The following is a 144,179-nucleotide window of genomic DNA, read 5'->3' on the forward strand; positions in this document are numbered from 1 at the left end:
TAAATATTTAAAGAAAAAAGAACAAATGTCTTCAGTTGTGAGGTTACAACGGGGCCATCCACAAAAGCTTTCTACACTTTCAGTCAGCTGAAAGCTTAGATGCAGCAGGTCTCACAAAATGATAATTGATTGCCTTGAAAAACATGGTCTGGACTACAGAAATAATCTTGTGGGGCAAGGCTATGACGGTGCATCTGTCATGAGCAGGAAGCATTCTGGTGTGCGTGCACATATTAAAAACAGTCAAGATTTGCATTTTATGTGCACTGTAATGCACATTGTTTGAATTTGGTTCTTGTCGATGCTGTAAAATCAGTGCCTGAGGCAGTTCACTTTTTTGCTCTCCTGCAGAAGCTTTATAACTCTGTATCTGGCTCGTACGTTCATCTCAAGTGGCTTGCAGTTCAGAAAGAGCTGTATCCACAGCAGCAGCAGCCCAGGGAACTACAGAGACTTACGGATGTAAGGTGGGCATGCAGGTACATAGCATGCCGTAATCTGAGAGACAGGATTCCAGCAGTTCTGAGAGTGCTACAGGATATCACACTTGAAAATAGTGGTGATAGATCAGTGGAGGCAAGGAGGCCTTCTTTCTCAGATAGATTTACAATTCATAGGGCTTTTGGTTACCTTTTGTAAAGTGCTTGGTGATGCCAAATGTCTTTCTGACATGCTCCAATCAAGCTCTCTTGACCTAGCAAGGGCTGTGGATCTAGTAGGTGCCCTTACAGACACATTACAGGACCACAGAAGTGAGGGTTACTTTGGAGAACTATGGAAAGAGGTTGAAGAGATTGCAGAGCACTGAAAAATAAGTGTACAAACAGTGTGTAAAATACAGCCTAAAACAAGTTTAAGATTTCACGACTCATTGATGATGAGCACTGTAGGACAGAAAAATAGTGACCAAAGTGATGGTAAGAGCTTCCAAATAGCTATCTTTTATCAGCTGCTTGACAGTCTCACAGCTGAGCCGCAGATGCGTTTTCAAAGAAGAATTGCGAGAATGCAAGGGGTCCAGTCTCTCAACCCAAAGAGTACAACATTCTTGAATGAGGAGCCTCTGTTTGCCTTTGATCAGACCTTTGAGTCAGATTTAGAGGACCTCAAACAAGAGGTTCATCAAACCAAGCGAGAAAAGTGGAAGGGACAGACCGTCTACTCTCCTTGACTTTGTTGTGTTTCTAGAACCTTATAAAGAGGTCTTCCATGAGCTATTTCGACTTTGTAAGATTTCTGTTGTTACACCAGTCAACAGTGCTTCTTGCGAGAGAAGCTTCTCAGCTTTAAAACGGATTAAAACCCACCTTAGGACAACAATGGTTGATGACAGGTTAAGTTACTTCAGAATTCTCAGTGTTGAGTCAAGGAGGGCACGCTCCCCTCAACATGGATGAGGTTGTGAAACATTTTGCCAGTTCTCACCAGAACCACAGAAATATGCTGTTTTAAATCTACCTAGGATAATTTGGCACTTAGACGGTCCCTCTGGTCATGATTAAAACCTGCACTGTGTACTAGCTAGTACACTGACATTTTAAAATGATAAATCCACAGGGTATCATGTCACACATATTTAATTTGGTCTTGATTAGGCCAATTCCAAAACTTTTCTTTGCTATTAGTTAACATAATATATATGAGCATTAATATGATACTGTAAGTTTGTAATATTGATGGGCACCAAAATTATTTTTAAAGTCCATTTCTGCTTGATACCTGGTATGTCAAATTGCAGTGTTTTTTTGTAAATTTACTTTTTTGTAAATAAACTATGCAATTTATGTAACACACAAATGCTATCTTATCTCCTTGGTGCTTGAGCTTTATTTTTGGGAAAATATTTTGGATGTTCAACACTTACAGATCCAGATTATATATTCATGAAAACAGAGTGACCCAAGTCTCTCCAGTATGTGAGTACAGTACAGTGTGTATGTGAGAGAGAAAGAAATTGAGCTGCAGTTCCGAGGTAGAGACCCTGACTATTCATAGTATTTTAAATAATTCTAGTGAACAAACCCTTTTGGACCACACTATCTGTCACATTGAAGAACTTCGGGTTAAGTGAATTATCAATTCTACCTCTAATCAGCAATCATATGATTCATTCATGCTCCTTAGATGCCAGGTTAGGGTTATACACTCATTTACTGTCATGGTCTATGGACACCCTGAAGTAGCCTTGGACACCCCTTGGACACCCCTTGGCCACCCCTTGGACACCCCTTGGACACCCCTTGGACACCCCTTGGCCACCCCTTGGACACCCCTTGGACACCCCTTGGCCACCCCTTGGACACCCCTTGGACACCCCCTGGACACCCCATGTAGAAAACTCTAGTTCTGCCACTGCTTACAAAGATGAGGACCAAGAGCAAGAGAGGGAGTGAGGTGAATCATAGTGGAATATGAAAAGACACGTATCCCGAAAACATGATGGTGTACTTATTACTACTGCACATGCTAAACTAAAATAAATGAATGAGCTGGGTAGCTAATTAAGTGTGTCATTGTAGCAAAGTATTTATAAACTAAAAATCTGATATCTTAAAAGTTTCCTTCATTTTTGTTCTATTATCTATACAATAGGCAATAATTGATTTTGGCCCAATAGGCATATTCCAACTTTCAAGGAGCTTTCTGTTTTTTAATTGGGTTATTTTGCCTAAAAACATAAATCAGCCTATATGCCCAATTTATAGACTATAATGATTTAATACAACGAAATGTTGTTTAAATGCTGAGCACTTGGTAATGTTCCTGACTCCCTCCCAGCCTTGTGTGTTGCACTCACAAATGCTTCACAATGTATTACTTTGTACCCTATAGCCTTGAAATGATTGAAATAAAATAGCCAAAATAATACATTTTCAATCCTTCTTAGACTCTTTGTCTGGCTCCTGACCTATTTAGAGTGTTTATATGTTGTTTCACATGACATGAACGCTTCTTATATTCAACTTTTCATGTTCATTTAAATACTTTTCATTCAAGTCATGTGGTTTGGTTTCAATACTTCAAAACCAAATGGTAGGTCTAGGTAGTCACAAAAATAGATGGGTGTTGGTTAAATTGTGATTTTAATGAACGTGAAGGGGTTTTTAGAGAGCGGGTGGAAAGGAGATGGAGTGCCAGAGCGGTGCGCAATGAGCGGGATTTCCACCGCTCAACTCAGCTGACTTACTCTGGGCCTATGGTGACTGTATAAGAGAGCAAAGGATGAGAGCGATGCCCGTTTGATTGTGTAAATGGGTGTTCACTGTACATGTGTGCAAGCATGCACGTGTCCATTTCCCATGTGTGATTTTGTGTATGTTTGCACTATGTTTGTTTGAAAGTCTGTATCAGTGTGTATTGGTCAGGAGCTGGTTGAATGGTGCAATCCTACAGTGTAGTGCTATCTGACTTCATTTGGTCTGGTCAGGTGAAGATGAGGTGCTGGTGCTCTAGGATCCTGTACTCAGCCTTGTGCTGCTCAAACAGCTTAGCCAGCGCCTCCAGGTAACAGCCATGCAGCCTGTCTACCTCAGCTGATGAGGGGCTCACGTTCCTCTCCACAACTATGGGCTCTCCCACTGAGAAAGAGATGGAGGGAGGAAGGGAAAGGAAGGAGGGAAAGATGGGCCAAGGGTAGATGGAGAGAGAGAGATAGGCAGTGGAGAAAGAGAGAGTAAAAATACAGATGGGGTTCAGTCAGAGCAGAAAATGAAAGGCAGAGGAATTACAGAATGTGCAAATGTAGTCACTCAGAGGAAGAACAGGAGAGAAAGGGAGGGGAGAGATAAAGGAAGTGGAACAGAGGGCAAGACGGAGGACACATGAGTTTACAGCTCTAAGGTGATTTGATTGGCTGTAGCCCAGTGACCCTTCACTGTGGACGGCTCTGTTCCAGCTGGTCACGATGTCTTGGCTGACCCCAGCTGCTGCCACGGTTACAGTTACCCTTAACACAGTTAGCTATGAACCAGTTTACCAGTTTCCCTTATATGTCGGCTGTTCTCCCTCTCCCCCAGTGAGCTTTAATTTTGCCATCTGGGTGATGACTAGCTAACTAGAAGATTTCCTTCAATCAGAGCACTGTGACTGCACATTGTTTCTGAATGTTGTTTGTAAATAGTTTAAGGAATATGTTTCCCCATAGAAACAAATGGGTCATATTTTAGTCTCCTATTCCTCGTCACCTCTCTCTTCCCATGACTTTCCACCCACATTGTCCCCCATCCCCCACTCACCAATGGTGTAGATGGGTTGTCTGAAGGGCATGAAGCCCAAGCTGTACTGGAAGATCCCCCGGGCATGGAACAGAGGCAGGCTGAAGCCCAGGGTCTTCCTCATGCCCTCCTGGATGGTACGGACCAGGGAGCCCTTCGGGTTCTTCAGCTGATTAAACAGATCATTCTCCCCAAAGGAGAACACTGGCACCAGATGAGCCCTGCACACAGGACAGGGTGAGAGAACAAGTCAGAATTTTTACCAGCGGCATAATTCCACGTTTGACCGCAACCTCATAATTTGATGTTTGTGGTTGTTTGCAAAATCAATGTATTTCAATGTGATCTGATCCTTTTCGTGTTTTTTTTGCAAAAAAAATCAATGTTCCTGTCATTATTGCTCTCACTATCTCCCTCATCACTCCCAGCTCATCCTCGGCTGACACCAATCTATCTAAAGTGGAATGTAGAGCGGCTACCCATAATCCTTCTGACCTGAGTGTATCCTAATTCTGTTTTTAACAACTAAATGCCCAGTCAAATGAGTGAATCTTTCAAATCTCTGAGCGGAGGACATAAATCAGTTATTCATGCAGGTGTGTGTGTACTGTAATATTACAGTGCATTTCCTGTCATCTCAACACATGGGTCATTAAAAGCCCTGGGGTTAAGATTCATAGTTCACTTTATGGCCTACAGTACATTTAGTAATGGCCCTTATGGAGAAGATTTCAGTCAACATGAACATTTCTAATACTTTATTTAAAACGAGATGGTTATATATGATGAGTAGATTGACAGGAAATAAGGCAGGAAGGATGCATTTTTAAGTGTACAAGCGGACGCAGACAGAGACTCACCCACACCTGAGAGCAATCTTGACAAAGCCCTTCCTGTTGAGGGCCTCCAGGATGAGGCTCCCAGGCCTGGCCTCCAGGGACTCTGCCGTCCCACCAATCACTATGATTGACACGTTGCCCCCTCCCTTCTGGCTCAACACATGGGTAAGACTCTTCTTGGAACAAGAAACAACCCCTTAGGGGAGGTACAGCACAGTATACTTAGAACAAATGTGGCCATGAAAAAACTTTCACAGGGCAGAGTTTATTTGAAAAGACTTACAATATCCACAATATGAAGAAAGAATTGTTGACAAACTAATACTGCACTACAGTGTGAGACACAATGTTTGGACCTTGAAATGTAATGTTTGGGTCCTTCAAAATGCACTCCAGTATTTACCTAACCTTGAAAGCTCAATGATAGTGTTTAAATGAGAAAAACCAGAAGCATTGTGGTGGAATGCATCTGATGATTATGGCTCATAAATACATCCCTAACAAGGTTCACCTGAGGACATAAGGTACTCCCGGAAGAATGGGAAGCCGAACCAGATGCCGAGGGTATGCAGGTAAGGAGTCATTCCTGGATAGAGCTCTTGGAAACCTGTGTATTCTGTACAGAAATTGCCAAACGCTCCGGCTACCAGGATTCCGTGAGGATGGAACCCCATCAGGTAGTTCCTTTCTGGGTCTAGGTCACATGTCTTAATCAGCTGACCACAGACACAGACAAGACATGAACAGTGAGAGGACAATGGATAAGACATAGGTTGAGTTCTTGCCTGACTAGATGCGCAGATGTTGCATTGCGTCAACCAATGGTCGTGTGCTACGTCATCGACTGTGCAGTCAGGCATCAGATGGTTATGTCATATGATGTGGTTAGCTGATATGTTAAATACCTATCCAGGCCTTGTAAGATCTGGCATACATCTGCAATGTAGTCGGGCAGGAACTCAACCACAGAATGGGTGGATGTGACAGGGTGCTGGGCCATTAGCCATGGGATCACGATGATGTATTGTCCAATGACCACTTTACAATGGCTTTGACCTATTTGAGCTATTAATACACCAAAGGGCAGTGGATAAAGAGTGGGTAGGCAGTCATGCTTGCCTTGAGACAAATGTCCTCAATTACATTTATCATTCAGTTAATAGGTGTTCGCATACAAATTGTGATATTATTAATTCAACATGGAATTCAATCAGTAATTCTGAGTGTCATTACACACAGGCTGAAGTCTAAATTATGCAAAGAATGGTGCAATAACCTATTACTGTTGATAATAATGAGGCATGATATTAGTTGGCCTCCATGTATCATTAAATGCATAGGCTACACAACCAGAAAACATCATACGCCTACTTACATGGATGGGGAAATAGTCTCCAAAGTGTTTCCACACGGTCCAGTGGCGTACCCAGTCAGACCTGCGGCCCCCAGCCTGAGGTGTGTCCCAGTCCAGGTAGAGCCACAGGGCATACAGAGCAGCCATGTGCCAGTATCCATTCAACATGATCACAACATACACACAAAAACAACATTGCGCTAGACAGACAGGACAAGATGGAAGTGAAGAAAAATATGGGCATCACATGAGTAAGCACTGATTTTAATTGACCCCAACCCTGGGCCACCATGGTTATGATTTGCTGAAGATGAGGAAATATGCAGAAGCCTACCAGTTACCTCCAAAGAGAAAGCAGAAGACCCATTGAAGAACTGCAGCTGTCTGTAAACGTCGGTTGAACGGGATATTCAACGGTGCAAGCTCTATCTTGACCATGTCTGCGGTTCCCACTCCCGGCTTCTAAAATGTTCCGTGGTCAAGGGCACAGAGCAGGGGAAGGGTCACTATCTTATGCCCCTGTCCTTGTCAAAATCTTTTTATACTCAGCAGCTTTAACAAGGCGGTCATCCAAGTTCGTGGCATTTTGGCAAGACTTCATGCGCAGAACTATTCAAGTAAAATACAAATGATAGGCTATACTCATTTTTGTGTGCCTGGTCTCTTACCATACACTTGACTTTATCAACTTCCAAAACACTGCTCTAAACTGGCTGCTATATGATTGCGATATCAGGCTTTCGCTTACTCTGGTTTCTTTCTTCTAGCACCATCTTGTGGAAAACGTAAAGTACAACCAAGGAGTTAAATTGAGTACACCCAGAGAGGAAGAGGAGAAGAGAGAGGTTTTACTTCACCCAAACTCTGTTCACAAAAATAAATGCACGAAGTGAGGAATTTTTGTATGGCGGTCAATGAAAGAGTTGAATTTGGTCTACAAAAATGTAATTGCCAATTTGATTCATGAGGCATATTTGATCAAATACAAGTTTTGTAATGGTTAGGTTGATACGAACGCACTGATATGCGTGACATTTCGGCAACTTACCCAAAATGACTTTACATTGGGGTTGTGCTGGTTGTCATATAGATAGTTGGAGGACTCCTCATGGATATTTTAGCATGGACATTGCCATTGACGGCTTCCACCGTTTTAAAGTAGTCAATTGGGTGGGGATTCCTATGAGTTGAGCGCCATCAGCCAACGAAGAAGAAGAAAATTGACTACTTTAAAATTGATATAGCATCAATAGTGCTGCCCATGATGTCACAGATGCTATAATGGCACAGATACAAATCAATTCAATTCAATGGGCTTTATTGGCATGGTACACATATGTTTACATTGCCAAAGCAAGTGAAATAGATAATAAACAAAAGTGAAATTAACAATCAGAAATGAACTGTAAACATTACTCACAAAAGTTTCAAAAGAATAGAGACATTTCCAATGTCATATTATGTCTATATACCGTGTTGTAACAATGTGCAAATAGTTGAAGTACAAAAAGGGAAAATAAATAAACATAAATATGGGTTGTATTTACAATTGTGTTTGTGCTTCAGTTGTTGCCCTTTTCTTGTGGCAACAGGTCACAAATCTTGCTGCTGTGATGGCACACTGTGGTATTTCACCCAATAGATATGGCAGTTCACCAAAATTTGATTTGTTTTCTAATTCTTTGTGGGTCTGTGTAATATGAGGGAAATATTTGTCTCTAATATGGTCATAAATGTGGCAGGAGGTTAGGAAGTGTCTGAGCCCGGTGCCTCCCACCATTAGCTCTGACAAATTGAAAACCCTAGTCATTGACGACTCCATTACCCGCAATATTATACTTAAAAAGAATCAGCCAGTGATCATACATTGTATGATCCAGGGGGCAGGGCTACCGACATAAAAGTTCATCTGAAGATGGTGCTGGCTGAGGCTTAAACTGGCGAGTGTAGACTGTATAGGGACATTGTTATTCACATCGGCACCAACAATGTTTGGATTAAACCATCAGCAACATAACTTCAGCATGTAACTTAGCTAGAACGATGTGTTGGCATCGAGTAATTGTCTCTGGCCCCCTCCCAGTTAAGGGGAGTGATGCGCTCTACAGCAGACTTGCACAACTCAATCGCTGGTTGAAAACTGTTTTCTGAACCTCCCAAAAGATAGTGTGACTCCCCCACAAACAGGACTAAGCCTGGCCTGCTGAGGAGTAATGGATTCCATCCAAGCTTGAGGGGTGCTCTCATCTTATCTATCAACGTAGAAATGGCTCTAACGCTCCTAGCTCCACAATGAGATGGGGTGCAGGCCAGGCAACAAGCTGTTAGCCAGCCTGCCCGCTTAGTGGAGTCTGCCACTAGCAGTCAGTATAGTCAGCTCAGTTTTCCCCATTGTGACCGTGTCTGTGCCTCGATCTAGGTCAGGAAAAACTAAACATGGCTATCACGTTTAGGTAAGACCCAGATGCAGACAGTGTCGAAGTAACACGTTTTTACAACAGGGGCAGGCAAATAGGTCAAGGCAGGCAGGGGTCAATAATCCAGAGGGTGTAAACGGTCCAGAACAGCAGGCAGTCTCAGGGTCAGGGCAGGCAGGGGGCAATAATCCAGAACAGTGGGGTAAGGTACAAAACGGCAGGCAGTCTCAGGGTCAGGGCAGGCAGAAAATGTCAAAACCGGGAAGGACTAGAAAACAGGAGCAAGAAAGAGGTAGGAGCAGGGAAACAAATGCTGGTAGGTTTTACAAACAAAATGACCTGGCAAAACACAAACAGAGAACACAGGTATAAATACACAGGAGATAATGGGGAAGATGGAAGACACCTGGAGGGGGGTGGAGACAAGCACAAAGACAGGTGAAACAGATCAGGGTGTGACAATGGCGTGTTCGACTTAGCAATCCCTGTAACGGCTGTCGTCTGGAGAAGGAGACGAGGACCAAGGTGCAGTGTGGTAAGTATTCATAATACGTTTAATAAATATGAACACTCGAACAAAAAACAACAAAACGACAAACGAACAGTTCTGGTGGGAACAGGCTACCTAAGTATGGCTCTCAATCAGAGACAACAATAGACAGCTGCCTCTGATTGGGAACCATACCAGGCCAAACACATAGAAATACAAAACAAGGACAACATAGAACACCAGACATAGAATGCCCACCCATACTCACACCCTGACCAACCAAAATAGAGACATAAAAAGGATCTCTACGGTCAGGGCGTGACAATCCCACTGGAATAAAGACCTCATCCATTCCTGTCACTTTCGAAAGAGATTGTGATAATATCTCACATCTCAAAATAGGACTACATAATGTTAGATCCCTCCCTTCCAAGGCAGTCATAGTCAATTAACTAATCACTGATCATACTGTAACCTTGATGTGATTGGCTTGACTGAAACATGGCTCAAGCCTGATGAATTTACTATGTTAAATGAGGCCTCTCCTCCTGGATACACTAGTGACCATATCCCCACACATCCCTCAAAGGCGGAGGTGTTGCTAACATTTACTACAGCAAATTTCAATTTACAAAGAAAATAAAAAATACTTTTGAGCTTGTAGTTATGAAGTCTCTTCAGAAGTCTATGAAGTCTGTATTGTTTACAGGCCTCCTGGGCCGTATACAGCGTTCCTCACTGAGTTCCCTGAATTCCTGTCGGACCTTGTAGTCGTTTTTGGAAAAGTCCACAGACACACTCCAAAAGGCTTTCAGAGCCATCATTGACTCAGTGGTGTTTGTCCAACATGTCTCCGGACTTATGCATTGCCACAGTCATACCAAGGATCTAGTTTTGTTCCATGAAATAAATATTGTCGATCTAAAAACAAATCCTCATAATCCTAGACTATCGGACCACCATCTTAATATGTTCGCAATCGCAACAAATACTCTACTCAGACCCCAACCAAGGATTATCAAAAGCTGCGCTATAAATTCTCGGGCAAAGAAAAGATTTCTAGATGCCCTTCCAGACTCCCTCCACATACCCAAGGACGTAGGAGTACAAAAACCAGTTAACCACCTTACCGAGGATCTGAATTTAACCTTGCGTACTAGCCTAGATACAGTCACACCAAAAAACATTTGTCACAAGCAATTAGCTCCCTGGTATACAGAAAATACCCGAGCCCTGAAGCAAGCTTCCAGGAAATTGAAATGGAAATGGTGCTTAACCAAACTGGAAGTCCTCCGACTAGCATTGAAAGACAGCACAGTGCAAGATCGAAGAGCCCTCACTGCTGCTCGATCAGCCTACTTTATCCAACCTAATTGAGGAGAATTAAAAACAATCCAACATTTATTTTTGATACTGTCACAAAGCTAACTAAAAAGCAACATTCTCCAAGAGAGGATGGCCTTCACTTCAGCAGTGATGAATTCGTTAACTTCTTTCAACGAAAAGATCCTGATCATTAGAAAGCAAATTACTTTCCTCTTTGAATCTGCATATTTCTCCAAAACTCAGTTGTCCTGAGTCTGCACTGAACTGCCAGGACCTAGGATCAATGGAGATACTCAAGTTTTTTTATCCTGTATCTCTCGAAACGTTCACGAAAATAGTAATGGACTCTAAACCTTCCAGCTGCCTACTGGACCCTATTCCAACAAAATTATTGAAAAAGCTACTTCCTGTGCTTGGCCCTCCTATGTTGAACATAATAAACGGCTCCCTATCCTCTGGATGTGTGTCAAACTCACTAAAAGTGGAAGTAACAAAGCCTCGTGAAAAAGCCAAACCTTGGTCCAGAAATTCTTTGAAAACTATCAGCCTATATCGAATCTCCCATTCCTCTCAAAAATGTTGGAAAAAGCTGTTATGCAGCAAATCAATACAAATAATGTATACGAAACGCTCCAGTCTGGTTTTATACCCCATCGTAGTACTGAGACTGCACTCGTGAAGGTGACAAATTACCTTTTAATGGCGTCAGACCAAGGCTCTGCGTCTGTCCTCGTACTCCTAGACCTTAGTGCCGCTTTTGACACCATCGATCACCACATTCTTTTGGAGAGATTGGAAAATCCTAATTGGTCTACACAGACAAGTTCTTGCCTGATTTAGATCTTATCTGTTGAAAAGATATCAGTTTGTCTCTGTGGATGGTTTGTTCACTGACAAATCAATTGTAAGTTTCTGTTTTCCTCAAGTTTCTGTTTTAGGACCACTATTGTTTTCACTATATATTCTACCGGCCGGGATCTCCTTGTTTCATCGTGCTCTAGTAACTCCTTGTGGCGGGCCGGGCACCTGCAAGCTGACTACAGTCATCAGTTTGATGGTTTTTCCCCGACACGTTGGTGCGGCTGGCTTCCAGGTTAAGAAGCAGTGTGGCTTGGCTCTCGACCTTCGCCGAGTCCATAGGGGAGTTGCAGCGATGAGACAAGATCTTTCTAGAGCCCACAAGAAGCACTGCCCCGCCACTTTCCTATTCAAGTGAGCACAGCACAACAAGGTGAGTCTAAAAATGTATTTTATGTTGCTGCATAAATGATGTAATATGCCAGGGAGATATGTATACTGTAGCCAACAAAGTAATCCTAAGTGTATGTTGTGTAGTAAGCTGTTAGTAGCCCATGTGCCTCACCCTAATAATTTGGTCCCTTTTCCCCCTCACAATTTAGTTTACGAGGACGTGGATGTAGATTAAGGCAGCCCCCCGCACCTCTCTGATTCAGAGGGTGTAACGGCTTTCTTCTTCCTCCTCTGATGAGGAGTAGTAGGAAGGATCGGAAGACCAAAATGCAGCGTGGTACGTATCCATAATGACTTTTAATGAGAATGAATACGACAAAATACAAACTAACAAAGTGAAACAAAATGAAAACCGAAACAGTCCCGTAACGTGAAACACACAAACACTAAACAGGAAATAACCACCCACGAAACCCAGGTGGAAAAAGGCTACCTAAGTATGATTCTCAATCAGAGACAACTAACGACACCTGTCTCTGATTGAGAATCATACCAGGCCAAACGAAAAAACCAACATAGACAAACGAACATAGATTACCCACCCAACTCACGCCCTGACCACACTAAAACAAAGAAATAACAAAAGAACTAGGGTCAGAACGTGACAGAGGGGTTAGGTTAAATGTGGAAGACACATTTCAGTTGAATGCATTCAGTTGTACAATTGACTAGGTATCCCCATTTCCTTTACTGTTCTGACTTGGTGATGCACATGTAGCCTATAGCCTGTTTTAGAGAAATGTAATCATCAAATGTTGTAGGATCTTTCATTGTCTGCTTCTATGCCCCTTTTATTTATTCTACAGTTCTGACTTGGTGTAATACTGTAAGAACTGCCCATGTTCTGAACTCTGTTGCTGTACATTTCAAAAGTGCTGAACAAATAGTTACAGTATATTTGCTTCAACGAGCTTCAATGCCGTACAACACTCCTTCCGTGGCCTCCAACTGCTCTTAAACGCCAAACCCACTGGCTCCAGGTCATCTATAAGTCTTTGCTAGGTAAAGCTCCGCCTTATCTCAGCTCACTGGTCACCATAGCAAAACCCACCCTGGCACGCGCTCCAGCAGGTATATTTCACTGGTCATCCCCAAAGCCAACACCTAATTTGGCTGCCTTTCCTTCCAGTTCTCTGCTGCCAATGACCGGAACAAATTGCAAATATCACTGAAGTTGGAGACTTATATCTCCCTCACTAACTTCAAGCATCGGCTGTCAGAGCAGCTTGCCGATCGCTGCAGCTGTACACAGCCCATCTGTAAATATCCCATCCAACCAACTACCTACCTCATCCCCATATTTGTTTTTAGTTTTTTTGTTCTCTTTTGCACACAATAATTTCTACTTGCACATCCTCATCTGCACATCTATCACTCCAGTGTCAATTGCTAAATTGTAATTACTTCGCAACTATGGCCTATTTATTGCCTTATCTCCTTACTTCATTTGCACACACTGTATAGAGATTTTCTATTGTGTTATTGACTGTACGTTTGTTTATCCCATGTGTAACTTTGTGTTGTTGTTTTTGTCACACTGCTTTGCTTTATCTTGGCCAGGTCACAGTTGTAAATGAGAACTTGTTCTCAACTGGCCTACCTGGTTAAATAAAGGTGAAATAAAATAGAAAATATTGACTACATCTGTCCTAGCTCAGATTGCCTCTTATCCACTCGTCGTTCCCTTATGCCATAGTTTGTACATCTCAATTGTCAGTAGAAACCACATTTGTTTAAGCAAGTCAGACTATCAGCCATGTTTTTAAATCAGGCAGTAAATGAGGCTGAATGAACAGTGTCGCTGCCAGACAAGGCTCTGCTGATAGCCAGGTGTAGTGGTGGTAAGGATCACTCCATGGCGCTGAAAAGAAAGCTCTGCTGTTGGGCCAGCTTTTTGTAGGCCCTAACAGTTTGTGGGCATCGTTTGTCACTGTTATGGTGCAATTAATGTATTGTTTAGTGTTATGTTGTGTTGTGTGGTGGCTTTGCTGGCATGCATCCTCCAATTGGCTAACTTGTCGTGCTGCTGCTCCAGTTTCAGCTTTTCTATCTGCGGCTATGGAACCCTGACCTGTTCACGGGACGTGCTACCTTATCTCGGACCTGCTGTTTTCGACCCTCTCTGTCTCTCTCGGAGGAGGACCTAAGCACTAGGACCATGCCTCAGGACTAGCTGGCCTGATGACTCCTGGCTGTCCGCAGGCCACCTGGTCATGCTGCTGATTCAGTTTCTGCTGTTTTGGCTGTGGCTATGGAACACCGATCTGTTCACCGGACATGCTACCCTGTCCCTCCATCTCTTTCTCTACCGCACCTGCTGTCTCGACCTCTGAATGCTCAGCTATGAAAAGCCAACTGACATTTACTCCTGAGGTGCTGACCTGTTGCACCCTCTACAACCACTGAGATTATTATTTGTTATTTGACCCTACTGGTCATTTATGAACGTTTGAACATCTTGAACAACGATCTCGCCTTTAATTAACAATGAGCTAAGTGGATAAGAGTGTTGGTCCAGTAACTTAAAGGGTTCTGGTTTGAATCCCAGAGCCGGCAAGCTGGAAAAATCTGCATTCTGCCCTTGAGCAAGGCAGTTATTAAGCCCCAACAACAACTGCTCTCCAGGCATTGATAACGTAGACATTGATTAAAGGCTGGGTTTCTCTATCGCACATTGCGACATCTGCTGATGTAAAAAGGGCTTTATAAATACATTTGAAAGTTACATATCTTGAAAACTTGTTTGCTGACAACGAAACATTTTGGGACTATGTCAACAATGGACTAATGAAACAAATACCAAAAAATAGTTTTGGGGTGAAGTTTTCCTTTAAGGCAGCCCCCACACCTATCCGATTCAGAGGGGTTGGGTTGAATGACGGATTACCAGGACGTGTACTCTGAGCATACGCTGACCAACTGGCAAGTGTCTTCACTGACATTTTCAACCTCTCCCTGTCTGTCTGTAATACCAACATGTTCCAAGCAGACCGCCATGGTCCCTGTGCCCAAGAACACTAAGGTAACCTGCCTTAATGACTACCGCCCTGTAGCACTCACGTATGTAGCCAAGTGCTTTGAAAGGCTTTGAAAAGATTTGGCATGGGTCCTCAGATCCTCAAAAGGTTCTACAGCTGCACCATCGAGAGCATCCTGACTGGTTGCATCACTGCCTGGTGTGGCAACTGCTCGGATCTCTATATCAGATGGTGTCAGAGGAAGGTCCTAAAAATTGTCAAAGACTCCAGACACCCTAGTCGTAGACTGTTCTCTCTGCTACCGCAAGGCAAGCCGTACCGGAGCGCCAAGTCTAGGTCCAAGAGGCTTCTAAACAGCTTCTACCACCAAGCCATAAGACTTCTGAACATACAATCAAATGGTTACCCAGACTATTTGCATTGCCCCCCACTCCCCTCTTTTACACTGCTGATACTCTCTGTTATTATCTATGCATAGTCACTTTAATAACTCTACCTACATGTACATATTACCCCAATTACCTCGACACTGGTGCACCCACATATTGACTCTGTACCGGTACCCCCTGTATATAGCCTCGCTTTTGTTATTTTACTGCTGCTCTTTAATCATTTGTAACTTTTATTTCTTAGTCTTATATATATATATTTTTTAAATTGGAGGGGTTAATAAACTGTATTAATAAAAATGTGATTTGATTTGATTTGACTATTTTATGTGTCGGGGGGCTAGGGTCAGTTGGTTATATCTGGAGTACTTCTCCTGTCTTATCCAGTGTCCTGTGTGAATTTAAGTATGCTCTCTCTAATTCTCTCCTTCTCTCTTTCTTTCTCTCTCTCAGAGGACCTGAGCCCTAGGACCATACGTCAGGACTACCGGGCATGATGACTCCTTGCTGTCCCCAGTCCACCTGGCCTTGCTGCTGTTCCAGTTTCAACTGTTCTGCCTGCGGTTATGGAACCCCTACCTGTCCCAGACCTGCTGCTTTCAACTCTTAATGATCGGCTATGAAAAGCCAACTGACATTTATTCCTGATTATTATTTGACCATGCTTGTCATTTATGAACATTTTGAAAATCTTGGCTCTCTCTAATTCTCTCCTTCTCTCTTTCTTTCTCTCTCTCGGAGGACCTGAGCCCTAGGACCATACGTCAGGACTACCGGGCATGATGACTCCTTGCTGTCCCCAGTCCACCTGGCCTTGCTGCTATTCCAGTTTCAACTGTTCTGCCTGCGGTTATGGAACCCCTACCTGTCCCAGACCTGCTGTTTTCAACTCTTAATGATCGGCTATGAAAAGCCAAGTGACATTTATTCCTGATTATTATTTGACCATGCTTGTCACTTATGAACATTTTGAACATCTTGGCCATGTTCTGTTATAATCTCCACCCGGCACAGCCAGAAGAGGACTGGCCACCCCTCATAGCCTGGTTCCTCTCTAGGTTTCTTCCTAGGTTTTGGCCTTTCTAGGGAGTTTTTCCTAGCCACCGTGCTTCTACACCTGCATTGCTTGCTGTTTGGGGTTTTAGGCTGGGTTTCTGTACAGCACTTCGAGATATTAGCTGATGTACGAAGGGCTATATAAAATAAACTTGATTTGACTAGTTGGGAACTCAGAAATAAACAGACTGGGAAAAATCGTTTTGAACAGTCATCCAACTCTGAATTTCAATTTGGGAATTAGGGCCTCTTTCTTGAGCTCCAACTTTCCGACCTGAATGTCACTGACGTCATGATTTGACCTCGTATTCTTCTGAGTTCTGAGTAAAAAAATAAATAAATCACTGTTGTCTTGAAAGCACTATAGGTATCGTCTTTCCCTTCCCACCTGGGACTGGTAGACCAATTATTGTGCGTTCACAATACAATGGTTCTACCCCGTTACACTTGGTCTTCGATAGTCCAGTGTGACTGTGAATTAACTATTTGAAATGGCCGTTTATGTTATTCGATACAAAATGCCACTTTTGGTAAGAGTAGTGCTTTACCCATAATTCAGACTGGCATTATCCCGGACAGCTACAGCCCGTTTCGAGGGGTCCTTCAGTCTTGGGAGAAGGCTTTGCAGCTAGCGGTTAGCGGTGGTCAACATGCCGACTGTCAGTGTCAAAAGGGATCTTCTGTTCCATGCCTTGGGCAGAACATACAGTAAGAAATGTTACTTACCATATCAAGTAATAGATATTCAGTAAATTTGACAATTAAACTAGTATGTTTCTGCGTTGTGTTTTCAGACAGAAGGAACGTTGCTATAGCTAGCTAGTTAGTGGCTGCATGTTTGAATGGATGGGGAAATTGTTAGGTAGCTTCAGCTAACAGTAACTGATGCCGTGGCAATAACAGCTTTTCGCTCATTTTGTGTGTTGTTCATCAACATATCACATATTTCACATACACAACAACGGCATTTACTCAGTTTCTACTGAATCGTGATTAACAGGATTTGATAGTGTTGACAGAACTTTTTTTATTTTTGTAATCAAAATACAGATCAACAATTTACATTCTTACATCAACATTATATCAAAACAGAACGCAGGTATTAATGAGAAAATACTGGAACAAACAAAAAATATAAATAAAAAAAATTCTAGTGCAATTGTAATCACTCTGAAAAAATCTTATTGTAATGCTTTAGGAAAATATTATTATTGTTATTGTTCACTAGGGTTAATGTTTTAATAAAATGGTTAAATTCAATCAAAAAAAAAATATTTTGGTATAGTACTTTGGAATTTTTGTTTGTGAATGAAGTATTTGGCAACAAGAAGGAAAAAAATATACAATCATTTCAGTGGTCTTGTTATCATTGCAATAGTAACATATTATATCTTTCATGTCAAAAACATAGGTGGTGTTTATAATGGTAAATAAGTTTTTTGCAAGGTTTTCCCAAAATTCGGACACAAATTTACATTCAAAGAACAAGTGAGACAGATTCTCACCTTCTTTTTCACAGAAAACACATATCAATAGCCACAAATTTGGATATCATATAATTACATGGATATATCTTATGTAAAATTTTGAAGTGCACTTCCTTAACTTTGTTTGTTATACAATATTTGTCAGGCAATGTCAGGAATAAGCATGTTCCAGAAAAACTTTCCTCTCGGTGTAAGTTGGTTTTGTGAATTAAGAATTTGTCTTATATTTATTACAACAAGATCTCTCAAGTAAGCCCAAGCCTTCCAATCTGAGTTCTGGATAAACTTTGTGATCATTACCAAAACTAAGATGAGTTTTCATTAGTGTAGTTAGACCACTGGGAACGGCTTTGATCACAGAAATAAACTCTCTGAAAGGTATTGGAAACTCTTTCAATATTATAAATTGTTCATACGTGAGAATATTACCCTTGTTGTCGAAAACATCAAGAACAAAGTCAATATTCCTCTCATGCCAGCTGGGGTAGAACAATGACTTATTCCTTAAATTTATGTCTGAATTATTCCACAAAAGAGCTTTATGAGGGGGGAAATTGTGCAGGAAACATATTTTCCAGGCCATTAAAGCTTGTTGGTGAAACCTAGCCAATTTAGCAGGTAATCTTTCAAGAATATAATTACATTTCAGTAAAAATTTAAGACCTTCCAACTTATTAAACACATTATTTGGAATGAAATACCATATTGATTCAGTATTGGTCAAGCATCTTTTCAACCAGTTTATCTTGAAAGTTTTATTTATATCAACAAAATCCAACACTTCTAGACTGCCTTCAGTTTTTTTGTTAGAAAGGACTGACTGTTTTAGTTTGAGACTTATTTTTCCAGATAAAGTCAAGAAAGGTCTTATTGATCTCTTTACAGGATTTAGAGATCAGAATTTACACATAACGATAATGAGGGGTACGCAAAATGAGACAGTCCCTCTGCCTTGGACAGAAGTACTCTCCCAATTATAGAAAGATCTCTTTGTAGCTAATTATTCAATATATTTTTTGTTCTCTTAATTTTAGGAGAGAAATTCAAATGTTGTCTGACTAAGTGGTTTTTTGACAGATGTATTCTTAAATATTTAACACAGTCCTTTTCAGGAATATTTTATATTTCTTTATCATCAGAGTCAAATAAACATAAGATTTCACATTTAGAAACATTCAGCATTAATCCTGATGCAATAGAAAATGCAGTTATAGTATTAAGGGCAACCTGGTCTTTGTCTCTTAAGAAAAGAGTAGTATCATCAGCCAGTTGGGAAATTGATTTCTTTGTTAAAGATGGTTAAGCCATACAAATTTGCATTATTCAGAATATCTAGAGGTAGAAGTTCCACAACCAAAATGAATAAAAATGGCGAAATTGGGCATCCCTAACGTACACTTCTGTTGATACTGAATCTTTTGGAAGTATTAAGGTTTAGTAACACATAACTATTTATATCTTTGTAAAACATGCAAATTACTTTGATAAAATTTTCACCAAATCCAAAATGTTTAAGAGACCTAAAGAGAAATTAATGTTAAATTGTGTCAAAGGCTTTACAGAAGTATAAAAATAAGACAATCGCATCGGAGTCAATTGCATCTGAATAATCTTTAAGGTCCAAGACTAAACGAATGTTAGAGCTTATGTGACGGCCCTTCATAAATCCTGTTTGAGTCTCATTTATAATGGTATCTATTCCTTTCTTTAGTCTTTTGGCATAAACCAGAGCAATCAATTTGTAAACAATATTTAATAAAGTAATTGGTCTCCAATTGTCAATGAGAGAAGGGTCTTTATCGGGCTTCGGAATCAGTGAAATAAGGCACTGTTTCATAGTGGAGACTATTTCCCCACTTTTAATGCAATCTTGAAACATATTAAAAATCGGGTCTTCTAGTAACTCCCAAAACTGTCTATAGAATTCAACTGACAGGCCATCAGGACCAGGTGATTTCCCTTTTTTCAATGAATTCAGAGCCTCTCTAATTTCTTCAATTGACACAGGTGAATCGCAAACTGAGTGGAAATCATCCTCAATTACAGGGACATAATTCTGAATGTGGCAAATGTAGCTTTCACAACCATCTTCCTGAAATTGAGAGCTGTAAAGGTTTTCATAAAAGGAATTGACAAATGATGATATTGTAATCGGATCTTTGCATAAAACATCGTTAAGTTTGAGTGCAGTTATAGATTTTATTTTGTAGTTTGTCTTTTCAAGTGCAAAAAAGTAACTAGTGTTTCTTACCCCCTCTTCAATCCATTTTGCTCTTGACCTTACAAAGGCATCCTTTGATCTGTGTAAAGCTGTTCTAATTCTAGTTGTAAAGAAAGTGTTGACAGAACTGATGCTTGTTATTTCACCACGATTGCATCATTTCCCAGTCCAGACCTATCCTAGCCTGCTACTGACTGACCACCACATAGCTACGTCCATTTAACTAGTAAAATATAACTCAATTAAGAATGGAGGTGTGACCAAAATACATGCATTGTTCCAACAGATATTAAAATGTTATTCTCTTTTCCTTTCTTTCAGCTGATGAAGAATTTGATGAGTTGTGTTTTGAGTTTGGACTGGAGCTTGATGAGATTGTGAGTAGAAGACTGAGGATGAACCTCAACCATATCCACTTGTTTGTGTGATAACCAATTTAGTATTTTCGGGCTAACCATCCTCCTTCTAACCTTGTCCTTCAGACCTCAGAGAAGGACATCATCAGTCGTGAGCAGGGGGACACCAAGGCAGAGGGGGCATCTGATGTGATTCTGTATAAGATTGATGTCCCAGCTAACCGCTATGACCTGCTGTGTCTGGAAGGACTGGTCAGGGGCCTGCAGGTCTTCAAGCAGAAGTATGTAAACACATCTATATGGAGAATTGTGTGCTTAAACATGACTTTTACATTGCCAAAGTACTTCAGCTTGTGCTGCTTTATTGTGTGTGTTGTCTTCAGCCGTGTATTGACTTCTCCATGTGTGTTTGCGCTCCAGGATGGAAGCACCTCGCTACAGGCGTGTGAGTCCAGCCAACGGAGAGCCTCAGAGGCTGGTCATCACAGAGGAGGTGGGTGGATAACACGAACAGGTTCTCTGTTTAATGATCTGGGTCTTAGGTAGAGTGTAGGGTTGTTTAGTTTGGTGTTCAGAGGAGGTGTGTGGAAATCACGAGCCACACCCTCAGTTTAATGTTCTGGGTAGAGTGTTAGGGTTGGTTCGTTTGGTCATCACAGAGGGGGGTGGAAAACATGGACTTTTAGTTTAATGGCCTGGGTTCTGGGCAGAGTGTTAGGGTTGGTTTATTTGGTCATCACAGAGGGGGGTGGAAAACATGGACTTTTAGTTTAATGGCCTGGGTTCTGGGCAGAGTGTTAGGGTTGGTTCATTTGGTCATCACAGAGGGGGGTGGAAAACATGGACTTTTAGTTTAATGGCCCGGGTTCTGGGCAGAGTGTTAGGGTTGGTTCATTTGGTCATCACAGAGGGGGGTGGAAAACATGGACTTTTAGTTTAATGGCCTGGGTTCTGGGCAGAGTGTTAGGGTTGGTTAATTTGGTCATCACAGAGGGGGGTGGAAAACATGGACTTTTAGTTTAATGGCCTAGGTTCTGGGCAGAGTGTAGGGTTGGTTCATACATCTTATCATGAATGAACCACCACCGTGGTTCTTTATGACAAGATGATTAATTAAGATATTGAACTGTTGATGAATGCCTCTACATTTGTAGAGGCTGTGCAAAGGAGGCTTTGGGTCAAGTGTTGGAAGTAAGAGAGTGGAATTTTAGAGATGAATGCGAAAATCCTGACTCAGAGTGTGGGTGTGCCTGTCGCAGACGGCTGCTGTGCGACCCCACGCTGTGGCTGCAGTTTTGAGAAACATCACCTTCACACTGGAACGCTACGACAGCTTTATCGAACTACAGGAGAAACTCCATCAGAACGTCTGTAGGTTAGTCAGACACCTAACACATCTCTACCTTCACAGAAAAATATATATAATTCCCACACATAAGTTTGACCAACTCAGTGGCCTTGAGATTAGTGTCTGCCCTGAGATTGGAAGGTTGGTGGTTCGGTCCCCAGTCGAATCTTACCATAGGCTTTGATGCCTCTATGCTTGGCATTCAGCATTAAGGAGATGTCCAGCAGGTGTACATGTATATAAAACTACCTTATGCTACAGAAATAGGAGATAGGCTCCTGGCCCTCTGAGCCGTTCTGGCTGGACAAGGCTTACTTACGCACACCATTTTACCTCTGCATATTTATTGTCAACGTTTTGGTCAGATAACTTTTTACAATACCATGTCTCATACTTCAGTGATGGCTTTCAGTGTGTTCTTTTCTGGGAGTTTCTGAGATGTGTTGTTGTCTCAGGGGAAGTTGTGACTAATCTGTGCTCTGTAGGAAAAGGACTCTGATTGCCATCGGCACCCATGATCTGGACACCATTTCAGGCCCCTTCACCTACACAGCCAAACCACCTGGTGACATCCGCTTCAAACCTCTCAACCAGGCAAAGGAGTACACCGCACAGGAACTCATGAGCCTCTACAAGGTGAGCAGGGATTGGCAACAAAGATTATGAGCCTCTGTAAAATGAGTTATGATTGGCTATGGCTAGAGATCTTTTATTTCTGTCATCCTATGTTTCGATTTCTTTGAATTTCTCCCTCAGACAGACAGCCACTTGCGACACTATCTGCACATTATTGAAGACAAGCCTGTATATCCTGTCATCTATGACAGCAACGGCATTGTACTGTCTATGCCTCCAATCATCAATGGTGAGGACACACACATATAACCACAGGTTACCTGCCAAACTATAAACCTAGTGGACTTCCAATATTGATTAACCCATCGTATGCTATAGATGCTATTCTAACAGTCTTCTCTCTGTTGTTTTTTTAGGGGACCATTCCAAAATCTCCTTGAATACAAAGAATGTTTTTATCGAGTGCACAGCCACTGATCTTACCAAGGCAAAAATCGTGTTGGACATGATGGTGACGATGTTCTGCGAGTATTGTGAGGAGCCTTTCACGTGAGTCCAGGCAACAGCTGTTTAGATTTCTATCACTGAAATGAAATAACTAATAGCTGAACCTAATGTATTTTTGTGTGTAAAATAAGACCATGAATTAGTGGAAATTATAGTGATAAGAAGTTCCTTTGCCCGGCCCCACTTTAAAATACTCCTCTTGATCTATGTCCTGTTCTCTCTCAGGGTAGAGGAGGCTGAGGTGGTGTACCCAGATGGCAGGACCTGCCTGTACCCGGTACTGTGTCCACTTACCATCACTCTGCAGTCTGTTTCCTTTTGTGGGGAAAATATACTCAACAAAAATATAAACGCAACATGTTAAGTGTTGGTCCCATGTTTCATGAGCTGAAATAATATACATTTTCCATACGCACAAATTATTATTTATCCAAATTTTGTCCACAAATTTGTTCACATCCCTGTTAGTAAGCGTTTCTCCTTTGCCGAGATAATTTGTCCTACTGACAGGTGTGGCATATTAAGAAGCTGATTAAACAGCAGGATCATTACACAGGTGCACCTTGTGCTGGGGACAATAAAAGGCCACTCTAAAATGTGCAGTGTTGTCACACAACACATTGCCACAGATGTCTCCATTTTTGAGGGAGTGTGCAATTGGCATGGCATGCTGACTGCAAGAATGTCTACCAGAGCTGTTGCCAGAGAATTTAATACGCATTTCTCTACCATAAGCCACCTCCAACATCGTTTTAGAGAATTTGGCAGTACGTCCAACCGGCCTCACAACCGCAGACCACGTGTAACCCCGCCAGCCCAGAACCTCCACATCCTTCTTCCTCACCTGCGGGATCGTCTGAGGCCAGTCACCCGGACAGCTGATGAAACTGATGAGTATTTCTGTCCGTAATAAAGGCCTTTTGTGGGAAAAAACAAATTCTGATTGGCGGCCTGGATCCCCAGTTGGTAGGCCTATGCCTTCCCAGGCCCACCCATGTGAAATCAATAGATTACGGCCTAATGAATTTATTTAAGTTGACTGATTTCCTTATATGAACTGTAACTAAGTAAAATTGTTGAAATTGTTGCATGTTGCGTTTATATTTTTGTTCAGTGTATATATTTGAACCTGCTTGTCAATATTTAAATTCGGACTATCCCCATTCTATTATTTTCCTAACCCTCTACCTTCCTGCTATACCATGTGACCTCTCAGGAGCTGGCTTACAGGAAGGAGACTCTGTCAGCAGACTTCATCAACCGCAAAGTTGGCATCAGGTAAATAAGTGACTTGAAATAATATCCAACCCTGTTTCTGGAGATCTGGGGCGGCAGGTAGCCTAGTGGTTAGAGCGTTGAACTAGTAACAAAGGTTGCAAGATCGAATCCCCGAGCTGACAAGGCAAAAATCTGTCGTTCTGCCCCTGAACAAGGCAGTTAACCCACTGTTCCTAGGCCGTCATTGAGATTGAGAATTTGTTCTTAACTGAATTGCCTAGTTAAATAAATAAATGGGACTGAGAGCTACTTACAGTGTTGGAAAGGGATCACAGCAGTGATTGAATGAGGTTATGAGGCATGAGTTGAGATGTTCAGAGGCTTGACCAGTGCTGGACAGGATTTTACTGGGAAGACAAAACAATAACAAAACACTACACAGTTAGACAAAAGAGCTAAGAATGAGTTAGTCCAAGCAAAGCGTAATAATGTGTGATTGTGTATGTGATTGACTCTACATACAGTAATGTGAGGAAATTGATAGGGGTACTCACAGTGCTTGGAAGGGAAACACTCAAGGTGCCAGTGGATGTGTGGGCACATGAGAAGTCGTGGCTTCAGTTCATGTCAGGAGAAAGTTGATGGTAGTGGAGTGGAGTGGTCATCACTGCTTAATCAGGGAACAGGAGGGGACTTGGCTGTAAATACAAATAGCAGATACATTCCATTACAGCTGCGCCATCGTAGGTTTGGACAACGAGTTTCTCTATGAACTTAAACTCAGACATCTCAAAATTCATAAAGTCAAACAGACTGCGTGTCTCACCCACTTGACACATCAAAGTAGCCCAAAACACGTTCCTGAATAAAACCCTTATCATCCACATACCTGACGATAACTGACAACTGCAAGCAGACTGGTGGCACAATCGGTCCCAGAGCAGTGGGGCAATTTTTAACAGTTGATTAGTCTGAAACAATGTCTTGTTGTCATCTGATACAGCATGTCAGATTTCTAATGTTTAGGTGTAGCCTAGGCTGCTGCAACATTTATGCCATGAGTTTTTGCTTGTCTGTCCGGAGTGATTGTGTTATCATCTTTGTTAAATTAGTACTGGAGGAAAGTGGAAAGCCTCCCTGAGTGCATGTGAAAAAATGCGTTGCATCAACCTCTCTCATTAATCTAATATTTGGAAGCTATCAAATCATTCGAAATTGTTTCGACATCCCAGAAAAGACAGTCGAAAGTTCGATATGTTCAGCAAGTAAAGCATCGTAATGTGCAATTAACTCTGCAAGCTCCTTGTAGTTGCCCCTGTTAACCGAACTTTCCCTCTGGTCGTCCTTTAAAAGCAAATTCTTGCATGCCCTGCTTTTGTTTTTTAATTTGGCTGAACGATTGATGTTCTTCATGTCACTGTACCCACCTTTCGACCAAGGCTCAGACTTTCCAAAAAGCAGGGAAGGCCAGAAATACAGGTGGCCTGATGAAAGGCTCCCTGTTAACCAGCTAACGTTATACTTTTGATACCAGTTTGTATTGAATGCCCTCACCTTTTCATCCTTTATCATGAAACTGATCTCAGGCAGAGGTTGACCCTCGCTTTTAATGTACCCCAGACAATGAAAGGGGTTCTTCAACAAAAAGGCCACAACATAATCGGCAGCGTTGGCCATTCTACCATTCTGGTGGAGAGAACGGCACACTCATGCTGGTAGCTAGCTAGCTACTGAAGTTAGCAAGGCAAATTTAAATAAATTGCACTAACTGGACACACAAATAATGTTCTAAAACCAAGAAAACTCTTTATAATATACCTCCTCCGTCTCCTGTAACTTGAAAAAACGAATTTGAATTGAATAATATCCCCAAAATGCTCAACTATAACTCTTAATCTCGATCCAACAATGTCACCAAGCCTCTCAACACACAGAACCCCCATAATGCTCTGTGGCACAATCCCAATACAGCACACTAGGTTCATTCTCTGAATGAGTAATTCTATGATTGGATGGACAACATGTCAGTTCATACTGCAAAAGCTTTCATTGGTTGGAAGACGTCCTCCGGAAGTGGTCATAATTACCATGTATGTCTATGAAAGCGGGTGAGTCCTACACGCCTCCTAGATTTGTATTGAAGTCGATGTAGCCAGAGGAAGCCGGAAGCTAGCTGTCCTTCGGCTACACCATGGTGCTAGCCCAGACAGTGATGTTGAAGTTACTGTAGACTTTCATTGCAAAACAGTGTATTTTAATCAATTATTTGGTGACATATGAATATATTTAGTACGTTTTATCTAAAAAAGGATAACTTTTTAATGTTTTTCACAATTTTTTTATTTATTTAAATTTCACTGAGGATGGTCCTCCCCTTCCTCCTCTGAGGAGCCTCCACTGCAACATTCCTGCAGATGCTTATAAATGGTTTACATTGTACATATTTAGCAGACACTCTTATCCAGAGCGACTTACATGAGCAATTATGGTTAAGTGCCTTGCTCAATGACATTTTTTTTGTACCTAGTCTGTTCGGGGATTCGAACCAGCAACCTTTCAGTTACTGACCCAATGTTCTTAACCGCTAGGATACCTGCCACTGTTTGTAATGGTTTGTTTGTCTCCAGTGAGTCGACTGAGCACATCGCCCAGCTGTTGACCAAGATGTGCTTGCGCTCAGAGGTCACAAGCGACGGTGAACAGATCGAGGTGGAGATCCCGCCCACGCGCTCTGACGTCATCCACGCCTGTGACATCATGGAGGACGCCGCCATGGCGTACGGTTTCAACAATATTCCCCGCACCACGCCGCGCACCTATACCGTAGCCAATCAGGTGAGGGTATTCTTCAGCAGGTTATTCAGGAGTGAAGTTGATTGGTTGTTGACTGGAGCTGCTGGTTGGGTGGTATTGTTTTCTGTCTCATGACTCTTGTGTTTTTAGCTCCCACTGAATAAGCTGTCAGAGCTGCTGAGACAGGACCTGGCTGCTGCTGGATTCACAGAGGCCCTCACCTTCGCCCTGGTAATGACACCTCACTCTCTATCTTTTGTGGACTCCAGGAAGAGTAGCTTCTGAAAAAGCTAATGGGGATCCAAATAATAAACATGCACACACATTTTCATGTGTTGTATCTGTCTTCCTGTGCAGTGTTCTCGGGAGGACATAGCTGACAAGCTGTTGAAGAACATCTCAGAGACCAGAGCATGTCACATCTCCAACCCCAAGACAGCTGAGTTCCAGGTGGACCACCATTACCGTGGATTAATCATGTCTCTCTGATAACATTATAAACGGGCCCCCTTTAGTTTCTGAATGATTTCTTATGATTGGTATAAATTACAGCAATTATCAAGTAAAAAAGTTGAATGGATTCTATCACCCCCTGTTGATGTGAGTGTTTACTACATAAGAGAGTGCTGTGTGACTGGGTGGGTTGGTCAGCGGCTGGTGGTGGTGGTAACAGCAGTGCTCGTCTTCTCCACCAGGTGGCGCGCACCACCCTGCTGTCAGGCCTGCTGAAGACTGTTGCTGCCAACAGGAAGATGCCTCTGCCTCTGAGGCTGTTTGAGATTTCAGACGTGGTGCTCAAGGATGAAACCAAAGGTGTGTGGGTGTGACCCAAGTATTCATCATGTAGTGTATTCACGGATATGTGTAGAAATAATGTCATTGTATGCCTGCCTTTCTAATTTCTTTATTCGGACAAACATGAATGTACATACTGATTCCCTCATACTCAAGAAGACACACTGTCATTATCAGTTTTAAAGACATCCTAATGGCCACGTTGTCCTCTGCTCTCCCTCTCAGATGTGGGGGCCAGGAACAACCGTCGTCTGTGTGCTGTCTACTACAACAAGAGTCCTGGGTTTGAGGTGATCCACGGCCTGATGGACAGGGTCATGCAGCTGCTGGAGGTCAAACCAGGCCAGGGCAATGGCTACCACATCCAGGCTGCCGACGGTAAGACAACCAGGGAGCCATCTCACTAGTTTAAACTGGACTCTCTCTCTGTTTCACTCATTCACCCCCCCCCATCGATGTGCGTGTCTCCTGCCACAATCAGACATAGGGGAAATCGATGGGCTCAAGTACCACAGAGAGAGAGGGATGAGGAGGTTGCAAAGAGGGAGAGCAGGGGTGCGGGGGACAGAGAGAGACTTGGAAATCAGGGGATAGAGAGTAAGAGCATGTCGTTTCAGCAGGGGGAGTCAGACTGCATGTGAGTCACGTCTGCTGCTGCAGTGCCCCTGTCTGGGTTTACAGGGAGATAGACTGGCACATCCATGGGCATTTAGACTGCCTGAAACAAACACACTTACACAGCTACAAAAAAACACTTCAACTGTTACATTTACACGACTAGCAAACTATTATGCAGACCAGACACACAACACACATGCAAAAAAAGATGTGCTCCTCATGTCCGTGTGACCTTAACCCCATTACAGGGTCATGATCTTCTGCAGGACCTCCCGCAATGTTACCCTATGGGGGGAGGGAGGGACTCTTAAGTAGCAGATACCTATGTTTCACTTAACTGTCAAATTCAGCCCTTCCCGTTCACTGTTAAAGACACGCTTGACTGTCTGGTTAGTGTTGACCTTGGCTCAGAGAGAATGAATCTGAGAGGGTTTTCAGGGTGGGTGGAATATGTTGTCACTTGTCAGGCTGGCTGGCTTGAACTTAGCTATTAGTGTACCATTTTTAAAGACTGGTTGTCATGGTGCTGCCCTGCTTTCGAAGAGACACACAATGTAGAGCGCTTTCTGTTGCTAGTTAGGAGTTAGCATCTGAACGGTTAGCTAAGGAGTACATTAGCTTTTAGGAGCAAAGCAACGTGGGAAGAAGTGAAGCACCATAGAGAAGAGAACAGAACAGCATAGGAACGGAACATGTCTGTGGAAGTGGAGTCATAGCAACCCTGAGCCTAGATGTTCTCCTTGGAACAGGCTCTAGCAGTCATTGTTTTAAAAAACCTTGTCAGTGAGCTGTCTCTCACATCAAATCAAATGTTATTTGTCACATGTGCCAAATACAACAGGTGTAGACCTTATAGTGAAATGCTTACTTACAAGCCCTTAACCAACAATGTAGTTTTAAGAAAAAACATATTTTTTTTAAGTAAGAGAAGAATAACAAATGATTAAAGAGTAGCAGTAAATAACAATAGCGGGGCTATATACAGGGGGTACCAGTACAGAGTCAATGTGCGGGGGCACCGGTGTCGAGGTAAAATGTACATGTAGGTAGAGTAGAGTTATTAAAGTGACTAACTATTCCACACATCTGAGAATAGTTATATCTCATTATCTCTTGAGTCTCTCTCTTCTGTGGAAACATTTATTCAGAGACTACACTTTTAACGTTTATTTTCACTGGACCACTGAGAAGCCTCATCACCCCTCTCTTCTGTTTCCCCACTTTCAGATTCCACCTTCTTCCCTGGTCGCTGTGCTGAGATCTTTGCACGCGGGAAGAGCATAGGACGCCTCGGGGTCCTTCACCCTAATGTCATCAACCACTTTGAGCTCACCATGCCATGCTCCGCCCTGGACATCGACATCGAGTCCTTCCTGTGATGTCACAACCACACCCTGGGTGTGATGTCACACCCAGACACACACCGAACTTGTAAGACCACCAAACTCATCAACCAACACAGGTTAATTTACTCATGCCCAGTCCATCCCAACACAGGTTAATTTACTCATGCTCAGTCCATCCCAACACAGGTTAATTTACTCATGCTCAGTCCATCCCAACACAGGTTAATTTACTCATGCTCAGTCCATCCCAACACAGGTTAATTTACTCATGCCCAGTCCATCCCAACACGGGTTAATTTACTCATGCCCAGTCCATCCCAACACGGGTTAATTTACTCATGCCCAGTCCATCCCAACACGGGTTAATTTACTCATGCCCAGTCCATCCCAACACGGGTTAATTTACTCATGCCCAGTCCATCCCAACACGGGTTAATTTACTCATGCCCAGTCCATCCCAACACGGGTTAATTTACTCATGCCCAGTCCATCCCAACACGGGTTAATTTACTCATGCCCAGTCCATCCCAACACGGGTTCATTTACTCATGCCCAGTCCATCCCAACACGGGTTAATTTACTCATGCCCAGTCCATCCCAACACGGGTTAATTTACTCATGCTCAGTCCATCCCAACACAGGTTAATTTACTCATGCTCAGTCCATCCCAACACGGGTTCATTTACTCATGCTCAGTCCATCCCAACACGGGTTCATTTACTCATGCCCAGTCCATCCCAACACGGGTTCATTTACTCATGCCCAGTCCATCCCAACACGGGTTCATTTACTCATGCCCAGTCCATCCCAACACGGGTTCATTTACTCATGCTCAGTCCATCCCAACACAGGTTCATTTACTCATGCTCAGTCCATCCCAACACAGGTTCATTTACTCATGCTCAGTCCATCCCAACACGGGTTCATTTACTCATGCCCAGTCCATCCCAACACAGGTGTTCCCAGCTCCAGCAGAGTACAGGCCCAACCCGCTCCAGCGGAACTCACGTTTTCACGCAAATCTCCCGTTGACATCACATTGAAAGCTTGAGATGAGTAAAGTGCAAAAGTTAGGATTCGGGCCCAAATTAATTGTTCAGTTGATATCATGCAAGGTATTTCTGTTGGACAAATGTACATCAGTGTATGAAGTAACCATAGAAACTTTTGGCTGGTACAGTGCATTCGGAAAGTATTGACCCCTTGACCTTTTCCACATTTTTGTTACATTACAGCCTTATTCTTAAATGGATTCCATATACAGTGGGGAGAACAAGTATTTGATACACTGCCGATTTTGCAGGTTTTCCTACTTACAAAGCATGTAGAGGTCTGTAATTTTTATCATAGGTACACTTCAACTATGAGAGACGGAATCTAAAACAAAAATCCAGAAAATCACATTGTATGATTTTTAAGTAATTAATTTGCATTTTATTGCATGACATAAGTATTTGATACATCAGAAAAGCAGAACTTAATATTTGGTACAGAAACCTTTGTTTGCAATTACAGAGATCATACGTTTCCTGTAGTTCTTGACTAGGTTTGCACACACTGCAGCAGGGATTTTGGCCCACTCCTCCCTACAGATCTTCTCCAGATCCTTCAGGTTTCGGGGCTGTCGCTGGGCAATACGGACTTTCAGCTCCCTCCAAAGATTTTCTATTGGGTTCAGGTCTGGAGACTGGCTAGGCCACTCCAGGACCTTGAGATGCTTCTTACGGAGCCACTCCTTAGTTGCCATGGCTGTGTGTTTCGTGTCGTTGTCATGCTGGAAGACCCAGCCACGACCTATCTTCAATGCTCTTACTGAGGGAAGGAGGTTGTTGGCCAAGATCTCGCGATACATGGCCCCATCCATCCTCCCCTCAATACGGTGCAGTCGTCCTGTCCCCTTTGCAGAAAAGCATCCCCAAAGAATGATGTTTCCACCTCCATGCTTCACGGTTGGGATGGTGTTCTTGGGGTTGTACTCATACTTCTTCTTCCTCCAAACACGGCGAGTGGAGTTAGACCAAAAAGCTCTATTTTTGTCTCATCAGACCACATGACCTTCTCCCATTCCTCCTCTGGATCATCCAGATGGTCATTGGCAAACTTCAGACAGGCCTGGACATGCACTGGCTTAAGCAGGGGGACCTTGCGTGCGCTGCAGGATTTTAATCCATGACGGCGTAGTGTGTTACTAATGGTTTTCTTTGAGACTGTGGTCCCAGCTCTCTTCAGGTCATTGACCAGGTCCTGCCGTGTAGTTCTGGGCTGATCCCTCACCTTCCTCATGATCATTGATGCCCCACGAGGTGAAATCTTGCATGGAGCCCCAGACCGAGGGTGATTGACCGTCATCTTGAACTTCTTCCATTTTCGAATAATTGCGCCAACAGTTGTTTCCTTCTCACCAAGCTGCTTGCCTATTGTCCTGTAGCCCATCCCAGCCTTGTGCAGGTCTACAATTTTATCCCTGATGTCCTTACACAGCTCTCTGGTCTTGGCCATTGTGGAGAGGTTGGAATCTGTTTGATTGAGTGTGTGGACAGGTGTCTTTTATACAGGTAACGAGTTCAAACAGGTGCAGTTAATACAGGTAATGAGTGGAGAACAGGAGGGCTTCTTAAAGAAAAACTAACAGGTCTGTGAGAGCCGGAATTCTTACTGGTTGGTAGGTGATCAAATACTTATGTCATGCAATAAAATGCAAATTAATTATTTAAAAATCATACAATGTGATTTTCTGGATTTTTGTTTTAGATTCCGTCTCTCACAGTTGAAGTGTACCTATGATAAAAATTACAGACCTCTACATGCTTTGTAAGTAGGAAAACCTGCAAAATCGGCAGTGTATCAAATACTTGTTCTCCCCACTGTATATATTTTTTTTTAAAGGAAATATCACATTTACATAAGTATTCAGACCCTTTACTCAGTACTTTTGTTGAAGCACTTTTGTCAGCGATTACAGCCTCAAGTCTTCTTGGGTATGATGCTACAAGCTTGGCACACCTCTATTTGGGGAGTTTCTCAAATCTTTCTCTGCAGATCCTCTCAAGCTCTGTCAGGTTGGCTGGGGAGTGTCGCTGCACAGCTATTTTCAGGTCTCTCGAGATGTTCGATTGGGTTTCAGTCTGGGCTCTGGCTGGGACACTCAAGGACATTCAAAGACTTGTCCCGAAGCCACTCCGCGTTGTCTTGGCTGTGTGCTTAGGAATGTTCGCCCCTGTCTGAGGTCCTGAGCGCTCTGGAGCAGGTTATCATCAAGGATCTCTCTGTACTTTGCTCCGTTCATCTTTCCCTCGAAAGACTAGTCTCCCAGTCCCTGCTGCTGAAAAACATCCCCACAGCATGATGCTGCCACCACCATGCTTCACCGTAGGGATAGTGCCTGGTTTCCTTCAGATGTGATGCTTGGCATGCAGGCCAAAGAGTTCAATCAGTTCAATCTTGTTTCTGAGGGTCTTTAGGTGCCTTTTGGCAAACTCCAAGCGGGCAGTCATGTGCCTTTTACTGAGGAGTGGCTTCCGTCCCGGCCACTCTACCATAAAGGCCTGATTGGTGGAGTGCTGCAGAGATGGTTGACCATCGGGTTCTTGGTCACCTCCGTGACCAAGGCCCTTCATTCCCGATTGCTCAATTTGGCAAGGTGGCCAGCTCTAGGAAGAGTCTTGGTGGTTCCAAACGTCTTCTATTTTAGAATGATGTAGGCCACTGTGTTCTTGGGGACCTTCAATGCTGCAGACATTTTTTCCCCAGATCTGTGCCTCGACACAATCCTGACTCGGAGCTCTACGGACAATTCCTTCGACCTCATGGCTTGGTTTTTGCTCTGACATGCACTGTCAAATGTGGGATCTTGTATAGACAGGTTTGTGCCTTTCCAAATCATGTCCAATCAATTGGATTTACCACCAATCAAGTTGTAGAAACATCTCAAGGATGATCAATCGAAACAGGATGCACCTGAGCTCAATTTCGAGTCTCATAGCAAAGGGTCTGAAGATATTTGTATTTTACATTTTTTATACATTTTCTAAAAACCTGTTTTCGCTTTGTCATTATAGGGTATTGTGTGTAGATTGAGGGGATCTTTTAAAAACATTTTTTTTTTTTTAGAATAAGGCTGTAATGTAACAAAATGTGGAAAGAGGTCTGAATATTTTCAGAAGGCACTACATAAAATGTGGCTATTTTTATCTCCATGGTAATTAAAATGTACATGAGACATCAGTCTGTGAATTCACTGCAGTCCTGTTTCACATGAGCTTTTAACCCATATACTGTACCATTGAAAGACATTGCTCTGAGTAATCATTTCAATTCCAGTCATTTATATTAAAGGTTTGTCTTACAGTGCAATAGGCCTATATGCTGTATGAGTGTAAATAACAGGAAGCCACAGCTGTTGTTCAACAGGTTTTATTTTTGACTTACATGGTCTTGTAATGCTCTTGGGCGGAGCTTCATCTACTTAATGAAAGATACAACAGGACATAAACTCTGACATACTGTACAATGCAGTACTGTAATTATGCAGATGTTGCTTAGGTATGGTTGTGGTAGTGAGAGGAAGGAGATATGAAGAACTTACAAAAGTGAAGGGATAAACCGGTCAAATAATGCAAATAACATGTTGCAAATAAAATTCGTGTAATTCAGATTATTTTTATTTGTCTTCAGTCTTTCAAAGTTACACAATGTGTGAAATACAGAATCAATGTACAAATGTCACAAATATACAAGGCACATTTTTATACAACACTTGCTAGAATCCTGTCATCATTCATGTTATATAGTAACAGCATTGGGTCATAGTGGTCCCAGTACTATGAACAGTCTATTGACCAGAATAGAGTGGACCAGGCCTATGAATGTATAGGTGGTGAATTTATATGGCACCTCAATCTCCTTCCTTCTCCTTACGTCTGTCTTTGACTGACAGTCCATAGCAGGAGTACAGCACCTACAGACTGGCTGTCTTCACCATCTGTCGAGACGCCACAACACCCACCACAAAGCGGCACTGCCCAGGGCTAAGCCACCCAGTGTCAGTGCTGGCAGGGGTACGGGTAGCACCACCTGGGGCTTAAACGTCACCCCCAGCCTCTCATTTACCCAGTAGCCCACAGAACAGCCTGCATTCACCTCCAGGATGGTGGTGTACTGGTCCAGCTTGGGGTAGGTGTAGCTCAGGAAGAAGACCAGTACCAATGCCCCGAGTGGGGAGGTGAGCTGGAGCCGGTCAAATGTTTCTCAGTATGGATAGGTGACCACTATCAATGTGGCTGAGATTAAAGCACCACAGATCACATCCTGAAACCAGCAGGGAGGGGGAGTGTATATTTTGTACATGTATTTGATACATTTTTGCAACTGCTTAGACAGACATATTCATAGTAGCCTGAAGGGTGACGTGGTCTTTATGGTGATGAAGTGCTAGTCTGAGTCAGAAGAGGCTGGTGGGAGGAGCTATAGGAGACAGGCTCATTGTAATGGCTGGAATGGAATTACTGTAACAGAGTCATACATTTGGTTTCCATATGTTTGATACCGTTCCATTTATTTCATTCCAGCCATTACAATGAGCCTGTCCTCCTATAGCTCCTCCCACCAGCCTCCTCTGGTCTGAGTGTTGCTCTGGAACCTCTGTTATCTCAACTTTACAGGTCATAATGAACTACTTATTCTTATGTAATGGCATGATGAATGTCAAAGTGAAAGGCAGGTCCCCCTAGCTAACAGTGCCAGCCAGACATACAGTATGAATAATAAATACTGTATTGGGTCTGAATGTTTTATACAGTACTTTATATAGTGCTGTCGGGGCAGAGCAGAGGAAGAGACTCACCAGATCAGAATGCATGCCTGTGTACAGATGCCTCAGACACACCTACACAGACAACACCACCGCCACAAGCAGACCCACTTCAAACTGGAATTGTGGACAGAATATAAAGGTACACACACAAATCACACTCAGACGTGGCTACACACACTACTACAAAATACACAACTATCTGATGAGACGTTCTCTGATACTTTGATAAATAAGGGATACAATCTGAAAACCTCCGTTTGGGACTGTCAGACTGACGGTGTAACCAAGAAATTCCCAACATTCTTCCATACATAGTCGGAACGTGCTTAATCCTGCTAGCCAATAGGAGGGAAATGTACGTATTGTTTATACACCTATCCAATTCCTCCAGGTCTACACGGCTCTAGGGGTAGGGGTTGTTTCTGGGCAGGGCCATGCTCTTATCTTCCACTTCGTGCTCACCTTTTCTCTTTTCCTCTGTCTATCCTTTTCTTCTTGTTGATATTTGTCCTCCATTAGCCAGTCCCCCTAAGACAACTACAGCTATCTGTCATCCATCTATTCTGCCACTTTTTACTCATGTCTGTCCATCTCCCCTTCCCTCTCCCTCCTTTTATATAATTTACCTATGTGTTTTTGTTTCTCTCCATTTCAATGACAGTGAAGCAAGCCCATGTCATGTATATTCATTGACCTCCTTTTCCCTCCCTCCCCTGCTCCTCCTCCTCTTTCCTGTATCTGTTCCTTCCCCTTGTAGCTAGGGGGGCCTTTCAGAAGAAGTTAATGAAGAGAGGACTCAATGGACACAAAGGATGCTGGGATGGAGGGGCCACTGTGATTGACTGTCCTGACCTTTCACCCCTCAACCTAAGAGATCGCCTCAGGCCATTCAGACCACTGCACCAGACCACTACACATCTATAGCTATGTGCCCTCTCAGAAACATAAACTAAGTCACCACTGCACCAGACCACTATAGCTATGTGCTTTCTTTGATTCTCAGAAACAATGTCACCACTGAAGCACACTACCACTGTATCTGAGGCTGGTGCACACAACCACTGTATCTGAGGCTGGTGCACACAACCACTGTATCTGAGGCTGGTGCACACAACCACTGTATCTGAGGCTGGTGCACACAACCACTGTATCTGAGGCTGGTGTTTGAGTAGCTGATTGATTGTTGTGTGTGTGTGTGTTTGAGAGGGAGAGAGATTGACAGTAATTTACTCTATAGTCAATCAGAGGAACAAACAGCAGCTGTGTGGGTGTGTCTGAAGGTGACTGATGGTGACTGGCCATCACACAACTTTTCCATATGCACAAAAAGCTTATTTCTCTCAAATGTTGTCCACAAATGTGTTTATATCCCTTTTAGTGATCATTTCTCCTTTGCCAAGATAATCCATCCACCTGACAGGTGCGGCATATCAAGAAGCTGATTAAACAGCATGATCCTTACACAGGTGCACCTTGTGCTGGGGACAATAAAAGGTCACTTTAAAATGTGCAGTTTTGTCACACAACACAATACTACAGATGTCTCAAGTTTTGAGGGTGACTGCAAGAATGTCAGAGCTGTTAACAGAGAATTGAATGTTAATTTCTCTAACATAGGCCACCTCCAAAGTCCTTTTACAGAATTTGGCATTACGTCCAACCGGCCTCACAACCGCAGACCACATGTAACCACGCCAGCCCAGGACCGCCACATCCAGCTTCGTCACCTGCAGGATCGTCTGAGGAGGGGTGTGGGGGTACTGAGGGCTATTTCTGTCTGTAATAAAGCCCTTTTGTGGGGAAAAACTCCTTCTGATTGGCTGGGCCTGGCTCCCCAGCACCCCTGCCCAGTCATGTGAAATCCATAGATTAGGGCCTAATAAACTGATTTCCTGATATGAACTGTAACTAAGTAAAATCTTTGAAATTGTTGCATGTTGCGTTTATATTTTTGTTCAGTATATATAACTATGTGGCACAAAACTCTTCATGTTTACATCTATGGTTCTGTACAGGCCTTGTCCCAGGGAAGGGTGCAAGTGATGAGTCTCCCCCAAGACTGAGTAGCAGAAGCTTGGCAGGGGACCCAAGGGGCTCAAGGCGCTGCATGGGCCTCACATGAACCCTGGAAGCGACACTGAGGATGGTGGTGGCGGCCATGGCGTGGGTGGTGGGAAGGCCATACACAGCGTCCACACGCTTCTCCAGCTAAACCACTGGGGGCGCTAGAGGACGAGGCAGCTTCAGCACAGCCTTCTGGGCCTGGCCGATGTACATTACCATCTGGAGGAGAAGGAGAGGAGAAGAGAGGAGAAGAGAGGAGAGGAGGAGAGAAGAGAGGAGGAGAGAAGAGAGGAGAGGGGAGGAGATGAGAGGAAAAGAGAGGAGGAGAGGAAAAGAGAGGAGAGGAGAGGAAAAGAGAGGAGAGGAAAGGAGGAGAGGAAAGGAGAAGAGGAAAAGAGAGGAGAGGAAAGGAAAAGAGAGGAGAGGAAAGGAGGAGGGGAGAGGAGAAGAGGAGGAGGGGAGAGGAGAGGAAAGGAGAGAGGAGAAGAGAGGAGAGGAGGAGAAGAGAGGAGGAGAGGAGAGGAGAAGAGAGGAGAGGAAAGGAGGAGAGAGGAAAAGACAGGAGAGGAAAGGAGGAGAGAGGAAAAGACAGGAGAGGAAAGGAGGAGAAGAGAAGATAGGAGAGGAGAGGAAAAGAGAGAAGGGTAAGTCTTCATAAAGGGCTTTACTAATACATTTGATTGGTTGGAACTCGGTACACTTTTACTGTGCAAAGAATAAATGAAAAACATTCTAATGTATGAAGCTAACCGGATTGTTCAATGCTCCATTAAGAATGGCCACACAGTATCCTATAACTATGTAATCATTCAGTCTGTAGTAACCAGTTTGCAAGAAGATGCAAGGCACACTTCTATAAAAGGAGCACAGTCTGCAGTTCCTCAGTAACACAATCTACTGTAAGAATCAAATACATCCATGAGCTGCTGACACAGTGTCTTCAGTTGATGCTGACTGTGTACCCCTACAGTAACACAGACACGCTCCACAGAACTCAGGTTCTGACACAGTGTCTTCAGTTGATGCTGACTGTGTACCCCTACAGTAACACAGACACGCTCCACAGAACTCAGGTTCTGACACAGTGTCTTCAGTTGATGCTGACTGTGTACCCCTACAGTAACACAGACACGCTCCACAGAACTCAGGTTCTGACACAGTGTCTTCAGTTGATGCTGACTGTGTACCCCTACAGTAACACAGACACGCTCCACAGAACTCAGGTTCTGACACAGTGTCTTCAGTTGATGCTGACTGTGTACCCCTACAGTAACACAGACACGCTCCACAGAACTCAGGTTCTGACACAGTGTCTTCAGTTGATGCTGACTGTGTACCCCTACAGTAACACAGACACGCTCCACAGAACTCAGGTTCTGACACAGTGTCTTCAGTTGATGCTGACTGTGTACCCCTACAGTAACACACGCTCCACAGAACTCAGGTTCTGACACAGTGTCTTCAGTTGATGCTGACTGTGTACCCCTACAGTAACACAGACACGCTCCACAGAACTCAGGTTCTGACACAGTGTCTTCAGTTGATGCTGACTGTGTACCCCTACAGTAACACAGACACGCTCCACAGAACTCAGGTTCTGACACAGTGTCTTCAGTTGATGCTGACTGTGTACCCCTACAGTAACACAGACACGCTCCACAGAACTCAGGTTCTGACACAGTGTCTTCAGTTGATGCTGACTGTGTACCCCTACAGTAACACACGCTCCACAGAACTCAGGTTCTGACACAGTGTCTTCAGTTGATGCTGACTGTGTACCCCTACAGTAACACACGCTCCACAGAACTCAGGTTCTGACACAGTGTCTTCAGTTGATGCTGACTGTGTACCCCTACAGTAACACAGACACGCTCCACAGAACTCAGGTTCTGACACAGTGTCTTCAGTTGATGCTGACTGTGTACCCCTACAGTAACACAGACACGCTCCACAGAACTCAGGTTCTGACACAGTGTCTTCAGTTGATGCTGACTGTGTACCCCTACAGTAACACAGACACGCTCCACAGAACTCAGGTTCTGACACAGTGTCTTCAGTTGATGCTGACTGTGTACCCCTACAGTAACACACGCTCCACAGAACTCAGGTTCTGACACAGTGTCTTCAGTTGATGCTGACTGTGTACCCCTACAGTAACACAGACACGCTCCACAGAACTCAGGTTCTGACACAGTGTCTTCAGTTGATGCTGACTGTGTACCCCTACAGTAACACACGCTCCACAGAACTCAGGTTCTGACACAGTGTCTTCAGTTGATGCTGACTGTGTACCCCTACAGTAACACACGCTCCACAGAACTCAGGTTCTGACACAGTGTCTTCAGTTGATGCTGACTGTGTACCCCTACAGTAACACAGACACGCTCCACAGAACTCAGGTTCTGACACAGTGTCTTCAGTTGATGCTGACTGTGTACCCCTACAGTAACACAGACACGCTCCACAGAACTCAGGTTCTGACACAGTGTCTTCAGTTGATGCTGACTGTGTACCCCTACAGTAACACAGACACGCTCCACAGAACTCAGGTTCTGACACAGTGTCTTCAGTTGATGCTGACTGTGTACCCCTACAGTAACACACGCTCCACAGAACTCAGGTTCTGACACAGTGTCTTCAGTTGATGCTGACTGTGTACCCCTACAGTAACACACGCTCCACAGAACTCAGGTTCTGACACAGTGTCTTCAGTTGATGCTGACTGTGTACCCCTACAGTAACACAGACACGCTCCACAGAACTCAGGTTCTGACACAGTGTCTTCAGTTGATGCTGACTGTGTACCCCTACAGTAACACAGACACGCTCCACAGAACTCAGGTTCTGACACAGTGTCTTCAGTTGATGCTGACTGTGTACCCCTACAGTAACACAGACACGCTCCACAGAACTCAGGTTCTGACACAGTGTCTTCAGTTGATGCTGACTGTGTACCCCTACAGTAACACACGCTCCACAGAACTCAGGTTCTGACACAGTGTCTTCAGTTGATGCTGACTGTGTACCCCTACAGTAACACAGACACGCTCCACAGAACTCAGGTTCTGACACAGTGTCTTCAGTTGATGCTGACTGTGTACCCCTACAGTAACACACGCTCCACAGAACTCAGGTTCTGACACAGTGTCTTCAGTTGATGCTGACTGTGTACCCCTACAGTAACACACGCTCCACAGAACTCAGGTTCTGACACAGTGTCTTCAGTTGATGCTGACTGTGTACCCCTACAGTAACACAGACACGCTCCACAGAACTCAGGTTCTGACACAGTGTCTTCAGTTGATGCTGACTGTGTACCCCTACAGTAACACAGACACGCTCCACAGAACTCAGGTTCTGACACAGTGTCTTCAGTTGATGCTGACTGTGTACCCCTACAGTAACACAGACACGCTCCACAGAACTCAGGTTCTGACACAGTGTCTTCAGTTGATGCTGACTGTGTACCCCTACAGTAACACACGCTCCACAGAACTCAGGTTCTGACACAGTGTCTTCAGTTGATGCTGACTGTGTACCCCTACAGTAACACAGACACGCTCCACAGAACTCAGGTTCTGACACAATGGTTGTGAAACAACTGATATTTTAGTGATACAGCAGAGAGTTTGTGCAGAAAAACGATGTATCACAAATGCATTGTACATCAGTAGCAAAACCTTAGTGTGTACGTGGCCAGAGAGGGTGTGCAGTGTGCAGGCAATGCCAGGCCAGGGATGTGCGGCCAATCAGTACACACTGACTGTCTACTACACATCCTTAGGAGACGGCGCTAGTGGGACACGGGGGCTGACCCTCCACCTAGGCTAGAGTTGTATTTAGCTCTGCCTGTTATATTTAGAGAGAGAGAGATGGGGTAGGAAAGAGTGTGCAAGCTACAGAAAGAAAGATAGAGGTGGTAACCATGACTATTCCAACTGACAAGATGGGGAGACTATAATCATTGAGTGTTTGAGTAACCATGGTCCATGAGAGAGAGAACTGCCTATAGGCTTCTTATCCTCATGGTTAGCATAGCAACCAGAGTTTATAGACTGAAAGTGAAAAGAGGAGGGAGGGAGGGAGGAAAGACAGTCACTATCTATCTCTTTAGCAATCAGCCGCTTGTTCCCTGGAGGCTACTACCTCCAAGACACAGGCACCATTTACTCTGCCTCCACACATGTATTTATTCATCACTGCTATAGTTAGGATGTATATAGTGCTATTTATATTGTTGTTTTTTATGACCATTTGTATTATTTTATTTCACTTAGTCCTGCATGTTGGAGCTCAGAGCCTAAGATTTTCACTGTACCCTGCAATCACACCTGCAACCCTGTACATGTGACTATTAAACACTCTGAATCTGACAAATAGCGTACCCTGTTACCAGCCAACCAATCATATCAATCCCACTGGTACTGCCCTCAGATCAACCTATACAGTGGGCCGACACATTAGGCTCTTTGTGTGGGCCACATCAAAGGACTGACCAGGCTCCATCACATGAAGACATGAGTTAAAGATGGTGCAGGTCATAAACAGATAGTAGCAGCACAGAGTTAGCTGAATGAATGAGAGTATTGATTAGGCCGAGTGTCGCTCTGGACTTTGATCTGTCAACATGGGAGGGTGGTGGGTTGGGGAGGAATGGACTGTTCCTGCAACAAGATCTCATATTTTCCCATCGAAATGTGATATATTATGGACGCATTCATTCTGCGTGGTTACAGTAGCAATTCCGTGTGGTTACAGGGTTAAAACAGAAACAACTCAAAGGTTAAGACTTTAGGCATTCATTAAGAGTGGTTAAGGTTAGGGCTACGGTTTGGTGAAGGCTTAAAACAAAATAATAAAAAACAACATTGTTGGTTTGTTTTCTGATGAAGTAATAAATGCTGGTTTAAGTTCTGTCAATACAGCATGCTTTAGGAAGAGGACCAGAGTGGAGAGGGTCAGTCTCTAATTCAGTGACATTAGTTATGATCATTAAGAAAAGTCCTGTGTTACCATGGCAACTGATGTTACCCTATAATTAAGGTGCGTGTTGTGCTAAACGAGAGGAGTGTGTGTATGTGTGTGCATGTGTGAGGGCACAGCGTGAACCCTAGAAAACACCAGCTTCACAATAAGAGAGGGCTTTACAACCGCAGAGCTGTTTGCCCTAAGGGCAGTCAGACCAAATGGTTCCCATAGAGAGAGAACCTCAAAGCAATGACCAGGTCAATAAAACAGGCTGACTAGACGAGAGATCAACTTAGGTTGCAATACCTAACTACACTCTAGAGAGGAACTCTGTGTGTGACTGTGTGTGTGTGTGTGTGTGTGTGTGTGTGTGTGTGTGTGTGTGTGTGTGTGTGTGTGTGTGTGTGGTGTGTGGTGTGTGCGTGCGTGCGTGCGTGCGAGCATGTGTGCGTGCGTGTGCGTGCGAGGTGTCTAGGTGTTCAGAGTTCACTGCCCAAACCGTTCCTCCCCTGGGGCAGAACATGGGCAGGTCGCTCAAAGAGCACACACCTTGTGCTGGAGGAGAGGAAACAAACTTAATGTCACTCGTTGTCAGAGTGTGTGTGCCTGTGTGTGTGTGTGCGTGTGTGCGTGTGTGTGCGTGTGTTTGAGCTTCATGGACAAAGCATAACTAGATGCAGGAACATGGATGATCTATGAGTATAAACTATTAATTATTAGATTGTTTATAACCCAGTAATAAATAGTTATGATACAATGGTTGAAATTGTGTGATTGTTAATAGGTGCTTGCCAAATAGTGAGTAATTTAGAGACCCTCTTGTTCTGTCCTATTGCCTGTCCTTTTACCCTGTAGCACCAGTCAACCTGGCCCCATGTGGTCCTTGTGGCCTGGGGACATTGTGATGTCAGGACCAGGTCAGAAAGGGGTAAGGGGGGGGGGGGGTCAGAGAGGGGTAAGGGGTCAGAGGAGGTGAAGGAGAAGAAGAGCATTATTGTTGCACGCTCTCTCTCTCTTTCACATACGATAAAACATACTATTGTATGGGATGTTCAATCTGGTCTTCATAACATCATGGCCACCCAATCATCCCCAGCTTACAATTGGCTCATTCATCCCCCTCCTCTCGCCTGTAACTATTCCCCAGGTCGTTGCTGTAAATGAGAATGTGTTCTCAGTCAACTTACCTGGTAAGATATGGGTAAAATAAAATAACAATTCCAGCAAAGCATCAGTCTGTGACCACCAAGGCACACGCTGATCTGGCATACCATATCTGACTTATGGTGTGGGTATTTCCAACAGTTTAACATGTATTTTCTGTAATGAAACCACAGGTATGAATTGAATAGGTAGCAGGGGAAAAGAGAGAAAAGATGGATGGGTTGAAGAGCAGAGAAGACTCTCTTTTTGCAACCACAGGTGACTTACGGTCCAGATGTTGACGAGACGTCTGCAGTGGAAGGGGTCCAGGTTCCAGTGTAAGCAAGGCGGGAAGGTGATGTAGAAGACCTCGTGACCCAGCCCAGCTGACACCAGGAACAGGGGGTATAGCAGCCGATTCCTCCTCTCATACTGCGGCCTAGCAGACAGCTGTGGGGGGTACAGAGTTAGGACCTCGCATATTCGAAGAGGAGTAGTCTCTAGACCAGGGATCAACTAGATTGAGCCGCAAGCCAATTTTCTCTTGAGCGGATGGTCAGGTGTCCGGAACATAATAAGACTGCAAATTGACCGCAAGAAGCCTAAACAGATATAATATTTGACTAAAACAATCATTTCAAACCTTGATTACATGTGGGAACAGTGTCTTGACTCTTTGTGGTCATTCAAAATCCCATGGCACTTATTGTAAGAGTAGTGGTGTTCACCCCGGTGTCATGGCTAAATTCACAACCTGGACACATTCCATCCCTGCCACCTAATCATCCCCTTCCTTCCTGATTGGCGTATATCACTCCTCACCTCTCCACCTGATAGCTGATGTGTGGTGAGCGTTCTGGTACAAAATGGTTGCCGTGCATTACCCAGGTGGGTGCTACACATTGATGGTGGATGAGGTGAGTTTCCCCCTTACTATGTAAAGCGCTTGAGTACCTCAGTTGGTAGAAAAACGCTATATAAATCCAATAAATTATTATTATTATTTCTATATGATCACATACAGTGGGGAGAACAAGTATCTGATACACTGCCGATTTTGCAGGTTTTCCTACTTACAAAGTATGTAGAGGTCTGTAATTTTTATCATAGGTACACTTCAACTGTGAGAGACGGAATCAAAAATCCAGAAAATCACATTGTATGATTTTTAGGTAATTAATTAGCATTTTATTGCATGACATAAGTATTTGATACATCAGAAAAGCAGAACTTAATATTTGGTACAGAAACCTTTGTTTGCAAATACAGAGATCATACTTTCCTGTAGTTATTGACCAGGTTTGCACACACTGCAGCAGGGATTTTGGCCCACTCCTCCATACAGACCTTCTCCAGATCCTTCAGGTTTCGGGGCTGTCGCTGGGCAATACGGACTTTCAGCTCCCTCCAAAGATTTTCTATTGGGTTCAGGTCTGGAGACTGGCTAGGCCACTCCAGGACCTTGAGATGCTTCTTACTCCTTAGTTGCCCTGGCTGTGTGTTTCGGGTCGTTGTCATGCTGGAAGTCCCAGCCACGACACATCTTCAATGCTCTTACTGAGGGAAGGAGGTTGTTGGCCAAGATCTCGCGATACATGGCCCCATCCATCCTCCCCTCAATACGGTGCAGTCGTCCTGTCCCCTTTGCAGAAAAACATCCCCAAAGAATGATGTTTCCACCTCCATGCTTCACGGTTGGGATGGTGTTCTTGGGGTTGTACTCATCCTTCTTCTTCCTTCAAACACGGCGAGTGGAGTTTAGACCAAAAAGCTCTATTTTTGTCTCATCAGACCACATGACCTTCTCCCATTCCTCCTCTGGATCATCCAGATGGTCATTGGCAAACTTCAGACGGGCCTGGACATGCGCTGGCTTGAGCAGGGGGACCTTGCGTGCGCTGCAGGATTTTAATCCATGACGGCGTAGTGTGTTACTAATGGTTTTCTTTGAGACTGTGGTCCCAGCTCTCTTCAGGTCATTGACCAGGTCCTGCCGTGTAGTTCTGGGCCGATTCCTCACCTTCCTCATGATCATTGATGCCCCACGAGGTGAGATCTTGCATGGAGCCCCAGACCGAGGGTGATTGACCGTCATCTTGAACTTCTTCCATTTTCTAATAATTGCGCCAACAGTTGTTGCCTTCTCATCAAGCTGCTTGCCTATTGTCCTGTAGCCCATCCCAGCCTTGTGCAGGTCTACAATTTTATCCCTGATGTCCTTACACAGCTCTCTGGTCTTGGCCATTGTGGAGAGGTTGGAGTCTGTTTGATTGAGTGTGTGGACAGGTGTCTTTTATACAGGTAACGAGTTCAAACAGGTGCAGTTAATACAGGTAATGAGTGGAGAACAGGAGGGCTTCTTAAAGAAAAACTAACAGGTCTGTGAGAGCCGGAATTCTTACTGGTTGGTAGGTGATCAAATACTTATGTCATGCAATAAAATGCAAATTAATTACTTAAAAATCATACAATGTGATTTTCTGGATTTTTGTTTTAGATTCCGTCTCTCACTGTTGAAGTGTACCTATGATAAAAATTACAGACCTCTACATGCTTTGTAAGTAGGAAAACCTGCAAAATCGGCAGTGTATCAAATACTTGTCCACCCCACTGTATCTCTATATTATGTGTGGGGATACTTGGGAACCCATTTCCAAAACTAAAATCACTTGGAGCTGATTTCCTGGTGTTTTTACAGTATTTTATGTCCAAGAATTAAATATTAGAATTGTGGATTTTTTTGCCCAGAAAACCCCCCGTGGGCCAAATTCGGCCTGCTGACTGCCAGTTGGAAAACCCTGCTCTACACAGACAGGTTGACTCCCACAATATAAGATCTGGGATATCTGATACTAGAAGAGGAGGGAAACATTACTGATTGCAGTAAACTTTTTGCCACTCATTCACAGTGTAAAAGCACAGTAGCCTACAGCATAGTAACAAAAAGGAGGCTCATTGCAGGTCATTGTCATTCCTATAATTTTCACTCTTCTGTAACCATATCCTGACCAAGAGAACTACTTGTAGCCTCAAATGAACATTTAGTGAGATCAACTACAGTATTTGTATATGGCCTTTTCTACTCGTGTAGAAAATAATAGAACATGGAGTATTGTTATCAATTCCAGCCTTTGGACAGCTTTGTCAGTTGCAAAGTCTTTATCTCATGAGTCACATGGATAGCCTATGAAACGCAATGAATGGCTGTTTATTTCTGATTTTAATTTAGAAAAAATATTTTGTCTTTTGGAAAATAACTTGACCAAACATGTTTTTAGCACTGCCATTTCCTGTAGTCACCATCAGGACCTCCAATGTGTGATGGTGGGAAAAGAGAAACAGATCCAGTTGTGACAAGTGTTGTAAAGTACTTAAGTAAAAACACTTTAAAGTACTACTTCAGTATTTTTGGGGGGTATCTGTACTTTGCTTTACTATTTATATTTTTGACAACTTTTACTCCACTACATTCCTAAAGAAAGTGTCCCATACAGTTTCCCTGACACTCAAAAGTACTCATTACATTTTGAATGCTTAAAATGGTCTAATTCACGCACTTAAAAGAGAGAATCCCTGGTCATCCGATCTGGAGGACTCACTAAACACAAATGCTTTGTTTGTAAATTATGTCTGAGTGTTGGAGTGTGCCCCTGGCTATCTGTACATTAAAAAATATATATTTAAAAAATTGTGCGGTCTGGTTTGCTTAATATAAGGAATTTGAAATGATTCATACTTTTAGCCTTACTTTTGATACTTAAGTATATTTAAAACCAAATACTTTTAAACTTTTACTCAAGTAGGATTTTATTGGGTGACTTTCACTTGAGTCATTTTCTATTAACATATCTTTACTTTTACTCAAGTGACATGATCCTCATCTGCGCCAGCCAAAAGACCATCAACAGTCCTCATCAGGCTGGAACGGCTGTTGATACTGAATGTCTGTGGTATCTAAGTTTAAAGTAGCCTAAACTAAACAATAGGCTAACTGCTCAAGTCAGGTCATAGGCTATGTAATGGTCCATTTGAATACCCTAACAAACACGGATGTTGGGTTGTTTGTTTAGGCTAGTCATTATGTTTTCATCTGATTGTCAAACAAATCACTTTACAGGCCGCGCAGGAGTTTCAAGTTTGGGAAAGCTTACAATTTATCCTTCCATTTCTACAAATCTGCATGCCAGTTAGGATTTTCATATGCACATTTTCATGGAAGTTTCATTTAAATAATAACATTTTCTTTTCTCAAAATCATTGTGACTTGTTAATCATACAAATCTGAATGAATCTAAAAGTAAAAATTCAACAAATGCGAAAGCACACTGTGATTCATTGGCAGCTAAAGAAATGAGTGCATGCATGAAACTCAGCGATGGCCTGCCTATAGGCCAATGCAGCAGTAGGCCTATCATTTCCATTGTCGACTAAGTAAAAATACATAACCTCGACAAATAAAAACTGTAGAAAATATCCTGATGAAAATGACGGTTCTTTCAATCACATTCATCTCTCTACTCCACCTTTCTGCCTCCCTTTCTTTCTGTCTAGACATTAACTATTGCTAGTGAAGTGCAACATTGTATCAAATCAATCAATGATTGGGTCCAGCCTGAAGCTGTCACTCTAGCACATTTGCAACATTGTATAAAATTGCCTATTCTGGGCCTTCAGAGTTTCCCCATCCCAGTGAGCTCGGAACAGACAGCTGTTTTTGGAAAAAGTGTTCATGTATTTCATGATGTTTCCACTGGATATATCAGATCATGATATTTGCTCTTTCACACTGAGGCTTGGTGATTATCCAGGGGGAGCGTGTTAGAAAGTTTTTTCAAATACTGTTAAATAAACAGACTTTGTTGACTTGTGAGGTGAAGAAAACATTTCTGGGAAGGTCAGCTTATTAGTGGTGGACATGTTGAGTTAAGACAATCAGAAATCAGACTTCCCAAAATGGGCACTTTCCAATTTTGCTCACAGCAGGCAAGGTATACTTTTAGAAACAATGGTACTATCTGGAACCTAAAAGGGTTATTCGGCTGTCCCCATAGGAGAACCCTTTGAATAACCCTTTTTTGTTCCATGTAGAACCCTATTGGGAACCATTTTCACAGAGGGTTCTACATGGTACCCAAAATAGTTTTACCTGCAACCAAAAAGGATTCTACCTGGACCCAGAAATGATTCTACCTGGACCCAAAAAGGGTTCTCCTATGGTGACACACGAATAACCCTTTTTTCTAAGAGTGTAGGTCTACTTCTATGCGTGATTAGGCCCGTACGCTCCCTCAACATTAACAGGACAGAGAAACCAGACACATGCTCATTGCTCACATGGAGCACCCCAAGCAGAAACAATAAAATATTTGTCAAAACTCATAAATTATGGTTATGAAATAAACCAAAAACGTGTTTCTCACAAGTGTAGCAGGTTTTGAAATCTGCAAACACAGTTTCCACACTGAGAATGGTAAATGACTGTAATTAATACATGCTTTGACAGAAATGAATGTAACCAAATGATGGGGATTAATGGTACATTTACTACTGGTGACATACAGTACCAATCAAAGATTTTGACACACCTACTCATTCAAGGGTTTTTCTTTATTTGTACTATTTTCTACATTGTATAATAAAAATGAAGACATCAAAACTATGAAATAACACATATGGAATCATGTTGTAACCAAAAAAGTGTTAAACAAATCTAAATTGATTTTATATATTTGAGATTCTTCAAAATAGCCACCCTTTGCCTTGATGACAGCTTTACATACTCTTGGCATTCTCTCAACCAGCTTCATGAGGTAGTCAACTGGAATGCATCTCAATTAACAGGTGTGCCTTGTTAAAAGTACATTTTTGGAATTTCTTTCCTTCTTAATGCGTGTGAGCCAATCAGTTGTGTTGTGACAAGGTAGGGGTGAAATACAGAAGATAGCCCTATTTTGTAAAATACCAAGTCCATATTATGCCAAGAACAGCTCAAATAAACAAAGAGAAATGACAGTCTATCATTACTTTAAGACATGGTCAGTCAATCCAGAAAATTTCAGGAACTTTCTTCAAGCGCTATGATGAAACTGGCTCTCATGAGGACCGCCACGGGAAAGGAAGACACAGAGTTACCTCTGCTGCAGAGGATAAGTTTGTTAGAGTTACCAGCCTCAGAAATCGGCAATTAACTGCACCACAGATTGTAGCCCAAATAAATGCTTCACAGATTTCAAGTAACAGACACATCTCAACATCAACTGTTAAGAGGAGACTGAATGAATCAGGCCATGGTCGAATTGCTGCAAAGAAACCACTACTAAAGGACACCAATAATAAGAAGAAACTTGCTTGGGCCAATAAACACGAGCAATGGACATTAGACAGGTGGAAATTTGTCCTTTGGTCTGATGAGTCCAAATTAGAGATTTTTGTATCCAACCCCTGTGTCTTTGTGAGACGCAGAGTAGGTGAACGGATGATCTCTGCATGTGTGGTTCCCACCATGAAACATGGAGGAAGAGGTGTGATGGTGTGGGGTGCTTTGCTAGTGACACTGTCAGTGATTTATTTAGAATTCAAGGCACACTTAACCAGCATGGATGCCACACAATTCTGCAGCAATACGCCATCCCATCTTGTTTGCGCTTAGTGTGACTACCATTTGTTTTTCAAGAGGACAATGACATAAAACACACCTCCAGGCTGTGTAAGGGCTATTTGACCAAGGAAAGTGATGGAGTGCTGCATCAGTTGACCTGGCCTCCACAATCATCCGACCTCAACCCAGTTGAGATGGTTTGGGATGAGTTGGACCGCAGAGTGAAGGAACAGCAGCCAACAAGTGCTCAGCATATGTGGAACTCCTTCAAGACTGTTGGAAAAGCATTCCTTATGAAGCTGGTTGAGAGAATTGTAGAGCATTGTAGAAACGAGTGCATTACAACGGAACGACTTGATTAGTGTAGTGTTGGCTGGCTACACAGTTGTCTTTGCTATCTTTGATTTGTTTGATCTTAGCTAGCTACTTAGCTGGCTACGTAGCCGTCTTTGTATCAAGGATAATTGTGTAGTTATCGAGGTTCGCTGAGGTTCGCTAGCCAGGTATTCTCGTCCTAACGTAACATAACGTAGTCAACCCTGCTAGCTAGCCAGCTAGCCACCGATTAGCAGCACTGTAGAAACGATTACATTACAACGGAACGACTTGATTTGTGTAGTGTTAGCTAGCTACATAGTTTTCTTTGCTATCTTTGTATCTAAGATAATTGTGTAGCTTTGAGTAATTATCGGTTAGCTAGCCAGCTATTTTCGCCTGCCGCGCTGCCGTCCTCCTACCTAGCCAACACTGCTAGCTAACACTGCTAGCTAGCCAACTTCTACCGAATAGCAGCACTGTAGAAACTTACATTACAACGGAACGACTTGATTAGCGTAGTGTTAGCTAGTTGTCTTTGCTGTCCTTGTATCCATGATAATTGTGTAGTTTAGAGAAATTTAGAGAAATTGTCGAGGTCACCTAGCCAGCTTCACTTTCAACAACGCAGCCACTGCTAGCCAGGCTACTTCACCAGCCAGCAGTACTATATCATTTTAGTCAATTAGATCTTTTATTTTATTTATTTTCTTTTGCAACGTAAGCTTAACTCTCTGAACATTCGAGTCGTGTAGCCCACTTGTCATTCTAATCTCCTTTGCTTTAGCGTAGCCTCTTCTGTAGCCTGTCAACTATGTGTCTGTCTATCCCTGTTCTCTCCTCTCTGCACAGACCATACAAACGCTTCACACCGCGTGGCCGCGCCCACCCTAACCTGGTGGTCCCAGCCCGCACGACCCACGTGGAGTTCCAGGTCTCCGGTAGCCTCTGGAACTGCCGATCCGCGGCCAACAAGGCAGAGCTCATCTCAGCCTATGCGTCCCTCCAGTCCCTCGACTTCTTGGCACTGACGGAAACATGGCTCACCACAGATAACACTGCTACTCCTACTGCTCTCTCTTCGTCTGCCCACGTGTTCTCGCACACCCCGAGAGCTTCTGGTCAGCGGGGTGGTGGCACCGGGATCCTCATCTCTCCCAAGTGGTCATTCTCTCTTTCTCCCCTTACCCATCTGTCTATCGCCTCCTTTGAATTCCATGCTGTCACAGTTACCAGCCCTTTCAAGCTTAACATCCTTATCATTTATCGCCCTCCAGGTTCCCTTGGAGAGTTCATCAATGAGCTTGATGCCTTGATAAGCTCCTTTCCTGAGGACGGCTCACCTCTCACAGTTCTGGGTGACTTTAACCTCCCCATGTCTACCTTTGACTCATTCCTCTCTGCCTCCTTCTTTCCACTCCTCTCCTCTTTTGACCTCACCCTCTCACCTTCCCCCCCTACTCACAAGGCAGGCAATACGCTTGACCTCATCTTTACTAGATGCTGTTCTTCCACTAACCTCATTGCAACTCCCCTCCAAGTCTCCGACCACTACCTTGTATCCTTTTCCCTCTCGCTCTCATCCAACACTTCCCACACTGCCCCTACTCGGATGGTATCGCGCCGTCCCAACCTTCGCTCTCTCTCCCCCGCTACTCTCTCCTCTTCCATCCTATCATCTCTTCCCTCTGCCCAAACCTTCTCCAACCTATCTCCTGATTCTGCCTCCTCAACCCTCCTCTCCTCCCTTTCTGCATCCTTTGACTCTCTATGTCCCCTATCCTCCAGGCCGGCTCGGTCCTCCCCTCCCGCTCCGTGGCTCGACGACTCATTGCGAGCTCACAGAACAGGGCTCCGGGCAGCCGAGCGGAAATGGAGGAAAACTCGCCTCCCTGCGGACCTGGCATCCTTTCACTCCCTCCTCTCTACATTTTCCTCTTCTGTCTCTGCTGCTAAAGCCACTTTCTACCACTCTAAATTCCAAGCATCTGCCTCTAACCCTAGGAAGCTCTTTGCCACCTTCTCCTCCCTCCTGAATCCTCCTCCCCCTCCCCCCCCCTCCTCCCTCTCTGCAGACGACTTCGTCAACCATTTTGAAAAGAAGGTCGACGACATCCGATCCTCGTTTGCTAAGTCAAACGACACCGCTGGTTCTGCTCACACTGCCCTACCCTGTGCTTTGACCTCTTTCTCCCCTCTCTCTCCAGATGAAATCTCGCGTCTTGTGACGGCCGGCCGCCCAACAACCTGCCCGCTTGACCCTATCCCCTCCTCTCTTCTCCAGACCATTTCCGGAGACCTTCTCCCTTACCTCACCTCGCTCATCAACTCATCCTTGACCGCTGGCTACGTCCCTTCCGTCTTCAAGAGAGCGAGAGTTGCACCCCTTCTGAAAAAACCTACACTCGATCCCTCCGATGTCAACAACTACAGACCAGTATCCCTTCTTTCTTTTCTCTCCAAAACTCTTGAACGTGCCGTCCTTGGCCAGCTCTCCTGCTATCTCTCTCAGAATGACCTTCTTGATCCAAATCAGTCAGGTTTCAAGACTAGTCACTCAACTGAGACTGCTCTTCTCTGTATCACGGAGGCGCTCCGCACTGCTAAAGCTAACTCTCTCTCCTCTGCTCTCATCCTTCTAGACCTATCGGCTGCCTTCGATACTGTGAACCATCAGATCCTCCTCTCCACCCTCTCCGAGTTGGGCATCTCCGGCGCGGCCCACGCTTGGATTGCGTCCTACCTGACAGGTCGCTCCTACCAGGTGGCGTGGCGAGAATCTGTCTCCTCACCACGCGCTCTCACCACTGGTGTCCCCCAGGGCTCTGTTCTAGGCCCTCTCCTATTCTCGCTATACACCAAGTCACTTGGCTCTGTCATAACCTCACATGGTCTCTCCTATCACTGCTATGCAGACGACACACAATTAATCTTCTCCTTTCCCCCTTCTGATGACCAGGTGGCGAATCGCATCTCTGCATGTCTGGCAGACATATCAGTGTGGATGACGGATCACCACCTCAAGCTGAACCTCGGCAAGACGGAGCTGCTCTTCCTCCCGGGGAAGGACTGCCCGTTCCATGATCTCGCCATCACGGTTGACAACTCCATTGTGTCCTCCTCCCAGAGCGCTAAGAACCTTGGCGTGATCCTGGACAACACCCTGTCGTTCTCAACTAACATCAAGGCGGTGGCCCGTTCCTGTAGGTTCATGCTCTACAACATCCGCAGAGTACGACCCTGCCTCACACAGGAAGCGGCGCAGGTCCTAATCCAGGCACTTGTCATCTCCCGTCTGGATTACTGCAACTCGCTGTTGGCTGGGCTCCCTGCCTGTGCCATCAAACCCCTACAACTCATCCAGAACGCCGCAGCCCGTCTGGTGTTCAACCTTCCCAAGTTCTCTCACGTCACCCCGCTCCTCCGCTCTCTCCACTGGCTTCCAGTTGAAGCTCGCATCCGCTACAAGACCATGGTGCTTGCCTACGGAGCTGTGAGGGGAACGGCACCTCAGTACCTTCAGGCTCTACACCCAAACAAGGGCTCTGCGTTCATCCACCTCTGGCCTGCTCGCCTCCCTACCACTGAGGAAGTACAGTTCCCGCTCAGCCCAGTCAAAACTGTTCGCTGCCCTGGCACCCCAATGGTGGAACAAACTCCCTCACGACGCCAGGACAGCGGAGTCAATCACCACCTTCCGGAGACACCTGAAACCCCACCTCTTCAAGGAATACCTAGGATAAAGCAATCCTTCTGCCCCCCCCCCCTTAAAAGATTTAGATGCACTATTGTAAAGTGGCTGTTCCACTGGATGTCATTAGGTGAATGCACCAATTTGTAAGTCGCTCTGGATAAGAGCGTCTGCTAAATGACTTAAATGTAAATGTAAATGAGAATGCCAAGAGTGTGCAAAGCTGTCATCAAGGCAAAGGGTGGCTACTTTGAAGAATCTCAAATATAAAATACATTTTGATTTGTTTAACACTGTATGTACCAATCAAAAGTTTGGACACACCTACTCATTCAAGGGTTTTTCTTTATTTGTACTATTGTCTACATTGTAGAAAAATAGTGAAGACATCAAAACTATGAAATAACACATATGGAATCATGTTGTAAGTCGCTCTGGATAAGAGCGTCTGCTAAATGACTTAAATGTAAATGTATGTAAATGAGGAATTTATAACAAAATAAATCATCCAAGTGCAAACAATTCTTCATGCAATGAAACAATGAATGCACAAGAATTGGTGGTAGACAGGTGAGGCATTCTGGAGAGTTGAGCACATTCTGGAGAGACACGCCTATATATTCGCCACGGACCCCTCCCCTTCTACTTGTCTCAATATTTTAAATTATACTCAAGGCACATTATCTTCACACTTTTTTCACTGACAGCCGCAACTTGGTAATCAGCCAGGCCTACTGCCACGCGCACTGCTCAAATTGGAATAGCCTATGCATGTTTGATTTATAACAATCCACAGCTATTTTTTTTAAAGAAGCTGATGATCCTCTGTAGCTAAGTCATGCTCTCTGGTGAAGTATTTTGAATGATTTAATTTATTTCTCTATAGACAGGTGTAAATATATAATGTTGTATTTGAATTTACTTTAAACCTATTTAAACCTTATTCAAAAAGTAGGCTACCTTTGCACGTTCGGCCAAAATATTTCCAGCATCTGAACAGTACACTGTGTACCTGTCAACTTTCCTTCAATTCCCATGGCAGAAATTATCTCACTGGAGAAAGCATCCAAGAGAGTGAAACAGCACCCCTCTGTCTTACATGATGTAGCCCCAGCCAGGTTACCCGTGATACAAGTCAATATTTGATGTCCATCCTCAGTGATACAAGTCAGTATTGGACGTCCATCCATGTCTGAGGAGGTCAGAAGATGACGTGGAAACCGGCCACTAGGGGCAACAGTGAGCCATGTTACCTTCAAGTAAGTTTCAGGCAGATGGGCGTAAGCATCTGTCAAAGGTTGCATGTCCAATGTTTTTGAAATTTTGGTGTAAAGCCTATCCCAAACCTTAACCCTTAATTTAACCATTCGGAGTTAATGCTTAACCTTAAGATTTTGGAGATAATGCCTAAACTTAACCTTAAACACTTTGGAACAAGTTCGAAATTTGAGAAACATGGATGTCTAATTCTGTCGTAGTCCATGTATCTGATGTGGTTTGGCCGAAAAGAGTATGACATGCCATACTTTTTTTTGATCAGACAGCATCAGATACATGGACTACACATACTGAGACAGAAGGGAGATGTTTTGCTCACTCGGATGCTTTATCTGAGATTGATGGGTCTTTCTGTCGGTGAACATCTCAGCCAAATAAATGATCAATATTTAAATATTTGATTTGGTTGGGAAAGAAGGGCTGCCCAGGCACCCTAATGCCTGCCCATAACGCCGGCCCTGGGAAGGTAGCCTATAGCCCACTGGGCACAGACATCAATTCAACATCTAGTTTTGATTTACATTTGGTTGAGTTGTCATAGGCTATGTAAAGTCCCATTTCCATACATAATTTGCCTTACATTGATGACTTTATGCCAATCCACTTTTTTCCAAGTTGATTCAACGTCATGACATTGACTGTTTTGGTTGAAATGACTTGGAAACAACGTTGATTCAACCAGTTTTCACCCAGTGGGAGCTTACTTTCTTCTGTTTCTCCAACTCAATAACTCATTCAAATCTTATAGAAAAGTTTACACTTACAACAACATTGTATTGAGTTTCCTTGTGATTGTAATTTGAGTTGATGTCCTGTTCATTGGTAATAGCGAGTCCATTACTGCACCGCAGTCGAGCAAGTGTCAGGTGCGTCCGCGTCCCAGAGCAGGGTCTCCCGCAGAGGGTGCACCCAGTTTCCGTTCTGATTGGCGGCGTCGATGGGGAACAGACCCCATGCCCTCTGGAACTTGGCCACAAGCTCCGGACCAGATATTTAAGCAGTTTGTTTGTGCCTGCCAGTCTATTCTCATACAGTAGCCTAGCCTATGAGAATAGACTGGCAGGTACAGACTCCGACAGAGTATGTTACCGACCCTGAGCATCCCACAGTGGTGTGCTCTCTGGGCATGCAGGTGCGGTTTGAAAGGTGTGTGTGGGATAAGCGAGGAGCACCAAGCTGTCAAAACCATGTATTTATTTACCCCTTTTCTCCCCAATTTCGTGGTATCCAACTCCTGCAAGTACTCGGAAAAGGTGAAGTTCAAGAGCCGTGTGTCCTCCGAAACGCAACCCAACCAAGCCGTACTGCTTCTTGACACAATGCCCACTTAACCCGGAAGCCAGCCGCACCAATGTGTCGGAGGAAACCTGGCGACTGTGTCAGCGTACACTGCACCCGACCCGCCACAGGAGTCACTAGTGCGCGATGGGACAAGGACATCCCTGCTGGCCAAATCCTCCCTTAACCCGGACGACGCAGCGCCAGTGGTGCGCCGCCCCATGGCTCTCCTGGTCGCGGCCGGCTGCGGATTCGAACCCAGAATCTCTAGTAGCACAACTAGCACTGCGACGCAGTGCCTTAGACCACTGCGCCACTTGCCCAGACGTATTCACCAACCTTTAGACTAGGTGATACGATCAGCCACTCTTTTTAAAACCCTTGTTACAACCTGGCTCAAGATTATAACAAACAATGGGAAACCACACACTGAGTAAAGGAATAACATTAATTAATTCCATAAATAAAGTAAACACTCAACAATAATCAGATGAGGCATGAAGGTCAGTAAATTAGGTCTCAACTGCCAAAGACACAACGAAACAACTAAAGATATGCATGGAGAGAGGAATCTCTTGCTGAACGGGGAAACAGTGCCTTTATGCCACAGCTGAGCTTTCACAGGTGTGCCGCCTCAGCAGTGACAACCCTCCCAGCTGTGCCCACCTCTCCTACGCTGCCCACCAATCTCCTGCAGGAAGTAAGCACAGCAAAACCCAGTAGACAGAGTAGGGAGGGGCCATCACACCCTTATATTTACTTTTTAAAAGATTCGTAATGTATTCTAATAGTTTATGCTAATCGGCCTATAACTGAGATGACAATGTAGTCTATGTTTATATGCAGGGTGTGTGTGCATCGTTTTAAGTCTTTTAATATTTTTTTTAACATATAGCCTAATGAGGCCAAATGGGGTTAAGGCTATGCTACATGCCTTTATTCAATAACTGATATTGAACATGAAGACTTAATGGGTCTAATAAAATATGTAGAGTTGAAGTCGGAAGTTTACATACACTTAGGTTGGAGTCATTAAAACTCGTTTTTCAACCACTCCACAAATTTCTTGTTAACAAACTATAGTTTTGGCAAGTCGGTTAGGACATCTACTTTGTGCATGACACAAGTCATTTTTCCAACAATTGTTTACAGACAGATTATTTCACTTATAATTCACTGTATCACAATTCCAGTGGGTCAAAAGTTTACATACACTAAATTGACTGTGCCTTTAAACAGCTTGGAAAATTCCAGAAAATGATGTCATGGCTTTAGAAGCTTCTGATAGGCTAATTGACATAATTTTAGTCAATTGGAGGTGTACCTGTGGATGTATTTCAAGGCCTACCTTCAAACTCAGTGTCTCTTTGCTTGACATAATGGAAAAATCTAAAGAAATCAGCCAAGACCTCAGAAAAAGAATTGTAGACCTCCACAAGTCTGGTTCATCCTTGGGAGCAATTTCCAAATGCCTGAAGGTACCACGTTCATCTGTACAAACAATAGTACGCAAGTATAAACACCATGGGACCATGCAGCCATCATACCGCTCAGGAAGGAGACGCGTTCTGTCTCCTAGAGATGAACGTACTTTGGTGCGAGAAGTGAAGTGCAAATCAATCCCAGAACAACAGCAAAGGACCTTGTGAAGTAGCTGGAGGAAACAGGCACAAAAATATCTATATCCACAGTAAAACGAGTCCTATATCAACATAACCAGAAAGGCCGCTCAGCAAGGAAGAAGCCACTGCTCCAAAACCCCCATAAAAAAGCCAGACTACGGTTTGCAACTGAAATGGGGACAAAGGTCGTACTTTTTGGAGAAATGGCGTCTGGTCTGATGAAACAAAAATATAACTGTTTGGCCATAATGACCATCGTTATGTTGTTTATTTTTAGTTATTCGTTTTTTTTTTTTTTTTTTACATAACATAAGTGTTTGGGGTGAGAAAAAAAACATGTTGCCAAGAAACAAAAATACATATATTTTTTCTATTTTATTTTAAGTGCAAAATTGTCCTCTTTAGTGTTCATTAGGACATAAACATGAAGAAAATATTTTTACATCAGTTTCTATAACCCAGAGGCGCAACATCGCGAGACTTCAGGGAACGCTGGTGAAACCGACCAAACAGACTTGGCCAGGGTTTGAGAATCAATGAGAAGCAAATAATTCTTACTTAGTTGTTCATTTTCTCAAACTTTAAAGGCACAACCGAGATTCGAGACAATGTTTGAAGTAGTTTAACTTCAACGTCGTTAAAGTGACAAACTGACACGTTTTCATTTTCATCAAAAACAACTTTATATTAGAGTACCTTTGATTTGACGGCCTGAACATGCGCAGTTGGGTGCGAGACGACCGTTAGAACTGATGAAGGCTGCCTTTCAAACTCATGAAAGACCTTTGTCCACTTACCCTCGCTTTATGCCCTTGGGCGGATCTCCGCGGCCATATTTGTCGTCGGTCCAAATGATTAGCCAAGCAAGGGAAGTTTGCAACGTAAGCCCCTCAGCCCTCGATTTTAATGGAGTTTGCGAGTGTACAACTATGTTCACTTCAGGGCCTGAAACGCCCCATAATTCAATTCGCGATGATTACGTCTGCACAGAAAAGTCCGCCAAAACTTTAATGTCAATATTGAGTCAACATACAAGTGTAAGTAAAAACGAATGTAAATAAATTAGAAATGGTGCTACTAATGCACAAACACTTCTCATAAAAGTAATTATGTTTTTGTTTGGTTAGCTTTTGGAAATTGTAGAAATAAAATATTTTCCTTCAGAAGTAGCTAGGCAGGCTAGCGTTAGTTAGGTAATTAATTTGCTAGCTATCATACAGTAAGCGTATATTAATAATTATATAGTTAATATAAGTAGACATGCAATCATAATTGACGGTAGTGCATATAAAGCACCCACAAGCTACCGGTGTATGCCGGTGGATGAAAACACAATTGTCGCGGGACGAACGAGGGACAATTTTCCGGGCAAGGGCGGTCCATTTAAAATGAATTCCTCCCTCCCTCGACCCTTGTCCTGCAAGTGTAAACAGACGTCATGACACGTCATCAGAAGTGTCCACTTAATTTGAGGGCTGAGTGGAGAGGGTTTGGAATGCAACCGAATTGTTTCTAAGCAAGAGCTTTGCTAGCCAATGTTGTCACGACATTGCCTACAAGTGTGATCAGCTTATCTTCATACTGTACTGCCTTTGATTACAGTCAATGGGTAGCCTACAGTAAGTGAAAAACGTAGTTGCGGCATCCGGGTGTCCACCACAGAGGATATTTCTTGATAAGCTCTTATTTAGCTCATATTTAATGTGAAAATGTTTTACACAGTCCTGACAACTCACTTAACTATTCCTGAGATATTTACTAGAAACAGTTTGAATATAAAACGCATAAAAATTATAATTAATAATTAGGCTACACACACTTATTTTCAAATATCCATAAAATGTGCTAATTTTGATGAAAGCCATTTTTGTTTAGAACCAGGAAGATAAAGTTGTCACGGTCACACACCCACACCTGATATCACTGAAAAGCAGGACTGAATACAGTGTCTTGTATGGCCTCAGAGATACGGACCAAGAACTGATGTACACTAGAGAGGACAACAATTCATTGCTGGTGTCTCAGGAGGATATAAAACAAAACAGTATGAACACAGGTCATGTCACAGGGGGACCAATATGAAACTTTTACTTTTTGACAGAGTCTATCGTGTAAACTCATGAGATGTTTTGATTTAATTATGGCACATTTCTTCTGTCTGGCATGATGGCAACGGACCTTGTTATCTCTACATCTCCTCTCGGTCTGACTCCCAGAGAGGACTGAAAACGGTGTATATTGGCCTCTCCTTTCAACCCGGGCGGTTTCCACCAACCGATAGGAAAGATAACAACCATGAACTCTGTGTCAATAGCCGCCTCACTGTCTCCTCTCAATGCGGGCTGAGCACAGATCACTCCGGCGGATGAACCAACCCTCGAATCGAAGAGTCGTCACGAGCATTACATCACCGATTCCACACCCGAAGCGTAAAATGAGACCCATGTATTTTTAACCAGCGGATCTGAACACTGATGATGAGGGGATACAACTGGATTTTCATTTTTTGACGTCGTGGGGATTTTACAAATATATCAACAATTTCAACGTCGGCTATACAATTCATCAGAGAGATGATGGCGTTTTTATGAACGGGGATAGACGAACACCGTCATCAGCATCTCTGCCTGTCGGCTCCTTTGTGTTCGTAGAGAATGTGATCGGCGAAAGATGACATGGCAGAGGTAGATTCAGCATCCAGTGGAGCAGAACAGCCGAGCGGCCTGGAGACAGCATTCCCGTACGAGGAGTATGAATGCAAAATATGTTACAATTATTTCGACCTTGACCGTCGCGCGCCCAAGATTTTAGAATGCTTGCACACATTTTGCGAGGAGTGCCTGAACACTCTCCATCTCCGCGAGGAGCGTCCATGGCGCATCAGCTGCCCTATATGTCGCCACAGGACACCCGTACCGGACTATCGGATACAAAACCTACCCAATAACACCAAGGTAACGGAGGATTTCCCCTTGTACATTGACTCGGACCCTCTGCCTCAGGATGCTTTGCCCCTCTACCCGCCCCGGTTGCACCCCGCACTCGTCGCCCTCAGGCGCGAGGAGACATCGGGGGCGTCCACGAGCCAAGCTACCCCCTCCACTACCTTGTCCACGGCCACTACCCTCTCCCAGGACTCGGTGCGCTATGGAAGCTGTCAGAGCTGCAAGCGGGTTGCCCTGACTACGGGCTGTGTGTGCGTGATCTTCTCCTTTCTGTCCATGCTGGTTCTGCTCTTCATGGGCCTGATCTTCGTGCACAGTCACAGCAGCCCACCCTCGCCCGCGGGACCCATCTGCCTGTCGGTGGCCAGCATCCTAGCCATGTTCTCGGTGGTCGTCACGTGGCTGATCTGCTGGTTAAAATATAGACCCGATCACGAGACAGGCCGCTCATCTGGAACGAATAGGCGGAACGCCTGATGATGAAGATGATCATGATGATAATGTGATGTGTGTGATTTATGTATATACTGCTGTATACTAGCATAATGTCCCTCCCTTCCTTTACTTTTTTAGAAATATATATTGTTCAGAATGGCCTTTTAAAAGTAGGATATAGCAAACACCATATAAAGGCCTTCACCTGCTCATTGAGCAGTAAGCCTACAGTAGCCTACCATTTGATAAATTCATACATGCACTTGTATGCCTACCTATGGTAGGCTCATATGATGATGGGTAACCTTGCCTGAGACCTAGATTAACTGCCTGTTGCTCCCAGACTAGACTGGTTGAATGCACAGAGTTGAGGACCAGGGTTTGATACCAGCTTCCTGAAAAGTATACACTACCCACTATGCCTCTCACTGTATCAAAACCTGTCCTTGAGAAGTCACTAATATACACAAAATTGACACCTGCCCGTCGAACATCTCATTCCAAAATCATGGGCATTAATATGGAGTTGGTCCGCCTTTACTGCTTTAACAGCCTCCACTCTTCTGGGAAGGCTTTCCGCTAGATGTTGGAACATTGCTGCGGGCACTTGCTTCCATTCAGCCACAAGAGCATTAGTGAGGTTGGAACTGATGTTGGGCGATTAGGCCTGGCTCGCAGTCGGCGTTCCAATTCACCCCAAAGGTGTTTGATGGGGTTGAGGTCAGGGCTCTGTGCAGGCCAGTCAAGTTTTTCCACACCAATTTCTCTATGGACCTCACTTTGTGCACAGGGGCATTGTCATGCTGAAACAGGAAAGGGCCTTCCACAAACTGCTGCCACAACGTTGGAAACACGTGTAGCATGTCATTGCATGCTGTAGCGTTAAGATTCCCCTTCACTGGAACTAAGGGGCCTAGCCCGAACCATGAAAAACAGCCCCAGACCATTATTCCTCCTCCACCAAACTTTACAGTTGGCACTATGCATTGGGACAGGTAGCATTCTCCTGGCATCCGCCAAACCCAGATTCGTCTGTCGGACTGCCAAATGGTGAAGCGTGATTCATCACTCCAGGGAACGCGTTTCCACTGCTCCAGAGTTCAATGGTGGTGGGTTTTACACCACTCCAGCCAACGCTTGGCATTGCTCATCGTGATCTTAGGCTTGTGTGCGGCTGCCCGGCCATGGTAACCCATTTCATGAAGCTCCCGACAAACAGTTATTGTGCTGACTTTGCTTCCAGAGGCAGTTTGGAACTCGGTTGTGAGTGTTGCAACCAAGGACAGACGATTTTTACATGCTAAGCGCTTCAGCACTCACCGGTCCCGTTCTGTGAGCTTGTGTGTCCTACCGGATGAGCCGTTGTTGTTTCTAGACGTTTCTACGTCACAATAACAGCACTTACTGTTGACCGGGGCAGCTCTAGCAGGGTAGAAATTTGACTAACTGACTTGTTGGAAAGGTGACGGTGCCACGTTAAAAGTCACTGAGCTGTTCAGTAAGGCCATTCTACTGCCAATGTTTGTCTATGGAGATTGCATGGCTCTGTGCTCGATTTTATACACCTGTCAGCAACGGGTGTGGCTGAAATATCCAAATCCACTAATTTGTCCACATGCTTTTGTATACATAGTGTATGTAATTGAGAAGTCACTAACGTAAGATATGTCAATAGTACAGTATCTGCTATACAGCGATTTGACGGTGATAGGGAGAGGTGTCATTACCGGTATTTAAATTGACATGGTGTTTAGGTTACCAAGAGTAGGTCTAGAGAACAGGTGCCTGCTACATTCCTATTTCAAAAGTGCACCGGTTGTAGGCCTACTGTACACTTGTGTACATTTCTCTGGCCTTTCTGCTGCCTGTGTCATCGGATCATTATCATCTGCCTGTCAACTGATCATCCCCACCAGTTTGACAGACAGGGAAGGTGAAAGTAAGGTTCCTTTCCACCATATTGCTTTCAGTCTTGTTATCAATCACTTCAGATCATTGATGAGCTTCTTGAAGAAGGGAGGAGGCATTTCCTCAGTTTTCTAATGAGGTATTGAAATTCGTAACATATTGCACAAATTGGATTTGTAACATATCACATGAATTGCAAAATTTGTAACATATTATACAAAATGGATGAGGTAGTACACAGTTGGATGACGTAGTAGGCTACACAAAAAACAGCGAACCGTTTTGGCTAGTGAGCACCACCTTCAAAACTACTGGCTGAAAATATAGTAAAACTCTGGACTGCATCTTTAATTGCCATGTGCTTGACAGGCTTCCATAGCAAACGGATTCCTCTAGTCTGTTGCCTGTATGGTCGGTGATCATCAGGGGGCATATCGAGAGAGTTGCCGTGAGGATGGCACAGTTTTTGCAATACCTATGGAACTGAGAGACTAAAATGAGATGGATTGGATTTGTCAATATTAGTCAGTAAGCCAGGGGTATTGAAATCAGGGCCTTGGAAGTCTACCGTGCTGCACTGGTTCCGCTATAACCAGGGACTGACTGATTCAGACCAGCACATCATGATGAGTGGACTCTCTGTCCAATCAATGATATAAATCAATCACTTAACTACCATAGAAGGATAAATAATCCCAACAGTATTACTTAAAACCACAAGGCTTAGATTTATACAGCCTTGAAGCTATTTAATTTTGTATTTACTTTATACTGTATGTGCTCTGTGTGGAACAGACTCTGTTGTTTCCTGCCTCTTGGGTCCTCATCTGTCACGACTTCTGCCGAAGTCGTTGCCTCTCCTTGTCCGGGCAGTGTTCGGCGGTCGACGTCACCGGCCTTCTAGCCATCATCGATCCATTTTTCATTTTCCATTGGTTTTGTCTTGTCTTCCCACACACCTGTTGTCAATCCCATTCATTACCTGTTGTGTATTTAACCCTCTGTTTCCCCTCATGTGTTTGTCAGAGATTGTTTTATGTCAAGTGTTGATTCTTGGTGTATAGGTGCGCGACGGGTCCTCGTACCCATGTTTATTTTATGTATGTATATTGGAGCATGTTATGTGGACATTTATTAAAAGTCTCCATTTACACTTCGTTTAACTCTCCTGCGCCTGACTTCCCTGCCACCTATACACACGACGTTGACATCATCTTACAGACACGTCTTTTAGGATTCACATAAAAATATGCACATTTGAGAAGGCTGGGATATACAGAGAGTTATATACAAGCACTTACTGCCCTAACACATTTACTTTAACATTGCCTCACAATCAAATATGATTATGGACCTGACCTCTAAAGATGGCCATGCCTGCTTGAATCAACCTGTCACTCCCCTGTCACTCCTCTGTCACTCCCCTGTCAGACTGTCAGTATAACCGTTAGAAGAAGCACTTTCACCCTCTTATTTGACACAAGTAATATATATATATACTGTATTTTGTCTATTATTGTATTCATTAATGATGAATAAAAAGGTGATGTTTTTGAGTTTGTTCATTGTTGTTAAGGTACTAAAATGTATTTCCACAGATAAATGTTACGTATGTACTGTTTAACACAGTTCAGTAATAAAGAAAACATTACAATGTTTATGTGCAATGATTCTTTCTCTTAAAACTTTGAAATTAGATATATTGATGATGGGCATGTCAGTAGACAATACTTAAAGGGATACTTTGGGATTTTTAAAAATGGTATCCACATGTTCATCTCTCTGGGGAATTAGATAAAAGGCCTCATTGCCAAAATCCCGAACTATCCCTTTAAGAACTGCCAGTTAATTGTTGACGTTTGAATTATCATGGATGCAACAAGCCATAGAATAGTCCTTGGCAGAAGAGAGCAGTAACTCACTGCCCACAGACGCCTAGTCTCGGAAATCCCAGACCTAGGGCAACAGCACGCTGGAACATTGGTTACATTGTCGGAGGCAACCCGTCTATCTAGACTAACAGACACCCTCTGGTGATAGATACAACATAGACTTCTAGACTAGAAAAAAGGGTTTTTCGGATGGGCTCATAGGAGAACCCTTTTTGCTTCCATTTAGAACCATATTGGGTTCCAGTCATTGGTTTCATGTAGAACCCTCTTTGGAAATGGTTCTACATGGAACCCAAAAGGGTTCTTCAAAGGATTCTCCTATGGGGACAGCCGAATAAATCTTGTAGGTTATAGATAGCACCTTTTTTTAAGAGTGTAGATCATTTGCTGTAACAAAATGCATATGGTCATTTTGACACTACTGTTTTTGACACTACTGTTTTCTTGAGTTTAATTGTCTGCAGAGTAAATTAACACTAAAAAAATCCTCTCTTCACCCCTCTCCGGGCCCAGGTGTATACTCTAAGGCCATCTGTATGTGAACAATGCATAAGGACTTCAATCAATCAATCAATCAAATGTATTTATAGAGCCCTTTTTACATCAGCCGACTTGCCATATCTGTGTTCCTGTTGAAACAGAAACTTCCTTTGCGGTTGGAAAAAGGTAATGATTAGGGTTATCAGGGTCAACCCCCTCTCTGCCCAGGATGAGAAGAATACAGCTGCAGGTTCACGGTCATTACACATTATGTCATATCTTCCACCAACAGGCAATCCACATGGCTTGTAACAACCGTGGTTTGAGTAACCTTCTATTCTGCTTCCAGTATACTTCCCTAATGCAGAGTAAACTGTGGCTTGGGTTGGATGGCAGGTAGACAGATGAGAGAGGCCTTTCCACATTAGCAAGTCGGGTATTGGGTTGCTTTGTTTCTGAGGCTAAGCCCAGCACCGGCCATGCAACATACCTGCACCATTCTATGACCCCATGTCCCCCCAAGGAGAGAAAGAGAGAGAGTGGGTGGGTTTGGGTGCACTGCTGGGAGACTCACCTTAGGGCAGGTCTCGTAGACCGAGGAGCCATGGTGAGCTCTGGCTGGGGAAGGGGAGGAAGGGATAGGTTCACCTGGAGGGCACCTCTACCACCACCTCCTGGTTAAGGAGAGAGAGACCTGGAGGATCAGGGGAAGAGAGGGAGTTAGCTGAGCTTTATCCATTCATTCTCCCCTTCCCTTGTTTTCCTTCCATCATTCTTATATTTCCCATCATTTTCTCAGGGCAATTGAATTGTCTAGGCCTTTATGCAAGGATGAAATTCTGGTAGTATATGCGGCCCTGATCCAGAAGTTTGACAGCCCTGTGTTACAGGATGCGGTGATAACATCTCAGAAGCTGCGTCATTGCTAAAGCCCCCCTCCCTCTCTTACCAACCAACTATTCATTCATGGCTCACATTTTTCTGTTTGATTAAACTTCATTTGCTTTCCCATATCTCCACTTGTCAGGGCAAACATGTTTTCACTCATTTAATCCTTCTAACATGATCCTTGTGCGTTCAATAGTTGAACACAGAACCATAAATAGCTATCAATATAGCCTTTGGTTGAACATAATTACAACAACATCCCCAAATTCCAACATTTAGCATCATTGCAAACCAATTATGTGATAACTCATAATATGGTGTTACTTTATATTTAATTTAAATATTTATATAATGATAAACACTAAAACATTTAGAGACATAGTTAGGCATATTTTTATAGAACTTTGTTTTATAACCATCTCGGAGGTTAGTCTTCTAGTTAGCCTACATACATTACTTAATTCGATTATTGATCTATAGCATTCATTAAAAAAAATATTGGACAAATAAGTGTTTATAGATTTGACTCTAACTCTGTAACTAATCTACAACTAATTTACTTCTCATCAAGCGAAATTTCTGACTTTGAATTTCATCCCCGGTAATGGATTAGACACGGAGATTCTGTGTTGCTTTCAAGAAGGCGGAGGTATGCATCATCGCTCTCTGTTTTCCTTCGTTCCATTCGTTTTTTTAGGGTACAATATCCAGTTTCAATAAGTACAAAGACCCCTGAAATCGTCACGTTAGTAAATTTAAGATGAATGTTTTTCCAGAATGTCCAAGAGGGATGACACTATTAGGTGTAAAGTAAAACATATTGTCATTTCACTAAAAGGTGAGTGTCTGGTGTTTTGGTAATATGACGTTTGATGTTCTTAAACTAAAATATTTAGATTTAGGAAAATTGTCATAATAAAATAACTTGCCACAAATCATCTTAATGCAGCCCGTCAAAGCCGTCCATAAACGACATCATCATCAATGTGATAATTATATTCTTTACAAGTATGATCTCACCAGAAACGTCATATTGGGATGTGGCAATATACATTTTCATCCCATCGAATTGAACTGTAAAAATGGTCGATTAAATAAATAGGCTTTTTAGGGAAATATAAAAGCAGTACATCAATGACTATAAATATTTTTTCCAACAGTATTTCACAATTTCCCGTGTTCAAATAGGCTATTTAAATGTCAAGGGAATTGACAAAACTAATATTCATTTTATTGAATTGGCTTCCTCCTAATGGGTCAATGAATGACAATAATCTGCTCCTTAGCACGTGAAAGGACCCTCGTTTTCCCTACGCATTTTCTCTACCGCGCGCAACTATTGTCCACGCGCGTTCTAACAGAAATACAACATTTAAGTTGTCTTTTCAAAGGTACAAAATAGGCTAATGTTAATTGACTAAATCTAAAGCCAGTGGGATACATATTTTCTGCGTAAATAAGAGAAGTCTGATAGTGCTTACGTTCGATCTCTCTGCTGTGCTCTCTTTTCTCCTAGGTGACCTCACGGTGGAGGTAAAGACAAAAAACTTGTAACATCAGGTGCGTCTGATCCTTCCAACTAGTTGCTGTTGTCTTCAGGTGCGTCATGTGGAGTGTGAATTCGTTCAAATACCATTACAATGGCATACATTTCAGAATAACATTTTGTCATCAGAAAAAACTAAACAATCCTCAAAAGAGGGAGTAGCATGGAGAGGGAGTAGCATGTCTTCAACATCAATTTGGTCAAACCTATTCTGTAGTTGGTAGTTGCTATTAGCAAGGCTACTGGCGCTAGCAGCAAGCATAGGCCTGTCAATGTGTTATTGGTATTATGTAATGTAGGCTATCACGGAGGCCCTAATAAAAGTCAATTTAGCCTGTACATGTGCATATGCCATCAGGTCCCGCGTCAAAGGTTCAGCTGTTGCCACGATGGGCGAGCTATTACGGTTATAGTGCACCTCGGCACCTGGATGGATAACGACCTCTGTGCTTCTGTGCATGACATATGCGCCCCACGCGCAAGCACCACTTTATGGAGAGAATAACATGTAAAATGGAGTGAAATGCGTGGTATTTGGGACGACACACAAAGAAAATCAAATGCTTACAAAACAATCAATTATAGGCATACATTATTAACCAAATCGATGAAGAGAGTATTTACAGTATATACACTGAACAAAAATATAAACACAACATGTAGAGTGTTAGTCCCATGTTTCATGAGCTGAAATTAAAAAAAGCCCTGAAATTTTCCATATGCACAAAAAGCTTATTTCTTTCAAATTTTGTGCACAAATTTGTTAATATCCCTGTTAGTGAGCATTCCTCCGTTGCCAAGATAATCCATGCACCTGACAGGTGTGGCATATCAAGAAGCTGATTAACCAGCATGGTCATTACACTGGGACATTACGCTGGGACAATAAAGGCCACTTTAAAATGTGCAGTTTTGTCACAACACAATGACACAGAAGTTTTGAGGGAGTGTGCAGTTGCCATGCTGACTGCAGGAATGTTCACCAGAGCTGTTACCAGAGAATTTAATTTAATTTTCTCTACCATAAGCTTCCTCAAACATTGTTTTAGAGAATTTGGCAGTACATCCAACCGGCCTCACAACCGCAGACCACGTGTAACCACGCCAGTCCAAGACCTCCACGTCCAGCTTCTTCACCTGTAATAAAGCCCTTTTGTGGGGAAAAACTCCTTCTGAGTGGCTGGGCCTGGCTCCCCAGGCCAACTCATGACTGCGCCCCTGCCAAGTCATGTAAAATCCATAGATTAGGGCCAAATGAATGTATTTCAATTGACTGATTTCCTGATATGAACTTTAACTCAGTAAAATCTTTTAAATTGTTCCATGTTGCATTTCTATTTTTGTTCGGTATATATACAAAAGTATGTGGACACCACTTCAAATAAGTGGATTCAGCTATTTCAGCCACCCATAGCTGACAGGTGTATAAAATGTAGCACACAGCCATGCAATCTCCACAGTCAAACATTGGCAGTAGAATGGTCTTGCTGAAGAGCTCAGTGACTTTCAACGTGGCACAGTCATAGGATGCCACCTTTCCGACAAGTCAGTTAGTCAAATTTCTACCCTGCTAGAACCTCCCCGGGCAACTGTAAGTGCTGTTATTGTGAAGTGGAAACGTCTAGGAGCAACAACGGCTCAGCCCAAAAGTGGTAGGCCACACAAGCTCACAGAATGGGACCGGCGAGTGCTGAAGCGCTTAACGCGTAAAAATTGCCTGTCCTTAGCTGCAACACTCACTACCAAGTTCAAAATTGCCTCTGGAAGCAACGTCAGCACAAAAACTTTTCGTTGGAAGCTTCATGAAATAGGTTTCCATGGCCGAGCAGCCTCACACAAGCCTAAGTTCACCATGTGCAATGCCAAGCGTCGGCTGGAGTGGTGTTGAGCTCGCCGCCATTGGACTCTGGAGCAGTTGAAATGCGTTCTACTTCACCAGAGTGATGATTCACGCTTCACCATCTGACATCCGACGGATGAATCTGGGTTTGGTGGATGCCAGGACAACGCTACCTGCCTGAATGCATAGTGTCAACTGTAAAGTTTGTTGGTGGAGTAATAATGGTCTGGGGCTGTTTTTCATGGTTTGGGCTAGGCTGCTTAGTTCCAGTGAAGGGAAATCTTAACGCTACAGCATACAATGACAATCTAGACAATTCTGTGTTTCCAACTTTGTGGCATCAGTTTGGGGAAGGCCCTTTCCTGTTTCAGCATGAGATTGGTGTGAAAGAACTTGACTGGCCTGCACAGAACCCTGACCTCAACCCCATCAAACACCTTTGGGATGAATTGGAACGCCGACTGTGAGCTAGGCCTAATCGCCCAACATCAGTACCCAACCTCACTAATGCTCTTGTGGCTAAAAGGAGCAATGTTCCAACATCTAGTGGAAAGCCTTCCCAGAAGAGTGGAAGCTGTTATAGCAGCAAAGGGGGGACCAACTCTATATTAATGCCCATGATTTTGGAATGAGATGTTCGACGAGCAGGTGTCCAAATACTTATGGTCGTGTAGTGTATGTAGGGTTTAAAATGGTATGTGTATGTTTTATATTGAATTTGAAAATATCAGCCAAAAATAAAACAAGGCCATGGGATTAATGTATGACAAAAAAATTACAGTTTACTACAAAATCATCCAAATACCTTTACCATTCAAAAGTGATTGGATCATTACTCTATATACTATTGGTACTAAATAAATTACATCTAAAAGCAAACATGCAGCTAACCAAGTAAAAATGAACTCCTTTAGATGGACAGTGGAGAGAAGTGGGGTTTTGTCTGAATTCAAAGGTGGGGAATGAACCTCTGCTCTTTTGATTGATAAGGAAGCTCTAAAGAGCATGGCTGCTTTCACTTCTTCTACGATGACCTGCACTGCAGCCAAACATTCACAAGAAAACAGGCTATGTGCACACTGCCCACAAAATGAGGTGAAAACTGAGCGGCACTTCCTAACCTCCTGCCAAATGTATGACCATATTAGAGACACATATTTCCCTCAGATTACACAGACCCACAAAGAATTTGAAAACAAATCCAATTTTAATAAACTCCCATATCTATTGGGTGAAATAACACAGTGTGACATCACAGCAGCAAGAGTTGTGACCTGTTACCACAAGAAAAGGTCAACCAGTGAAGAACTCTCTGTATACACCATTGTAAATACACCCCATATTTATGTTTATTTATTTTCCCTTTTGTACTTTAACTATTTGTACATCATTATAACGCTGTACATAGACATAATATGACATTTTAAATGTCTCTATTTCTTTGAAACTCTTGTGATTGAAATGTTTACTGTTAAGTTTTTACTGTTTATTTCACTTTTGTTTGTTATATTTCACTTGCTTTGGCAATGTAAACATATGTTTTCTATGCCAATAAAGCCCTTTGAATTGAATTGAGGAAGAAAGAGAGAGAGAGAAAGAGAGGGACTGCAATGCCCCTTCCTTGTGAGATTGCCTATAGGGATACTACGTGTCTTTAAAACTTGCAAGGCAACTATAAATAAATGCCAAACAACACAATAGTTACGTCTGTCAGCAGAGCAGACGTTCTTTACCGCTTTCCTGGCGTCGTACCCTGCTGGGGCGCGAGTCCCGGTCAGACGGCTCTCCTATTGGTAGTGCGCAATCTAAAAGCGACAATAAATTCCTCGAGGTGCACTAACTTTTGCAGCATTTGTGTTATCTTCAGGCCATAGAGTGAGAACAAATGGATGCATAGGCTCTACGAAAAAATACCTTCAATTAAACACTGTTGTATGTTGAGTGACTAATCAAACGGCATTAAAAACATTAAAAACTACACGCATCTGTATATGTAATCGAACTTATGACCTGAGGTGATGTCACATCTGTCAAGAAGATGATTAAAGAAGCTTCCTCAGTCCTGTCCCAAGCAACGCCTCTGACAACAACTCTGAGGAAGAAAGTTTCCTGCACCGTCAGCCAATCATTACGCACGCCCAAGAGCCGGTCTCCCTCCTCTAAACCAATCACAGAGCCTGGATCACTGATGGCAAAGAAGTGCAGCACAACTAATAACTGTTCCTCTGGGTTTTGACCATCTTCCCTCACTCTGAACGTGTGTCAACAACAACAGCGACAACAACATCACTTGCATGACTATTGATGACATCGCAGATTCCCTCACGTATCCAAGTGCCTCTCGACTGTTGAAAGATCAACGCATAGGCGCACTCTTCAGAAGTCTACCTCAAGTTTTTCCTGGTTTGGTAACTTGGGCTCTTTTCTTCGGGAGGCGGGAGTGTTTTTTTTTAAATCTCCCTGGACGCTGGTTCCTGTCTAGTCCAGTGGCTACCCTATCAAGGCTAACCTTCCACGAATTGGAATACAGGGCATTTTTACTCATAATTTCTCCCAGTGGTCAAGCTCCATCGTCGGCAGCTCCCTGTTCTCCTCTCTGGCGGGAGGTTAGTTGAAGGCGTAGGGTTGTGGAGGTATGACTGCGTTGGCAGGGGCAATACCAAGGATGATGCGCCCCATGCTGGCTCAGAACTACCCACACAGTGGCTTCCCACTGGAAGGTAAAATCAAAAGTCGAAACAACTTTTTGAGCACAGCTTGTGGGAAGATTTGGGCTTCGATGCGTAATAATTAAGGAGTGATTATTAATATAGGATATTCTGTAGCCTACCCCATAACCCCTCCCACCTAAACATAAACGTGGTCATATCAAATTGTAAAAACATTTTTTATAAAACTTTGGGATTGACACGCAAAATTGAGAAGTAACACAATTAAAATGTAATGTTCTTTTCATGTTTCATTTTTCAAAGTTATTTTCATTTCGGTTATCGGATGCAAAGTGGTTTGAACGGTTAACGTCATCTTTATCATCTGCTTTTTTTGTAGTCATTATTGACACCTTTTTATATGTATCTATTTGTTTGCAGTGGACTATTAATTAAAGTATTAATTTAATAATCTCTTAATCTCTGAAAACAAATCATTTGTTTATTTACAGAAGATTTACAGGGTCATATAAGTAGGCTATACACCTCGCTATTTTAAATAATAAGATACAGCATCATTACTTAAAGCAACTTTTAAGGACTTTCATTGTTACCAAACCTTTCATTTTAAACGACTTTAATTTTTTATTAGGCTATTATGTATTTTTTTAAATGTAGTAGTAGCCTTGTGGTGTTATTAGTAGCCTATGATGGAAATAATGTTAGTTGTTGTGTTGTAGGCCTATAGTTTATAATCATGAAGCATTCTGGTGACCATTTTGTGTTTTCTTTTACTCAGTCTCTACCCCGTTAGGCCAAGGCAGAATGAACCAGCTCGGGGGAGTTTTCATAAATGGCAGACCTTTGCCCAACCATATCCGCCATAAGATCGTCGAAATGGCCCACCATGGCATCAGGCCATGCGTAATCTCCCGTCAACTCCGCGTCTCTCACGGTTGCGTTTCCAAAATCCTCTGCCGGTACCAGGAGACCGGCTCCATCCGACCCGGGGCCATCGGGGGAAGCAAACCCAAGGTGAGGGAGCACGAGCAGTTCTATCGCTGGTGAAATTGTTGGGTTTTGTATTGTCATGCATTTTATTATTCTCTTAAAACTGTTTTCTCGAGGTATGACATGTTGGATTAAAATTTAACAGGGCAAAGGTTGGGAAAGCATGTAAGAGGCCTATATTGTGTTGCTGAGTGTAAGTAGACAGTGTAAGTAGATATGAGCTGTTTATTATGCCTTAATTAATTAACGATGATATGATTTGTCGTTTCCTTAGCAGGGGACGACACCTGATGTTGAGAAGAGAATAGAGGAGTACAAGCGGGACAACCCGGGTATGTTTAGCTGGGAGATTCGGGATAAATTACTGATGGATGGGATATGTGACCGGAACACCGTTCCATCAGGTAAAAGGAAACATTTGCATTCTGTCATAATTGCTGCCCATTTCAATGGGCGCAATCTTCACCTGCAGCCATAGATTGTTCATCATCATCATGGTCATCATCATCACCGTCTTATTTATGATAATGGGACTAATGTATTTTCTTTCTCAATAACCACATTTTACCACAATAATAAACCGTTTACTCTCTGAAAACAAAAACGTTAACACCTGCTGAAAATTATGGCTGGGGGAAATAATAACTGTTATAATGTAATTGCCAAATTCATTTTAAATTAAGATAAAATCATTAAAAAATATTGCAAAGTCTATCGATTTTTTTAATGGTGCATATGTTGATATCAAGTTAGATTTATTTGATGCTTTATCACGGTAGATTAGAAGAACAAATAAAAGCCAGTGAGTGCAGATTGTTTAACTTTTATTTAGACTTTTCCAGTTTATTATTTATTAATCAGTGCTCTGTAATTTCTTCTAACACAGTGAGCTCTATCAGTCGCATCATGAGGAGTAAATTCGGAGGGAAGGGAGATGACGATGATGATGAAGATGAAATCGAGAAAAAGGAATTAGAAGAACACGAACGGCGGGCCAAACACAGCATCGAGGGCATCTTAGGAGACCGATGTGAGTGCAATCATAAATAAATAATTTCCTCTCTTCCATAGGCAACTTGCGTGAGGCAGTTACTTGTTGCGTAAGGGGTAGGCCCTTCATACACAGAACTAAATGCTTCTGTGCACTTTCATGTTCTTTGAAACGGTGAGGAAACTTCTCGTTTATTCAAAACTAAACAAAGATGGACAGAAAAAGGTTTTCATCTTGTTTTGTGTAAGCTTCTTGGTTTTCTGACTCGGTGTTATAGGCTAGGCCTACATTTTCCCGATGGGAGTCACCACTCCTTACGGGTTGCCATTCATTTTTAGACTGTGAGGTAGATAGGCCTAGTCTGAACTTTAACTATAAAACTGTTGTTGTTTCCGATGAAGTGAAAGCACAAGGAGAGTGTCTTCCTTGGTCAACAGTCATAAAGTGCACTGGATTCTTTTGAATTCTTATCGACCATATCACTCCTGCTAATGCTTGTCCCATGAGGCATTACGACAATTCAAACAGCAGGTGATAACTTTTGTGGTAAAGGGAGGATTGCCACTTTGTGTGTGTGTGTGTGTGTTAGAGAGAGAGATAATTTAAAACAATTAATTTAAAACAATTAAGTGAACGAATGTGTAACCACGGGTGCTTGCACGAAGTGGGCAACCCAGACGATATTTGTTGCAGACAAACATTATAACGTTCAGGCCTCGAATCAGTCTGTGCATATTCTACTTCTGCTACATATTTGCATTTAATTGTTTATGGTAGGACACTTTGCTTATATATATAGGCTAGCCTTTACCTTGTAGGCTTATTGTAGGTACATGTTTACTTTTTATAATGTCTTTATCATACTAATAACGTTGTTATTAGGCCTATACATGCATTTTAATCGAGATGCACATAGCCCCGTTGTAATGTTTGAGGAAATACCCCTCATCAAAAGTATATAAAAAAGAACCAAAAACTTTTTCAACCCCTAATTGCCAAGATGTATTTTAAACAAAGAAATCTCATAACATCCCATTTTACGGTTTCCTACAATTTATTATGAACGAATTCGCAGGCCTATTCCATCTCAACGCACCTGCTCTTTCCGCTCTACTGTAAAATGCAAGCAGAGTAAAACAAATTATAGAAAAAGACAGGGAGTTGGAGGAGACAAAACGTCCCAAATGAGTTGATCAAACATTTGTATAACAGTTCCATCCCTCACAAAGCCAGGCCTCGAGCACACAATCGGACATTTGAGGATGAACTTGGGAGACAAAGGCGCGAGAGTCCATTGAGATTTACGCTTCGGTTACGCGTGGACAAAGCCTGGCTTCGCAGCAGCTTGGTCGCCATAAAAGAAGGCAACCTGTTTATAATTCAGTCAGAAAAGGAGAAGGAGTTTTGCAACAAAAGGCAGAGAAAATACATTATGAGACCCCAATGAAGGATGAATTATTCAGGTCCGCCAATAGCCGCTGCTCGGGCTAGGTCTAGAGACTGTTCACCGTGGAGAAATGGCCGTTTTCACCTACAAAATGTTTCTTTTGGAGTCTTTTTAGGTCGTCTAAAGAAGCCGACTGCCATTCAGAACCTCTCAAGCCCTCTTTCACACACACACACACACACACACGCACGCACGCACGCACGCACGCACGCACACACACACACACACACACACACACACACACATAGTGTATAGGCCTAACTGATATTTAAACAACATACTTTCAAATCAGCTTAATACGCTTATTTAATGGCGAGGTGAATTAAACTTCTTGATAATGTGTTACTTTTAATTTTGGACATACAGAGCATTGCGGACATAATGGTTTACGAAAAAACAAACTTTTTGGTTATTATGTGCACTCAGATTATACATTTTGTGCACACTCACATATTTTACACAACGTTTAAAAGTTATAGTTTTTTGTTGATGTTTCTGGTTCACGCTTTCAACACTTTTATATTGGCCTTTTTAGTTAATGTCACTTAATAATGATTTAGGCATGTTACAAATTCCAATGCCCCAAGATAAGAAATTATAGTTTCTGTGTAGCAGCCTCATATCAACGGCTTTGACAAAATATTATATCTCATAAAATTACAAATATTTTCCTAAATATATGCATAGGCTACTTTATGGTTATTAATAATTTAATTCATAGGCCTAATATATAAATATTTATTTTGTATTTTTTAAGTACAAATTGTTGCACAATATATTTTCTTACCAATATAGGCCTGATGATATACATGTACAATTGGCTAGTAACATGTCCCTGTGCATGGTCTATTATTAAGTCTTTGATGCCCTATTCTTTCCCTTTTAAACATTAATAATGTCTTCTAAATGATTTGATATTGTGCTATGTCACATTTAATGATCGAGGGAGTGTATTAAGGACTCCTTTGGTGAATGGGGACCAATGTTCTCCCCCGAGAGGCGCGCTTGGCCTCGAGCGGCGGTCACAATGGAACTCGCCACTCGTCATGCGCACTGCTGCAATACTCACCCATCATGCTCTCACCCCTTGCGCTCTCAAAATCTCTTCAAGCGGATTAAATTGAGCCTTTTATTTCATTTTACTTTCATCCAGAGAGCGAACCCGCCCCTCTCCCTCGGTTTCCTTCTCTTTCTCTCCATGCCTGCGGCGCACATTCGTTTAATATCTATGGTTCATCTTCAGGAGTGCAACCGCTAACAAAAGGAAGTCAGTTTGTTGTAGAAAGGTCCCTAAAATTAAATTATCCGTTAAATCATTGACCCATCTGATATTTGTCTTTATTTGGTTGCCAATACATGTCACATTGTTTTATTAATTCCAAAATGAAGGGTATAAACTAATATTAATAAGCCTAAAATAGTATCCGTTTCCTTAGAAAGGTTGTGCTGTGTCCACGTGCTCATTCGGGCTCGCTTTACCTCAGTCAGTTTACTATCCTATTTCCATTCGTATCGGTCAAGTGTACATTTTACCCTAAGGTAAAAAATGTAAATGACCGTTGCCACGACAATGCTTTGACTTGAAACGGGCACAGTTAATTTTAGCACTAATATCAGATAACTCAAACTAATGCATGGTTTATGCTATTATGCGTAGGTAATGAGAGTTGAAATGAGCGCACACTTCAAATTGGTTGGTGTTTGGTCCTGAGGACTAAGCTATTGTGGCGCTCTAGAGATTGCCTTGTATGGGTAGAGTGACGCCAGTAACGTCAAATCTCGACTTTTTTTTTAACGATTTGTAGTTTTTTTGAGACCTGTGGCGTCTACTATTTTCGTTCGTTTTTTTCTGTCTGGTCTCATTTTGAATGCTGTTTTTACAGCCGCAATTACAATCTGAAAATTAATTTTTTCCCCAGCTAAATGGGTCAAACATAGATGAAGTCGATGTTTGTTGAGACCATTGTTGTGCGAGGGTCGTTCAGAATTCATTGTCGTTTCTCGTAAGCGTCCACATCAAAGGCGGCTTGTTTGGATTTATTTGTCTGGGGAAAAAGACAACTGAAATGTATTTCGGAAATTTCAAGCTCGCTCAATTGCAGCTTCGTGCACCACAGTGCCCAAAATGATGCGCAAGTATATCCTCACGTGCCAAATGTGTTTGGAAAAAAGGCTGGTGCAGTTGGTTAAGTAGACAGTAGGGCAGGCTATCTTTCTCAATTCATGTGTCAGAGAAAATACTTTCAACTTAGAATTACAATAGTTGAACACATTATGCCACTCTTTAGAAAATACTTTTCCAAATGTCCAGTCAGTGATCCAGTCTCACTAAATGCCTCCTGTGCATATTTTCTATTTTGGCACAGTTCCTGCATAACCATTAGCAGGGGGTTCAATATAGTAGTTTCTCTGCCTTCCAGAATCTAAAAGGCTAACATTGAGTTAATTAACCCTAGAAATGGAGCTAATGATTGATAATGTACAAGAACGACCCTCTCTCCTCCTCTCTCATATTTCCAGTGTATCTTCTTAACCTTACTTGGCCAATTAAAATTTCCCTGAATAACACTGATGATACATACAGACGAGCCTTGTTGGCCCAGCACATTTCCATTTATACTCGGACACACACAAAATTCCCCATCTGAAAGACAAACAGTCAAAGAGGGATAACTTTATTTTGTGAAAGGGACTCCTGGAAAGGGCTAATTGAATAAGTCTGGGATCTTTGAAAACCTGCCATGGTGAGCGCAGTCATCGTGTCATAATTAGGTTTATTGAGGCGCATTCCGCCAATCTGCTGCCATTCTCCCAGCCTCATTGTGCCCAGAGCCAGGCCAATAGCTGCAGGACAAAAGGGAATCAAGAGCTGACAATACATGAAAGGGCCAAAAGATTTAGCTGCTTTTGTAACAGAAACTGAGCAGGACTTTTGTTTGTGTAAATAAAGTTGACGAACTACCCACTACTCAGGCTGGAGCATCTATACAATTTAATGTGGCCACACACCGGATTAGTGCCAGGAGGAGAGGGAGAGAGGAGGAGAGGGAGAAGGGGGGGGGGGGGGGGGGTGCTGGAAAGAGAGTGAATGGGGAAGAGAGAAGGGAGGGGGGTAAAAGAAAATTGTTTGAGAGAGTATTAGGGGCTAGGTTTGTGTATTTAGTGTGTGAGTGTTTGCAGATTTATGTTCTGCATGGCTTCTGATGTTGGATTTGTGATGTTCATCATTGTCTTACAGTGGCACTGGAAGAGGATTTGCTAAGAGGCATTGAAGTTGGAAACACAATACACACTATACTGTAGCATAGATCCATGGTCAAGTTCCCATATCACATTCTCATATACATCACCATGTTCCAGGTCTTATGTTTTAAGGTGTTAAAGGTGCTGCCTACTGAAAATCAGTGATCTTCATGGATTCAGTTACACTCCGAAGGCACATTCCAAATAATGGCTGATGCACGCATTTGCTCCCAAGTGGCGCAGCCGTCTAAGGCACTGCATCTCAGTGCAAGAGGCATCACTACAGTCCCTGGTTCGAATCCAGGCTGTATCACATCCAGCTGTGATTGGGAGTCCCATAGGGCGGCGCACAATTGGTCCAGCGTCATCTGGGTTTGGCCGGGGTAGGCCGTCGTTGTAAATAAGAATTTGTTCTTAACTGACTTGCCTAGTTAAATAAAGGTTCAATGTCACTGAATCTTTCACACAAGTCATGCATTGATATTTTTGTGTGAAAGTTTGAGCTGTATGTGCAGTTAGGGAACAGAACAATTAGACTATAGGGAAACTCAGTAAGATGACTTGATGGATTCCACTCATGGCACATTCCATGTATACTCTTAAATAGACTTCATACTTTAGTACTTCTCTCTTTAGTTTTTTCCCCTTGTTAACACGATCTCACAATTAAAATATCCAGCAGCAGATGATTCATACCAAGGGTGCAACTTTGGTTTTAGAAGTGGGGGGGACATAATATACAGTACCAGTCAAAAGTTTGGACACACCTACTCATTCCAGGGGTTTTCTTTATTTTTTAAAACTATTTTCTACATTGTAGAATAATAGTGAAGACATCAACACTATGAAATAACACATATAGAATCATGTAGTAACCAAAAAAGTGTTAAACAAATATATTTCAATTAACAGGTGTGCCTTGATAAAAGTTAATTTGTGGAATTTCTTTCCTTCTTAATGCATTTGAGCCAATCAGTTGTGTTGTGACAAGGTAGAGGTGGTATACAGAAGATAGCCCTATTTGGTAAAAGACCAAGTCCATATTATGGCAAGAACAGCTCAAATAAACAAAGAGAAACGACAGTCCATCATTACTTTAAGACATGGTCAGTCAATCCGGAAAATTTCAAGAACTTTGAAAGTTTCTTCAAGTGCAGTCGCAAAATCCATCAAGCGCTATGATGAAACTGACTCTCATGAGGACCGCCACAGGAAAGGAAGACCCAGAGTTACCTCTGCTGCAGAGGATAAGTTCCTTATAGAGTTAACTGCACCTCAGATTGCAGCCCAAGTAAATGCTTCACAGAGTTCAAGTAACAGACACATCTCAACATCTACTGTTCAGAGGAGACTGCGTGAATCAGGCCTTCATTGTCGAATTGCTGCAGCGAAACCACTACTTAGGACACCAATAAGAAGAAGAGACTTGCGTGGGCCAAGAAACATGAGCAATGGACATTAGACCTGTGGAAATCTGTCCTTTGGTCTGATGAGTCCAAATTTGAGATTTTAGTTCCAACTGCCGTGTCTTTGTGAGACTCAAAATAAGTGAACGGATGATCGCCGCATGTATGGTTCCCACTGTGAAGCATGGAGGAGGAGGTGTGATGGTGTGGGGGTGGTTTGCTGGTGACACTGTCTGTGATTTATTTAGAATTCAAGGTACACTTAACCAGCATGGTTACCACAGCGATATGCCATCCCATCTGGTTTGTGCTTAGTGGGACTATCATTTGTTTTTCAAGAGGACAATGACATAAAACACACCTCCAGGCTGTGTAAGGGCTATTTGAACTAAGAAGGAGAGTGACAATCACTGACCTCAACCCAATTGAGATGGTTTGGGATGTGTATTCAACAAGTACTCAGCAAGTGCTCAGCATATGTGGGAACTCCTTCAAGACTGTTGGAAAAGCATTCCTTACAAAGCTGGTTGAGAGAATGCCTAGAGTGTGCAAAGCTGTTGTCAAGGCAAAGGGTGGCTACTTTGAGGAATCTAAAATATATTTGATTTGTTTAACACTTTTTTGGTTACTACATGATTCCATATGTGTTATTTCATAGTTGTGATAACTTCACTATTATTCTACAATGTAGAAAATAGTAAAAAATAAAGTAAAAACCTTGAATGAGTAGGTGTGTCCAAACTTTTGGCTGGTACTGTATATATATATATTTTTTATCCAGTCAGATAAACACTCCAAACAGTCTACCCGACCACTCGGAGGTGTCCACATGGTCCTAAAGAACACCGTTGCCTCATTTTGTATCACATTCCAATGATAAAACTGGGGGCACAAAAATGCAATTTCAGAATGTGTGTAGGGGGGGGGGGGGGGGGGCATGTCCCCCCGTCCCCAGTGAAAGTTGCACCCCTGATTCATACTTTCATGAAGGTGGCTCATTACAGACAGTTATAGAAAACATGACAACCTTGACATCTTCGGTTCTTACATCTTGTGTTCTATACGAGAAGCTGTAAATAATAGTAATTTCTGGCACGTTAACGGTTGTTGCTACGCTCTCTAGCAACGATCAAAGTAGGGTGAAGACACTATATGGAAATGTACAATATTTGAGTGTGTCTGGAACATGACAATTATTTGAGTGTTGAGTGCTTGTTGATTGTTTGTTGTTATAAAGCTTAGAGCTTCAGAGAAACAGAGTTAGACTGAGGCTGTATAGAGTTAGACTGAGGTTATATAGAGTTAGACTGAGGTGATATAGAGTTAGACTGGGTCTATATAGAGCTAGACTGAGGTGATATAGAGTTAGACTGAGGTTATATAGAGTTAGACTGAGGTTATATAGACCTAGACTGAGGTGATATAGAGTTAGACTGAGGTTATATAGAGCTAGACTGAGGTGATATATAGTTAGACTGAGGTGATATAGAGTTAGACTGAGGCTGTATAGAGTTAGACTGAGGCTGTATAGAGTTAGACTGAGGTGATATAGAGTTAGACTGGGTCTATATAGAGCTAGACTGAGGTGATATAGAGTTAGACTGAGGTGATATAGAGTTAGACTGAGGTTATATAGAGCTAGACTGAGGCTGTATAGAGTTAGACTGAGGTGATATAGAGTTAGACTGGGTCTATATAGAGCTAGACTGAGGTGATATAGAGTTAGACTGAGGTTATATAGAGTTAGACTGAGGTTATATAGACCTAGACTGAGGTGATATAGAGTTAGACTGAGGTTATATAGAGCTAGACTGAGGTGATATATAGTTAGACTGAGGTGATATAGAGTTAGACTGAGGCTGTATAGAGTTAGACTGAGGTGATATAGAGTTAGACTGAGGTGATATAGAGTTAGACTGAGGTGATATAGAGTTAGACTGAGGTGATATAGAGTTAGACTGAGGCTGTATAGAGTTAGACTGAGGTGATATAGAGTTAGACTGAGGTTATATAGAGTTAGACTGAGGCTGTATAGAGTTAGACTGAGGCTGTATAGAGTTAGACTGAGGTGATATAGAGTTAGACTGAGGTGATATAGAGTTAGACTGAGGTTATATAGAGTTAGACTGAGGCTGTATAGAGTTAGACTGAGGTGATATAGAGTTAGACTGAGGTGATATAGAGTTAGACTGAGGCTGTATAGAGTTAGACTGAGGCTGTATAGAGTCAGACTCAGACTATACAAAGTTAGACTGAGGCTATATAGAGCAAAATGGCAACTGCCCTAAATAACATGACCATCCGAAGACTGATATTCCCTGTCAGTCTGAGGAATGTGTCACTCAGTGTGTCCCTGGGCACGAGGGCACAGGGGGCAAGGGGGAGCACCAAATCACTCTCACTAAACCTCGCCTCGGGCTCTCTCTGTTCTTCTCCTCTCCTCCTCTCCTCTCCTCTCCTCCCCTGCTCCTCCGCCTCGCATAATTTTTTTTATAATGCCGTGCATGATGACAATCCAAGCATAAAAACATAGTTATCTGCAGATGAATGGGGGCTCTATGCTTCATTAAAGCCTCTTTCTCCTTTCACACCCCTATTGTGACCCTCTGATATCAATTCAAAGGGCAATTAATGAATGCAGGCCAACTTTGAAGTGGGGGCCATTGGTTCGGGGCTCGGGGCTTCCTCCTTCAGCCCCTTCAACCTCTCGCACACCCCCTTCACCCGTGATGGACTTGCCACATTCAGCCGAGTGCTCCAAAAGACGGTTTGAAGAGAGTGAAAGAGTGAAAAGGCCTGCGAAGGTCAAGGAGAATGGATGCCATAGAATATGGCCTCTCTTTATCTAATGGAAGTATCCACCAAACACAACGGCTAGAGAAAAAGAGAGAGAGAAGGAAGGGGGTGAGAGGTTGTTTTTACAAGTGTGTGTGAGTGTGTGTGCATGTGCAGAGGAGGGATTGGGGGTGTCAAAGCTGTGGAACACAGGGAAAAGGCAACTGAATGCAGTGGTTGAACAAGGAAAGGCAGACAGGGAGTTGTTAATCACTTGACTGAGGTAAGGGCATAAGGCTCTGGACAGGGCAGGGGTAGGGATATAAGGCTCTGGACAGGGCAGGGGTAGGGATATAAGGCTCTAGACAGGGCAGGGGTAGGGATATAAGGCTCTGGACAGGGCAGGGGTAGGGATATAAGGCTCTGGACAGGGCAGGGGTAGGGACATAAGGCTCTGGACAGGGCAGGGATAGGGATATAAGGCTCTGGACAGGGCAGGGGTAGGGATATAAGGCTCTAGACAGGGCAGGGGTAGGGATATAAGGCTCTAGACAGGGCAGGGGTAGGGATATAAGGGTCTGGACAGGGCAGGGATAGGGATATAAGGCTCTGGACAGGGCAGGGGTAGGGATATAAGGCTCTGGACAGGGCAGGGGTAGGGATATAACGCTCTAGACAGGGCAGGGGTAGGGATATAAGGCTCTAGACAGGGCAGGGGTAGGGTTATAAGGCTCTAGACAGGGCAGGGGTAGGGATATAAGGCTCTAGACAGGGCAGGGGTAGGGATATAAGGCTCTAGACAGGGCAGGGGTAGGGATATAAGGCTCTAGACAGGGCAGGGATAGGGATATAAGGGTCTGGACAGGGCAGGGATAGGGATATAAGGCTCTGGACAGGGCAGGGATAGTGATATAAGGCTCTGGACAGGGCAGGGGTAGGGATATAAGGCTCTGGACAGGGCAGGGGTAGGGATATAAGGCTCTAGACAGGGCAGGGGTAGGGATATAAGGCTCTAGACAGGGCAGGGGTAGGGATATAAGGCTCTGGACAGGGCAGGGGTAGGGATATAAGGCTCTGGACAGGGCAGGGATAGTGATATAAGGCTCTGGACAGGGCAGGGATAGTGATATAAGGCTCTGGACAGGGCAGGGATAGTGATATAAGGGTCTGGACAGGGCAGGGATAGTGATATAAGGCTCTGGACAGGGCAGGGGTAGGGATATAAGGCTCTAGACAGGGCAGGGGTAGGGATATAAGGCTCTAGACAGGGCAGGGGTAGGGATATAAGGCTCTAGACAGGGCAGGGGTAGGGATATAAGGCTCTGGACAGGGCAGGGGTAGGGATATAAGGCTCTGGACAGGGCAGGGATAGTGATATAAGGCTCTGGACAGGGCAGGGATAGGGATATAAGGCTCTGGACAGGGCAGGGATAGTGATATAAGGCTCTGGACAGGGCAGGGATAGTGATATAAGGGTCTGGACAGGGCAGGGATAGGGATATAAGGCTCTGGACAGGGCAGGGGTAGTGATATAAGGCTCTAGACAGGGCAGGGGTAGGGATATAAGGCTCTAGACAGGGCAGGGGTAGGGATATAAGGCTCTAGACAGGGCAGGGGTAGGGATATAAGGCTCTAGACAGGGCAGGGGTAGGGATATAAGGCTCTAGACAGGGCAGGGGTAGGGATATAAGGCTCTAGACAGGGCAGGGGTAGGGATATAAGGCTCTGGACAGGGCAGGGGTAGGGATATAAGGCTCTAGACAGGGCAGGGGTAGGGATATAAGGCTCTAGACAGGGCAGGGGTAGGGATATAAGGCTCTGGACAGGGCAGGGGTAGGTATATAAGGCTCTGGACAGGGCAGGGGTAGGGATATAAGGCTCTGGACAGGGCAGGGATAGTGATATAAGGCTCTGGACAGGGCAGGGGTAGTGATATAAGGCTCTGGACAGGGCAGGGGTAGTGATATAAGGCTCTGGACAGGGCAGGGATAGTGATATAAGGCTCTGGACAGGGCAGGGCAAGCTGGGAGGGAGAGAGTTAACTTTGCTCTCAATAGTAGAACCTAGAAATGGCAATATACGTTTTCTTTTTATTGTAAGGAACTATAACTTGTTGTTACTATACTATTACCATGTTATTAATATTTAATTACATGCCATAGTGTAAAATGCTACCAACAGTCAAAGATGACAAGAGCTTAGCTGTTTTTGACCTTTTAAAATTGAAGGGACTTCGTAAAAGAGAGTCACATTGAGTTAACTCCCCAGTGGTCAGTCAGTGCCTAGCTCTCTTTTCCTCTCAGATCAGGCTAAGTGGGGTCAGATGTCAACGTAAGGTCATTCTCCATCATCCCTACAGGAAACAGGGTTACAATCATGCTTGGGTCAACATGATAGGTAACAGCTTCCTGTTATCCCACCACAGCACAGACTCTCATAACTCTCATTGCTGTCTAAAGGTTTTCTCTTTAGAGGTTTTCTGTCTAGAGGTTTTCTCTCTAGAGGTTTTCTCTCTAGAGGTTTTCTCTCTAGAAGTTTTCTCTCTAGAGATTTTCTGTCTAGAGGTTTTCTGTCTAGAGGTTCCCTCTAGAGGTTTTTATTGTTTGAGGAGAGCTTGGTCGCTTTGTCTTATTCAGTCTTTCTTTTCTTGAAGCTTGATGAGGTTATGACTTATTAGTTATTCTTTCTCTCTCACCACATCATCTCTTTCTCAAGCACACACACACACACACACACACACACACACACACACACACACACACACACACACACACACACACACACACACACACACACACACACACACACACACACACACACACACACACACACACACACACACACACACACACACTCGTTGACAGTGCAGACAAACACACAGCGCTCTTCACACACTCTCAATTACAGGGCAGCTGTAGAGGTCGGGGCTCCTCCTTAGCAAGTCAAGTGAGCACCCCCCACCTTCTTTAACAACATGGTAGAGGCGCAGATGGGCCCATAAGCTGTCAGTTAACCATTATCCTTCAGTCCTTCAGGCATCTGCCCAGTCCTCTATGTACTGTTTAATGCAGTTGGGCAGTCACTTAGTCCCCTGGCCCCTGAAAAGGACCAGCGTCACTCCCCGCCCAAATAAATGCTTCATTTGTCTCCTCTGCCTTTTGTTTTGTTTCAGAGGGGGGCACATGTCACTGGCTCAGTTACCCTCTTCATTTACCAACCACCCCAAGAGAACTTCCATGGCAGTACCCGCCGTCCGACCAGTAACCCCCATGAGAAGGCTGTAAACAGAAACCCATATGGTCAGCCACCCCACACACCCACCCACCATGCCCAAAATTTAGCTCCATACACTCCATCTCTCTGCGGACATTTTAAAGCTTTTTTGTCCCCACTCGCAGTCCCCACAAAACCATGCTGTACGATTTCCAGGAGCACAGTCTGTTCCAGTTAAATCCTCTATTCTTTACCCTCCTCTGGAATGAAGGGAGTCTCTCAGGTTGTTTTGGCTCAGGCTGCTATGTGCTGTGTGCCTCTCAGGTTGTTTTGGCTCAGGCTGCTATGTGCTGTGTGCCTCTCAGGAATACAGTTTGGTTAAATTAAACAGTTTTCTTTTCTCTGCTACTCCCCTTCTCTCTCTGCGGCTTAAAGCAGCAATGCTCCAGCTCCCTGGCAGGCCCAGCCCAAGCCAGGCTTCCTGAACGGGTCTCTGACATTCAGATACTGTAGCTTTACCCTTTTAAGGATTGCACTGTGTCTTTTGGGGTTTTACAAACTGGCAAGCCTACAGGTCCAATCCCACACATACTGTAAACCCACTCCACCCACAGCTGAGGTGAAGTGAAAATACATGGAAAAGTAAGTTTGAATGTTTAGCTAGAGTATGAATAAAACATTTTAAAATACAGTTTATGTATACATAAAGAGAGATATGTGGGATTGGGTGGATAATTGGATTGCAAAGGCTATTCAGCAGTGCCAAATAAAAGCAATGAGATCCATGGATAGGAGGCAGCGGGCGGCGCCTGGGACTAACGGGGCACTCAGAGACCACAGATTTACAGAACAGCTGTAAAGGATCTGATTTTCTCTCCCTTCCCTCACTTCACTGCTGTGTGCCGAGTTTACTAGCTCGGAAAAATAAGCACATTCATCCTGTTATACAATTTTTGTTTTGTTTTACATGGAACTATTCTTAACTCAGGAGTAATAATGACCAAAGTAGTATCAGGGGGAAATGGTCAACTCATTGCTGTTTGCTTAGGCTGTAAATATCTTGAATGGATTTTTTCATTGTATGCATTTGTTTGTGCGTCCAATGTGTGAAATAGAGAATATCTATGTCAAAATTAGAATGTGCTGAAAACGCAGCAAGTACATGAGTTTATGTGTGTGTGTGTGTGTGTGTGTGAGTGAGTGTATGAGTGAGTGTGTGTGTGAGTGAGTGTGTGTATGAGTGAGTGAGTGAGTGTGTGTGTGATTGAGTGAGGGAGTGTATGAGTGAGATGTGAGTGTATGACTGAGTGTGTGAGTGTATGAGTGAGTGTGTGAGTATATGAGTGAGGGAGTGTGTGTGTATCTGCACTCCACCAGAGTTGCCGCAGAGTTGACAAGGCTCATTAACCTAGAAGCAGAAGGATGGTCTATGTAATGCACTGTCAGTCCCAATTTTCACAGTCTACAGAAGCCTAGGCGCCTGTGTGTGTGTGTTTGTGTGTGTGGATTGCTCTGCGCCAGGGTACTGAGAGTAGTGGGAGTTAGCGGGTGGCAGGGAAGGTGTGCTTTCTGCCCTATCACCAGGTAGACTTTCTCTCTCTCTCTCTCTCTCTCTCTCTCTCTCTCTCTCTCTCTCTCTCTCTCTCTCTCTCTCTCTCTCTCTCTCTCTCTCTCTCTCTCTCTCTCTCTCTCTGTATCTCTCTCTGTATCTCGTCTCTCTCTCTCTCTCTCTCTCTCTCTCTCTCTCTCTCTCTCTCTCTCTCTCTCTCTCTCTCTCTCTCTCTCTCTCTCTCTCTCTCTCTCTCTCTCTCTCTCTTTCTCTCTCTCTCTCTCTCTCTCTCTCTGTATCTCATCTCTCTCTCTCTCTCTCTCTCTCTCTCTCTCTCTCTCTCTCTCTCTCTCTCTCTCTCTCTCTCTCTCTCTCTCTCTCTCTCTCTCTCTGTAAGACCCACACTATCCCTCTCTCACAAACACACTGACACACACAACAACAACAACAACATCAACAACACAAATGCACAGTCATAGAAAGCTGGTGGTGGTAGCCTACATTTGAATAGGAGAACAACAAAGGCCTCCTCCTTCCTCTACCCCTCAGGTGCTCCCATGGTCCCCCCAGGCTGGAGTGGAAGGTTTTGGGGAGCCCCCCCCAGCTGTGCCCCCCCCTCGCCCCTCTCTGGCCCTCTTTGTGCCCCCCGCTCCCCCATGGGGCAGGTGACAGGCCCCTCTGTGCGGGCCGAGGCAGCCATGACGGATTCCACAGATGGAGCGTGCAAATCGCCAGCAAAGACCTCAGACTTAGAGCAACAAAGAGAGAGAAAGAGAGAAATATGGGGAAGAGAAAGAGAGAGACAGAGTAGGCAGAGAGAGAGAGAGAGAGAGAGATGGGGACGAGGAGAGGGAGACAAAGAGTATGTGAGAGAAAGAGATGGGTGAGAAAGGGAGAGAGGGAGCGAGGTCTAGGTGGTGTTTAGTTAAAGACAGTCTCTCTGAAAGGAGTGTTCTAAGTTGGTCGGTGACTTCATTCATCTTTTTATAGTTCAACTAGATTAATGTCCCTGAATAGTTTTGTCACATGAGAGTATATCAAGACGTGACTGCAGACCTCCAAGAGGCCATAATGACACTCTGGTTGAAAGACAACGTTCCCTAGGATCCCCAAAGCAGACTGATCATAACCGATAGGTAATTCCAAAGTAATTAAGGATTTTTCGAACGACTCGGCATTCCCAGAATCTAAATCCCTGTGAAATTCTTTGGAACGCTGTTGCATTCTGGTAACTGTGGGGAAACTAAGCATTCCCTATGGGCCTCCAGGAGCTGCAGCTACAAAGGCTCCTCTCTGTTTTTCACCAGCAATCCTGTTTTGAATAATGCCCCCCACTCCAACTCCTCCACACCTCAAATTCCTACTCCACCAGCCACTACCACCACCACCTAAAAAATCTCCACCCACCCTTTGGTCTCTCTATATAATAAGTCTTTGCATTTGTTGTTTGGTTAGTGATGTGGCTTGAAGATGTTTAGAAGTCAGGAATTAAAATATTTGTTCTACTGGAAGCTCACAGAGTGAATGACTCATTAGGCGCTTGGAGGTAGTAAAGTTGCAGTTTTCCTTCTTGATTCATTGTAATGGTCATAACCACGACCGGCAGCCATTTTACATCTTGGTTCTATTTAGTGTGGATGGGAGCAGCTGAGAGGCCTGTGTGAGTGTGAGTCGCTGTAAACAGAAATAGAACATTCTGATCAAATGAAAAATAGAATAATCTTCCCAAATACCCAAAGAAAACATCTCTCCCTCCCCTACCCTTTCTCTTTCTCCCTTCCTCACATTGTTTAATGTTTCTTTACCAATTTGCTCTTAATGCATCCTTGTTGTCTCCCACTGCCATTGGTGTTGAGAAGGGAAAGTGTTAAGGGGGGAGTGGATCAGTTTCACATGAGGAACCTCAAGCTATTTGGATTTTCTTGTATTTTCTTGTTGCTTCTGATGGGGACTAATACAGTGTTGCACAAAAACTCCCCCTCCACTCCAGGGAATTCATTAAGAGTAACACAAAGTCGGCGCGCCAGCCTCAATGAACTTCTGTTTCTGAAGTAGCTAAAGGCCTACTAGAACTGCCTGGTAGGAAACCAGCCCATACGCTTCAGAACAGAGTATACAGTAGTATTACATCTGATCTTACTTTAACTTGAATAGTAGACATACAAAAGCTGTCAAGTCTCATATTATCACACTAACTCAATCAACCTGAAACTTCCACTCAGTGACCACTTCAATGTCTGACTGTGTGTGTGTGTGTGTGTGTGTGTGTGTGTGTGTGTGTGTGTGTGTGTGTGTGTGTGTGTGTGTGTGTGTGTGTGTGTGTGTGTGTGTGTGTGTGTGTGTGAGTGTGTGTGTGTGTGTGTGTGTGTGTGTGTGTGTGTGTGTGTGTGTGTGTGTGTGTGTGTGTGTGTGTGTGTGTGTGTGTGTGTGTGTGTGTGTGTGTGTGTGTGTGTGTGTGTGTGTGTGTGTGTGCGTGTCTGTACAAAGTGGAGCTGGGATGATAAATCGGAAATGATCGACACCGACTATATCGATCACTTATCGCAGGCATTTTGGTGATATCGTTCACCATGATAAGTAGCCTATACTGGAGAAATTTGAAATTAAACAAGTTTGATAATATGGGTGATTGTTAATGGGACAATTGATGGTACAACCATCAAACTAGTAGTTTAAAGGCAGAGTGCAGTCAAAAACTAGATTTTCTGTGCTTTATATACACTACATGACCAAAAGATCAGAACTCTGTGCAGGCCAATCAAGTTCTTCCACACCAATCTTGACAAATCATTTCTGTATGGACCTCGCTTTGTGCACGGGGGCGTTGTCATGCTGAAACAAAGTGTGAAAAACAGCCCCAGACCATTATTCCTCCTCTACCAAACTTTACAGTTGACACAATGCATTGGGGCAGGTATCCACCAAACCAAGATTAGTCCGTCGGACTGCCAGATGGTGAAGCGTGATTCATCACTCCAGAGAACGCGTTTCCACTGCTCCAGAGTCCAATGGCGGTGAGCTTTACAGCACTCCAGCCGACGCTTGGCATTGCGCATTGTGATCTTAGGCTTGTGTGCGGCTGCTCGGCGTTGTTAACCTATTTCATAAAGTGCCACGACAAACAGTTATTGTGCTGACGTTGCTTCCAGAGGCAGTTTGGAACTCGGTAGTGAGTTTTGCAACCGAGGACAGCGGTCCCATTCTGTGAGCTTGTGTGGCCTACCACTTCGCAGATGAGCCGTTGTTGCTCTTAGACGTTTCCACTTCACAATAACTGCACTTCCAGTTGACTGGAGCAGCCCTAGCAGGGCAGAAATTTTATGAACTGACTAGTTGGAAAGGTAGCATCCTATGACGGTGCCATGTTGAAAGTCACTGAGCTCTTCAGTAAGGCCATTCTACTGCCAATGTTTGTCTATGGAGATTGCATGGCGGTGTGCTCGATTTTATACACCTGTGTAAAATATAAATATGAAATCAGCCTGTTTTGAAAAGACCGCCTGATATTTCAGCCTGTTTTGATGGGATGAAGTTTTGGCTTGCCCGGTGACATCACCAGGAGGTAAAGTAGACCAATAAAAAAGAGAGTTCCAAACCTCTCTGGCAATAACAGATAGTTTCCCCCTCTCCACTCAGACCCCCCCCCACCCCCCCAGATAGTCCTAAGAAGCTATTTTTGTTTCTTTTTGATCATTTTAATTGAAAACAATCACAGTAAGGTACTTAATTGTTACCCAGAAGTTATTTGATTTTGAGGAAAAATCTATGGAAATGTAAAGGATAATAAAAAAAAACTGTGGTGTACATTCATGTTATGAACGTATCATTCTATTTATCAATATTGCATAAATTCAGGCAATTCATCGCAATAAGTGTTTTTGTGCATATCACACAGCTGTAGTACAAATGTGTGCTTATGTGCGTGCTTATGTGCACATAGACAGGGACACTGAGGTGCAGAGTAAAGCTGGGCGTTGGACACACAATGGCCTGTGGTCACCCTGGCCTGAGGAGAGTCTCTGATCTCTGGGTCTCCTTGGCCTTGGCTCTGTCTGTCTGGCTGGCTTGGCCCTGCCCTAGGTTACCACTGTGTTACTACTGGCCCGCAGCTTTAGAGAGCCTCTCCAATTCACTGCCTCTTCTGCTGAATTGGCTCTTAAAGGGCCGGCGTTTCTCTCTGAGCAAACAAGACCAGCATGCACCTGCAGAGTGGTGTAGAGGGGGTATATGGGGGAGGGGGGGGCTGCTGCCCTGTCCCTCGCTCAATCCCCAACTGCTACTGGGGCTCCAGAAAGACTGCAACTTTAGACAATGCTGGTTCCCCCCTACACTCTCTCTCTTTCCATCACTGACCCCCCCTTTCCCCCCTTAAAAAACGAATGATCCCTGGATCCAAATTAGGCCTTTGTGTGGCGCTTAGTCCTCTCAATCCCACTGTCGCTGCGCCTCGGGAACCTTGTCCTGTGGGATTATTTATAAAATCACACAGAATTCCCCTCTGAATGGAAGTTTGTTGGTGCACAAGACAAGAGGAATGGGGGTTATTGGGAGGGTGTTGGTGGCCCCTCCTCTGAAGAGGTTTATGTAAACAGATAGCAGGGAAAAGGGAAAGTAAACAAGTTCACACTTCAAGTGGATGGATTTATACTTCTGTTCTTCACTCTCACTACGTTACTACTCCTCTTTTTCTTGAGGACTTTCCCTTTTGGTCTTCCTGAATTCTATTTGATCACTGTAGTCAGGAGAATGAGAAACTGAAGATATGTTTTGTAAGACTTTGAAGTATTATTATTTTTACTTTTCTTTAACCAGTCGAGTCAATTAAGAAGAAAAAACGTCAGTAACTGTTACCTGTGATAATGATATAGTACTAACTAACACCATGAAAGCCCTAACTGTGCACCTCTTGTCTGTTGGAGCAGCGAGCCACTCAGATGAGGGGTCGGACGTGGAGTCAGAACCGGACCTGCCTCTGAAGAGGAAGCAGCGCCGCAGTAGAACCACCTTCACGGCCGAACAGTTGGATGAGCTGGAGAGAGCCTTCGAACGAACACACTATCCTGACATCTACACCAGGGAAGAGCTGGCTCAGAGGGCCAAACTCACGGAGGCCAGAGTACAGGTAGACTACACACACATCACACACACACATTCTTTGTCTCACATCACACACAGGGATGCACAAGTATACACACACACATTCCTGGCCTTCCCCTTCATCCTGTGTTCCCAGGGGTCCAATCTGCAGGGCCAGCTCTGATCTACGGCCCAGAAAATTCCCCACAACAGCTCCCGTATGGAGGCTGTACCGGGCCCAGCATGGGGCTATTACATATGGAATCAGCATGAGTTCCGCCAGTCACACACATTGACTCTCAGCAGCAGCAGCCAACCACATCCCCCCATACTGGTCAGAGGAGAAGGAGGCCTGTTCAGTTAAATGTTAATTTAGAAATTTGGATGGGTTCATTTATCTGCTATGTCCCTGTGAATGGATCAGCCAGGTCACTCATGATACAAGTCAGTATTCGACATACATCCATGTCTGAGGAGGTCAGGAGATGACGTGGAAACCGGCCACTAAGGGCAACAGTGAGCCATGTTACCTTCAAGTAAGTTTTGGTTATGCTAGGGCGTTGAGGACGGGGAGACGGATAAGTGTAAGCATCTGCCTCTGATTCCAAAGGTTGCAAGTTTGAATCCAGCAATAGAAAGTTGTTTTTGAGATGTGTGTTTTAAGCCTATCCCAAACCTTAACCCTTACCTTAACAATTCAGAGTTAACTTCTCTAGGATATGTGGGACGCTAACGTCCCACTTGGCCAAAAGCCAGTAAAAATGCAGAGCGCCAAACTCAAATATATTACTATAAAAATCAAACTTTCATGAAATCACACATGAAAGACACCAAATTAAAGCTACACTTGTTGTGAATCCAGCCAACATGTCTGATTTCAAAAAGGATTTACGGCGAAAGCACACCAAACGATTATGTTAGGTCAGTACATAGCCAGAGAAAAACACAGCCATTTTTCCAGCCAAAGAGAGGAGTAACAAAAAGCAGAAATTGAGATAAAATTAATCACTAACCTTTGATGATCTTCATCAGATGACACTCATAGGACTTCATGTTACACAATACATGTATGTTTTGTTCGGTAAAGTTCATATTTATATCCAAAAATCTGAGTTTAGGCGGGACGCTACTGTCTCACTTGGCAAAAAGCCAGAGAAAATGCAGAGCGCCAAATTCAAATTACTATGAAAATTACTATAAAAATCAAACTTTCATTAAATCACACATGAAAGATACCAAATTAAAGCTACACTGGTTGTGAATCCAGCCAACATGTCAGAATTCAAATAGGCTTTTCGGCGAAAGCAAACGATGCTATTATCTGAGGATAGCACAATAGTAAACCTTCCGGAAACACCTGAAACCCCACCTCTTTAAGGAATACCTAGGATAGGATAAAGTAATCCTTCTAACCCCCCCCCCCCTTAAAAGAGTTAGATGCACTATTGTAAAGTGGTTGTTCCACTGGATATCATAAGGTGAATGCACCAACTTGTAAGTCGCTCTGGATAAGAGCGTCTGCTAAATGACTTAAATGTAAATGTAAATGTAAACAAAGACAGAGAAGCATATTTCAACCCTGCAGGCGCGACACAAAACGCAGAAATAAAAACATAATTCATGCCTTACCTTTGACGAGCTTCTGTTGTTGGCACTCCAATATGTCCCATAAACATCACAAATGGTCCTTTTGTTCGATTAATTCCGTCAATATATATCCAAAATGTCCATTTATTTGGCGCGTTTGATCCAGAAAAACACCGGTTCCAACTTGCTCAAACGTGACTACAAAATATCTCAAAGGTTACCTGTAAACTTTGCCAAAAAATGTCACACTACTTTTGTAATACAACTTTAGGTATTTTTTAACGTTAATAATCGATAAAATTGAAGACGGGATGATCTGTGTTCAATACAGGATTAAAACCAACAATAGCTAGCTTTCTGGTCACGCGCTTCTATCTAACAGGACACTTCACGTGACTCTCGTTCAAGATGGCCGTACTTCTTCATTACACAAAGGAATAACCTCAACCAATTTCTCAAGACTGTTGACATCCAGTGGAAGCAGTAGGAACTGCAAGCAGGTCCCTTAGAAATCTGGTTTCCCAATGAAAATTCATTGAAAAGAGAGTGACCTAAAAAAAAAAAATTCTGAATGGTTTGTCCTCGGGGTTTCGCCTGCTAAATAAGTTCTGTTATACTCACAGACATGATTCCAACAGTTTTAGAAACTTCAGAGTGTTTTCTATCCAAATCTACTAACAATATGCATATCTTATCTTCTGGGGATGAGTAGCTGGCAGTTGAATTTGGGTATGCTTTTCATCCAAACGTGAAAATGCTGCCCCCTATCCCAGAGAAGTTATTGCCTAAACTTAACCCTGACCTTAAGAATTAGGCGTTAATGCTTAAACTTAACCTTAAACACTTCGAAATTTGACGTTTGCAACAACTTCGAACTTTGACGTTTCAGAAACATGGATGACCGTCTAATTCTGACGTGAGAGTGTGAGAGCTAGTTGGAATGGATATGAGTTTTGAGGAAAGCACCGTCCTCAAACATGATTCCCTTGTTCTCATTAGCAACAGTATTTGGGATTTTGGGTGACTCTATGGCTTTGGAACAGAAATTAAATAAGACCATCAGAGATAGTTTATAGTTATAGGGGAGGAAACCATGTAAAATAGTGCTGTGTTGCTATGGCCAAGTCCATGTTTAATGATGTTCTGGTGGTGGGCCATGAGATGTGGAGATAGCGAAGGCCTTGTTGGCCGCAGACAGGAGTCACATGGGCTGGTCTGGAGAGGAACACATGACCCCCTCCCACACACACACACACACACACACACACACACACACACACACACACACACACACACACACACACACACACACACACACACACACACACACACACACACACACACACACACACACACACACACACACACACACACACACAAAGAGATGATGTCACAATGTGGTCCACACAAATGGGAGATCACTATGTGACTTCTAACTATAGCTAAGGGCAGTACACACACACACACACTAATGCAAATGCAAATGCACAAGCACACACGAACACACAAACACACACACACACGATACATAGAAAGCAGATTATTTAAAAAATGCAGTCAGACAAAAACAGAGATTGACTCATAGAGAGAGATATACACATATGCACAACTAACAGTCATTAACCATTCATATACAGTACCAGTCAAAAGTGTGGACAAACCTATTCATTCATCCCAGATGGGATGGCGTATCGCTGCAGAATGCTGTGGTAGCCATGCTGGTTAAGTGTGCCTTGAATTCTAAATAAATCACAGACAGTGTCACCAGCTAAGCACCCCCACACCATCACACCTCCTCCTCCATGCTTCACGGTGGGAACCACACATTTGGAGTTCATCCGTTCCCCTACTCTGTGTCTCACAAAGACACAGAGGTTGGAACCAAAACTCTCAAATTTGGACTCATCAGATCAAAGGACAGATTTCCACCGGTCTAATGTCCAATGCTCATGTTTCTTGGCCCAAGCAAGTCCGTTCTTCTAATTGGTGTCTTTTAGTAGTGGTTTCCCTGCAGCAATTCAACCATGAAGGCCTGATTCACGCAGTCTCCTCTGAACTCCTCTTGATGTTGAAATGTTTGTTACTTGAACTCTGTGAAGCATTTATTTGGGCTGCAGTTTCTGAGGCTGGTAACTCTAATGAACTTATCCTCTGCAGCAGAGGTAACTCTGGGTCTTCCTTTTTCTGTGGCAGTCCTCATGAGAGCCAGTTTCATCATAGCGATTGATGGTTTTTGCAACTGCACTTGAAGAAGCTTTCAAAGTTCTTGAAATGTTCCCGGATTGACTGACCTTCATGTCCTAATGTAATGATGGACTGTCGTTTCTCTTTGCTTATTTGAGCTGTTCTTGCCATAATATGGACTATGGTATGGTCTATGGTATGGTCTTTTACCTAATAGGGCTATCTCCTGTCTACCAATCCTACCTTGTCACAACACAACTGATTGTCTCAAACGCATTAAGAAGGAAAACAATTCCACAAATTAACTTTTAACAAGGCACACCTGTTAATTGAAATACATTCCAGGTGACTACCTCAAGAAGCTGGTTGAGAGAATGCCAACAGTGTGCAAAGCTGTCATCAAGGCAAATGGTGGCTACTTTGAAGAATCACAAATATAAAATATATTTTGATTTGTTTAACACTTTTTTTGTTATTACATGATTCCATATGTTTTTTTTCATAGTTTTGATGTCTTCAATATTACTCTACAATGTAGAAAATAATAAAAATAAAGAAAAACCCTTGAATGAGTAGGTGTGTCCAAACTTTTGACTGGTACTGTAAGTGGGAATGAATGTTTAAGACAATGTAAGATCTCATGTCTTATATCCTCTTTCCCCAGGTGTGGTTCAGTAACAGAAGAGCCCGATGGAGGAAGCAGGCTGGAGCTAGTCAGCTCATGGCCTTCAATCACCTGATCCCTGGGGGCTTCCCGCCCTCTGCCATGTCCAGTCTCTCACCTTATCAGCTGTCTGACAGCCCGTATCCCCCTACATCCATATCACAAGGTTTGGACACTATAATCAAGGCCACAGGCTAAACATCCTGTGTGTTTCAGCTATTGCTGTCAGGGTTCAGACCCTAGAGCTTGATTAACAAAGTCATGTATTATTAAATATTGACTGCTTCAAGTGGGCTACAATGTAATAATCTGTCAATTGAGAGACAATATATCTAAATGGAACTTTCTTCCTTTTTATTTGTCCTTCCCTTAGCGGTGTCGGAGCAGGCCAGCACCCTGCATCGGCCCCAGCCCCTGCCCCCCTCCTCAGGCCATCACCAGAGCTCAGGTGGGGGAGGGCAGGATGTGGGTTCGGCCTACTGCCTGGCCTCTGGACGCCACGGCTTCTCAGGCTACTCTGACAACTTTGTCACGTCAGGAGGCCCTCCCAACTCCCAGAACCCTACCAACGGCAATGGCCTCTCTTCCCAGGTGAGTCCAGCGGAGCTACCGATGTACACACAGACACACAAACAGACACACACACACAGAAACAGAGTTCACACTCTTATCTATGTCGGGAGGTGGGTGTGATGTGGAGCTGGGTGTGAGGTCAAATCAAATCAAATTTAATTTGTCATATGCGCCGAATACAACAGGTGTAGACCTTACCGTGAAATGCTTACTTTCAAGCCCTTAACCAACAATGCAGTTTTAAGAAAAATAAGAGTTAAGAAAAATATTTACTAAATAAACTAAAGTAAAAAGTAAAAGAGCAACAATAAAATAACGTGGCTATGTACAGGGGGTACCGGTTCCTGAGTCAATGTGCAGGGGTACAAGTTAGTCGAGGTAATTGAGGTAATAATGTAGATAGGGGTAAAGTGACTATGCATACATAATAAACAACGAGTAGCAGCATAGTAAAAAAAAAGGTGGTGGGGTCAATGCAAGTAGTCTGGGTAGCCATTTGATTAGCTGTTCAGCAGTAGAAGCTGTTAAGAAGCTGTTAAGAAGCCCTTTGGACCTAGACTTGGTGCTCTGGTACCGCTTGCAATGCCGTAGTAGAGAGAACAGTCTATGACTAGGGCTTTTAGGGCCTTCCTCTTACACTGCCTGATATAGAGCTCCTTGATGTCAGGAAGCTTGCAGTCAGAGGCCGAGCAGTTGACATACCAGGAGGTGATGCAACCAGTCAGGATGCTCTCAATGGTGCAGCTGTATAACTTTTTGAGTATCTGAGGACCCATGCCAAATCTTTTCAGTCTCCTGAGGAGGAATAGGCATTGTTGTACCCTCTTCACGACTGTCTTGGTGTGTTTGGACCATGATAGTTTGTTGGTGACACCAAGGCTCCACTACAGCCCCGTCGATGAGAATGGGGGCGTGCTTGGGCCTCCTTTTCCTGTAGTCCACAATAATCTCCTTTGTCTTGATCACGTTGAGGGAGAGGTTGTTGTCCTTGCACCACACTGCCAGGTCTCTGACCTCCTCCCTATAGGCTGTATCATTGTTGTCGGGGATCAGGCCTACCACCGTTGTGTCGTCAGCAAACTTAATGATGGTGTTGGAGTCGTGCTTGGCCACGCAGTCATGAGTGAACAGGGAGTACAGGAGGGGACTAAGCACGCATCCCTGAGGGGCCCCCGTGTTGAGGATCAGCGTGGCAGATGTGTTATTGCCTACCCTTACCCCCTGGGGGCGGCCCGTAAGGAAGTCCGGGATCCAGTTGCAGAGTGTCCATAGCTTAATGATGAGCTTTGAGGGCAATATGGTGTTGAACGCTGAGCTGTAGTCAATGAACAGCATTCTCACGTAGGTGTTTCTTTTGTCCAGGTGGGAAAGGGCAGTGTTGAGTGCAATAGAGATTGTGTCCTTCTGTTGGGGTGGTATGCAATTTGGAATGGGTCTTGGGTTTCTGGGATGATGGTGTTGATGTGAGCCATGACCAGCCTTTCAAAACACTTCATGGCTACAGACGTGAGTGCAACGGGTCGGTAGTCATTTAGGCAGGTTACCTTAGTGTTCTTGGCTACAGGGACTATGGTGGTCTACTTGAAACATGTAGGTATTACAGACTCGGCCAGGGACAGGCTGAAAATGTCAGTGAAGACACTTGCCAGTTGGTCAGCGCATGCTCGGAGTACACATCCTGGTAATCCATCTGGCCCTGCGGCCTTGTGAATGTCGACCTGTTTAAAGGTCTTACTCACATCGGCTATGGCGAGCGTGATCACACAGTCGCCCGGAACAGCTGGTGCTCTCATGCATGCTTCAGTGTTGCTTGCCTCGAATCGCACATAGAAGTTGTTTAGCTCGTCTGGTAGGCTTAAGTCACTGGGCAGCTTGTGGTCAGTAATAGTTTGCAAGCCCTGCCACATCCGACGAGTGTCGGAGCTGGTGTAGTAGGATTCAATCTTAGTCCTGTATTGATGCTTTGCCTGTTTGATGGTTCATCTGAGGGCATAGCAGGGTGTGAGGTGGAGGTGGGTGTGAGGTGGTGGTGGGTGTGAGGTGGAGGTGGGTGTGAGGTGGAGGTGGGTGTGAGGTGGAGGTGGGTGTGAGGTGGAGGTGGGTGTGAGGTGGAGGTGGGTGTGAGGTGGTGGTGGGTGTGAGGTGGTGGTGGGTGTGAGGTGGTGGTGGGTGTGAGGTGGTGGTGGGTGTGAGGTGGAGGTGGGTGTGAGGTGGTGGTGGGTGTGAGGTGGAGGTGGGTGTGAGATGGAGATGGGTGTGAGGTGGTGGTGGGTGTGAGGTGGAGGTGGGTGTGAGGTGGTGGTGGGTGTGAGGTGGTGGTGGGTGTGAGGTGGTGGTGGGAGGTGGTGGTGGGTGTGAGGTGGTGGTGGGTGTGAGGTGGAGGTGGAGTGAAAGGACTTGAAAAGGACAGAGGAAGGACACGGAGGAGGACAAATGAGGAGAAGATGACACAAATGAAAACTGAAAAGACAATTATGGCCAATTATACAGGCATGAGGCTTATCGTCCCTTTACCTAAACATTAAAGGCTGTCCTAACAGGCAGAAAATGAGATTTCAGCTGCTCAAAGTCAGACCGCTCAGACAATACAGCACAGGGTTTACACACACGCACTCACACACACGCACACGCACACACACACACGCACACAGTGCTTCGGGGTCACTTTAGAGAGTGTGACTGACAATATGGACATGAAGGATGACTGACTGGAGAGGCTGACATGGAAAAATTTAATTTACACAGGTCACATGTTGGGAAAGAAAACATTTTGAAATGTTTCATATTATTGATGAACGTTTAAAATACTTATTAATATACTGAACTGTGTTCAATTTATCAAAATAACAATGAATAGGCTAAGTCATAAGGAGGGGAGATATCGTCTATCAAAGAACATGTATGGTAGTCTAATATTTTCAGACAATAGTCTGTGTTTTTCTGTTGCAGTAGGACAAATATACTTTTGCTTCGAGTTTCACCGTCATCACCTCTAACTCGTCCCTGGCTGTAGCCCATCAACACATCCATAATATCCTTGCACTTTGGAAGAGTAATCAATCAAGGTTCCAGTGTCCAAATTGATTGCTACCGAATATTTAAGGAATTGAATTATGTGTGTAATTTATGTAGATTACTTCCTATGTTTTGTTACATATATCATTGGTGCAGGCTATCTCCATTTTTTGGTACGAGTGTGGAATGTTGTTTAAATTATGAATTGACTTAAATTGGATGGGTCTTTCATTTATATAAATGGTTATGAAGAGTGTATATCGAAGATCAACTAGGCCTACTCTATTTAGAAACTAGAAATAAAATGGATTGATCATTATTATTTGCATGCAAGAGAACTTCTGCTGCATGTTGGCGCAACACACAATTCTACAAATCAAACACCCCTTATCCTCCTCTCTCTCTCTCTCTCTCTCTCTCTCTCTCTCTCTCTCTCTCTCTCTCTCTCTCTCTCTCTCTCTCTCTCTCTCTCTCTCTCTCTCTCTCTCTCTCTCTCTCTCTCTCTCTCTGATAAATGGGGTGCCTGACCCCCATATGTTTTCCATTTGTAAGGAACACACCTCGACTTCTGCAAGGGTGTTTGTCAAGATTACACTGACAGGGCTTCTGTATGACAACCATAATGTATGTTTGAGAGTGTGTATTTTAAGATGCATGGGAAACTACCCCTCCCTGAATCTCTGTTGAGATTTTGTTTATCTACACTTTCCTCTCTTACGCAGTCCATACACAGCTACCTTGGACAATCAGGGAAACACACACACACACACACACACACACACACACACACACACACACACACACACACACACACACACACACACACACACACACACACACACACACTGCACATAAACCGTCAAGCCTCCAGGGAGGCTTCTCATGATTGCATTCTTACAATGTTTGTCTCCACATTCCTCAGTATGAAAGTCAAGTCCTCATTTATTTGAATATACAGTATATTGTATGAGAGATCAGGAATGTCCTGTATGTCTCAGACTTCCCCCATTCCGACATTCTTCCCTGGCTCTCCTCTGCTGTCCGGCTTTTCCTGGACACGCTGATTTGGGGCCGCTGGACACAGCAATGTTCCAACACAGAACACGCCGATGAAGCCCAGCCAGGAGCCACGTCACGCTAAAGAGACAAGGAGAGACGAGAGAGAAAGAGAAAGAGGGAGAGAGAGAGAGAGGTATAGCGTTTTTAGAAAGCTGTAGTTTCTTGTAGAGGTCGACCGCACCAACCGTCCATATACTTCTTCTGTTTAAACAGTGTTCCAAAACGCAGGTTCTTTTGGGGGAAAATGTTATTTGGGTCGAGAAACACAACTCCCCTCTCAAAATCAACATGGGCTCCTCTGTCCCCTGCCTGGGAAATGACTTAAGTGGGACCATCTGTGTGTGTGGATGTAGAATAATATGTCACTTATAGGGCCAGAAGAGCCCAAAGTGCAGCGTACCTGCTTTTCATTAGGACATCGACAGAGGCTAGAGGTCTTTGTTTAGAGGGATTAGATTCATTTAGAGGTAGGGATGTTTAAAGTGGTCACGTTGGGTTGGGATATATCTTTTCAGTGAGATGATATTGAGTCACAGCAATTATCTGTTTATTAGACACTTTTGTTGAACTTGTTCCCATCCATCCAGTTAAAGTTAGTGAGGGTTTGTTATCGGCTCGTTCTGTCTGAACCTCCTTTACAACAACACCCTACGGCTCTTTTCCGTCCTTCGCTCGCCAAGAAATATTCCCCCAAATTCAATTATCGGGTGGCTAATCAACAACAGGTCAAAGCCTGTTTCTCTGTCTGCAGCTTGTCTGCTGTGGTCCAGAGGCTTTTCTCTCTGCTTCTAAAGGTCGACTACCATGTTATCTGTGTTGGGACATCTTTGGCGATAAGTCTTTATCTCATCCTTTGCTTTTTGGAGCGGCGGCAGGAGGGAATTTCCAAATAAGTGGAGTAGAGTTTCTGAGACAAATTGGTTGATTATTCCTCTGTGGTGCTATCGCTGCCTGTCTGGGAAGGCCTGGTGGAAGTGTTTTGATGTCAGTGGAGAGGAACTTCCTGTCTGAGTTAGGCTGTGCTACTATGTGTTATGGATGGGGGTTGGGCATGGTGTTTGGAATGATACATAACACAAAGCTGTGCCAAAGCGTCTGATAGGACTACACCACCTGTTCTCACAAGTTCCAAAATCACTTAACCACCTATCTGAATGGAATGTCAATAACGTCACTGTAACAGCAATAACACTCTCCCTCCCTCTCTCCAGGTGATGGGTCTGTTGAACCCAGGCGGGGTGCCCCACCAGCCCCAGAGTGACTACGCCCTCTCCCCCCTGACAGGAGGCCTGGAGCCCCCCGGGGGCATGGGGGCCAGCTGCTCCCAGCGTCTGGAGCACCTCAAGGGTCTGGAGGGCCTGTCCAGTGTCCCCAACATCCCCAGTCTCCCCTCGCTGCCCAACTCCCAGTCCTACTGCCATTCCTCCTACAGCGCTCCTGCCTACAGCGTGGACCCTGTGGCCTCCTACCAGTATGGGCAGTACCATGGACAAAGTAAGGTCAATATCTCTCACTTTTATTACCACTTAAACACTTAGGAAGATCTCTCCAATCATATCAACTGTAGCCGCCTTGAGTTTTCACTGCTCTTAAGTCTACCACGCCAAAACATTTACAAAGGACAAATGTGTTGATAGGACTCTATCAGTGTTCATATGACGTGTTTCCATCCAACAAAAACAGCAGGGTTTCAGACAGGAAGAGTTGTTTGATCCTATCTCTGAAGTAACGCTGACTATATTGGATCATATCTGTCCTTTGGTATACTGTAGCTCACATCATGTCACCTCGCCTCACCTCGCCTCGCCTGTCAGCAATTGTTAATTCCTGTCAAACAGCACTAACAGTGTAAGATATGCTCTCCTGGAACGTTTTCTTATGGGAGGCTTGTTTAACTGTGAGGAGGCCCTTCAGTTCACATTAACATTACACTAAGGTTAACTCTGACATCAAACAAACCTTCATGTAACTCTCAAAAACCGACGTCATCCACATGCGTTCAACCATGATTAGAGCACCCTGTAGTTTTCAATTTCCCTCTGTGGGGGGCGACCTGCACAGGTCACCCAATCAGGCCAGTCCCTCGACCTCGCAGCAACCTTGCCCTTCAAAGCAAAGGCACCAGTCCCTGTAGCTGACTGCTACGGCTTTATAAAGGACTGCAGGTATCGAGTGAATATTTAACCTAATATCCGAGAGAAAGAAATGCCTAATGAAATATCTTGAAGAGATATGTAAGTGGACAGAAAAGACACACACACACACACACACACACACACACACACACACACACACACACACACACACACACACACACACACACACACACACACACACACACACACACACACACACACACACACACACACACACACACACACACACACACACATCAGAGGGACTACATCTTGATGTCATTAATCACAGAGACTGGATACCCGTGTGCGGTTAGGTCTGTAGAATGGGAAAAGGGATTTTCTGGGGGGTGGAAGGATCCTAATATCCTCTGGCAGGGAGCAATTAGAAACAGGTGTGTGGTGTGGGCCTGCTGAGGTCAGCTGGGGAAGCAGTATTGATCCCTGTCCCAGATTCACTGGTACTGGGCCTCTAGTGTCAAGCCTAACCAAGCCCTTACCCAACCTTAATGGGACTGATTTCAAGTCTGCCCACTTCACCTTTCTAGACCACACACACACACACACACACACACACACACACACACACACACACACACACACACACACACACACACACACACACACACACACACACACACACACACACACACACACACACACACACACACACACACACACACACACACACACACACACACACACACACACACACACACACACACACACACACACTGTGAGACTGATCACCATGATAATGCTGCTCCCATGGTTCAAACCCTCTTTATCTCTGTCAGTGATCATCAGTCTTTATTTTTAATTGAGGTTAACTTGTAATTTAGTCTCATTCTCTTCTGTTTTTCCTTTTAGGTGCCCTTCATTATCTGAGACCTGAGATCACCTGAGGATCTGCCCATCTAAGAACCCCCCCCCACCTCCACCTCTGGCCCAGCCCAGTCTCCACCTCCGGCCCAGCCCAGCCCAGTCTCCACCTCCACCTCTGGCCCAACCCAGTCTCCACCTCCGGCCCAGCCCAGCCCAGTCTCCACCTCCACCTCCGGCACAACCCAGTCTCCACCTCCACCTCTGGCCCAGCCCAGTCTCCACCTCCACCTCCGGCCCAGCCCAGCCTCCACCTCCACCTCCGGCCCAGCCCAGTCTCCACCTCCACCTCCGGCACAACCCAGTCTCCACCTCCACCTCCGGCCCAGCCCAGCCCAGTCTCCACCTCCGGCCCAGCCCAGCCCAGTCTCCACCTCCGGCCCAGTCCAGTCTCCACCTCTGGCCCAACCCAGTCTCCACCTCTACCTCCGGCACAACCCAGTCTCCACCTCCAGCCCAGTCTCCTCCTCCAGCCAAGCCCAGTCTCCTCCTCCAGCCAAGCCCAGTCTCCTCCTCCGGCCAAGCCCAGTCTCCAACTCCGGCCCAGCCCAGTCTCCACCTCCACCTCCAGCCTAGTCTCGGTTGAGGGACGTGTGTACTGTACTGTATATGTTGAAACTGAGGGGGCTCTTCAAGTAATCAGGACCAAAAGCTTCCTCCACCATCCCTGGCTACCTATTTCCTCACCCAGACACTTCCACTCAACAATGATCTGTTCCTTCAGGCTTGATGAAAGTAATGGAAGAGAGACTAAAGTTAAAGGACATTGATAGAGGAATTTAAGGCCAAAACAATGAAACACAAGAACTTAGATTAATGTCTGTTGATGGCTGACAGAGATGCCACTGGGTACATTCCCTTGGCTGTGATGTGGTCTACCCCACATTGTGCGCCAACTATGACCAGGAAAACCGTGGAAGACTAATCCAAACAGACCCACAGCACAGCCCATGAGTGGAGGCCCGGTTGGGGTAAAACATCCTTAAGTCAGGCCTGTGGAAGAGCACAACCAGACTGTATAGTAACAGACTCACTAGTGGCTTTAGAGCTGTGAACCTGTTTACATGTTTGTCGTAGGGCCAAAGGAATACAGATTCATTCTATTTATCTCTGAATGAAAGCTACTTGAGGGAAAAAATAACAGACTTTTATTTGACGTTGCATTTATTTGATATGTTTTGTTCCAGAAGATTCCTTCCCACACAAAGAGTGAAATGAACACAACATTCCAGCCATAGACTGAGGAACAAACAAACAAACAAACAAGGAAATGTGTAGAAAATAAACATGTCAATCAAAGAAAGAGGAAGCTTTGAGACATCATCATAAACAGACCTGTAATGTATACTACAGCTGTTCCTTCCCTTCGTTATGTTAAATGCTCAGTGTTCTAAAACATTCCATTGAACTCTCACTGTGTTCTGTTGATAACTCTGATCTCTTGTAGCTTTAGAAGTATTCCTAGGGGTCAGGGGTGACTTCGGGGAAAGTCCCAGGTGAAGGAGGAGGAGGAAGGAGGGGGGATTCAGGGGTTCTGATGGGCGACAGGGCTGATCCATCAAGGGGTGCAGTCCCCCTCATAGAGGCCTATTAGGGCACGAGGGCACGACCAAGAGACACATGAGAAACCAGGACCACCTCACCACAGACCAACCCAGCTGACCAGAAGTGCAATATCATGTACCTCAGAGTCAACAACGCCATCAAACATGAAACAAAAAGATCTTGTGTCTTAAGAACTTTCTGTAAAACATTTGAATCATGTTTGAGTCATTGGTTATTACATGTGCCTACGTAGGCTTCGAGGTCCAAAACAAAGAAACAACAACATCGTCAGTACGGCTATGACAGCAAAGCCACAGGGTAAGGTGGGATGCACATTGTGAACCATTGAAGTCATTCCAAGCCCATGTGGAGCAGATTGATTCAACGACAAAAAAGAAGTCAACAAAAAAAACGTATGAAAAAATTATTTCATAATTTTTTTTGCTTGTGTCTTTTTGTTTCTCTTGTTGCAAAAACCGAAAGATCAATAGTGTGGTGTTTTACGTCATTTCCTTATTTATTCTCTCTAAAGTATCTAAACAATTCTGCAACATTATTCTTAAACTTTCTGCAATGTTTTAGTCAAATTACTACATCACATACCTTATAGGAACACTGTGTCCGTCTGTTCACTAAATGGTAGCTGGATGTCTCAACAGATCAAAGGTTGCCACAAGCACTCAGCTCTCAATTGTACATTTGTCTGTAACAGAAAGAAAAGTGTTTTTTCTTTCCAATGGTTTCTTTAATTTTTATATATTTTTTGTATTATTTGACAGAATGTTATGGCGCAATGTCTTGTGTACAAGCTCAGTATTATTACTATTTATAATAAAAAATGAAAATACAATGACTAAAAATAGTAAATTTTTTATTGAAAGTTACACTGTAATTTCAAGGTCATTTTGGTCTCAATGCAATCTTTGTGTATGAAATGTTTGTCATCAATGTGCAGTAAATAATTGACAGTGATTCATCGTAATATAAAATTCAAAATAATAGAGAGACAAGCATGTCGTTTTCAAATAAACGTATTTAAACCCCTAAGCCCTGTGTAAAAATAGAACCGTAAAGAGAGGTTCCTGACATGGAGTTGGACTTGAACACAACAGCCTTTCTTAGAAATAGTACTCAAGACATTCAAACATCTGCACGATCTATTAATGCCCACTGGCACTCTACTGTAACAAACACACTTCTGTTTCACAAATTCTAAATGAGAACAACCCTCAGAGCGTTTGGACAAACAGAACACCCTCCTCCCCCTCACTCTTCACCCTCGCTGCCCCTTACCCCTCTCAGGCCTTGGTCATACACACAGGGCCACTGTGAGTGTGTGTGTGTGTATTGAGTATGTGTGTGTGTGTGAAGTGTGTGTGTGTATGTATCGAGTATGTGTGTGTGTGTGCGCGCGCCACCCTGAGGATATTAGCCCTAATTAAAACACTGGTCTGATTAATCGAGTCTCGTCTCAGCCCTTGGAGGGACTACACACTTTATAAATAGAGATTATGTCAACAGAAATGCTTGCCCACTTTGGATCAATCACACAGCTGCCATTTTTATTGATGAATACGAAAAATTGGGCCAATATGAGGACACAAACATAAACTTCCGCGCACGCACACACACACAATCCAATATACAATCCTGTACAGTATCGCCAGAAAGACTGTTTGCTTTCTTAATCAGGCAGTACCATTAAAGATGAAGACAAATCGTTGTCGCTGTAAAAGTCCCAAGCAAAGCTGCGACCACAGAAATTAGTTTTACTAATGTACCCTCCTCGTGAACTGAATACACCCCAGAGTCTACTTAAGACCCAAACTATTTGAATGAATTTTACAACATGTAATGAAAGGAAAGAGATGAAGACAAACAGAGGTATATAACATTCTTATTTAGCCATTTCGTTGCACCATGAGTTGTGAGTAGTGCGTATGGCCATGTTAGTGGTTACCAGGGGCCCTCTGTATCCCTCTGTCTGTTCCATAGGGTTACACTTCGAACCTACACTAACCCCCATCAGCATGTGATCTGGTAACTCACTTCACAGACATTCACCCCCTCTGGGTCATGTGAGCTAACATGACCCAGAGATCACACTGGCAGCTGCCTCTGTCACTCCGAATCGATGTGTGTGTGTTTGTGCTTTTGCTTCTGAGTTTGTGTGTATGTACAACTACAGTATTAGTGTGTTTCCGGGAGTGTATTCCTGCATTATACTATATTATACTATAACTATGTGTATAAATAAGTTCTGTATAACATCTCTGTTGTCATGTTCATGTCTATGAGGTAAAGCAGCGGATGTGTTTTGGTGTTGTTTTTATGCCTCAGCAGCAACCCCCCTGTCCAGGCACTTAACCCCTGACCCTTCCACTGGTGCAGACCTGGGCTTTCCTCATTCCTCTCACACGCTAAGGACAACTTAACCCCACAACCCCCAGGATATGAATGCATTGAAAAACAGGGATGTGAGAGAGAGAGGGAAGGATACAGAGAAGAGCGGAACAGACAGCTGAAACTGAAGCCTTGTTTATACCTGGGGATAACATGCGCAACAAGCTCTCAGTCTCACGTTAGAATTAGACGTTCATCCATGTTTCTCAAACGTCAAAATTCGAAGTTGTTCCAAACATCACATTTTTAAATCTTAAGGTTAGGCATTTTTAACTCCGAATGGTTAAGGTAAGGGTTAAGGTTTGGGTTAGGCTTAAAAAATATATATAAAAAATAATTTTCTATCGCTGGATACAAACATGCAACCTTTGGCCACGTCCTCAGACATTGAGGGACGATGAATACTGACTTGTATCACGGTGACCTGGCTGAACATGCTTCTTTTGTCCTGATCTTATCCACATTCTGATTCTGCCCATATTGTAGCTGTTACATCTACACATGGTAGTAAAATGTGTCTCTTATCCATCCACTGTGTGCACATTGTGACCAGATATCCTGGACCCTCAGGGTATGCAAATAATTTGACAGATATTGTAAGATACATAGTGATGCCATAAGTCAATGGCGTAATTTAAATGGTTACACTGTCCAGATCCTTCTACATTTGTAAGATATCCAGACACAATGAGTGTCTGACTACCTCTGGAGGTGGGCAGGAAGATCTGATCACAGTCAGATCACAATGTGTCTTTAATTCGTCTGCACCTGTCTAAAAATTAGAATATGGACAAGATCAGTACAAAGGATTCATGTTAGAACCAGGTATAAGTGACGATTGAGAGACCAAGACAGAGGAGAAAGAGAGAGAGAAGGGGAGAAAGAAGGAAAGAGAGACAGAGTGAGAAGGGGGGAAGACCAGCCAGTAAAAAAATAAGAGGCGGAGAGACACCCTATCCTCTGTTTTATGATAGACTATTACTACCATGACAGAGCTCTGAAAGAGAAAGAGGTTCTGGATGAGGTATCCCAGCAGTACATCATAGACTGCATGTGAGTTATTTGATCCAGGCTGTTACAGCTGGGCTGGCTGTCTGGCTGATGGGATGGACGGCAGGCTGCTTTGATGAGGCAGTACGTTGGCTTAGGGTAGGCAGGCAGAGATGTTTTGACAGTTGTGGAGCCAGGCAAAATATCAATCTGCTGGAGTGGGGTTTGCCTTGGTTCATTCCTTGCTTCATACATTGTACCAGAACCCTCCTCACACGACCATAACAGTGTGTGTGCGTGCGTGCGTTTGCGTGTTTTAGCTTGACGTATGTTTGGGAAAAAGACAGTGGATTGGAGCAAACCTGGACAGAAAATAGTTATACTTTGTAGTTTATTTTATTTTATTTAATACTTGAGGTAGTTGAATATAGTTAAAATAGAGTTTCAACTAAAAGGCAACTATTTTTTTTGATATTCAAATACAGGTCTCAGAAATCCAAATAATATTTGAAAGTATTTAAATACGTCTCAGAAAACCAAATAATATTTGAAGTTATTTGAATATATGCGAGTTATTTGAAAATCCCAAAATATGTATTTGATGGCTGCAAAATATTTGATGAAGAACAAAAAACTACAATAGTTTGTTGAATTAATCTAGATACAGTATACGATCATTCGCACATGGGTTTGAGGGCTCTTAGATATTAATCTTAATTATAGCCTATAGCCTAGAATGAAATACATGAGGGACATGGAATCACCACAACATTAGACTAAACCACTTTTGCAGCTTCAAAATGACTAATAAATATATTTTAATAAATGAGTGACATAAGGTAATGCAGTAACACTTGAAATCAGGTTATTCTACATGTGTAGTAACTTAGTGATTATTACAATAACAATGTTGTTACATAGGACTTTGGAAATTGCTTTATGACACAATAACGGAGTTATTACATAAGTGGAATAAGTAACAGTCACTATTCCTCTTGTGTACAGTAGTTAATTGCTATGCAATTAAAATGCAATTGCCAAAGTATAATGTAACAACATGCTAATAAAATTATGCTCCAAAAGTTATTACAGTTTTATTACACCGGCACAAGAACAGTTTAATGTTAAGCGTTACTGAGAATGCTAACAGTTACAAAATATGGCTATTAAGTGTAGAAAGGAAACTACACTGGGGAAAAAAACCATAAATGCAACACGAGTTACTGAGTTACAGTTTATTTTAGGAAATTAGTCAATTTAAATAAATGAATGAGGCTCTATTGGAATAGTAGAGATTGTGTGTGCTCTAATCATTCAATTTCTATCTTCAACATGCAGTTCAAGGCAGCCAATCCAATAGTTTCTCAAAAGTAGTCACTTCCTGAGGTCTGTATTCAACTAATGGCAGGGCATACTTTTTTTTTGGGGGGGGATCTGTATTTAAATAGTCTTAGTCACCTTAAAATGTACTATTTGTTCCCCCGGAAAATGTGTTACTTTCCACAAAGCAGAGTTAAAACTATAGTTAACCCAGGCTGGAATGTAGTGACACACATGAAGGGGAGGGAGGGACTTGTAAAGATGAGGTGGGGGTAGGGTGTGGGTATGAAGCAAATAGATACCAAAACAAGAGTAACATGACTACAAGAAAACAAAGAATCCCCCTCACGTCATGCAGGCTTGCAGGCTGGCATTGTTTCTCTGAGAATTCGCTCCAGGATGATCACATGTCCCCAATGCTCTCGTTGTGTGGGCATCAATATTTTTTTCCGTAGAGTGGGTGGCAACTGGGGTCTAGAAAGCTTCAGTCTTTGTTTAATGCAATGAAATTAGTGTAATGATGAGACCACATGACCAAAACAAAGTTGGAGAACATGTGTTATCTAGGGAGAGCTGACCGAACACAACAAGTAATAATTTACACTTCCACCCACAAATACTGTAAAATTATTTTTCTTACTCCATGGCCTTAAATCAAATCAAGTTGTATTTGTCACATGTGCCGAATACAAAAGGTGTAGACCTTACAGTGAAATGATTACTTACAAGCCCTTAACCAACAATACTTTAAGAATAAGTATTAAGTAAAAATGTTAACATTTTAAATAAAAGTAACAAATAATTAAAAACAGCAGCAGTAAGTTAACAAGCGAGGCTAAATACAGGGGGTACCGGTACAGAGTCAATGTGCAGGGGCACCGGTTAGTCGAGGTAATTGAGGTAATATGCACATGTAGGTAGAGTTAAAGTGACTATGCATAGATTATAAACAGAGAGTAGCAGCAGCGTAAAAGAGTGGTCTGGGTAGCCCTTTGATTAGCTGTTCAGGATTCTTATGGCTTGGGGGTAGAAGCTGTTAAGAAGCATTTTGGACCTTGACTTTAGCAGAGAGAACAGTCTATGACTAGGGTAGCTGGAGTCTTTGACAATTTTTAGGTCGTTCCTCTGACGCCGCCTGATATAGAGGTCTTGGATGGCAGGAAGATTGGCCCCAGTGATGTACTGGGCCGTACGCACTACCCTCTATAGTGCCTTGCGGTCGGAGACTGAGCAGTTGCTATACCAGGCATTGATGCAACCAGTCAGGATGCTCTCGATGGTGCAGCTGTAGAACCTTTTGAGGATCTGAGGACCCATGCCAAATCTTTTCAGTCTCCGAATGGGGGAATAGGCTTTGTCGTGCCACTCTGCATGACCGTCTTAGTGTGTTTGGACCATAATAGTTTGTTGGTGATGTGGACACCAGGGAACTTGAAGCTCTCAACCTGTTCCACTACAGCCCCGTCGATGAGAATGGGGGCGTGCACGGTTCTCCTTTTCCTGTAGTCCACAATCATCTTCGATGTCTTGATCACATTGAGGGAGAGGTTGTTGTCTTGGCACCACACGACCAGGTCTCTGACCTCCTCCCTATAGGCTGTCTCATCGTTGTCGGTGATCAGGCCTACCACTGTAGTGTCACTGGCAAACTTGATGATGGTGTTGGAGTCATGCCTGGCCATGCAGTCATGAGTGAACAGGGAGTACAGGAGGGGGCTGAGCACGCACCACTGAGGGGCCCCTGTGTTGAGGATCAGCGTGGCAGATGTGTGGTTACCTACCCTCACCACCTGGGGGCGGCCTGTAAGGAAGTCCAGGATACAGTTGCAGAGGGAGGTGTTTAGTCCCAGGGTCCTTAGCTTAGTGATGAGCTTTGAGGGCACTACGGTGTTGAACACTGAGCTGTAGTCAATGAACAGCATTCTCACATAGGTGTTCCTTTTGTCCAGGTGGGAAAGGGCAGTGTGGAGTGCAATAGAGATTGCATCATCTGTGGATCTGTTGGGGCGGTCTGTTGCAGTGGGTCTAGGGTTTCTGGGATAATGGTGTTGATGTGAGCCATGACCAGCCTTTCAAAGCACTTCATGGCTACAGACATGAGTGCTATGGGTTGGTAGTCCTTTAGGCAAGTTACCTTAGTGTCATTGGGAACAGGGACTATGGTGGTCTGCTTGAAACATGTTGTTATTACAGACTCAGTCATGGAGAGGTTGGAAATGTTAGTGAAGACACTTGCCAGTTGGTCAGCACATGCTCGGAGTACACGTCCTGGTAATCTGTCTGGCCCTGCGGCCTTGTGAATGTTGACCTATACTGTGTGATATTTCATTGTATGTCTTTGTTGAAGGGCTGGCTTGTATAGAAATATGAAGACATAGTCACAATATCCTGGTGACATTACAATTCGAGAATTGGCATCATTGCAATGTCAACAGATCATTGAAGATATGAATCCTATCCATACTCAATTTGACATAGTCAATATTCCTTCATAATTGATATGATTCATTGCTGTAAGTTCTAATGAGTATCCTCCTCTCCTCAAGATCAGTGGTTACCAACCAGGGGTACTAGGACCCTGGGGGTACTTGGCCTAACCACAGGGGGTACTTGGCCTATCCACAGGGGGTACTAGGACCCTGGGGGTACTTGGCCTATCCACAGGGAGTACTAGAACCCTGAGGGTACATGGCCTATCCACAGGGGGTACTAGGACCCTGGAGGTACTTGGCCTATCCACAGGGGGTACTAGGAACCTGGGGGTACTTGGCCTATCCACAGGGGGTACTAGGACCCTGGGGGTACTTGGCCTATCCACAGGGAGTACTAGAACCCTGAGGGTACATGGCCTATCCACAGGGGGTACTAGGACCCTGGAGGTACTTGGCCTATCCACAGGGGGTACTAGGACCCTGGGGGTACTTGGACTATCCACAGGGGGTACTAGGACCCTGGGGGTTCTTGGCCTATCCGCATGGGGTACTAGGACCCTGGGGGTACATGGCCTATCCACAGGGGGTACTAGAACCCTGGGGGTACATGGCCTATCCACAGGGGGAACTAGGAGCCTTGGGGTACATGGCCTATCCACAGGGGGTACTAGAACCCTGGGGGTACATGGCCTATCCACACGGGGTACTAGAACCCTGGGGGTACATGGCCGATCCACAGGGGGTACTAGAACCCTGGAGGTACTTGGCCTATCCGCATGGGGTACTAGGACCCTGGAGGTACTTGGCCTATCCACAGGGGGTATTAGGCCTATCCACAGGGGGTACTAGGACCCTGGGGGTACTTGGCCTATCCACAGGGAGTACTAGAACCCTGAGGGTACATGGCCTATCCACAGGGGGTACTAGGACCCTGGAGGTACTTGGCCTATCCACAGGGGGTACTAGGAACCTGGGGGTACTTGGCCTATCCACAGGGGGTACTAGGACCCTGGGGGTACTTGGCCTATCCACAGGGAGTACTAGAACCCTGAGGGTACATGGCCTATCCACAGGGGGTACTAGGACCCTGGAGGTACTTGGCCTATCCACAGGGGGTACTAGGACCCTGGGGGTACATGGCCTATCCACAGGGGGTACTAGAACTCTGGGGGTACATGGCCTATCCACAGGGGGAACTAGGAGCCTTGGGGTACATGGCCTATCCACAGGGGGTACTAGAACCCTGGGGGTACATGGCCTATCCACACGGGGTACTAGAACCCTGGGGGTACATGGCCGATCCACAGGGGGTACTAGAACCCTGGAGGTACTTGGCCTATCCGCATGGGGTACTAGGACCCTGGAGGTACTTGGCCTATCCACAGGGGGTACTAGGCCTATCCACAGGGGGTACTAGAACCCTGGAGGTACTTGGCCTATCCACAGGGAGTACTAGAACCCTGGAGGTACTTGGCCTATCCACAGGGAGTACTAGGACCCTGGGGCTACTTGGCCTATCCACAGGGGGAACTAGGACCCTGGGGGTACTTGGCCTATCCACAGGGGGTACTAGAACCCTGGGGGTACTTGGCCTATCCACAGGGGGTACTAGAACCCTGGGGGTACTTGGCCTATCCACAGGGGGTACCAGGACCCTGGGGGTATTTGGCCTATCCACAGGGGGTACTAGAACCCTGGGGGTACTTGGCCTATCCACAGGGGGTACTAGAACCCTGGAGGTACTTGGCCTGCCCACAGGGGGTACTAGAACCCTGGAGGTACTTGGCCTATCCACAGGGGGTACTAGAACCCTGTGGGTATTTGGCCTATCCACAGGGGGTACTAGGAGCCTGGGGGTACTTGGCCTATCCAGAGGGGGTACTAGGACCCTGGGGGTACTTGGCCTATCCACAGGGGGTACTAGGAGCCTGGGGGTACTTGGCCTATCCAGAGGGGGTACTAGGCCTATCCACAGGGGGTACTAGAACCCTGTGGGTATTTGGCGTGTCCACAGGGGGTACTAGGCCTATTCACAGGGGGAACTAGGACCCTGGGGGTACTTGGCCTATCCACAGAGGGTACTAGAACCCTGGGGGTACATGGCCTATCCACAGGGGGTACTAGAACCCTGGGGGTATTTGGCCTATCCACAGGGGTCCTAGAACCCTGGGGGTAGTTGGCCTATCCACAGGGGGTACTAGAACCCTGGGGGTATTTGGCCTATCCACAGGGGGTACTAGAACCCTGGGGGTACTAGAACCCTGGGGGTACTAGGACCCTGGGGGTACTTGGCCTGTCCACAGGGGGTACTAGAAAAGACTCATGAGACCATAGGCTAACTGGTAGAATGCACATGAGTGGGTACTTCAGGGGTACTCTGGGCAGAGCTAATTTCAGTTGGTGGTACAGCAAGCAAAAAGGGTTGAGAACCACTTGTCTAGATGACTGAGAGGTGAAGTTGTGTGAGTGTTTTATGGTGTAGCCATAACACATTCAAGGCATGGGGCAACATCCGGCAGTATTCCTATAGCCTTGAGGTTATGCTGAAAACCTAAAACGATTTTCCATGATAGAAAAGTGGAGATGAGAGGAGCGAAAGGAAGTGAAGGATGTGAATGATTGAGACTCAAGAGACAAACAGAGATAAAGAGAAACATACTGAACAAGGAAGAGGTTGGATATGAAACATTTCTGGAAATAGATGTAGATCAATGAGACAGACAGAGGGACTGGATACACAGTAGGTCTCGGACATGACATAATGGTATGAGTGAGAGAGACAGACAGAGGGAGAGGATACACAGTAGGTCTAGGACATGACATAATGGTATGAGTGAGAGAGACAGACAGAGGGAGAGGATACACAGTAGGTCTAGGACATTACATAATGGTATGAGTGAGAGAGACAGACAGAGGGAGAGGATACACAGTGGGTCTAGGACATGACTAAATGCTATGAGTGAGAGTGATAGACAGAGGGAGAGGATACACAGTAGGTCTAGGACATGACTAAATGGTATGAGTGAGAGAGACAGACTGAGGGAGAGGATACACAGTAGGTCTAGGACATGACATAATGGTATGAGTGAGAGAGACAGACAGAGGGTTTCTTTGGAAGGTAGGGGGAGACAGCCAGATGAAGAGGGACTTTGAGAGCTGTGGGGAGAGACAGAGGGAGTCTTGGAAGGTATGTGGGTGAAAGGAGAGAGGTTTTGGGAGGTATGTGATGCAAAATGGTTGAAGTGGAATACCAGCTGAGGCCGAGCAGGCCCATGAATCAGGCTGAAACACCATGAAGTAACAGACATCACAGGAGCCAGATGTGCCTGCTGTGAGACCCCAGTAATGGAACACACACACTTCAAAATGTATAAAATTTGTCGACAATATGGATCATAATTTTTTTGGCTTATAGGAAGCAGTAATGCGGTCTAATATTACAATTGAATTTATAATAATGAGTTTTGAAGAGAGGAATAGATCATAAAAGTATCTATGTAAAATCATATAATTTGGCAGGAAATAGACCAATCAAAGACGAAATGTTCTCTAAATAAGCATCAAGCAATATGATAATTGCGCGCACTTTATCTTCACATCAATTTGGCCTCGTTACTGTTTAATTGGGTCTTAAAGTGAGAGCTGTGTGGCGCAATAAATAGTTTCCCTAAGCACAGCATCCCTGTCGACTAGAGAGAGATACGTCATTTTAGACTGTGACTGATTCCAACCCGTGACTGAACCCATATGATCCTAGTTTACGACCCACAAAAAAAAAATGGCTAAAAAACGTATTTGCCTTTATGGAGTTGGATAATTATCGAATTGAACTTGATGGCTTGTCGACCAGAAAGTCGTTGACTGAAAACACCACACGTTTTTTTCTTTGCCCTGGACAGCGATCTGCAGTTTCAGTGTCTCAGCAAAAAGTAAGAAAGACTACTGGCAGGAAGCCTGCACATTAGCAACGTTACCTCTATACGACTGTGTTGTTTGCTGGGTAATTTCTTAGTTAAATGAAAATAGAAAAGAAAACTAGTCATATATTCCATAGTATTTTGTGGGCCTACCTTAGAAAAAAAGTTATTTGGTGTGGGTAAATGTCGGAACACTATAGGTTTAATGTGGTATAAATTATTACATAAAGCTACCTTGAATAAATTATAACCACATTGAGTTTTATTCAATATTTGTTGTTAGTTTTTGATATTTAGATATCCAGCTTTCATGAGGACATATCATAGTATTTCCATTGTTAGAGCGGCCATCTCGGCTATCTTTTCAATATAATAGATAATCTTAGTCAAAGGCGATGAGACAATTCACGACTAAACACTGACCTCTACTGACATGCTTGAGTTACTACACAACTACCTATCATTTCCAGTCAGTGGCTATGTCCGAAATCTGGCTTGACTACTACTTAAATTTATCGTACTCAATGGCAATTTTAGCATGTAAATCTTTGTGGGGCAAAAAATAAAAAGTGTCATGCATGCCAGCAAAGCCACAACACTAAACAATACATGAATTGCACTATAACGGTGACAAACAGTGCCCACAAAATGTTAGGGCCTGCCTAAAGCTGTCCCAACACCTTACCACTGCTCCCCCTGCCTATCACCGGAGCCTTGTCTGGCAGTGAAACAGTTCATTCAGCCTCATTTACTGCCTTTAAAAAAACATAGCTGATATGGCTGACTTGCTTAAACAAATGTGGTTTCTACTGACAATTGAGATGTACAAACTATGGCATAAGGGACGACAAGCAGATAAGAGGCAATCCGTAATTTTGATTAAGAGCGAGCTAGAACGGACTTAGTTAATAACTATTTGTTCAGCACTTTTGAAATGTACAGCGACAGAATTCAGAACATGGGCCATTCTTACAGTGTTCTCCCTGTACACCAAGTCAGAACCGTAGGATAAATAAAGGGGAATATAATTAACTTTTAAATTAATTTTATTTCACCTTTATTTAACCAGGTAGGCTAGTTGAGAACAAGTTCTCATTTGCAACTGCGACCTGGCCAAGATAAAGCAAAGCAGTTCGACACATACAACAACACAGAGTTACACTTGGAATAAACAAACATACAGTCAATAATACAGTAGAAAAAGTCTATATATAGTATGTGCAAATGAGGTAGGATAAGGGAGGTAAGGCAATAAATAGGCCATGGTGGCGAAGTAATTACAATATAGCAATTAAACACTGGAATGGTAGATGTGCAGAAGATGAATGTGCCAGTAGAGATACTGGGGTGCAAAGGAGCAAGATAAATAAATAAATACAGTATGGGGATGAGGTAGTTGGATGGGCTATTTACAGGTGCAGTGATCTGTGAGCTGCTCTGACAGCTGGTACTTAAAGCCAGTGAGGGAGATATGAGTCTCCAGCCTCAGTGTTTTTTGCAGTTCATTCCAGTCATTGGCTGCAGAGAACTGGAAGGAAAGGCGGCCAAAGGAAGAATTAGCTTTGGGGGTGACCAGTGAGATATACCTGCTGAAGCGCGTGCTACGGGTGGGTGCTGCTATGGTGGCCAGTGAGCTGAGATAAGGTGGGGCTTTACCTAGTAAAGACTTGTAGATAACCTGGAGCCAGTGGGTTTGGCGACGAGTATGAAGCGAGGGCCAGCCAACGAGAGTGTACAGGTCGCAGTGGTGGGTAGTATATGGAGCTTTGGTGACAAAACGGATGGCACTGTGATAGACTGCATCCAATTTGTTGAGTAGAGTGTTGGAGGCTATTTTATAAATTACATTCCCGAAGTCAAGGATCGGTAGGATGGTCAGTTTTACGAGGGTATGTTTGGCAGCATGAGGGAAGGATGCTTTGTTGCGAAACAGGAAGCCGATTCTAGATTTAATTTTGGATTGGAGATGCTTAATGTCAGTCTGGAAGGAGAGTTTACAGTCTAATCAGACACCTAGGTATTTGTAGTTGTCCACATATTCTAAGTCAGAACCGTCCAGAGTAGTGATGCTGGACGGGCAGGCAGGTGCAGGCAGCGATCGGTTGAAGAGCATGCATTTAGTTTTACTTGCATTTAAGAGCAGTTGGATGCCACGGAAGGAGAGTTGTGGCATTGAAGCTCGTCTGGAGGTTAGTTAACACAGTGTTCAAAGAAGGGCCAGAGTTATACAGAATGGTGTCGTCTGTGTAGAGGTGGATCAGAGAATCACCAGCAGCAAGAGCGACATCATTGATGTATACAGAGAAGAGAGTCGGCCCGAGATTTGAACCCTGTGGCACCCCCATAGAGACTGCCAGAGGTCCGGACAACAGGCCCTCTGATTTGACACACTGAACTCTATCAGAGAAGTAGTTGGTGAACCAGGCGAGGCAATCATTTGAGAAACCAAGGCTGTTGAGTCTGCAGATAAGAATGTGGTGATTGACAGAGTCGAAAGCCTTGGCCAGGTCGATGAATACGGCTGCACAGTAATGTCTCTTATCGATGGCGGTTATGATATCGTTTAGGACCTTGAGCAGACAATGAAAACTCTTACAATATTCAATGATTATATTTCTCAAAAACAGGTTATAGGCTACATGTGCACCACCAAATCAGAACAGTAGGTGAGATTAAGAGTTGAAAATAGACCAAATTGTTAGGGTGAGGCACATGGGCTACTAACAGCTTACTAGTCAAATCAAATTTATTTATATAGCCCATCTTACATCAGCTGATATCTCAAAGTGCTGTACAGAAACCCAGCCTAAAACCCCAAACAGCAAGCAATGCAGGTGTAGAAGCACGGTAGCTAGGAAAAACTCCCTAGAAAGGCCAAAACCTAGGAAGAAACCTAGAGAGGAACCAGGCTATGAGGGGTGGCCAGTCCTCTTCTGGCTGTGCCGGGTGGAGATTATAACAGAACATGGCCAAGATGTTCAAATGTTCATAAATGACCAGCACGGTCAAATAATAATCATCACAGTAGTTGTCGAGGGTGCAGCAAGTCAGCACCTCAGGAGTAAATGTCAGTTGGCTTTTCATAGCCGATCATTAAGAGTATCTCTACCGCTCCTGCGGTCTCTAGAGAGTTGAAAACAGCAGGTCTGGGACAGGTAGCACGTCCGGTGAACAGGTCAGGGTTCCATAGCCGCAGGCAGAACAGTTGAAACTGGAGCAACAGCACGGCCAGGTGGACTGGGGACAGCAAGGAGTCATCATGCCAAGTAGTCCTGAGGCATGGTCCTAGGGCTCAGGTCCTCCGAGAGAGAGAAAGAAAGAAAGAAAGAAAGAGAGAATTGGAGAGAGCATACTTAACTACACAACATACACTTAGTATTACTTTCTTAACTACAGTATACATATCTCCCTGCCATATTACATAATTTATGTAGCAGGATACAAGTTGGCGCGGCGGTCCTTCGTGGGCACATTTTGTCATCAAACTTTGTCATCAAAGTCTGGCATTCTATGGATTTATGGTGCTTTCAAGATAACAGGGAACTCTGGAAAAAAAAAGTTGAATCATTAAATGTAACCTTTATTTAACTATGCAAGAACAAATTCTTATTTACAAATACGGCCTACACCGGTCAAACCCAGACAACGCTGGGCCAATTGTGCGCCGCCCTATGGGACTCCCAATCACGGGCGGTTGTTATACAGCCTGGAATCGAACCAGGGTGTCTGTAGTGATGCCTCAAACACTGAGATGCAGTGCCTTAGACTGCTGCACCACTCGGGAGCTGAGATCTTCAGGTCGTAGCTCTAGAAAGAGGCCAGAGTTCCCGATTTACAATTCCGAGTTGGATGAAAGTTCCCAGTTGTTTTGAACTCACTAAAATCAGATTTTGCAGTTCCGAGTTAACCGTTGTTTTGAGCATGGCACAAATCATGCTTCATTGACAGCATGGCCAATGTTGAATGTTTATAATTTTAAACTAGGAAAAGAGGCCCTTAATCTTAGACTTGGGACCACACACGCTCTCCACTGAATAGCAGGTGTAACAGTATAACTTTAAACCGTCCCCTCGCCCCGACACGGGCGCGAACCAGGGACCCTCTGCACACATCAACAACAGTCACCCTCGAAGCGTCGTTACCCATCGCTCCACAAAAGCCGCGGCCCTTGCAGAGCAAGGGGCAACACTACTAATAGGTTTCAGTGCAAGTGACGTAACTGATTGAAACGCTACTAGCGCGTACCCGCTAACTAGCTAGCCATTTCACATCCGTTACACTCACCCCCCTTTCAACCTCCTCCTTTTCCGCAGCAACCAGTGATCCGGGTCAACAGCATCAATGTAACAGTATAACTTTAAACCGTCCCCTCGCCCCGACACGGGCGCGAACCAGGGACCTTCTGCACACATCAACAACGGTCGCTCACGAAGCATCGTTACCCATCGCTCCACAAAGGCCACGGCCCTTGCAGAGCAAGGGGCAAAACTACTAATAGGTTTCAGTGCAAGTGACGTAACTGATTGAAACGCTACTAGCGCGTACCCGCTAACTAGCTAGCCATTTCACATCCGTTACACAGGCTAATGATGGCTTTGCAACGCTTGCAGTTAGCCACTGATTCCTTCCAAACCACTCATTGTTGAATTCGCGATTTCCAACTTGTTGTGTAATGTTTATGTCCAATGGCAGATGAGAAACGATACGTTTTATCTATAATTTCTCTTCATATGATAAAGATTAAAAATGATTTGCCAGTAGATTGTGTAATAAATACCATTTAAAATAACACAAGCATATTGCTATTACGTTGTTATAACTAACTTCTTTCAAAACAGGGTTTCTCACAAACTCATAAGCAGATACTGAGACCCACACACACCCAAGGACAGAGGGCTGGCACAGACCTTTCATAAACACTGATAAAGCAGGAAATGCCTTGATCAAAAGGGTGCTTGGGTCTGCATTTCACAAGATACTGAGACACACACACACCCAAGGACAGAGGGCTGAGGCAAACCTTTCATAAAAACTGATAAAACAGGAACGTCTACGCACACACAAAATCTCCTGTTTTAGCTGAACATTTCACAGAGACACACAGATATGTCAAAATAGGAACATCTACGCACACACCTAAACTCCTGTTTTAGCTGAACATTTCTGAAGACAAAGAACTCTACTCAGAGCCAATGGGACAGTGATACTAGCCTGAAGGGGACCTCGCCCAACTCATCAGGACCAACCAGAAGACCAGATCTACCAGACTCAACCTACTTCATTTATCATATATAATGTCTGCACAAAATGTTTAGAGGGCTTTTTCAGATAGTTCCATTTGAGCTTGATGAACGAGTCCGTGCACGCTATTTCAGATATCTTTACCTCTGAATAAACTGCTTTTTATTAAACCTTATCCACCCTGTCCAGAGTCTCTACTTCGTCTCAGTTCTCCAGTAAACTTGTGATATCAACAATTGTCGACTTGATTCATGATGATTACTGCTAGTGTAACCGGTGCTGTACTGCACCGCTGTAACTCTGCGTTGTGTGTGATTGATTGAGACTATAGACGTGTACTTCGGAGATTGTTGTTTTAATGAATCAGAATTCTCTCTGCATCTGCATCCAAAAAAAATACAAAACATTTGTTGTGCACAAATATGTTCTGCTAATTGTCGCCGCTTTCTCTCATAGTGCATCAAAATGATTTGGAATACAAAAATTAGTACAGCCTCTCCTTATAATGTATCAACAAATAACACCCATTTTACAATGATAAAACCACATACCTGCATGCAAAAGAAAAAACAAAACATTTGTAAAGCACAAATATGTTCTGCCAATTGTCGCCTCTTTCTACAACATAGACACACAATACAAAGGACTGGGATCAGTCGAGGAGCTAGCCATCGCACATACAATACTGTAGCGACCCGCACAGACAGCTGTGTGTTATGTGTTAGGCTAGGAGGTGGTTGTGTTGTACTGACCAGTGCCCAGTGTTCGCGGGGTCCGACATGTCAATCAACCTGCTATCTGCCAATCACGGGAATGCCTGGAATGTTCTGATGCCGGGCATCCTGGCGGTTGGCGGAGTGGCGTGGAGGGGGTTGGGCAGGGGGATGGAGCATTGGAGGTTAAGACCCGGTTTGGCCTTTGTTCTCTCTCTTTTTACGTCTGGGCTTCACAAGAGAAGGTCACGATTGGCTTGTGGGTTATCTGTCATTTATTTGGCGTGGGCTACGGCCAAACAGTAGCCTGTGTAAAGTTGGTTTAATAAACCGTCGATTCGCAAACTCAATCCTATGTCTGGACAATTGTTCATTTATGATCTAGTCAGGTCATTACATTGGTGTCAGAAGTAAAAACGTTGATAAAAGTTAGCCAGCTAGCTGACTTATGTGGCTAGCTACCGTAGGTGAGAACGGTGGTTGAAAATGCTTCGAGGGAATCCGAAAGTGAAGGTGGAGGTAGGGGACGATTATAGCCAAAGAGGTGCGTGTGCATGGACGTCGGAGGTTCTGGCTGAGGAGATCGCCAGGGCGTCGGAGCCCAGAGGCCGCTTGAGGGAGGACGTTAGAGTGATGGCGGCTGAGGCGGGCATGGGTGCTTCGTCGACTGTGTTTCGCGCGGATTCTGGTGGGCGGACCGAAGGGGTGACGTCGACGCGGCGGGACGAGGAATCTGGGGCTCAGGATGTAAACAAACATGGCGGCGCCCAGTTCCCGGCTGCGTCCGTATCTGTTAAGACCCCGAAGTATTCCGGTAAGGCGGATTGGGAAGCTTTTCATGCTCAGTTTGAACTGTTAGCTCATTTTAGGGGGTGGTCGGATGAAGAAAGGGCACTGCAGTTGGCTTTATGCCTCACGGATGAAGCTCTGGCCTGTTTGATATTGATTAGCCCCGAGGACAGACATGATTATGGTGCTTTAGTGGGAGCACTGAGGAGGCGCTATGGACAGTGTGTACAGCCCGGGCTACTGCGCTCCGAACTGAGTAATAGACGCAGGCAGCCTGGAGAGCCTCTACGTGTGCTAGCTAATGACATTGAGAGCCTCTCGGCGGGCATATGCTCACATGCCCCCCTCCGTGCAGAGCGAGCTAGCACGGGACCAGTTCATACAGGCGCTCTCTCCTACGGAGCTGCGCATACAGACCCAGCTGGCTCATCCTGAGTCATTGCAGACAGCCTTGGAGATGGCTTTGGAGAGGGAGCTAGTGTGGGCTGGGGCTTCAGCTGGGGCTTTGGTGGGGGTGCAGGGAGACACACCCTCTGTGCGAGCTGGGGGGCAGAGCAGCCCGGAGCCGGAAAAGCCTGCATGGGTGGCCGAAATGACAGAACTCATTCGTGCTGTGTCGCTACAGGCGGCACGAAACACACGCCCTGGTCCCAGGGTCTGCTGGGGTTGTGGCCAGCCAGGCCATCTGCGCCGAGATTGCCCCATGTCCCCCAGAGCTCAGGGAAACGGCTCGGGGTCCGCATAGACCGGGTAGTGCGGACCCCTGGCTTTCTATCCCAACCACCATCTTCTTCAGGAGGAGCCCACCGGCACAGACGGGGAAGCAAGGCTCCACTTCCCCCAGAAGCAGACGAGGGCAAGCGGATGGAGCCTGTTGTTGTGGTGGGCCGGACCTGTGTTGGGGACTTTTGTCATGTCCCTGTCACTGTGGAGGGGGTGCCCTGCTCCGCCCTGGTGGACACTGGGTCCACAGTAACCCTGGTGAGGCCAGATATTGTGCCAGGTTGGACTCAGTGTGAGCCTACAACTGTGCAGCTCCGCACAGTCACAGGTGAGCTGGCACCCATGAAAGGGAAGGGAATAATGACTCTGACAGTAGGGGGCAGGACTGTGCGTCATCCTGTGTGGGTGGCGGCTGTGCAGGACCCTTGTATCCTGGGGTTGGACTTTCTTAGGAGCACAGGCTGCCAGTTAGACCTAAATAGTGGCACACTGAGCTTCCAGGGAGGGCCGGAAGTCACCATGGCCCCCCCTAATGTCACATTCACTCAACCCAACAAACCCTTTACTCCAACAGTTAAAGCAGCAGAGACTCATGGCTGCCCCCCCTCCCCCACAGCTGTGTGTGACTTTTCCCCAGTCCCCCTGTCACCTACGGCGGTGTGTTACATTCCCCCAGCTACCTCCATGACACAGCCCTCTGTGAGCCCGGGCCGCGCCCCCCCAGCCCAGCTACCCCAGATGGGAGAGGAGAGGACACTGTCTGCAGTGAGGGAGATATGGGGGAGGAACTGTGTTGGTCTTGACCCCGAGCAGCAGGAACGGTTGTGGCAGTTGCTGTTTGAATTCAGAGACAGCTTTGCGCTGAGTGAGGAAGAGGTGGGTCAGACTCATCTGGTGCAGCATGAGATCGACACAGGTGATGCTCGACCCATCAAGATGCGTCCCCGCCGTATCCCGCTGGCACGCCAGGAGGCGGCAGACAAGGCTGTGTTGGAGATGCAGCGGGCGGACTTCATTGAGCCCTCAGACAGCCCCTGGGCGGCGCCAGTCGTCATGGTTCCGAAGAAGGGGGGCAAGCTGAGGTTCTGTGCGGACTACAGGCGGCTGAATGAGGTAACTAGGAAGGACTCATACCACGTATCGATGAGTCACTGGACCTGGTTAGGGGGTCCTCCTGGTTCTCCTCACTAGACCTCCGCAGTGGCTACTGGCAGGTGCCCCTCTCCCCAGAGGCCAGAGCCAAAACTGCGTTCTCCACTAACAGAGGACACTGGCAGTTCAAGGTCCTGTGCTTTGGCCTGTGCAACGCTCCAGCTACTTTTGAGCGTTTGATGGACAGGGTGCTGGATGGCATCCCCCGACAGCAGTGTCTGGTATACCTCGATGATATCCTGGCCCATGGCAGCTCCTTCCAGTCAGCCCTGGGGGCGCTACGGCGTGTGCTGGAGAGGGTGGCTACCGCAGGTCTGAAGCTCCACCCCGAGAAGTGCCACTTCATGAGGAGAGAGGTGTCCTTCTTGGGCCACCGAGTGGGGAAGGAGGGGATCAGCACCATGGAGGACAAGGTAGGGGCTGTCAGAGACTGGCCCACCCCCACCGACCAGCGTCAGCTGAAGAGCTTCCTGGGCCTGGCCTCGTACTACAGGAGGTTTGTACGGGGCTTCTCAAGCGTTGCTGCTCCACTGAACCGCCTGCTGCCGAAGGACAAGGCTTTCACTTGGACAGTGGAGTGTGAGGAGGCGTTCAACACCCTCAAACGTGCACTGATCGAGGCCCCCGTGCTCGCCCCCCCTGACCTCACCTTGCCCTTTATCCTGGACACAGACGCGAGCAATGTGGGCATGGGTGGGGTGCTGGCCCAGGTGGGGCCAGAGGGGGAGAGAGTGGTGGCGTACTTCAGCAAAACATTTGACAAACATGAGCGCCGCTACTGTGTCACCCGGCGGGAGCTCTTGGCTGTTGTGGCTTCCGTCAAACACTTCAAGTACTACCTGGGTGGTCTGCCCTTTACTGTAAGGACTGACCACTCTGCTCTCCAGTGGCTCATGTCTTTCAGAGAGCCAGAGGGGCAGGTGGCACGCTGGTTGGAGGAGCTTCAGCCGTATGACTTCACGGTGGTGCACAGGGCAGGGGCACGCCACTCCAACGCCGACGCCATGTCCCGTCGGCCCTGTACTGCAGACGGCTGCCGCCACTGTGAACGGAGAGAGGGACGGGAGAGAGAGCTGTGTGCAGAGGAGGGTGTCTGTGCCACAGTGTGTCGGGCGAGCGGGCCTGTCTGCTGTGAGCTGCAGACTGTCGACGTGGCTGAATGGCGGCAGCAGCAGGGACGGGACACAGACCTACAGCCAGTGCTACAGTGGGTAGAGGTGCAGGTGAGGCCACCATGGGAAGAGGTGACGGCGCTCTCACTCGCGACCAAAGGGTTGTGGTCGACGTTTGAGAGACTGCGGCTGGCTGATGGCGTGCTACAGCGGGCATGGAAGGAGTCAGCTACAGGAGAGGAGAGGTGGCAGGTGGTGGTCCCAAAAGCATTGCGGGAGGCTGTGCTCCAGAGTATTCATGGGGGGGTGGGGACTGGACACTTTGGGGTCACAAAAACACTGCGCCGTCTCCGTCAGGGCTTCTACTGGGGGCAGCACAAGAGGGATGTGGAGGACTTTTGTCGCCGCTGTGACAACTGCACAGCGAGAAAGGGCCCCCCAGGCCGCTCTCATGCTCAGCTCCAACAGTTCCCAGTGGGGGCTCCCATGGAGAGGGTGGGAGTGGATGTAGTTGGGCCGTTCCCCACCACAGACAGTGGAAACCGCTGGGTGCTCACGGCCATGGACTATTTCACAAAATGGCCCGAGGCCTATGCTCTGCCTGACCAGGAGGCAGAGACCATCGTCGACGCCCTGACAGCGGGGATGTTCAGTAGGTTTGGAGCTGCAGAGTCCATCCACAGCGACCAAGGCAGAAACTTTGAGTCCCGTGTGTTCACCACCATGTGTGAGAGGCTGGGTATGCACAAGACCCGCACTACTCCTCTCCATCCTCAAAGTGATGGCCTTGTGGAGCGCTTCAACAAAACGCTTGGACAGCAGCTGGCCATCGTCTCTTCCAAACACCAGCGTGACTGGGACAAGCACCTGCCTATGGTCCTCATGGCATGCCGCTCCGCTGTCCAAGACTCCACCTCCTGCACTCCTGCCCTCCTCATGCTGGGGAGAGAGATCCGCACCCCTGCGGAGATGGCGTTTGGTCGGCCCCTGGATAGCCCTCATGTTCCTCCGGGGCCGGAGTATGCCCGGAGACTCCAGGACCGCCTGGAGACAGCCCACACCTTCGCCAGAGAGCAGCTGGTGAATGCAGGTGTGAGGCAGAAGAGGAACTATGACGTGCACACCCGGGGAAGGCACTTTGTGGCTGGGGAGCTGGTCTGGGTCTACAGCCCGCTAAGGAAAAAAGGCAGATGCCCCAAGTTGGACAGTCACTGGGTGGGACCCTGCAGTGTCCTGGAGAGGGTAGGGGAGGTTGTTTACCGGGTGCAGCTTCCTCCCAGGGGGAGAAAGGTGGCACTGCACCGGGACAGGTTAGCCCCATACAGAGGGGCCTCTTCTCCCCAAACCCCAGGAACCCCCACAATTCCCCTCTCTGGCAATGACATTCTCCAGGCACCCACCCCCAGGTGCCGCAGCCAAGGCTCCAGACAGCCCACTCCCCCTGTCTCCCCCCCTGTGTCACCGCGTGGTTCCCCAGAGCCACGGACTGTATTACCCGTTCCCTCTTCCTTGTCCCCCATATCCCTGCCTTCATCCCCTGGTTCCCAGAGGGGCACTCTGCGACCATCAGGGCCACGCAGGCAAAGGAGACCTCCGGGTCGCTTCAGAGACTTTGTTTGTTCCCTCGGGGACGAGGGACTTTGTGGTGGGGGGGCTGTGTAGCGACCTGCACAGACAGCTGTGTGTTATGTGTTAGGCTAGGAGGTGGTTGTGTTGTACTGACCAGTGCCCAGTGTTCGCGGGGTCCGACATGTCAATCAACCTGCTATCTGCCAATCACGGGAATGCCTGGAATGTTCTGATGCCGGGCATCCTGGCGGTTGGCGGAGTGGCGTGGAGGGGGTTGGGCAGGGGGATGGAGCATTGGAGGTTAAGACCCGGTTTGGCCTTTGTTCTCTCTCTTTTTACGTCTGGGCTTCACAAGAGAAGGTCACGATTGGCTTGTGGGTTATCTGTCATTTATTTGGCGTGGGCTACGGCCAAACAGTAGCCTGTGTAAAGTTGGTTTAATAAACCGTCGATTCGCAAACTCAATCCTATGTCTGGACAATTGTTCATTTATGATCTAGTCAGGTCATTACAATACCTTAGCTAGCTAAGCATGTTGCATTCAGAATGTTAATATCATCCTAAAAAGTACAATTACAATTGCATCTTGACAGTACCATCCAATTATGAGTAACCTCTAAGTATACAACATTATTCATGAACAAAACACTGTGTGTCATGACTTTGTGCCTAAAGGAATCTAACTTTTCTGAAGACGACAGAAAAAGCGTGCTTCCTCCCATAGTGCATCAGAATGATTTGAGCACGAGCACACAGGGCAAAACGCAAGTACACACTCCCCTATTCCCAGGATGCAGACATGCATTATAACAAATCAACATGCTATATTAATACATGAACCTGGGGAAATTCACAAAGTATTTTAACAACTGGTACACTAGCTAAGATTTTGAAAGTATGATGTTGACATGATCAGTCCAATCAAAGCTACTGTAGATATAACGTGATTTGACGTAATTATATCTGTGACCAATGACCTTGAGCCTTCTTGGATGGGCACTTCTAATGTAACTCTATGGCAGCATCCAGGGGGCTTGAATTTTCGAGCTGGACCCTTAGACGTAGTGTCCCAATGAGTGACAGAACACTGAGCCAATCACGGTGCAATGTATTTTCTGCTGGCTTGCCCCACCACCACAGAAAGCACTGAGCTAGGCTGAAACACCTGCATTTTGGAGCTGCCTTACTCAAGAGAGCAAAAAAAGAGACCATGTTTGTATGCGGCTTTATTAACTCAATTATATATTTTTTTTACATTGTTTGCAAACTGATATGTGACACGTATTAATGCCAAAATAACATGCAAAACAGGCAAGCCCAAAATTGTATTTTTATTTTGCAAAATATGTAGGGCTCAAAACTTGTACTACATACTATTTAGAATGTACTGTTTAGTAAAAACGAATGTAGAAAGCAACAAATAACAGCATCTTACTGAGACTGCTTCATCTAACGCGTAATTGCGTAAGATGATTCCTGCCATTCGTTCATTTTGGAACGAGTCCCCTCAGTTGATTATCAGCTGTTGTCAGACACGTAGGTTTCGAAATACGACCCTCTTCCTCAGTAGTGTGGAGCGAATTCTACTAGTTAAAAGCTGAAATGAGAATGACATCCTGGCATTTAAACCATATTACATTTTGGACATTTCACATAGGCCTACTATAAAGCGTTCTTTATGGCATACTATTTACAACAAGTAGCCGACGCGCATTCAGACACTGCCAATTATTTTGCATATCTAATGTATAACCACTAGGTGGGAGTATGAGACAGCATATCATCCAGAGGCCCTCTACTTCACGCTCAACCTCCCAATGTGAGAATAACCTCAGATTCTCCTCAAAGGCAGATAGATGGCAGTTATGAGTTTAGTTTATGCTGTTTTATCTCCCATAAGGTATGAATACTGCAGTGAATGGTATGTAGTGTTATGGTCTGTGTTGTGTTGTATGATATGGAGTTGTCAAATAAATTTTAAAAAGCCAGTCCCTCCCAGCTGCCATTCTCTCTTTTTCTCCTCTCCTCTCCCACCTCAACCCCAATCATCTCAGCCTGAACCTGTGTGTTGTTCTCTCTCCTCTTCTCTTCCATCGTTCCCTGCCTAGACTACTAATACCTGGTTGTTCCTCATTAGAATGTCCCGTTTGACTTGGGCCATCTGTGCCAACCGGTGCTCTTCCTGCCAGCCGTTTGATGTTGATGAGCTCTCAGACAGACGGCTGGCCACTGGTTGGTTGATCTTCACCCACCGCCCGACAGACATAAAAGGTATTTTTGCTTTGTAGTTTTGGGGGGGAAAGCTGTGATCTGTTCGTCTGTAAAGCTTACATGGTGTTCCAAGTCCCAACCCTGTCCCGTTGTTTCGTGCTGTAAGGTAAGTTGGAGACGTGTCGGTGATTCAGACGTCTTGCTTATCGTGTGAGATGTGATACGTACACACAGTGTTGAGAAGTAAACAAAGACATGATCACATAAACCAGGGGTGTCAACTCATTCCATGGAGGGCCGAGTATCTGCGGGTTTTAGTTTTTTCTTTTCTATTAAGACCTAGACAACCAGGTGAGGGGAGTTCCTTACTAATTAGTGACCTTCATTCATCATTACAAGGCTGGAGCGAAAACCTGCAGACACTTGGCCCTCCATGGAGGTATGGGTCATGTGAGAGCTAAGCATACTGTAATAAAGGGAGTGGGAGGGAGGCAGCACTTTAAACACTGTAATGGATGGCACTCCATCATGAATAGCCTCTTAAGGCCTAAAGCTTTAAGCCACACTGCTGGTGCCCCACAGAAACATAGAACTGAATAAATTATTTACTTTCTCCCTCTTCACTCTCACTCTTCTCCTCCCTCAATCTCCCCTTTTTACTCCCTCGAACTTTCCTACTCATTCTATCTCTCTCTTCATTTTTATCCTGTAGTCCTCCTCTTTGTTCACCTCTTTTTCCATCTCTCTTCCACTCCATTTGTCTCCCTTACCCCCATTTTATCCCCCTTTACTCTCCTACCCTTTCTTTTCTCCCGCCCTTTATCTCCTGTTAAATCCTCATCTTCCTCTGTCTGTGTGTTGTGGCCAGTGGTGACCCAGTTTAGTTGAGGTGGTGTACAGGCAGCTTTCTGCATGTTTCAAATTGTGTCTGGGATAAGGCTGGGGCTCCTCTCTCATCTGCTCTCATGTCCCACAGTGCTATGTTTAAGGTAAATATTGTTATCGCCCTGCTGATCACAAGGACTGGTGGGACAGCACCTCCCCCTGCAGGATGAAATATTAATATGCCTTTCTTTCTCTCTCTCTTTTTCTCTCTCTCTTTCTCTCCCTCCTTTATGCAACCTCCCTATATTTTACTAAAACTATCTCTGTCTCCTTCACTCCCCTCCTGTCTCTCCTTCACCCCCTGTCCCTCCTTCTCTCCCTCTCATCTGTCTCCTTCATAGTCCTCTCTCTCCTCCACCCCTTTATCTCTCCTTCACTCCCCCTTTGTCTCTCCTTCATAGTCCTCTGTCTCACCTTTACCCATTTCTCCCTCCTTCTCTCACTCTCCTCTCCTTCATAGTCCTCTGTCTCTTTGTCACCCCTCTCTCTACTGCCCCTCTGTTCTCCTGCTACAGTTAATGTTGGTCTACTCTGTTCTCCTGCTCCAGTAAATGTTGGTCTACTCTGTTCTCCTGTTATAGTTAATGTTGATCTACTCTGTTCTCCTGTTATAGTTAATGTTGATCTACTCTGTTCTCCTGCTACAGTTAATGTTGATCTACTCTGTTCTCCTGCTACAGTTAATGTTGGTCTACTCTGTTCTCCTGCTACAGTTAATGTTGGTCTACTCTGTTCTCCTGCTACAGTTAATGTTGATCTACTCTGTTCTCCTGCTACAGTTAATGTTAGTCTACTCTGTTCTCCTGCTACAGTTAATGTTGGTCTACTCTGTTCTCCTGCTACAGTTAATGTTGGTCTACTCTGTTCTCCTGCAACAGTTAATGTTGGTCTACTCTGTTCTCCTGCTACAGTTAATGTTGGTCTACTCTGTTCTCCTGCTACAGTTAATGTTGATCTACTCTGTTCTCCTGCTACAGTTAAATTTGGTCTACTCTGTTCTCCTGCTACAGTTAGTTGGTCTACTCTGTTCTCCTGCTACAGTTAATGTTGGTCTACTCTGTTCTCCTGCTACAGTTAATGTTGGTCTACTCTGTTCTCCTGCTACAGTTAATGTTGGTCTACTCTGTTCTCCTGCTACAGTTAATGTTGGTCTACTCGGTTCTCCTGCTACAGTTAATGTTGGTCTACTCTGTTCTCCTGCTACAGTTAATGTTGGTCTACTCTGTTCTCCTGCAACAGTTAATGTTGGTCTACTCTGTTCTCCTGCAACAGTTAATGTTGGTCTACTCTGTTCTCCTGCAACAGTTAATGTTGATCTACTCTGTTCTCCTGCAACAGTTAATGTTGACCTACTCTGTTCTCCTGCAACAGTTAATGTTGGTCTACTCTGTTCTCCTGCTACAGTTAATGTTGGTCTACTCTGTTCTCCTGCTACAGTTAATGTTGGTCTACTCTGTTCTGTGTGTATCTGTGTATGTACTTCACAATATGACTTTGTTGATGATGTGTGTGTTCCTCGTGATCCCTTGAGGTCTTTTTCAGTTCTATCCAGCCATCCTGGAATGAGTTTTCAGTTGTATTAGTCGTATGTACGGGACACATGGTATACACTGGCCAACTAAATGCTTACGTGCAGGTTCCTTCTCTACAAGGCAACAACAATAAGAAATAAATTATAAGAATATGAACATAAAGTAAATGGCTCAGTAGAATAAAATAAACATTTTAGCATCAGTATAATACAGGAATACACTGTTTATTGTCCAGTATCTACACATGTATCAGAGAAACGGGGGATTGGGCTTGGAATTGTTTAATTGTGCAGTATTAGCAATAGTAAATAAGAGTCTGGTAGCAGTAATTGTGTGTGTGTGTGTGTGTGTGTGTGTGTGTGTGTGTGTGTGTGTGTGTGTGTGTGTGGTGTGTGAGTGAGTGAGTGAGTGAGTGCGTGCATGTGTAGTAAGGTGCAGAGAATAAGAGCAGGTGGTCAGTCCAGTTCAAGTGTTCAGCAGGCTAATGGCTTGTAGATTGAAACTGTCTCTGAGCCTGTTGGTATCAGACCTTATGCTCCTATACCATCTTCCTGATTGTAAGAGAGTGAACAGCTCGTGGCTGGGGTGTGTGGGGTCCTTTGCGGTGCTGTGGGTCTTCCTCAGGCACTGTTTTCAGTAGATGTCTTGGATGGGTGGGAGCACGGTCCCAGTGATGTACTGGGATGTCTTCACCACACGCAGGAGGGCCTTGCGGTCGTGGACGGAGCAATTCCCGTACCAGGCCGTGATTTCTTCAGCCACCTTGACAAGAGTGGTGGTGTTGTTGCTTAATATCAAGTCCTCGGTGATGTGGAACCCAAGGAACTCAAAACAGCTGACTCTCTAGTGCAGTCCTGTTGATGTGGACCGGGGCGTGTTCCCTCCTATGCTTCCTGAAGTCAACAATCAACACCTTTTGTTTTGCTGACGTTGAGGGAGAGGTTGTTTTCCCTGGCAACACAATGTCAGTTGACTTACCTCCTCCCTATAGGCTCGTTGTTGTCGGTTATCAGGCCTACAACCGTGGTGCCGTCAGAACTTGATGGAGTTGGTGTCGTGCAAAGTGAGTGAACTGGGAGTACAGCAGAGGGCTGAGGACAAACCCCTGCGGGCCCTGTGTTAAGTGTGGAGGAGGTGTTGCTGCCAATCCTCACAGCCTGTGGTCTGCCCGTCAGGAAGTCCAGGACCCAGTTGCAGCGGGTGGTGTCCAGACCCAGGGCTCTGATGGAAATGGCATCTTCCGTGGATCTGTTGGAGCGGTAGGCAAATTGGAGTGGGTCCAGTGTGCTTGGTATGCTGGCCTTGATGTGGGCCATGATCAGCCTCTCAAAGCACTACATGAGTGCGACGTCATTTGGGCATGTCACCTTGGTTTTTTGGGGCACTGGGAAAATGAAGAAAGTAGCATAGCATTATTCTCTTTCAAATCTTGATACCAGTTAAAATTCATATTTCTACAACAACACAGGATCAGATATATGTATTGAAATCTGCAGAGAGAAGAGGAGATGGAGAGATGTGGAGTGAATGGATCACCTCATTCTCTTCCCAAAGGTTTTAATGTCTTTTTTATCTTCTGTCACCTCTCTCCATCACTCCCTTTTCTATGTCCATCCCTGTCCTCGTGGTTGTTGCTCCCTCCATACTGAGATAAAGGATGAGAAAACAAAGAGAGAGGGGATGGAGGAGAGGAGAGAGACTGGGAGAGAGGACGGAGGGAGGAGAGGAGAGATACTGGGAGAGAGGACAGAGGGAGGAGAGGAGAGAGAGGAGAGAGACTGGGAGAGAGGGCAGAGAGAGAGACTGAGAGAGAGAGGAGAGAGACTGGGAGAGAGGACAGAGGGAGGAGAGACTGGGAGAGAGGACAGAGGGAGGAGAGACTGGGAGAGAGGACAGAGGACAGAGGGAGGAGAGAGAGCGAGACTGGGAGAGAGGACAGAGGGAGGGGAGAGAGAGAGGGAGAATGGGAGAGAGGACAGAGGGAGGAGAGGGCGAGAGGGAGAGAGGACAGAGGGACGAGAGGGAGACTGGGAGAGAGAGGGGAGACTTGGAGAGAGGACAGAGGGAGGAGAGAGAGACTGGGAGAGAAAGAGGGAGACTGGGAGAGAGACTTGGATAGAGGAGAGTGACTGGGATAGAGGACAGAGCGAGGAGAGAGACAGAGAGAGAGAGAGACTGGGAGAGAGACAGAGAGAGAGACACAGAGAGAGAGAGACAGAGAGAGAGAGACTGGGAGAGAGAGAGACTGGGAGAGAGAGAGACTGGGATAGAGGAGAGGGGGGGAGAGCAGAGAGACGAGGAGAGAGAGACGAGGAGAGAGGGAGGAGCGAGAGACTGGGATAGAGGGAGAGGAGAGAGACTGGGATAGAGGAGAGGGAGAGGAGAGAGAGACTGGGATAGAGGGAGAAGAGAGAGACTGGGATAGAGGAGAGAGACTAGGAGAGGGGAGATGAGAGCGGGAGGAGAGGAGAGAGGTTCAATTTATTAACTCGACCATTTAAAAAACAAGCACACATAAAACTTGAAAAAGCCATACATGCTCATGAATAAAATCATTGAGGATAACACACAATAAAGGACTTATTTCCCTTGTGGTCCTTGAGACAAGATTGCTAGGCAAGATCGAACATGGTTGAACACAGTATGACAGCGAGATAATAAAGCATAAAAACAAAGAAGAAGAACAACATCTATCTCATCATTGCAGTTACATCATATGGTACATTCATATGGGCACAGAAGACATCAAACAGTTTTTTATTTATTTTTAAAGCTGACCAGAGAGGATGTTGTTATGGGCAGAGGCAACTCATTCCACTCTGAGGCTCCAATATATATGACAGTACCTTTCCCAGCACATACTCCTGTATAAGCACACGTTAGCAACACCTGATCTGGTGCTGTGATTGTGGTCATCCCTAACATGTGGAAAGTAATCAGTTAGATATCTGGGTGCAGATATCCGGTTAACCAAATCCAGTTTAATCTGGGACACCCTAGCCTCAACAGGCAGCCAGTTGAGTTTCAGAAAGCAGCTCCTTTCTATGTGAGTACGTGGACTCACCTTCAATACTACTCTGATCAGCTTATTCTGGGCTATCTGGAGCTTCACCATCATAAACTGTGATAAGCCCCCAAACCAGGAAGTACTAGCATAGTCAAAATGGCATTGAATGAGGGGAGTGGCTTCTTGGACTTTCTAGCCAAAAACTTAGTCCTGGCATTAACCTTCCCTAGCACTTTAGTGACCATGCTCACATCTCGCGAGCTTCCATCGTGGATGCATCCCAGGTAGTTAACAGAGATTTTAGTAGTCCGCCCCTCAACTCCTCTTATTTTAGAGGACCTACACCATTTAGGTTTGGACCCAAAAACAATTGCCGCAGTTTTCCCTAAGTGCAGAGATAGCTTATTATCTCCAAGCCATTTGCTAATGTTAGTAAGCTCTGTGCTAAGTATGCTCTCCAACATAGTTTTACTTTTGTGAGACACCAGAAGTGTGGAGTCATCTGCATAAAGGAAAGGTCAACAAGAACAGGCATCTTTCATAGCGTTTATATACAGTAAAAACAGTAGAGGCCCAACCCCGCTCCCTGAGGAACGCCACAACTCATTGGTTTTGCCTGAGACAGTGAACCATTAACCTCTACCACTTGCTCTCTACCTGACAAATACAACTTTACCCAGCCTAGAGGCTGGGAGAGAGGAGAGAGGGAGGAGAAGGAGAGACTGGGAGAGAGGAGAGAGGGAGGAGAAAGAGAGACTGGGAGAGAGGAGAGAGGGAGGAGAAAGAGAGACTGGGAGAGAGGAGAGAGGGAGGAGAAAGAGAGACTGGGAGAGAGGAGAGAGGGAGGAGAAGGAGAGACTGGGAGAGAGGAGAGAGGGAGGAGAAAGAGAGACTGGGAGAGAGGAGAGAGGGAGGAGAAAGAGAGACTGGGAGAGAGGAGAGAGGGAGGAGAAAGAGAGACTGGGAGAGAGGAGAGAGGGAGGAGAAAGAGAGACTGGGAGAGAGGAGAGAGGGAGGAGAAAGAGAGACTGGGAGAGAGGAGAGAGGGAGGAGAAAGAGAGACTGGGAGAGAGGAGAGAGGGAGGAGAAAGAGAGACTGGGAGAGAGGAGAGAGGGAGGAGAAAGAGAGACTGGGAGAGAGGAGAGAGGGAGGAGAAAGAGAGACTGGGAGAGAGGAGAGAGGGAGGAGAAAGAGACTGGGAGAGAGGAGAGAGGGAGGAGAAAGAGAGACTGGGAGAGAGGAGAGAGGGAGGAGAAAGAGAGACTGGGAGAGAGGAGAGAGGGAGGAGAAAGAGAGACTGGGAGAGAGGAGAGAGGGAGGAGAAAGAGAGACTGGGAGAGAGGAGAGAGGGAGGAGAAAGAGAGACTGGGAGAGAGGAGAGAGGGAGGAGAAAGAGAGACGAGGAGAGAGGGAGGAGAAAGAGAGACTGGGAGAGAGGAGAGAGGGAGGAGAAAGAGAGACTGGGAGAGAGGACATAGAGAACCAGCCGACACTTCCTTCTCTCCTCTATGAATATTTGATGGGGGATGACTAAAGCCAGCACGGTGAACTCTGAACGAGTGTGACAGCTGCAACTGCTCAGAGAAGAGAGGGTTATGGCGGAGACCAGCAACAGGAAGAGCAGGGGGATTTGGGGAATAACAGAACATACAGTACACAGACCTGCAGACTAAACACTGTTTTCATCCTGGCTGAACACATAGAGAGAGAGAGAGAGAGAGTAATGATAATCTGTGATAGTATGTTGGGGTTGGCGGAAGACAGGGAAACAGCAGCCTATGGTTCTATGTTACTACAGCCTTATACAAACAAACATACGCTCACACAGACAAGCTGACACACAAGCTTTCATACACACATGCAGACACATACACACGCGCGCCTCAAACGGGCACATTGAAATATTGATGGAGGCTCTTTCCTTGGCTTGATGAAAAATCACCCTGTGATAAATGTTTCATCGGTCACGATGCATCACCTCCCATTTCTAAAGGATATAGCAATAGCTGAGGATACACAAACACAGAATGTCTGAGAGAAGAGAAAGATGCTGAAAGAGAGGAAAGACGCCTTTATGTCTCTGACAGAGCTTTATCTCTGTCTCTCCCTCGCTCTCTCTGTCCCTCTCTCTCCTCTGCTAGTTATAAACATATTACATGTGATTTTTGTTTAGGTACAGTGGTTCTTCCTTTAAAAGTTGCGTCGTACTGCAGCACACCTTGCGTGGTGCCGCAGAATTCTATGGCACGTTAGTTAAGTGTCAGCCATTGTTGCCATTAATGCTAGTTAGTGCTAGTTTGGCCACCAGAGGGCATCTTTGAGAAGTATTTGACTGTTTTTAATATTGACTGTACTAGAGAATTTAAAACCTTTTTTGTAAGAACATTGTATATGGGATTGATTTTAAGAAATGTAGCTTAATTACTTTGATTAATATTATGGTGTTTCTATTCCAAGAAAAAAAAAAAAAAACTTCAGGGTTTCCTTTAGGGAAATATGGTGCTGTACAACGTGACTGTTCAGGAGTAGATTTATCAAGACCAGTCCCCATGCTTGTCTCAGAGCAGCGTGAAACGGTGCTGAGCTAGTTGACCACAGGTGGGTAGACTATTGCTTCAAATCCTATTATAACAATTAGATGACTTTGGGTGTTCCAGTAAGAAACAATTTGTTGCCTTCATTAGCCTACTTTATTACAATATTTCTGTTATTCAGTGATATTTATTCCCATAGTAATTCGTTATGGATCCATCCAGATGTGGTTAGAAAACAATGCATTTGGTGGACTCGGTAAAAGTGTAGAATGATAGAATTGTTCAACGAGCGTTTTGTACACATAAATTCATATTTCATGAATCTTGGCTTAAGTCTTGGCTTAAGTCCGTATAATTCACCATATTACAATACATTTACTCCATTACAATAAGCTGACATATCTTTAACATGAAACAATAACGCAGTGCACCATCATTTCCTCATTATTCAGTTGAGGAATGAATCTTTAATAGATGTCGGAGATGCACCTCACCAAACGCTGCATATGTTTTACATATGACTGTGACTATCAACGTGTAACTGTTTTAATCATTGCAGACTGTCGTCTACATTTGACATAGCTCATGAAATCCCATGGTAAAACAGAGTGGAGTTGTTCTAGATTCTCCTGGGACAAACGCATGTACAGTATTTGTACAGTATGCATGGCTGATCATGCATGAAGCGCATCGGAATGAGAGCCTTGGGGCTACTGATGAAGTGTCAGCCAGCACAGAGAGTAAGGGAGAGAGGGAGAAACAGAGAGTAAGGGAGAGAGGGAGAAACAGAGAGTAAGGGAGAGAGGGAGAAACAGAGAGTAAGGGAGAGAGGGAGAAACAGAGAGTAAGGGAGTGAGGGAGAAACAGAGAGTAAGGGAGTGAGGGAGAAACAGAGAGTAAGGGAGAGAGGGAGAAACAGAGAGTAAGGGAGAGAGGGAGAAACAGAGAGTAAGGGAGTGAGGGAGAAACAGAGAGTGAGGGAGAAACAGAGAGTAAGGGAGAGAGGGAGAAACAGAGAGTAAGGGAGAGAGGGAGAAACAGAGAGTGAATAAACCTCAAGAGATGAATAAATCTCAACATGTCGGATAAAGCAATTGAATTCAGGAAAACATTTAACTGTTTTTAATATTAGGAAAATATGGTGCTGTAGAGCAAAATAATCCTAACATTTCCAAACTCCAATTGTAAACTAACCAATACCCAAACGGAGATTAAGTGAAAATAAAAATCTCCTAGTCTATTGTAGAGTCTATTGTCCTGCTGATAGCCCATCAAGGTTGGAAGACTTCTTTTGTAAAATACTATTAGACTTGGGGATTATGGTCATGGACAGTGCTATTCGCAAACACTATCATCAGATGCCTGTGTTACGCCGAACGTGAAAGCCCAGGAAAATGATCAGTAGGCTACTGTAGGCCTAATAATGATCAGTAGGCTACTGTAGGCCTAATAATGATCAGTAGGCTACTGTAGGCCTAATAATGCTAAAAATAATGATTAAATATATCTACTACTGGTTTTTACTGTCTGCTGCACATTTTTACATTGTATTCCATTTCCAGCAAGACTATTCAAGTGATCGACTCACTGATGGATGAAGATGATGAGCGATTGACAAAGGACTTCTGGAGTCCCAAGCGTCCCCTCAAACTCCATGTGTGGGGGGCAATGTCTCGCCAGGGACCAGGCCCATATTAGATTTTTGATGATAAGTTTAGCTATTTACAAAGCAAAAGGTACATAAAATATTGTAGCCTACACCTCATGGACTGCTATATGTTCCACAATAATTCACCACATATTTTCTTTCAAGGTAGGATTATAGCAATATTTTGTTATGTTTAGGCCTACAGTATTTACATGTATATATCTAGTATTGTACTATACCTAATGTTGGCTTTGAGGATAAATGTATATTTTTTGATTATCCAAATGCAGACAATGACCCAAAACACACTGGGTTTGCATTGCAAATGAGGGCATAAACTGGGTCAAGATGCCAGCAGAGTAAGTAGACCTTTATGTAGTAAAACAAAGGTTAAATAAATAATCAACTATCAATTCCAAGATGGCGTAGCAGTCAGACATATTTGTCCTGTCGTGTCCCTTGTATATATCGTTTTACATCTTTTTCTTCGCATATCTTTTAAAAATATTTTCCTAAACCTCAACTTCTAAATACTCTCCTGCAACCCGCCTCACCCAATGTGGCGTGGATCTGTTTTTTTCAAAAGTAATTCTATTTTCTTCGGATCTGGAATCCCTCAACTGAAGCTAGCCAGCTAACTAGCTACCAGCTATCAGTCAGCAAACCACTGCTAGCGGTCATCAGCTAACCTTTAGCTCGGAAAGCTCTCGCCAGTTCGTACAATGTGACTCAAACCAGAGCATAACGGACCTATTTTTATCTCCATATCCCCGGATTCCTACCGCAAACTCTGAACATTTTCATCTGGATCTTCGCAACTAGCTAACCGCAATCCCGGGTGACTACTCCTGGCTAGCGTTTCCATCCCGGAGCAAGCACCAATTAGCCTGAAGCTAGCCCGACTAGGGCTCCTGGGCTACCACCGAAGCCCACTCCTGGGCTACAATATCCGGACCCCTTCTACTGCCGGTACAGGGCATGGAACCCCGCCGATCCTCTACGACTGGAATACCGACATAATCTGCCCGAGGATTCCAACAGGCCCCTCAGGCGCGACATACACTGAAGGCCCATTCTGCCAATCGCGGCCTGCTAGCTATCTAGAGCTACTTGGAACCCTACTAATCCACGACTGGTCTATCGACGTCACCGCACGAGGAGGCAAAAACAGATTTACCTCCATCGCGACGTCCCCCAAAGGCCCTTCTGCTAACTTGCTAGCCCCGGTCTGCTAACTGCTAGCTTGCTAGCCCCGGCCTGCTAACTGCTAGCTTGTTAGCCCCGGCCTACTAACTGCTAGCTTGTTAGCCCCGGCCTGCTAACTGTCTGAATCGCCATGTCCCCAGCCAGCCCAACCACTCACTGGACCCATATGATCACTTGGCTACGCATGCCTCTCTCTAATATCAATATGCCTCGTCCATTACTGTCCTGGTTAGTGATTACTGTCTTTTTTCAATAGTACGCAAGTATAAACACATGGGACCAAGCAGCCTTCATACCGCTCAGGAAGGAGACGTGTTCTGTCTCCTAGAGATGAACGTACTTTGGTGCGAAAGGTGCAAATCAAGCCCAGAACAACAGCAAAGGACCGTGTGAAGATGCTGGAGGAAACAGGTACAAAGTATCTATATCCAAAGTAAAACGAGTCCTATATCAACATAACCTGAAAGGCCACTCACCAAGGAAGAAGCCACTGCTCCAAAACCGCTATAAAAAAAGCCAGTCTACGGTTTGCAACAGCACATGGGGACAAAGACTGTACTTTTTCGAGAAATGTACTCTGGTCTGATAGTTAAAATAGAACTGTTTGGCCATAATGACCATCGTTATGTTTGAAGGAAAAAGGGGGATGCTTGCAAGCTGAAGAACACCATCCCAGCCGTGAAGCACGGGGGTGGCAGCATCATGTTTTAATTCCAGGTTGTAATGCAACAAAATAGGAAAAATGCCAAAGGGGTGAATACTTTCGCAAGCCACTGTTTTATTGAATATGAAAACAAAATGCACATAATGCTCGTTTACATTCTTCATTGTAACCACAATGTCACAAATAATTAAACACACAACAACATGAGCAGATTTACTTGGTCAAAACATTTCTTTATTAAAGACTATCAGAAAGAACGTTGGTACTTATTTATTTTGATCCAATGCCATGCATGAGTGAATAATCCAATAATAATTGGTATGACACGGCTCTCGGGAACTCATTAAGAGGCGGCTTCTAAATGAAAATACTTGCAGATCAATAAAATGTTGCTGTACTGTAGATCTAATAGAAACTGAGAAGAAACCCCTTGTCTTTATACAACTGTTGTTTCATGTCAGTACCCCTTCCCTCCATTTGCTGAAGGTGCTCATTGGGGAGCTATCCACATAGACCTCGACGGCCATTTCATCTATGTCGCTGATGCCAATGTACACCCGGCTCAGGCCCACCTCTGTGATGTACCCAGCATTGGCCGTATTGGCCTCCTTGTCCTTGGGCATGGCCAAGTGTCCACCCCTCCCCTTACAATAGACTTCTACGTCAGTGTAGCATTTCTCCTCCTTGACCAGCAGATAGACCTTGCTGTTGGAAACTTTGAAGCCAGCAACAGCTGCAGGGGAGGGCAATGCTGAAACGTTTCCAAGATGGGCTATTAGCAGGACAATAGACTCTTCAACCTTGACAAAAGGATAGTCTAATAGCGCCTTATTTTTTTATAAATG

General features: G+C 44.5%; 4 protein-coding genes, 1 long non-coding RNA gene and 1 pseudogene across 9 annotated transcripts; 3 read left to right on the top strand and 3 right to left on the bottom strand.

Annotated features, from left to right (window-relative positions):
• Positions 1–3,064: 3,064 nt before the first annotated feature.
• On the bottom strand, positions 3,065–6,963 carry LOC139548225 (2-acylglycerol O-acyltransferase 1-like). The gene is made up of 6 exons (XM_071357756.1): positions 6,749–6,963; positions 6,429–6,607; positions 5,565–5,769; positions 5,075–5,249; positions 4,236–4,435; positions 3,065–3,578 (listed from the first exon to the last, which is right to left on the bottom strand). The coding sequence occupies exons 1-6, from the start codon at positions 6,843–6,845 to the stop codon at positions 3,424–3,426; spliced, it is 1,011 nt and encodes a 336-aa protein (XP_071213857.1). The 5' UTR covers positions 6,846–6,963; the 3' UTR covers positions 3,065–3,423.
• A 9,792-nt stretch (positions 6,964–16,755) lies between these two features.
• LOC139548226 (phenylalanine--tRNA ligase beta subunit-like) lies at positions 16,756–37,321 on the top strand. Of its 2 annotated transcripts, XR_011669676.1 has the most exons (17): positions 16,756–17,022; positions 20,344–20,399; positions 20,505–20,659; positions 20,799–20,871; positions 21,638–21,753; positions 22,212–22,362; positions 22,483–22,591; positions 22,719–22,851; positions 23,035–23,086; positions 24,026–24,087; positions 26,655–26,862; positions 26,971–27,051; positions 27,178–27,270; positions 27,516–27,633; positions 27,841–27,993; positions 29,461–29,664; positions 36,149–37,321. XR_011669676.1 is itself a non-coding variant. In XM_071357757.1 (16 exons), the coding sequence occupies exons 1-16, from the start codon at positions 16,965–16,967 to the stop codon at positions 29,610–29,612; spliced, it is 1,770 nt and encodes a 589-aa protein (XP_071213858.1). In that variant the 5' UTR covers positions 16,757–16,964; the 3' UTR covers positions 29,613–34,236. The 2 variants fall into 2 exon arrangements, 1 of the variants encoding a protein (XP_071213858.1); XM_071357757.1 differs by lacking the exon at positions 36,149–37,321 and having other exon boundaries at positions 16,757–17,022; positions 29,461–34,236.
• On the bottom strand, positions 23,636–25,934 carry LOC139548227 (uncharacterized). The gene is made up of 4 exons (XR_011669677.1): positions 25,846–25,934; positions 24,582–24,725; positions 24,342–24,434; positions 23,636–23,726 (listed from the first exon to the last, which is right to left on the bottom strand). It is a non-coding gene; the product is annotated as an uncharacterized lncRNA (long non-coding RNA).
• Positions 34,219–45,175, bottom strand: LOC139548480 (sphingosine-1-phosphate phosphatase 2-like; annotated as a pseudogene).
• A 15,064-nt stretch (positions 45,176–60,239) lies between these two features.
• On the top strand, positions 60,240–65,294 carry LOC139548228 (RING finger protein 228-like). Its single transcript, XM_071357758.1, has one exon. The coding sequence runs from the start codon at positions 61,024–61,026 to the stop codon at positions 61,768–61,770; it is 747 nt and encodes a 248-aa protein (XP_071213859.1). The 5' UTR covers positions 60,240–61,023; the 3' UTR covers positions 61,771–65,294.
• Positions 65,295–72,516: 7,222 nt separating this feature from the next.
• Positions 72,517–108,135, top strand: LOC139548229 (paired box protein Pax-3-like). Of its 4 annotated transcripts, none has more exons than XM_071357760.1 (9): positions 72,517–73,002; positions 73,730–73,965; positions 74,216–74,345; positions 74,828–74,971; positions 93,488–93,687; positions 98,077–98,242; positions 98,450–98,667; positions 103,935–104,222; positions 105,729–108,135. In XM_071357760.1, the coding sequence occupies exons 1-9, from the start codon at positions 72,918–72,920 to the stop codon at positions 105,744–105,746; spliced, it is 1,485 nt and encodes a 494-aa protein (XP_071213861.1). In that variant the 5' UTR covers positions 72,517–72,917; the 3' UTR covers positions 105,747–108,135. The 4 variants fall into 4 exon arrangements, with proteins under 4 accessions (XP_071213861.1, XP_071213860.1, XP_071213864.1 ...); XM_071357759.1 differs by having other exon boundaries at positions 103,935–104,217; XM_071357763.1 differs by having other exon boundaries at positions 72,553–73,002; positions 74,216–74,273.
• The last annotated feature ends 36,044 nt before the right edge of the window (positions 108,136–144,179 follow it).

This window comes from Salvelinus alpinus, chromosome 21, assembly GCF_045679555.1.
Source record: "Salvelinus alpinus chromosome 21, SLU_Salpinus.1, whole genome shotgun sequence".
Taxonomy (NCBI): Eukaryota; Metazoa; Chordata; class Actinopteri; order Salmoniformes; family Salmonidae; genus Salvelinus; species Salvelinus alpinus.

What these genes read in the sequence shown, in the direction of transcription:
- LOC139548225 (XM_071357756.1), bottom strand. Translation starts at nt 6,845, where the DNA reads ATGGTCAAGATAGAGCTTGCACCGTTGAATATCCCGTTCAACCGACGT. An exon ending in GAGACTATTTCCCCATCCAT is followed by an intron (nt 5,770 to 6,428) that starts GTAAGTAGGCGT and finishes GTCTGTGGTCAG; the next exon opens with CTGATTAAGACATGTGACCT. An exon ending in ACAACCCATCTACACCATTG is followed by an intron (nt 3,579 to 4,235) that starts GTGAGTGGGGGA and finishes TCTCTTTCTCAG; the next exon opens with TGGGAGAGCCCATAGTTGTG.
- LOC139548226 (XM_071357757.1), top strand. Translation starts at nt 16,965, where the DNA reads ATGCCGACTGTCAGTGTCAAAAGGGATCTTCTGTTCCATGCCTTGGGC. An exon ending in TGCCTTGGGCAGAACATACA is followed by an intron (nt 17,023 to 20,343) that starts GTAAGAAATGTT and finishes CCTTTCTTTCAG; the next exon opens with CTGATGAAGAATTTGATGAG. An exon ending in CCAAGACAGCTGAGTTCCAG is followed by an intron (nt 27,271 to 27,515) that starts GTGGACCACCAT and finishes CTTCTCCACCAG; the next exon opens with GTGGCGCGCACCACCCTGCT.
- LOC139548228 (XM_071357758.1), top strand. Translation starts at nt 61,024, where the DNA reads ATGGCAGAGGTAGATTCAGCATCCAGTGGAGCAGAACAGCCGAGCGGC.
- LOC139548229 (XM_071357759.1), top strand. Translation starts at nt 72,918, where the DNA reads ATGACTGCGTTGGCAGGGGCAATACCAAGGATGATGCGCCCCATGCTG. An exon ending in CCGGAACACCGTTCCATCAG is followed by an intron (nt 74,346 to 74,827) that starts GTAAAAGGAAAC and finishes CTTCTAACACAG; the next exon opens with TGAGCTCTATCAGTCGCATC. An exon ending in GGGCATCTTAGGAGACCGAT is followed by an intron (nt 74,972 to 93,487) that starts GTGAGTGCAATC and finishes CTGTTGGAGCAG; the next exon opens with CGAGCCACTCAGATGAGGGG.